The sequence below is a fragment of the Diplotaxodon limnothrissa genome, linkage group LG1 (assembly GCF_057381915.1).
Source record: "Diplotaxodon limnothrissa isolate DT_005_m linkage group LG1, D_limnothrissa_male_GT1.1, whole genome shotgun sequence".
Taxonomy (NCBI): Eukaryota; Metazoa; Chordata; class Actinopteri; order Cichliformes; family Cichlidae; genus Diplotaxodon; species Diplotaxodon limnothrissa.
Genome location: NC_140596.1, coordinates 2,827,663 through 2,964,667, shown reverse-complemented (window position 1 = coordinate 2,964,667; position 137,005 = coordinate 2,827,663). Strand labels below are relative to the sequence as shown.

The window sequence follows — 137,005 nt, the reverse complement described above, 5'->3', positions numbered from 1 at the left end:
AGTAGGAAGTAATTAAATAATAAAAATATGATATTCATAAAAATATGATATTCATAAAAATATGATATTCATAAAAATATAATTGATTATTTAGAAAGTTTCTTATATATCAAAATAGCATTCTTTTATTTCTTTAAGCAATTAAATTTTTATTTTTATTTTTTTTTATGCTCAAAAAACGCCATCTGGTGGCGGGTCAGTGTGTGTGTGTGTGCGCGCGCGCGCGCCCGAGGCTGTGTGTCTGGGCGCGCGGGGTGCGCCCGTGTCTCCGGACCGTGCTCTCTCGGGCTCCGTGCTCATGTGTTTAAAAATGTATTAAACCATATTAAAATTGTTTAGTTAAACTTGTGCTTTTGTAACGTTCAGTATGGCCACAAACACATGCTGCATGCCTTGGGGGAAAACTTTATTTAGATTTATATGCATTTGTAGATTTAGAATAAAACTCATACTCAGAAAAAATTCGCGATCCCCTAACCCTCCTTAGATACATAAGCAGGGAAAACTCCTTAAAAAACCCTCCGCTATTTCTCCAAAACCCTACAATAACTTGTTAGGGTACCCCCTCTATTCCCAAAACCTTATATTCGATAACAGGGAAAATCCTGAAAAAATCCTTAGTCTTTTTTCTGAAATTCAGCGCCCCGCGGCTCCCTTCATGCTCAGCCAAACAAAGCCAAAACTCCTTTTAAAAATTTCTCCGCGATTTCTCCAAAACCCCTAGAATAACTTGTTAGCTACCCCTCTATTCCCCAAAAAAAAGCGCTATAATCCAAAAACATTGGGAAAGCTCCTTACTCTTTTTTCTTCAAAAACTTGCCTCTTGCTAGCTACCTCTAAAATTCTACGCAGAGTCTAAGTTCTACCTCGCTCTTAATCGCACCGACCCGCAACAGCTTCCAGAGCACAATTTTTTCCTGCTTGTTCGCTCCCCGCTCTGGTCCCGAATGCGCTGCTTACCTCGTTTGAAAATTCCCCCCTTAGACCAACTCCGCCTCACTGCGCCCCGCTGCCAATCACATAACCCTTGCACCGCTCCCTTCGCACCCCGGTTAGCCAATCCGCTCCAGCTCTGATTTTACGATCTCCCGCTGATGTTAAGACTATCTTCGAACCCCAGAAGAGATCTGACTTCAGACGTATCAACAACTGGCGCCGCTCAGACTGCTTGCGAGTTCGCATAGGGAGCGGCCGATTTCAACAGCAACTTGCGTCTCTTTCCTTATCCGCATATCATTCGGTAAGTGTTAATCTTCCTCTCTAACTACATTTTTGCATTTTCCTTTTTACCATTCTGTCAATCCTTTCATTTAAAAAAATAAATAAATATCACAATGGTTTGTAACAGGTACAATACACCATCCATCCATCCATTCGCCTCCACTTATCCTTTTCTCAGGCTCGCGCGGTGCGCTGGAGCCTATCCCACGTACAATACACTTTAAAATATATATAAGCTCCACTTTTAACTCCCGTAAAAGTTTATACATTACATGTCTACATCACCTATCATGGCCTCATCGGGTATCTCATATCATCTTGTTATTGTTATGTTATGCTCCTTTGATATTTTGCTAGTTTGCGTGTTTTAAAACTCTTTTTGTTTTTCTTTATATTTTTAGACCCAGATGTGTTAACCTGATCCCTGCGAAACACCAGCTCTGCGTGGATTTTGACCGCGAGTGACCGGATGTTGTTTCCGGCCTGAGGTTGCCTGAAATGCCGTGAGGCTCGTTTGAAAGATTGCGCCCGAGACCAACTCCGCCTCCAAGGCATGCCTACCTTTAGCTGCCACCAGTGAGATATCAGAGCCGGGCTCCACATATCCAATCAGGAGCATGAGCAAGACAGCTTTTGCAGACTCTCCAGAAATATACAAGTCCTTACCAACTGCTCTGCAACCCAGTGTTTCTGGTCCCCTCACTAACATCGCTTTTTGAGATATTTTTTATGAACCACCAAAAAAGCAATTTTACCCCACAGACTGGGTCTGAGGGCAGCAGCGGGGACAAATGATTGTAATGAAGCGACGGACATTTCATGGCTGGTCTTGCATAATCGTGAGTTATTATGTCATATGGTGATAAGTACATAGTTTTGCAAGAGGCATACAAGCACTGTGGAAAAAGTAATCATAAAACTGTTTTTGTGAACACCCTACGTTATGCTTTAAAAAATGTGATACATGTAATGTGATCATCAAAGAACATGATTTTTTAAAAAAAAACAACTTTTATTCTTATGCTTTTAAAGTATGTCAGATTATCTTAAAACACTTATTTGTATGTTATAATGTTTTTCTTACACCATGTGTAATTTTTATAGACACCTTATTCATTGTATCAATGTGTAATTATGTATCTTTGATAAATAAATAAAATATTTAATCTTGTATTTGTGTACTTTCTGGTGATTCAATAAAAAATTAGTCACATATCGCTCTGATAAACACAGATGGCTGAAAGAAATGTTTGATGGAACAAAGGAAACAAGTGTCTTGCTGCTAAACTTTTAAGTCACCATGGTTTAAATGAGAAAGTCTGTATGTAAAACATGAAAAACTCCAAACCCGGTTTAACTACAAAGGTGTACTCATTTCTTTGTAATGGTACTTTACTGTTCCAATGAAACAAAAAGAAAATCTCATTTTTAAAGTACATTTTTCGGCCATCCTGACCTATTTTCAGGGGCAAGAATGTTGATGTTAGACTGTGTTTTAAATCAGGTTGTGATCTTAAACTAACTATCACAGCACTGATTTCAGTTGTAATGTCAATTAGAATCCCAATTTGGCTTTTCTCCAGTCAGTGTTATGGTGAAATTTAACTTGTTCTTTTGTGTAATTGCACATGGCCCAGCAAAGGACCCCTTAGTAAACTGTACAGCATAAGTTTTCAATTCACTTTTGTCAGAAAACTTCACAGTATGAGAAGTTACAGCACAGTTTCTCCAAACGTGTGGTTCTTTTTCAGCCAGCGTGCTTTTAGAGCATCTACATTAGCTCATGTAGTAAAAGTACAATCAGTAAGTGTACTTTAACATTTGAGATTCCGAGTCACTCTTGCTTAGATCATGTGAACTATATCATGAACCTTTTTTTGTATAATGCATCAAACGTGTTCAAATCAGTTTATTTTCAATTTATTTTAACTAGAGACAAGCAACTCCTTTTTAGCTTCTGTTATGTATTTACCTCTCACACCTTAATCTAGATGTTAGTGTTCTCAGAGTTAACATGTCTCATGTTGCCATGTTGTATTTCTAATACCCAGCCTCAGTGTTCGCCCTGTTGACCCTCAAATCCAAACACCAATGATCTAGATATTCACAACATTCATAAGGAGATTCTTAAGGTCTTAAGTTTTGTTGTTTTTATGTTTTTATGTTTTACAAAAAAAAAACTTCACATTTTTTATATTTTTAAACGAAAGTGACATGCAAGGATATTTTTCTTTAGTGATGTTGCTTCAGCAATCTCAAATACTAATTATTCTGGGAATTTTTATGGTCAAACTATGTGATTTTCCAAATGTGTGTGTGTGTGGAGTAAAATGACCTTGTTCTTATGATGTTGTCACCGTGAATCATTTAGGATTAACAACACAAATTGTATCGATAGCAGAAACAGTCTTATAACTTATAATTCTCACACGTTACCGCTAGTTTTACAAACGCAGTCTTCTTCAGCTCTGTTTATGTAGCTTTTATGAAACTGATTTTCCATAGTACAAGTAGAATTTAATTTTTCTTTGCTCTCCAGTATAAATGCAATAATTTGCAGGCTTTTTACTGAAACTCTCACAATGCAACACTCAATGCTCAGAGCTTCATATATCAACAGCTCTGAAAATATCTTCTTTTTTAAAGTAATGTAGGACAGGATCTCTCACTCTCTGTGTCTCAAAAAAAACCCAACTAAACTGGCAATCACCACTAAACAAATGAAAGTAGTTTATGGCTTTTTTATCAGCTGCATTTCTTTCATTTATGTATTGATCCCATTGTTTATTGGTAATGCTTTTAGGTCACTGTTTTAGCATGTCTGCCTCACACTCCATTTAAACAGTTTAACAGATAGTGGGAGGAAGGTGGCATTGGAGTTTGTTGGGTGCTCCTTCTGAGACCGATCTGTTGCAGTCTGTTTGGCCACAGCTGTGGGTGCCTTCTTTGCTGATCGCTTTATTCTCTCTTCTAGCATACTCCTTAATCTTATCCAATTTCAGTTTATCCAACAACAGATGCAGCCTGTGATCCACTCATTTTAAGCATTCAACATAAGCAGCATGCCAAAATCCAAAACAAAGGCAACAGCAATTCCTTCAAACTCAGGTGAACGCCTGCAGAGCCACAGCACACACACACACCAAACCGAATAGCAAACGTAGCGGTGGGCGTGTCACAAAAACATCTTCTATGGTCAGAATCCAAACTGCGTTCAAACAAACAATACGCAGCACAAAAACACAGTTTACATACCACCGTCGTCTTCTCCTTATCTGTCAGACTAGCCGATTTTATGGGTGTCACTGTGCGCCAAAGCCGAGGACGCTCAGAATGATTCGGATTAAACTGTGTCAGTCGGAGCTTTTATGGAGTCTTACAGTAAACGGATTATTGCATTTAAAAGAACTGAGAGACTTCAATTTAATTTTGTTTATGCAGCGCCAAATCACAACATCAGTCACCTCAATGCGCTTTATACTTTAAGATCTACATACAGAGAAAAACCAACAATCATATGACCTCCTATGAGCACTTTGGCGACAGTGGGAAGGAAAAACTCCAGAACCAGGCTCAGGGCTTCTACTTTCCTTCAAAATAAAAGCTTCACATGAGTCTCGATAGCAAAAATCTGACCAGTGTTGGTGTTGCAGGGTCACACTCAGGCTGTGAGGAGTTTGGCCTTCAGTCCTGATGGGAAGTGGTTAGCTTCAGCGAGCGACGACTGCACCGTCAAGGTACGACCTGATCTGACGTCTCACCTTTAATGTAAAAAATATATTTTAAGGATTGTTTTTCCCGGTACTTACATGTTGTGGTAACTCTGACTCTGTAACAGTAGATGCTGAGAAACCTTCAGAGTAACTATAACCTGCAGGAGTTACACGATGCTGTGAATGTAAACTGTGAAGCAGAACATCAGCAGCAGGAAACTGTGCAGAAAGGCTGGAAGACGTTAAAATGTTCCAGCTGGTCCTGGTTCATGTTTGGTAGTCACGTGTTCCCATAAAATAAAACGAGCGATTGAATCGCAACATTTTTAGATTCTTCTACATTTTAAAATGGTTTTAAAAGGTCCGTCTGTTGAATCACTTCAGTGTTTTAGGATTTTTAAGATCCATCTTTTCTATTAAAATAGTTTTCAGGACACTTCTTGACCCAGGTTCAGTTACATTTATTTAAATAAAGTAATAAGCTGGTGATGTGTAACGACTCGTTAGGCTAACATTTCATCGATGTTTAGAATTAAGTTTCATTTCAATTGCAGCGGTCGGATGTTCGGGTGTTTGAGAGCATCTTGGGAATTTAAAAGTGTGAACATGATGTGTTTATTCTGTAAATGCTGTGAAAGCATCAAACCGGCAGCATCCTGTAATAAAATCGCTCATTCTGATTGGCTGAAGGAGGTGAGCTCTGCTCTCTTCCTGTTCGATGACCTCAGCCCTGTCCTCTTGTCTCCATCAGCTGTGGGACCTGGCTCAGGGGAAAACCATCACGGAATTCAAATCTCACACCGCCGCCGTCAACATCGTCCAGTTCCACCCCAACGAGTACCTGCTGGCCTCCGGAAGCTCCGACAGGTACGTCGCCGCAGGCCGAGCGCCCGAGACGCAGCAGCTCGGAGCTGAAGGAGCGACTCATGAGTGGAATCAGTGTTTGTGACACTTTGTGGCTCGTTTAGTTTTTCTGTTTCATGAAGCTCAGAGGCTGCGCGAGGTTGTCCTCTCTCTGTGCCGCCAAGATTTTATTTTGGTGCTGAGTTTGATTGTTTGTGGCATTTTTTAAAATGTAACATTTCTTTTAGTCTGAAATTCTTTTACTTTTTTTCACATACATGTCCTGTGTCTTCTACATGTCCTCTGCATGTGCCACTAAATCATACATTTATAACTAAAAGTAAACAGGAAATATAATATAAATATAATAAAATGGAAATAATAACTCATCCTTTCTCCAACACAACCAGCAAGTGCACTCAGTATTTAATCATTTCTTTATTTTTGCATATGAAGTATAAATAAGTATTCCAACATGAATCACTTAAATTGATTATTATGTTTAATTTGAGGACATCGACCTGGTGTTAGAGACAGTTTATAAGTTACACCAGCAAGCAAAGCTGTAGTTTGTGGCCTGATTTTCCGATTGTCATGTGATCGTGATGGAGCCGTTAAAGCTTTGAATGTGTCACTTCAAAGAAATGAGACATTTTGTAGGTTTTGGCCTGTTTTAGTGACAGAACAGGGAGCAGGGTCATTTTTATCTCAAACAGTTTATTGATGGAATAAATCTTACTCTCATTTATGAGAATAAGAAGTGACTCAAACACATACTTTCTTCAATTAATTATAAAAATGTCTTTAGCTTAGCTTGTAGTTAGAGCTGGGTTAGGCGACCCTAACCATCCCTCAGGTTCCTGGGGACTTCCCATGATGCACTGAGAGGTGCACTTTGCCCTCCACTCCCTCTTTTGTTCGTGTTTCGTTCCTCTTTTCTCTTTCTCCTCATTTACTGACTTGTCACTGCTGACCGTGGATCTGTTGGAGGTCTCTTCCTGTTCCTCAGCCGTGTTGTAGCGTCTTCACCTGACACTATAAAACACCTACAGGTGTCTCTAATGAGCTGCAGCTGTATGAACTCTGCATGTGCTTGCAGGACCATCAAGCTGTGGGATCTGGAGAAGTTTACGATGATCGGCTCGTTGGAGGGCGACACGACTCCGGTCAGGTGAGTTTTTCCCCGTTGCAGCAGGGTGTAACTGGAATGTGACCTCTGACCCCTGTCCCTGTGGTTTCAGGTGTATATGTTTTAGCCCAGATGGCTCCTGCCTGTACAGCGGCGCCACGGACTCGCTGCGGGTCTTCGGCTGGGAACCGGACCGCTGCTTTGACGCGGTGCCGGTGAGCTGGGGAAAGGTGTCTGACCTCGCCATCTGCAACCAGCAGCTGGTGTGTAGCTCCGCCCACCGCTCAGTAACAGTACTGTGCAGAAGTTTTAGGTAATCTTAATCTTCCACCTTCTCCACATGTCAGATCGGCGTGTCTCATCAGCTGTCGAGTGTGTCGTCCTACGTGGTCGATCTGAAGAGGGTAAAGAAGAGCGGTGGCGCCGTGATCCAGGGGATCATCCAGGACGACCAGCCGCTCACAGAGCCGAAGAAGGACCCCAAAGGAGCGGCACTGCGAAAGAACTACGAGAGACCCACGACCACCTGCAGATCGCAGAGGTACGGCACACTGAGAGACAGGAGAAAATACTCCAGATACTGCAAGTACTGACTCCTGGATTTAAAGTTTTATACATGAGCCACTGGTTTCATTCATCAAACACTCAGATCACATGTCATATATATATATATATATATATATATATATATATATATATATATAATAAATATATATATATATAATAAATAAATATATATATATATATATATATATATATATATATATATATATATATATATATATATATATATAATAATATATATATATAATAATATATATATATAATAATATATATATATTATTATATATATATAATAAATGTATTTTTGTATTTTGTTCTTTATTTAGGCCATGCTTCCTGGGTTGATCTGTTACGTTGTTCCTTATGTGTTTTCCCTTCGTGACTCTTACCCCCTGTGTGCCCCTCTGTGTATTTATGAGCCCTCGTCTCTCTTTGTGCTTTATTCTATGTTTTCCCCAGCCCGTTATGTCTGCGTTCTCCCCGTGCTCTCTCTCCTCCTGTCTGAACCTCTGTGCCTGTACCCGTCAGCGTTATGTTCACCCCGCCCTGTCTCGTTATGGTTATCTGTGTCACCTGTGTTCCCCGTGTGTTCCCACTTTCCTCGTTAACCCTCTGTGTATTTCTGTCTGCGTCTTCCTCTGTTCGGCGTCGCGTTCTCCCTCATGTTGTGTGTGTTCCTCCCTGTGTTTCTTGGCGAGCTTTGTATTTAGTTTTCCCAGTTTAGTTTTGTATTTCCTACGTTCTGCCGTGCCAGCATTAAAGCTGTGTTCTTTAAGTTTATCCCCGTGTCTGTGAGTCTGCATCTTGGGTCCTTCTCCTGCCTGCCACACAACGAACCATGACAGGACGAGGCGGACGAGAAGCTGTCGTCTGCTGAGATCCACAACGCCGAGGACTACAAGGCCATCTTCCAGCCAAAGAGCGCCATCTGTAGGTGGACCCGGAGCATCGCAGCTCAGATGTTGAATAACGAATACAGTTATACGTACATACAACGAGATCTGTGAAATATTGCTATTGAAAAGGACGCTGAGTTCATCTTTAATCAACACTGCACCAACAAAATCTGTGTTTAGTTTCCCCGAAAGCTTCTATTTCCTCACCTGTTGATCCACCTGCAGCATCGCCATCAGTTCTGCTCTGGCTGATTTTGAGAAGCAGGCCATATTTGAAAAGTGAGAGGAGTAAACATTACTCGCTGTAAGAGCCAAACAGGATGGGAGGATCTGATTGGTTCTTTGTGCCTTTTTAAAATATTCATCCTAATGAGGACAAAGACACTCTCGTCATTTCTTCTTTTGTTTTCATGTCGTCACATTTATTTTGCAGTCTGAGCTCCTCGTTCTCCTCTCTTCCAGCTCGCACTCCTCCTAAGATGTCGGAGCCTTTTCCCGCTCCTCCAGAGGACGGTGAGTCCAGCACAGCTTCACGTTTCTGTGAGACATCAGGAGACGACGCGCCTCCGACGTTTCAGTTTATAGATGAAACACGAACAATAAATCACGTGTTCGACAGTGAAAAACACACGACACAAAAACACACGACAGAGGTGTTTCAGCTCCTGTTTTGTGGTTACTGGGTCGTTTCCTGATGATTTCTTCTTCTGCTCAGAGTCCATTTTGGCGATCAGCCGGCAGCTGAAGGACATAAAGTCTCATTTTCCTGATAAACAGCAGGTCAGTGAACGCAGCAGCCGTGTGTCTGTGTGGAAACATGGACGCCTTAGGACAGCGGACTATAAATGCAACGAACCTATCAGAGCTCAAATACCTGCTGTTTACAACAAAGTAGTCCTCCAGCCGCTCGGTTTTCTCTTTCTTTAGTTAAAGATTTTTCTTTGTCTTCAGAAAATCAGTTTAATTCAAAACCATCTAAAACCTTTAACAGCTGTGTGACTTTGGTCTGAGTGCGGTTATATGAGAGGTTTTATGAGTCTAAATTAACAACTAAAATGATGTGTGAGAAATTATTTTGTAATAAATGAAGGCCATCATTCTTCTTGTGGCTTCATCAACAGTGCTCCCTCTGATCTCTGCCACAACAGAAACCTTAGGACACGCAAGGACAATAATTTTACTGACAGTAGTACCATCAGTCACACCTAAAAGAAAGCAAGCACAGCTACACAGTAATTAGGCTCTATAATATTGATGCTAATTGACTGAGAAAGAGTTAGGTGTCAAAAGAGAGTGATATTATACCCCTTTCGTCAAACGCAGTGATTTATGACCCCCTTAATTGATTTATGACCCCTAATTAAATTATCCCCTAATTAAATTATTCATGAGCTCCGGAAGTAGGAAGTAATTAAATAATAAAAATATGATATTCATAAAAATATGATATTCATAAAAATATGATATTCATAAAAATATAATTGATTATTTAGAAAGTTTCTTATATATCAAAATAGCATTCTTTTATTTCTTTAAGCAATTAAATTTTTATTTTTATTTTTTTTTATGCTCAAAAAACGCCATCTGGTGGCGGGTCAGTGTGTGTGTGTGTGCGCGCGCGCGCGCCCGAGGCTGTGTGTCTGGGCGCGCGGGGTGCGCCCGTGTCTCCGGACCGTGCTCTCTCGGGCTCCGTGCTCATGTGTTTAAAAATGTATTAAACCATATTAAAATTGTTTAGTTAAACTTGTGCTTTTGTAACGTTCAGTATGGCCACAAACACATGCTGCATGCCTTGGGGGAAAACTTTATTTAGATTTATATGCATTTGTAGATTTAGAATAAAACTCATACTCAGAAAAAATTCGCGATCCCCTAACCCTCCTTAGATACATAAGCAGGGAAAACTCCTTAAAAAACCCTCCGCTATTTCTCCAAAACCCTACAATAACTTGTTAGGGTACCCCCTCTATTCCCAAAACCTTATATTCGATAACAGGGAAAATCCTGAAAAAATCCTTAGTCTTTTTTCTGAAATTCAGCGCCCCGCGGCTCCCTTCATGCTCAGCCAAACAAAGCCAAAACTCCTTTTAAAAATTTCTCCGCGATTTCTCCAAAACCCCTAGAATAACTTGTTAGCTACCCCTCTATTCCCCAAAAAAAAGCGCTATAATCCAAAAACATTGGGAAAGCTCCTTACTCTTTTTTCTTCAAAAACTTGCCTCTTGCTAGCTACCTCTAAAATTCTACGCAGAGTCTAAGTTCTACCTCGCTCTTAATCGCACCGACCCGCAACAGCTTCCAGAGCACAATTTTTTCCTGCTTGTTCGCTCCCCGCTCTGGTCCCGAATGCGCTGCTTACCTCGTTTGAAAATTCCCCCCTTAGACCAACTCCGCCTCACTGCGCCCCGCTGCCAATCACATAACCCTTGCACCGCTCCCTTCGCACCCCGGTTAGCCAATCCGCTCCAGCTCTGATTTTACGATCTCCCGCTGATGTTAAGACTATCTTCGAACCCCAGAAGAGATCTGACTTCAGACGTATCAACAACTGGCGCCGCTCAGACTGCTTGCGAGTTCGCATAGGGAGCGGCCGATTTCAACAGCAACTTGCGTCTCTTTCCTTATCCGCATATCATTCGGTAAGTGTTAATCTTCCTCTCTAACTACATTTTTGCATTTTCCTTTTTACCATTCTGTCAATCCTTTCATTTAAAAAAATAAATAAATATCACAATGGTTTGTAACAGGTACAATACACCATCCATCCATCCATTCGCCTCCACTTATCCTTTTCTCAGGCTCGCGCGGTGCGCTGGAGCCTATCCCACGTACAATACACTTTAAAATATATATAAGCTCCACTTTTAACTCCCGTAAAAGTTTATACATTACATGTCTACATCACCTATCATGGCCTCATCGGGTATCTCATATCATCTTGTTATTGTTATGTTATGCTCCTTTGATATTTTGCTAGTTTGCGTGTTTTAAAACTCTTTTTGTTTTTCTTTATATTTTTAGACCCAGATGTGTTAACCTGATCCCTGCGAAACACCAGCTCTGCGTGGATTTTGACCGCGAGTGACCGGATGTTGTTTCCGGCCTGAGGTTGCCTGAAATGCCGTGAGGCTCGTTTGAAAGATTGCGCCCGAGACCAACTCCGCCTCCAAGGCATGCCTACCTTTAGCTGCCACCAGTGAGATATCAGAGCCGGGCTCCACATATCCAATCAGGAGCATGAGCAAGACAGCTTTTGCAGACTCTCCAGAAATATACAAGTCCTTACCAACTGCTCTGCAACCCAGTGTTTCTGGTCCCCTCACTAACATCGCTTTTTGAGATATTTTTTATGAACCACCAAAAAAGCAATTTTACCCCACAGACTGGGTCTGAGGGCAGCAGCGGGGACAAATGATTGTAATGAAGCGACGGACATTTCATGGCTGGTCTTGCATAATCGTGAGTTATTATGTCATATGGTGATAAGTACATAGTTTTGCAAGAGGCATACAAGCACTGTGGAAAAAGTAATCATAAAACTGTTTTTGTGAACACCCTACGTTATGCTTTAAAAAATGTGATACATGTAATGTGATCATCAAAGAACATGATTTTTTAAAAAAAAACAACTTTTATTCTTATGCTTTTAAAGTATGTCAGATTATCTTAAAACACTTATTTGTATGTTATAATGTTTTTCTTACACCATGTGTAATTTTTATAGACACCTTATTCATTGTATCAATGTGTAATTATGTATCTTTGATAAATAAATAAAATATTTAATCTTGTATTTGTGTACTTTCTGGTGATTCAATAAAAAATTAGTCACATATCGCTCTGATAAACACAGATGGCTGAAAGAAATGTTTGATGGAACAAAGGAAACAAGTGTCTTGCTGCTAAACTTTTAAGTCACCATGGTTTAAATGAGAAAGTCTGTATGTAAAACATGAAAAACTCCAAACCCGGTTTAACTACAAAGGTGTACTCATTTCTTTGTAATGGTACTTTACTGTTCCAATGAAACAAAAAGAAAATCTCATTTTTAAAGTACATTTTTCGGCCATCCTGACCTATTTTCAGGGGCAAGAATGTTGATGTTAGACTGTGTTTTAAATCAGGTTGTGATCTTAAACTAACTATCACAGCACTGATTTCAGTTGTAATGTCAATTAGAATCCCAATTTGGCTTTTCTCCAGTCAGTGTTATGGTGAAATTTAACTTGTTCTTTTGTGTAATTGCACATGGCCCAGCAAAGGACCCCTTAGTAAACTGTACAGCATAAGTTTTCAATTCACTTTTGTCAGAAAACTTCACAGTATGAGAAGTTACAGCACAGTTTCTCCAAACGTGTGGTTCTTTTTCAGCCAGCGTGCTTTTAGAGCATCTACATTAGCTCATGTAGTAAAAGTACAATCAGTAAGTGTACTTTAACATTTGAGATTCCGAGTCACTCTTGCTTAGATCATGTGAACTATATCATGAACCTTTTTTTGTATAATGCATCAAACGTGTTCAAATCAGTTTATTTTCAATTTATTTTAACTAGAGACAAGCAACTCCTTTTTAGCTTCTGTTATGTATTTACCTCTCACACCTTAATCTAGATGTTAGTGTTCTCAGAGTTAACATGTCTCATGTTGCCATGTTGTATTTCTAATACCCAGCCTCAGTGTTCGCCCTGTTGACCCTCAAATCCAAACACCAATGATCTAGATATTCACAACATTCATAAGGAGATTCTTAAGGTCTTAAGTTTTGTTGTTTTTATGTTTTTATGTTTTACAAAAAAAAAACTTCACATTTTTTATATTTTTAAACGAAAGTGACATGCAAGGATATTTTTCTTTAGTGATGTTGCTTCAGCAATCTCAAATACTAATTATTCTGGGAATTTTTATGGTCAAACTATGTGATTTTCCAAATGTGTGTGTGTGTGGAGTAAAATGACCTTGTTCTTATGATGTTGTCACCGTGAATCATTTAGGATTAACAACACAAATTGTATCGATAGCAGAAACAGTCTTATAACTTATAATTCTCACACGTTACCGCTAGTTTTACAAACGCAGTCTTCTTCAGCTCTGTTTATGTAGCTTTTATGAAACTGATTTTCCATAGTACAAGTAGAATTTAATTTTTCTTTGCTCTCCAGTATAAATGCAATAATTTGCAGGCTTTTTACTGAAACTCTCACAATGCAACACTCAATGCTCAGAGCTTCATATATCAACAGCTCTGAAAATATCTTCTTTTTTAAAGTAATGTAGGACAGGATCTCTCACTCTCTGTGTCTCAAAAAAAACCCAACTAAACTGGCAATCACCACTAAACAAATGAAAGTAGTTTATGGCTTTTTTATCAGCTGCATTTCTTTCATTTATGTATTGATCCCATTGTTTATTGGTAATGCTTTTAGGTCACTGTTTTAGCATGTCTGCCTCACACTCCATTTAAACAGTTTAACAGATAGTGGGAGGAAGGTGGCATTGGAGTTTGTTGGGTGCTCCTTCTGAGACCGATCTGTTGCAGTCTGTTTGGCCACAGCTGTGGGTGCCTTCTTTGCTGATCGCTTTATTCTCTCTTCTAGCATACTCCTTAATCTTATCCAATTTCAGTTTATCCAACAACAGATGCAGCCTGTGATCCACTCATTTTAAGCATTCAACATAAGCAGCATGCCAAAATCCAAAACAAAGGCAACAGCAATTCCTTCAAACTCAGGTGAACGCCTGCAGAGCCACAGCACACACACACACCAAACCGAATAGCAAACGTAGCGGTGGGCGTGTCACAAAAACATCTTCTATGGTCAGAATCCAAACTGCGTTCAAACAAACAATACGCAGCACAAAAACACAGTTTACATACCACCGTCGTCTTCTCCTTATCTGTCAGACTAGCCGATTTTATGGGTGTCACTGTGCGCCAAAGCCGAGGACGCTCAGAATGATTCGGATTAAACTGTGTCAGTCGGAGCTTTTATGGAGTCTTACAGTAAACGGATTATTGCATTTAAAAGAACTGAGAGACTTCAATTTAATTTTGTTTATGCAGCGCCAAATCACAACATCAGTCACCTCAATGCGCTTTATACTTTAAGATCTACATACAGAGAAAAACCAACAATCATATGACCTCCTATGAGCACTTTGGCGACAGTGGGAAGGAAAAACTCCAGAACCAGGCTCAGGGCTTCTACTTTCCTTCAAAATAAAAGCTTCACATGAGTCTCGATAGCAAAAATCTGACCAGTGTTGGTGTTGCAGGGTCACACTCAGGCTGTGAGGAGTTTGGCCTTCAGTCCTGATGGGAAGTGGTTAGCTTCAGCGAGCGACGACTGCACCGTCAAGGTACGACCTGATCTGACGTCTCACCTTTAATGTAAAAAATATATTTTAAGGATTGTTTTTCCCGGTACTTACATGTTGTGGTAACTCTGACTCTGTAACAGTAGATGCTGAGAAACCTTCAGAGTAACTATAACCTGCAGGAGTTACACGATGCTGTGAATGTAAACTGTGAAGCAGAACATCAGCAGCAGGAAACTGTGCAGAAAGGCTGGAAGACGTTAAAATGTTCCAGCTGGTCCTGGTTCATGTTTGGTAGTCACGTGTTCCCATAAAATAAAACGAGCGATTGAATCGCAACATTTTTAGATTCTTCTACATTTTAAAATGGTTTTAAAAGGTCCGTCTGTTGAATCACTTCAGTGTTTTAGGATTTTTAAGATCCATCTTTTCTATTAAAATAGTTTTCAGGACACTTCTTGACCCAGGTTCAGTTACATTTATTTAAATAAAGTAATAAGCTGGTGATGTGTAACGACTCGTTAGGCTAACATTTCATCGATGTTTAGAATTAAGTTTCATTTCAATTGCAGCGGTCGGATGTTCGGGTGTTTGAGAGCATCTTGGGAATTTAAAAGTGTGAACATGATGTGTTTATTCTGTAAATGCTGTGAAAGCATCAAACCGGCAGCATCCTGTAATAAAATCGCTCATTCTGATTGGCTGAAGGAGGTGAGCTCTGCTCTCTTCCTGTTCGATGACCTCAGCCCTGTCCTCTTGTCTCCATCAGCTGTGGGACCTGGCTCAGGGGAAAACCATCACGGAATTCAAATCTCACACCGCCGCCGTCAACATCGTCCAGTTCCACCCCAACGAGTACCTGCTGGCCTCCGGAAGCTCCGACAGGTACGTCGCCGCAGGCCGAGCGCCCGAGACGCAGCAGCTCGGAGCTGAAGGAGCGACTCATGAGTGGAATCAGTGTTTGTGACACTTTGTGGCTCGTTTAGTTTTTCTGTTTCATGAAGCTCAGAGGCTGCGCGAGGTTGTCCTCTCTCTGTGCCGCCAAGATTTTATTTTGGTGCTGAGTTTGATTGTTTGTGGCATTTTTTAAAATGTAACATTTCTTTTAGTCTGAAATTCTTTTACTTTTTTTCACATACATGTCCTGTGTCTTCTACATGTCCTCTGCATGTGCCACTAAATCATACATTTATAACTAAAAGTAAACAGGAAATATAATATAAATATAATAAAATGGAAATAATAACTCATCCTTTCTCCAACACAACCAGCAAGTGCACTCAGTATTTAATCATTTCTTTATTTTTGCATATGAAGTATAAATAAGTATTCCAACATGAATCACTTAAATTGATTATTATGTTTAATTTGAGGACATCGACCTGGTGTTAGAGACAGTTTATAAGTTACACCAGCAAGCAAAGCTGTAGTTTGTGGCCTGATTTTCCGATTGTCATGTGATCGTGATGGAGCCGTTAAAGCTTTGAATGTGTCACTTCAAAGAAATGAGACATTTTGTAGGTTTTGGCCTGTTTTAGTGACAGAACAGGGAGCAGGGTCATTTTTATCTCAAACAGTTTATTGATGGAATAAATCTTACTCTCATTTATGAGAATAAGAAGTGACTCAAACACATACTTTCTTCAATTAATTATAAAAATGTCTTTAGCTTAGCTTGTAGTTAGAGCTGGGTTAGGCGACCCTAACCATCCCTCAGGTTCCTGGGGACTTCCCATGATGCACTGAGAGGTGCACTTTGCCCTCCACTCCCTCTTTTGTTCGTGTTTCGTTCCTCTTTTCTCTTTCTCCTCATTTACTGACTTGTCACTGCTGACCGTGGATCTGTTGGAGGTCTCTTCCTGTTCCTCAGCCGTGTTGTAGCGTCTTCACCTGACACTATAAAACACCTACAGGTGTCTCTAATGAGCTGCAGCTGTATGAACTCTGCATGTGCTTGCAGGACCATCAAGCTGTGGGATCTGGAGAAGTTTACGATGATCGGCTCGTTGGAGGGCGACACGACTCCGGTCAGGTGAGTTTTTCCCCGTTGCAGCAGGGTGTAACTGGAATGTGACCTCTGACCCCTGTCCCTGTGGTTTCAGGTGTATATGTTTTAGCCCAGATGGCTCCTGCCTGTACAGCGGCGCCACGGACTCGCTGCGGGTCTTCGGCTGGGAACCGGACCGCTGCTTTGACGCGGTGCCGGTGAGCTGGGGAAAGGTGTCTGACCTCGCCATCTGCAACCAGCAGCTGGTGTGTAGCTCCGCCCACCGCTCAGTAACAGTACTGTGCAGAAGTTTTAGGTAATCTTAATCTTCCACCTTCTCCACATGTCAGATCGGCGTGTCTCATCAGCTGTCGAGTGTGTCGTCCTACGTGGTCGATCTGAAGAGGGTAAAGAAGAGCGGTGGCGCCGTGATCCAGGGGATCATCCAGGACGACCAGCCGCTCACAGAGCCGAAGAAGGACCCCAAAGGAGCGGCACTGCGAAAGAACTACGAGAGACCCACGACCACCTGCAGATCGCAGAGGTACGGCACACTGAGAGACAGGAGAAAATACTCCAGATACTGCAAGTACTGACTCCTGGATTTAAAGTTTTATACATGAGCCACTGGTTTCATTCATCAAACACTCAGATCACATGTCATATATATATATATATATATATATATATATATATATATATATATATATATATATATATAATAAATATATATATATATAATAAATATATATATATATAATAAATAAATATATATATATATATATATATATATATATATATATATATAATAATATATATATATAATAATATATATATATTATTATATATATATAATAAATATATATATATATAATAAATATATATATATATATATATATATATATATATATATAAAATCTTATTTGACTTCAGTGGAAAAGTTTCGCTTCCAGATTCTTTAATAAAAGTAAATAAAGTAAAAAATTTGCAGTTTTTCTTCTAAAAACAAACAAACAAATGTTTGTGATGTCATCAGGTTGAAGCACCGTTCAGAGTCTGACAGGCGGAGCCCCGAAGGGGAGAGGCGGAGCCCTAGCGAGGACGTGTCATGGTCCTGGGCCATGTGGGCCCAGTATTCTTAGTTTTCATGTATTTTTGTATTTTGTTCTTTATTTAGGCCATGCTTCCTGGGTTGATCTGTTACGTTGTTCCTTATGTGTTTTCCCTTCGTGACTCTTACCCCCTGTGTGCCCCTCTGTGTATTTATGAGCCCTCGTCTCTCTTTGTGCTTTATTCTATGTTTTCCCCAGCCCGTTATGTCTGCGTTCTCCCCGTGCTCTCTCTCCTCCTGTCTGAACCTCTGTGCCTGTACCCGTCAGCGTTATGTTCACCCCGCCCTGTCTCGTTATGGTTATCTGTGTCACCTGTGTTCCCCGTGTGTTCCCACTTTCCTCGTTAACCCTCTGTGTATTTCTGTCTGCGTCTTCCTCTGTTCGGCGTCGCGTTCTCCCTCATGTTGTGTGTGTTCCTCCCTGTGTTTCTTGGCGAGCTTTGTATTTAGTTTTCCCAGTTTAGTTTTGTATTTCCTACGTTCTGCCGTGCCAGCATTAAAGCTGTGTTCTTTAAGTTTATCCCCGTGTCTGTGAGTCTGCATCTTGGGTCCTTCTCCTGCCTGCCACACAACGAACCATGACAGGACGAGGCGGACGAGAAGCTGTCGTCTGCTGAGATCCACAACGCCGAGGACTACAAGGCCATCTTCCAGCCAAAGAGCGCCATCTGTAGGTGGACCCGGAGCATCGCAGCTCAGATGTTGAATAACGAATACAGTTATACGTACATACAACGAGATCTGTGAAATATTGCTATTGAAAAGGACGCTGAGTTCATCTTTAATCAACACTGCACCAACAAAATCTGTGTTTAGTTTCCCCGAAAGCTTCTATTTCCTCACCTGTTGATCCACCTGCAGCATCGCCATCAGTTCTGCTCTGGCTGATTTTGAGAAGCAGGCCATATTTGAAAAGTGAGAGGAGTAAACATTACTCGCTGTAAGAGCCAAACAGGATGGGAGGATCTGATTGGTTCTTTGTGCCTTTTTAAAATATTCATCCTAATGAGGACAAAGACACTCTCGTCATTTCTTCTTTTGTTTTCATGTCGTCACATTTATTTTGCAGTCTGAGCTCCTCGTTCTCCTCTCTTCCAGCTCGCACTCCTCCTAAGATGTCGGAGCCTTTTCCCGCTCCTCCAGAGGACGGTGAGTCCAGCACAGCTTCACGTTTCTGTGAGACATCAGGAGACGACGCGCCTCCGACGTTTCAGTTTATAGATGAAACACGAACAATAAATCACGTGTTCGACAGTGAAAAACACACGACACAAAAACACACGACAGAGGTGTTTCAGCTCCTGTTTTGTGGTTACTGGGTCGTTTCCTGATGATTTCTTCTTCTGCTCAGAGTCCATTTTGGCGATCAGCCGGCAGCTGAAGGACATAAAGTCTCATTTTCCTGATAAACAGCAGGTCAGTGAACGCAGCAGCCGTGTGTCTGTGTGGAAACATGGACGCCTTAGGACAGCGGACTATAAATGCAACGAACCTATCAGAGCTCAAATACCTGCTGTTTACAACAAAGTAGTCCTCCAGCCGCTCGGTTTTCTCTTTCTTTAGTTAAAGATTTTTCTTTGTCTTCAGAAAATCAGTTTAATTCAAAACCATCTAAAACCTTTAACAGCTGTGTGACTTTGGTCTGAGTGCGGTTATATGAGAGGTTTTATGAGTCTAAATTAACAACTAAAATGATGTGTGAGAAATTATTTTGTAATAAATGAAGGCCATCATTCTTCTTGTGGCTTCATCAACAGTGCTCCCTCTGATCTCTGCCACAACAGAAACCTTAGGACACGCAAGGACAATAATTTTACTGACAGTAGTACCATCAGTCACACCTAAAAGAAAGCAAGCACAGCTACACAGTAATTAGGCTCTATAATATTGATGCTAATTGACTGAGAAAGAGTTAGGTGTCAAAAGAGAGTGATATTATACCCCTTTCGTCAAACGCAGTGATTTATGACCCCCTTAATTGATTTATGACCCCTAATTAAATTATCCCCTAATTAAATTATTCATGAGCTCCGGAAGTAGGAAGTAATTAAATAATAAAAATATGATATTCATAAAAATATGATATTCATAAAAATATAATTGATTATTTAGAAAGTTTCTTATATATCAAAATAGCATTCTTTTATTTCTTTAAGCAATTAAATTTTTATTTTTATTTTTTTTTATGCTCAAAAAACGCCATCTGGTGGCGGGTCAGTGTGTGTGTGTGTGCGCGCGCGCGCGCCCGAGGCTGTGTGTCTGGGCGCGCGGGGTGCGCCCGTGTCTCCGGACCGTGCTCTCTCGGGCTCCGTGCTCATGTGTTTAAAAATGTATTAAACCATATTAAAATTGTTTAGTTAAACTTGTGCTTTTGTAACGTTCAGTATGGCCACAAACACATGCTGCATGCCTTGGGGGAAAACTTTATTTAGATTTATATGCATTTGTAGATTTAGAATAAAACTCATACTCAGAAAAAATTCGCGATCCCCTAACCCTCCTTAGATACATAAGCAGGGAAAACTCCTTAAAAAACCCTCCGCTATTTCTCCAAAACCCTACAATAACTTGTTAGGGTACCCCCTCTATTCCCAAAACCTTATATTCGATAACAGGGAAAATCCTGAAAAAATCCTTAGTCTTTTTTCTGAAATTCAGCGCCCCGCGGCTCCCTTCATGCTCAGCCAAACAAAGCCAAAACTCCTTTTAAAAATTTCTCCGCGATTTCTCCAAAACCCCTAGAATAACTTGTTAGCTACCCCTCTATTCCCCAAAAAAAAGCGCTATAATCCAAAAACATTGGGAAAGCTCCTTACTCTTTTTTCTTCAAAAACTTGCCTCTTGCTAGCTACCTCTAAAATTCTACGCAGAGTCTAAGTTCTACCTCGCTCTTAATCGCACCGACCCGCAACAGCTTCCAGAGCACAATTTTTTCCTGCTTGTTCGCTCCCCGCTCTGGTCCCGAATGCGCTGCTTACCTCGTTTGAAAATTCCCCCCTTAGACCAACTCCGCCTCACTGCGCCCCGCTGCCAATCACATAACCCTTGCACCGCTCCCTTCGCACCCCGGTTAGCCAATCCGCTCCAGCTCTGATTTTACGATCTCCCGCTGATGTTAAGACTATCTTCGAACCCCAGAAGAGATCTGACTTCAGACGTATCAACAACTGGCGCCGCTCAGACTGCTTGCGAGTTCGCATAGGGAGCGGCCGATTTCAACAGCAACTTGCGTCTCTTTCCTTATCCGCATATCATTCGGTAAGTGTTAATCTTCCTCTCTAACTACATTTTTGCATTTTCCTTTTTACCATTCTGTCAATCCTTTCATTTAAAAAAATAAATAAATATCACAATGGTTTGTAACAGGTACAATACACCATCCATCCATCCATTCGCCTCCACTTATCCTTTTCTCAGGCTCGCGCGGTGCGCTGGAGCCTATCCCACGTACAATACACTTTAAAATATATATAAGCTCCACTTTTAACTCCCGTAAAAGTTTATACATTACATGTCTACATCACCTATCATGGCCTCATCGGGTATCTCATATCATCTTGTTATTGTTATGTTATGCTCCTTTGATATTTTGCTAGTTTGCGTGTTTTAAAACTCTTTTTGTTTTTCTTTATATTTTTAGACCCAGATGTGTTAACCTGATCCCTGCGAAACACCAGCTCTGCGTGGATTTTGACCGCGAGTGACCGGATGTTGTTTCCGGCCTGAGGTTGCCTGAAATGCCGTGAGGCTCGTTTGAAAGATTGCGCCCGAGACCAACTCCGCCTCCAAGGCATGCCTACCTTTAGCTGCCACCAGTGAGATATCAGAGCCGGGCTCCACATATCCAATCAGGAGCATGAGCAAGACAGCTTTTGCAGACTCTCCAGAAATATACAAGTCCTTACCAACTGCTCTGCAACCCAGTGTTTCTGGTCCCCTCACTAACATCGCTTTTTGAGATATTTTTTATGAACCACCAAAAAAGCAATTTTACCCCACAGACTGGGTCTGAGGGCAGCAGCGGGGACAAATGATTGTAATGAAGCGACGGACATTTCATGGCTGGTCTTGCATAATCGTGAGTTATTATGTCATATGGTGATAAGTACATAGTTTTGCAAGAGGCATACAAGCACTGTGGAAAAAGTAATCATAAAACTGTTTTTGTGAACACCCTACGTTATGCTTTAAAAAATGTGATACATGTAATGTGATCATCAAAGAACATGATTTTTTAAAAAAAAACAACTTTTATTCTTATGCTTTTAAAGTATGTCAGATTATCTTAAAACACTTATTTGTATGTTATAATGTTTTTCTTACACCATGTGTAATTTTTATAGACACCTTATTCATTGTATCAATGTGTAATTATGTATCTTTGATAAATAAATAAAATATTTAATCTTGTATTTGTGTACTTTCTGGTGATTCAATAAAAAATTAGTCACATATCGCTCTGATAAACACAGATGGCTGAAAGAAATGTTTGATGGAACAAAGGAAACAAGTGTCTTGCTGCTAAACTTTTAAGTCACCATGGTTTAAATGAGAAAGTCTGTATGTAAAACATGAAAAACTCCAAACCCGGTTTAACTACAAAGGTGTACTCATTTCTTTGTAATGGTACTTTACTGTTCCAATGAAACAAAAAGAAAATCTCATTTTTAAAGTACATTTTTCGGCCATCCTGACCTATTTTCAGGGGCAAGAATGTTGATGTTAGACTGTGTTTTAAATCAGGTTGTGATCTTAAACTAACTATCACAGCACTGATTTCAGTTGTAATGTCAATTAGAATCCCAATTTGGCTTTTCTCCAGTCAGTGTTATGGTGAAATTTAACTTGTTCTTTTGTGTAATTGCACATGGCCCAGCAAAGGACCCCTTAGTAAACTGTACAGCATAAGTTTTCAATTCACTTTTGTCAGAAAACTTCACAGTATGAGAAGTTACAGCACAGTTTCTCCAAACGTGTGGTTCTTTTTCAGCCAGCGTGCTTTTAGAGCATCTACATTAGCTCATGTAGTAAAAGTACAATCAGTAAGTGTACTTTAACATTTGAGATTCCGAGTCACTCTTGCTTAGATCATGTGAACTATATCATGAACCTTTTTTTGTATAATGCATCAAACGTGTTCAAATCAGTTTATTTTCAATTTATTTTAACTAGAGACAAGCAACTCCTTTTTAGCTTCTGTTATGTATTTACCTCTCACACCTTAATCTAGATGTTAGTGTTCTCAGAGTTAACATGTCTCATGTTGCCATGTTGTATTTCTAATACCCAGCCTCAGTGTTCGCCCTGTTGACCCTCAAATCCAAACACCAATGATCTAGATATTCACAACATTCATAAGGAGATTCTTAAGGTCTTAAGTTTTGTTGTTTTTATGTTTTTATGTTTTACAAAAAAAAAACTTCACATTTTTTATATTTTTAAACGAAAGTGACATGCAAGGATATTTTTCTTTAGTGATGTTGCTTCAGCAATCTCAAATACTAATTATTCTGGGAATTTTTATGGTCAAACTATGTGATTTTCCAAATGTGTGTGTGTGTGGAGTAAAATGACCTTGTTCTTATGATGTTGTCACCGTGAATCATTTAGGATTAACAACACAAATTGTATCGATAGCAGAAACAGTCTTATAACTTATAATTCTCACACGTTACCGCTAGTTTTACAAACGCAGTCTTCTTCAGCTCTGTTTATGTAGCTTTTATGAAACTGATTTTCCATAGTACAAGTAGAATTTAATTTTTCTTTGCTCTCCAGTATAAATGCAATAATTTGCAGGCTTTTTACTGAAACTCTCACAATGCAACACTCAATGCTCAGAGCTTCATATATCAACAGCTCTGAAAATATCTTCTTTTTTAAAGTAATGTAGGACAGGATCTCTCACTCTCTGTGTCTCAAAAAAAACCCAACTAAACTGGCAATCACCACTAAACAAATGAAAGTAGTTTATGGCTTTTTTATCAGCTGCATTTCTTTCATTTATGTATTGATCCCATTGTTTATTGGTAATGCTTTTAGGTCACCGTTTTAGCATGTCTGCCTCACACTCCATTTAAACAGTTTAACAGATAGTGGGAGGAAGGTGGCATTGGAGTTTGTTGGGTGCTCCTTCTGAGACCGATCTGTTGCAGTCTGTTTGGCCACAGCTGTGGGTGCCTTCTTTGCTGATCGCTTTATTCTCTCTTCTAGCATACTCCTTAATCTTATCCAATTTCAGTTTATCCAACAACAGATGCAGCCTGTGATCCACTCATTTTAAGCATTCAACATAAGCAGCATGCCAAAATCCAAAACAAAGGCAACAGCAATTCCTTCAAACTCAGGTGAACGCCTGCAGAGCCACAGCACACACACACACCAAACCGAATAGCAAACGTAGCGGTGGGCGTGTCACAAAAACATCTTCTATGGTCAGAATCCAAACTGCGTTCAAACAAACAATACGCAGCACAAAAACACAGTTTACATACCACCGTCGTCTTCTCCTTATCTGTCAGACTAGCCGATTTTATGGGTGTAGTGTAGTGATGGGATTTCCGGCTCTTTTTAGAGATCCGGCTCTTTCGGTTCGGCTCACTAAAAAGAGCCGGCTCTTTCGGCTCCGAACCGGCTCTTCAGGTTGTTTTGTTGCTTTAATTAATTTATTATTAACAATAATATAAAATTATGCACAAAAGGAATTACTAACATAAAAACAAGTGGTTTTATTTATATATGTTTATATATAAATATATGCGGTGGCCCCTAGAGACAAAACACGTACAAACTCCAAAACACATTTCTAGCATGAACTGAACTTCCAAAGCAGAGCTACTAGATCACTTAAATTACACAATTGAAAGCATGTGTGTATTGTTTGTGTATTTATACACAGGCACTCATATATATATTCAAATAATTTAAAAAAAAGTTCATTTACCTGTTATTACCACACACCAAATCCGGTCGTTGGTACTTGCTGGCTTGTGTAGCCACAAGATAACAAAGGCTCAACACTGCGCCCAGCATCCTGGAGCACTTCTGTTGTCTTTTGTACGTGTTTTGAGTTTTTATATGCTTCTGAGTTTTTATATGCTTCTGAGTTTTTACGTGCTTCGGAGTTTGTACGTGTTTTTACGTGTTTTGGAGTTTGTACGTGTTTTTACGTGTTTTGGAGTTTGTACATGCTTCAGAGTTCGTACGTGATTTGAAGTTTGTATGTGCTTTGTCTCTAGGGGCCACCGTAAATATACTTTTATTTATTCACTCCACATAAAATGTAATAAATAAATCATATAATACAAAAATCAACTATTCACATTTCAAGTTTTAACTATTTAAATTTCAGCTTTTTCCTTTCACAAATTTAAAGTGAAAAGAACACAAAACACTGCAAACCACAACACAATTAAATATAAATTATAATAATATGAAAACTAAAAGAACATGCATATTCTCTGTCATATGGACCTGCATGAATAAACTTTCTCAATCCTTTATCTCTTTCTTAAGGTCTTAAGTTTTGTTGTTTTTATGTTTTTATGTTTTACAAAAAAAAAACTTCACATTTTTTATATTTTTAAACGAAAGTGACATGCAAGGATATTTTTCTTTAGTGATGTTGCTTCAGCAATCTCAAATACTAATTATTCTGGGAATTTTTATGGTCAAACTATGTGATTTTCCAAATGTGTGTGTGTGTGGAGTAAAATGACCTTGTTCTTATGATGTTGTCACCGTGAATCATTTAGGATTAACAACACAAATTGTATCGATAGCAGAAACAGTCTTATAACTTATAATTCTCACACGTTACCGCTAGTTTTACAAACGCAGTCTTCTTCAGCTCTGTTTATGTAGCTTTTATGAAACTGATTTTCCATAGTACAAGTAGAATTTAATTTTTCTTTGCTCTCCAGTATAAATGCAATAATTTGCAGGCTTTTTACTGAAACTCTCACAATGCAACACTCAATGCTCAGAGCTTCATATATCAACAGCTCTGAAAATATCTTCTTTTTTAAAGTAATGTAGGACAGGATCTCTCACTCTCTGTGTCTCAAAAAAAACCCAACTAAACTGGCAATCACCACTAAACAAATGAAAGTAGTTTATGGCTTTTTTATCAGCTGCATTTCTTTCATTTATGTATTGATCCCATTGTTTATTGGTAATGCTTTTAGGTCACTGTTTTAGCATGTCTGCCTCACACTCCATTTAAACAGTTTAACAGATAGTGGGAGGAAGGTGGCATTGGAGTTTGTTGGGTGCTCCTTCTGAGACCGATCTGTTGCAGTCTGTTTGGCCACAGCTGTGGGTGCCTTCTTTGCTGATCGCTTTATTCTCTCTTCTAGCATACTCCTTAATCTTATCCAATTTCAGTTTATCCAACAACAGATGCAGCCTGTGATCCACTCATTTTAAGCATTCAACATAAGCAGCATGCCAAAATCCAAAACAAAGGCAACAGCAATTCCTTCAAACTCAGGTGAACGCCTGCAGAGCCACAGCACACACACACACCAAACCGAATAGCAAACGTAGCGGTGGGCGTGTCACAAAAACATCTTCTATGGTCAGAATCCAAACTGCGTTCAAACAAACAATACGCAGCACAAAAACACAGTTTACATACCACCGTCGTCTTCTCCTTATCTGTCAGACTAGCCGATTTTATGGGTGTCACTGTGCGCCAAAGCCGAGGACGCTCAGAATGATTCGGATTAAACTGTGTCAGTCGGAGCTTTTATGGAGTCTTACAGTAAACGGATTATTGCATTTAAAAGAACTGAGAGACTTCAATTTAATTTTGTTTATGCAGCGCCAAATCACAACATCAGTCACCTCAATGCGCTTTATACTTTAAGATCTACATACAGAGAAAAACCAACAATCATATGACCTCCTATGAGCACTTTGGCGACAGTGGGAAGGAAAAACTCCAGAACCAGGCTCAGGGCTTCTACTTTCCTTCAAAATAAAAGCTTCACATGAGTCTCGATAGCAAAAATCTGACCAGTGTTGGTGTTGCAGGGTCACACTCAGGCTGTGAGGAGTTTGGCCTTCAGTCCTGATGGGAAGTGGTTAGCTTCAGCGAGCGACGACTGCACCGTCAAGGTACGACCTGATCTGACGTCTCACCTTTAATGTAAAAAATATATTTTAAGGATTGTTTTTCCCGGTACTTACATGTTGTGGTAACTCTGACTCTGTAACAGTAGATGCTGAGAAACCTTCAGAGTAACTATAACCTGCAGGAGTTACACGATGCTGTGAATGTAAACTGTGAAGCAGAACATCAGCAGCAGGAAACTGTGCAGAAAGGCTGGAAGACGTTAAAATGTTCCAGCTGGTCCTGGTTCATGTTTGGTAGTCACGTGTTCCCATAAAATAAAACGAGCGATTGAATCGCAACATTTTTAGATTCTTCTACATTTTAAAATGGTTTTAAAAGGTCCGTCTGTTGAATCACTTCAGTGTTTTAGGATTTTTAAGATCCATCTTTTCTATTAAAATAGTTTTCAGGACACTTCTTGACCCAGGTTCAGTTACATTTATTTAAATAAAGTAATAAGCTGGTGATGTGTAACGACTCGTTAGGCTAACATTTCATCGATGTTTAGAATTAAGTTTCATTTCATTTGCAGCGGTCGGATGTTCGGGTGTTTGAGAGCATCTTGGGAATTTAAAAGTGTGAACATGATGTGTTTATTCTGTAAATGCTGTGAAAGCATCAAACCGGCAGCATCCTGTAATAAAATCGCTCATTCTGATTGGCTGAAGGAGGTGAGCTCTGCTCTCTTCCTGTTCGATGACCTCAGCCCTGTCCTCTTGTCTCCATCAGCTGTGGGACCTGGCTCAGGGGAAAACCATCACGGAATTCAAATCTCACACCGCCGCCGTCAACATCGTCCAGTTCCACCCCAACGAGTACCTGCTGGCCTCCGGAAGCTCCGACAGGTACGTCGCCGCAGGCCGAGCGCCCGAGACGCAGCAGCTCGGAGCTGAAGGAGCGACTCATGAGTGGAATCAGTGTTTGTGACACTTTGTGGCTCGTTTAGTTTTTCTGTTTCATGAAGCTCAGAGGCTGCGCGAGGTTGTCCTCTCTCTGTGCCGCCAAGATTTTATTTTGGTGCTGAGTTTGATTGTTTGTGGCATTTTTTTAAATGTAACATTTCTTTTAGTCTGAAATTCTTTTACTTTTTTTCACATACATGTCCTGTGTCTTCTACATGTCCTCTGCATGTGCCACTAAATCATACATTTATAACTAAAAGTAAACAGGAAATATAATATAAATATAATAAAATGGAAATAATAACTCATCCTTTCTCCAACACAACCAGCAAGTGCACTCAGTATTTAATCATTTCTTTATTTTTGCATATGAAGTATAAATAAGTATTCCAACATGAATCACTTAAATTGATTATTATGTTTAATTTGAGGACATCGACCTGGTGTTAGAGACAGTTTATAAGTTACACCAGCAAGCAAAGCTGTAGTTTGTGGCCTGATTTTCCGATTGTCATGTGATCGTGATGGAGCCGTTAAAGCTTTGAATGTGTCACTTCAAAGAAATGAGACATTTTGTAGGTTTTGGCCTGTTTTAGTGACAGAACAGGGAGCAGGGTCATTTTTATCTCAAACAGTTTATTGATGGAATAAATCTTACTCTCATTTATGAGAATAAGAAGTGACTCAAACACATACTTTCTTCAATTAATTATAAAAATGTCTTTAGCTTAGCTTGTAGTTAGAGCTGGGTTAGGCGACCCTAACCATCCCTCAGGTTCCTGGGGACTTCCCATGATGCACTGAGAGGTGCACTTTGCCCTCCACTCCCTCTTTTGTTCGTGTTTCGTTCCTCTTTTCTCTTTCTCCTCATTTACTGACTTGTCACTGCTGACCGTGGATCTGTTGGAGGTCTCTTCCTGTTCCTCAGCCGTGTTGTAGCGTCTTCACCTGACACTATAAAACACCTACAGGTGTCTCTAATGAGCTGCAGCTGTATGAACTCTGCATGTGCTTGCAGGACCATCAAGCTGTGGGATCTGGAGAAGTTTACGATGATCGGCTCGTTGGAGGGCGACACGACTCCGGTCAGGTGAGTTTTTCCCCGTTGCAGCAGGGTGTAACTGGAATGTGACCTCTGACCCCTGTCCCTGTGGTTTCAGGTGTATATGTTTTAGCCCAGATGGCTCCTGCCTGTACAGCGGCGCCACGGACTCGCTGCGGGTCTTCGGCTGGGAACCGGACCGCTGCTTTGACGCGGTGCCGGTGAGCTGGGGAAAGGTGTCTGACCTCGCCATCTGCAACCAGCAGCTGGTGTGTAGCTCCGCCCACCGCTCAGTAACAGTACTGTGCAGAAGTTTTAGGTAATCTTAATCTTCCACCTTCTCCACATGTCAGATCGGCGTGTCTCATCAGCTGTCGAGTGTGTCGTCCTACGTGGTCGATCTGAAGAGGGTAAAGAAGAGCGGTGGCGCCGTGATCCAGGGGATCATCCAGGACGACCAGCCGCTCACAGAGCCGAAGAAGGACCCCAAAGGAGCGGCACTGCGAAAGAACTACGAGAGACCCACGACCACCTGCAGATCGCAGAGGTACGGCACACTGAGAGACAGGAGAAAATACTCCAGATACTGCAAGTACTGACTCCTGGATTTAAAGTTTTATACATGAGCCACTGGTTTCATTCATCAAACACTCAGATCACATGTCATATATATATATATATATATATATATATATATATAATAAATATATATATATATATAATAAATATATATATATATATAATAAATATATATATATATAATAAATATATATATATATAATAAATAAATATATATATATATATATATATATATATATATATATATATATATATATATATATTATTATATATATATAATAAATATGCTAGCAGGCAAGGCATACATGGAACGCCATAACCAAGTGGCCGGCATAGTGTACAGGAACATCTGTGCCGAGTATAACCTGGAAGTCCCGAGGTCAAAATGGGAGATGCCCCCAAGGGTGGTGGAGAATGACCGAGCTAAGATCCTGTGGGACTTCCAGATACAGACGGACAAAATGGTGGTGGCTAACCAACCGGACATAGTGGTGGTAGACAAACAGAAGAAGACGGCCGTAGTGATCGATGTAGCGGTTCCGAATGACAGCAACATCAGGAAGAAGGAACACGAGAAGCTGGAGAAATACCAAGGGCTCAGAGAAGAGCTCGAGAGGATGTGGAGGGTGAAGGTAACGGTGGTCCCCGTGGTAATCGGAGCACTAGGTGCGGTGACTCCCAAGCTAGGCGAGTGGCTCCAGCAGATCCCGGGAACAACATCAGAGATCTCTGTCCAGAAGAGCGCAGTCCTGGGAACAGCTAAGATACTGCGCAGGACCCTCAAGCTCCCAGGCCTCTGGTAGAGGACCCGAGCTTGAAGGATAAACCGCCCGCAGGGGCGTGCTGGGTGTTTTTTTTATATATATATATAAAATCTTATTTGACTTCAGTGGAAAAGTTTCGCTTCCAGATTCTTTAATAAAAGTAAATAAAGTAAAAAATTTGCAGTTTTTCTTCTAAAAACAAACAAACAAATGTTTGTGATGTCATCAGGTTGAAGCACCGTTCAGAGTCTGACAGGCGGAGCCCCGAAGGGGAGAGGCGGAGCCCTAGCGAGGACGTGTCATGGTCCTGGGCCATGTGGGCCCAGTATTCTTAGTTTTCATGTATTTTTGTATTTTGTTCTTTATTTAGGCCATGCTTCCTGGGTTGATCTGTTACGTTGTTCCTTATGTGTTTTCCCTTCGTGACTCTTACCCCCTGTGTGCCCCTCTGTGTATTTATGAGCCCTCGTCTCTCTTTGTGCTTTATTCTATGTTTTCCCCAGCCCGTTATGTCTGCGTTCTCCCCGTGCTCTCTCTCCTCCTGTCTGAACCTCTGTGCCTGTACCCGTCAGCGTTATGTTCACCCCGCCCTGTCTCGTTATGGTTATCTGTGTCACCTGTGTTCCCCGTGTGTTCCCACTTTCCTCGTTAACCCTCTGTGTATTTCTGTCTGCGTCTTCCTCTGTTCGGCGTCGCGTTCTCCCTCATGTTGTGTGTGTTCCTCCCTGTGTTTCTTGGCGAGCTTTGTATTTAGTTTTCCCAGTTTAGTTTTGTATTTCCTACGTTCTGCCGTGCCAGCATTAAAGCTGTGTTCTTTAAGTTTATCCCCGTGTCTGTGAGTCTGCATCTTGGGTCCTTCTCCTGCCTGCCACACAACGAACCATGACAGGACGAGGCGGACGAGAAGCTGTCGTCTGCTGAGATCCACAACGCCGAGGACTACAAGGCCATCTTCCAGCCAAAGAGCGCCATCTGTAGGTGGACCCGGAGCATCGCAGCTCAGATGTTGAATAACGAATACAGTTATACGTACATACAACGAGATCTGTGAAATATTGCTATTGAAAAGGACGCTGAGTTCATCTTTAATCAACACTGCACCAACAAAATCTGTGTTTAGTTTCCCCGAAAGCTTCTATTTCCTCACCTGTTGATCCACCTGCAGCATCGCCATCAGTTCTGCTCTGGCTGATTTTGAGAAGCAGGCCATATTTGAAAAGTGAGAGGAGTAAACATTACTCGCTGTAAGAGCCAAACAGGATGGGAGGATCTGATTGGTTCTTTGTGCCTTTTTAAAATATTCATCCTAATGAGGACAAAGACACTCTCGTCATTTCTTCTTTTGTTTTCATGTCGTCACATTTATTTTGCAGTCTGAGCTCCTCGTTCTCCTCTCTTCCAGCTCGCACTCCTCCTAAGATGTCGGAGCCTTTTCCCGCTCCTCCAGAGGACGGTGAGTCCAGCACAGCTTCACGTTTCTGTGAGACATCAGGAGACGACGCGCCTCCGACGTTTCAGTTTATAGATGAAACACGAACAATAAATCACGTGTTCGACAGTGAAAAACACACGACACAAAAACACACGACAGAGGTGTTTCAGCTCCTGTTTTGTGGTTACTGGGTCGTTTCCTGATGATTTCTTCTTCTGCTCAGAGTCCATTTTGGCGATCAGCCGGCAGCTGAAGGACATAAAGTCTCATTTTCCTGATAAACAGCAGGTCAGTGAACGCAGCAGCCGTGTGTCTGTGTGGAAACATGGACGCCTTAGGACAGCGGACTATAAATGCAACGAACCTATCAGAGCTCAAATACCTGCTGTTTACAACAAAGTAGTCCTCCAGCCGCTCGGTTTTCTCTTTCTTTAGTTAAAGATTTTTCTTTGTCTTCAGAAAATCAGTTTAATTCAAAACCATCTAAAACCTTTAACAGCTGTGTGACTTTGGTCTGAGTGCGGTTATATGAGAGGTTTTATGAGTCTAAATTAACAACTAAAATGATGTGTGAGAAATTATTTTGTAATAAATGAAGGCCATCATTCTTCTTGTGGCTTCATCAACAGTGCTCCCTCTGATCTCTGCCACAACAGAAACCTTAGGACACGCAAGGACAATAATTTTACTGACAGTAGTACCATCAGTCACACCTAAAAGAAAGCAAGCACAGCTACACAGTAATTAGGCTCTATAATATTGATGCTAATTGACTGAGAAAGAGTTAGGTGTCAAAAGAGAGTGATATTATACCCCTTTCGTCAAACGCAGTGATTTATGACCCCCTTAATTGATTTATGACCCCTAATTAAATTATCCCCTAATTAAATTATTCATGAGCTCCGGAAGTAGGAAGTAATTAAATAATAAAAATATGATATTCATAAAAATATGATATTCATAAAAATATAATTGATTATTTAGAAAGTTTCTTATATATCAAAATAGCATTCTTTTATTTCTTTAAGCAATTAAATTTTTATTTTTATTTTTTTTTATGCTCAAAAAACGCCATCTGGTGGCGGGTCAGTGTGTGTGTGTGTGCGCGCGCGCGCGCCCGAGGCTGTGTGTCTGGGCGCGCGGGGTGCGCCCGTGTCTCCGGACCGTGCTCTCTCGGGCTCCGTGCTCATGTGTTTAAAAATGTATTAAACCATATTAAAATTGTTTAGTTAAACTTGTGCTTTTGTAACGTTCAGTATGGCCACAAACACATGCTGCATGCCTTGGGGGAAAACTTTATTTAGATTTATATGCATTTGTAGATTTAGAATAAAACTCATACTCAGAAAAAATTCGCGATCCCCTAACCCTCCTTAGATACATAAGCAGGGAAAACTCCTTAAAAAACCCTCCGCTATTTCTCCAAAACCCTACAATAACTTGTTAGGGTACCCCCTCTATTCCCAAAACCTTATATTCGATAACAGGGAAAATCCTGAAAAAATCCTTAGTCTTTTTTCTGAAATTCAGCGCCCCGCGGCTCCCTTCATGCTCAGCCAAACAAAGCCAAAACTCCTTTTAAAAATTTCTCCGCGATTTCTCCAAAACCCCTAGAATAACTTGTTAGCTACCCCTCTATTCCCCAAAAAAAAGCGCTATAATCCAAAAACATTGGGAAAGCTCCTTACTCTTTTTTCTTCAAAAACTTGCCTCTTGCTAGCTACCTCTAAAATTCTACGCAGAGTCTAAGTTCTACCTCGCTCTTAATCGCACCGACCCGCAACAGCTTCCAGAGCACAATTTTTTCCTGCTTGTTCGCTCCCCGCTCTGGTCCCGAATGCGCTGCTTACCTCGTTTGAAAATTCCCCCCTTAGACCAACTCCGCCTCACTGCGCCCCGCTGCCAATCACATAACCCTTGCACCGCTCCCTTCGCACCCCGGTTAGCCAATCCGCTCCAGCTCTGATTTTACGATCTCCCGCTGATGTTAAGACTATCTTCGAACCCCAGAAGAGATCTGACTTCAGACGTATCAACAACTGGCGCCGCTCAGACTGCTTGCGAGTTCGCATAGGGAGCGGCCGATTTCAACAGCAACTTGCGTCTCTTTCCTTATCCGCATATCATTCGGTAAGTGTTAATCTTCCTCTCTAACTACATTTTTGCATTTTCCTTTTTACCATTCTGTCAATCCTTTCATTTAAAAAAATAAATAAATATCACAATGGTTTGTAACAGGTACAATACACCATCCATCCATCCATTCGCCTCCACTTATCCTTTTCTCAGGCTCGCGCGGTGCGCTGGAGCCTATCCCACGTACAATACACTTTAAAATATATATAAGCTCCACTTTTAACTCCCGTAAAAGTTTATACATTACATGTCTACATCACCTATCATGGCCTCATCGGGTATCTCATATCATCTTGTTATTGTTATGTTATGCTCCTTTGATATTTTGCTAGTTTGCGTGTTTTAAAACTCTTTTTGTTTTTCTTTATATTTTTAGACCCAGATGTGTTAACCTGATCCCTGCGAAACACCAGCTCTGCGTGGATTTTGACCGCGAGTGACCGGATGTTGTTTCCGGCCTGAGGTTGCCTGAAATGCCGTGAGGCTCGTTTGAAAGATTGCGCCCGAGACCAACTCCGCCTCCAAGGCATGCCTACCTTTAGCTGCCACCAGTGAGATATCAGAGCCGGGCTCCACATATCCAATCAGGAGCATGAGCAAGACAGCTTTTGCAGACTCTCCAGAAATATACAAGTCCTTACCAACTGCTCTGCAACCCAGTGTTTCTGGTCCCCTCACTAACATCGCTTTTTGAGATATTTTTTATGAACCACCAAAAAAGCAATTTTACCCCACAGACTGGGTCTGAGGGCAGCAGCGGGGACAAATGATTGTAATGAAGCGACGGACATTTCATGGCTGGTCTTGCATAATCGTGAGTTATTATGTCATATGGTGATAAGTACATAGTTTTGCAAGAGGCATACAAGCACTGTGGAAAAAGTAATCATAAAACTGTTTTTGTGAACACCCTACGTTATGCTTTAAAAAATGTGATACATGTAATGTGATCATCAAAGAACATGATTTTTTAAAAAAAAACAACTTTTATTCTTATGCTTTTAAAGTATGTCAGATTATCTTAAAACACTTATTTGTATGTTATAATGTTTTTCTTACACCATGTGTAATTTTTATAGACACCTTATTCATTGTATCAATGTGTAATTATGTATCTTTGATAAATAAATAAAATATTTAATCTTGTATTTGTGTACTTTCTGGTGATTCAATAAAAAATTAGTCACATATCGCTCTGATAAACACAGATGGCTGAAAGAAATGTTTGATGGAACAAAGGAAACAAGTGTCTTGCTGCTAAACTTTTAAGTCACCATGGTTTAAATGAGAAAGTCTGTATGTAAAACATGAAAAACTCCAAACCCGGTTTAACTACAAAGGTGTACTCATTTCTTTGTAATGGTACTTTACTGTTCCAATGAAACAAAAAGAAAATCTCATTTTTAAAGTACATTTTTCGGCCATCCTGACCTATTTTCAGGGGCAAGAATGTTGATGTTAGACTGTGTTTTAAATCAGGTTGTGATCTTAAACTAACTATCACAGCACTGATTTCAGTTGTAATGTCAATTAGAATCCCAATTTGGCTTTTCTCCAGTCAGTGTTATGGTGAAATTTAACTTGTTCTTTTGTGTAATTGCACATGGCCCAGCAAAGGACCCCTTAGTAAACTGTACAGCATAAGTTTTCAATTCACTTTTGTCAGAAAACTTCACAGTATGAGAAGTTACAGCACAGTTTCTCCAAACGTGTGGTTCTTTTTCAGCCAGCGTGCTTTTAGAGCATCTACATTAGCTCATGTAGTAAAAGTACAATCAGTAAGTGTACTTTAACATTTGAGATTCCGAGTCACTCTTGCTTAGATCATGTGAACTATATCATGAACCTTTTTTTGTATAATGCATCAAACGTGTTCAAATCAGTTTATTTTCAATTTATTTTAACTAGAGACAAGCAACTCCTTTTTAGCTTCTGTTATGTATTTACCTCTCACACCTTAATCTAGATGTTAGTGTTCTCAGAGTTAACATGTCTCATGTTGCCATGTTGTATTTCTAATACCCAGCCTCAGTGTTCGCCCTGTTGACCCTCAAATCCAAACACCAATGATCTAGATATTCACAACATTCATAAGGAGATTCTTAAGGTCTTAAGTTTTGTTGTTTTTATGTTTTTATGTTTTACAAAAAAAAAACTTCACATTTTTTATATTTTTAAACGAAAGTGACATGCAAGGATATTTTTCTTTAGTGATGTTGCTTCAGCAATCTCAAATACTAATTATTCTGGGAATTTTTATGGTCAAACTATGTGATTTTCCAAATGTGTGTGTGTGTGGAGTAAAATGACCTTGTTCTTATGATGTTGTCACCGTGAATCATTTAGGATTAACAACACAAATTGTATCGATAGCAGAAACAGTCTTATAACTTATAATTCTCACACGTTACCGCTAGTTTTACAAACGCAGTCTTCTTCAGCTCTGTTTATGTAGCTTTTATGAAACTGATTTTCCATAGTACAAGTAGAATTTAATTTTTCTTTGCTCTCCAGTATAAATGCAATAATTTGCAGGCTTTTTACTGAAACTCTCACAATGCAACACTCAATGCTCAGAGCTTCATATATCAACAGCTCTGAAAATATCTTCTTTTTTAAAGTAATGTAGGACAGGATCTCTCACTCTCTGTGTCTCAAAAAAAACCCAACTAAACTGGCAATCACCACTAAACAAATGAAAGTAGTTTATGGCTTTTTTATCAGCTGCATTTCTTTCATTTATGTATTGATCCCATTGTTTATTGGTAATGCTTTTAGGTCACTGTTTTAGCATGTCTGCCTCACACTCCATTTAAACAGTTTAACAGATAGTGGGAGGAAGGTGGCATTGGAGTTTGTTGGGTGCTCCTTCTGAGACCGATCTGTTGCAGTCTGTTTGGCCACAGCTGTGGGTGCCTTCTTTGCTGATCGCTTTATTCTCTCTTCTAGCATACTCCTTAATCTTATCCAATTTCAGTTTATCCAACAACAGATGCAGCCTGTGATCCACTCATTTTAAGCATTCAACATAAGCAGCATGCCAAAATCCAAAACAAAGGCAACAGCAATTCCTTCAAACTCAGGTGAACGCCTGCAGAGCCACAGCACACACACGCACCAAACCGAATAGCAAACGTAGCGGTGGGCGTGTCACAAAAACATCTTCTATGGTCAGAATCCAAACTGCGTTCAAACAAACAATACGCAGCACAAAAACACAGTTTACATACCACCGTCGTCTTCTCCTTATCTGTCAGACTAGCCGATTTTATGGGTGTCACTGTGCGCCAAAGCCGAGGACGCTCAGAATGATTCGGATTAAACTGTGTCAGTCGGAGCTTTTATGGAGTCTTACAGTAAACGGATTATTGCATTTAAAAGAACTGAGAGACTTCAATTTAATTTTGTTTATGCAGCGCCAAATCACAACATCAGTCACCTCAATGCGCTTTATACTTTAAGATCTACATACAGAGAAAAACCAACAATCATATGACCTCCTATGAGCACTTTGGCGACAGTGGGAAGGAAAAACTCCAGAACCAGGCTCAGGGCTTCTACTTTCCTTCAAAATAAAAGCTTCACATGAGTCTCGATAGCAAAAATCTGACCAGTGTTGGTGTTGCAGGGTCACACTCAGGCTGTGAGGAGTTTGGCCTTCAGTCCTGATGGGAAGTGGTTAGCTTCAGCGAGCGACGACTGCACCGTCAAGGTACGACCTGATCTGACGTCTCACCTTTAATGTAAAAAATATATTTTAAGGATTGTTTTTCCCGGTACTTACATGTTGTGGTAACTCTGACTCTGTAACAGTAGATGCTGAGAAACCTTCAGAGTAACTATAACCTGCAGGAGTTACACGATGCTGTGAATGTAAACTGTGAAGCAGAACATCAGCAGCAGGAAACTGTGCAGAAAGGCTGGAAGACGTTAAAATGTTCCAGCTGGTCCTGGTTCATGTTTGGTAGTCACGTGTTCCCATAAAATAAAACGAGCGATTGAATCGCAACATTTTTAGATTCTTCTACATTTTAAAATGGTTTTAAAAGGTCCGTCTGTTGAATCACTTCAGTGTTTTAGGATTTTTAAGATCCATCTTTTCTATTAAAATAGTTTTCAGGACACTTCTTGACCCAGGTTCAGTTACATTTATTTAAATAAAGTAATAAGCTGGTGATGTGTAACGACTCGTTAGGCTAACATTTCATCGATGTTTAGAATTAAGTTTCATTTCATTTGCAGCGGTCGGATGTTCGGGTGTTTGAGAGCATCTTGGGAATTTAAAAGTGTGAACATGATGTGTTTATTCTGTAAATGCTGTGAAAGCATCAAACCGGCAGCATCCTGTAATAAAATCGCTCATTCTGATTGGCTGAAGGAGGTGAGCTCTGCTCTCTTCCTGTTCGATGACCTCAGCCCTGTCCTCTTGTCTCCATCAGCTGTGGGACCTGGCTCAGGGGAAAACCATCACGGAATTCAAATCTCACACCGCCGCCGTCAACATCGTCCAGTTCCACCCCAACGAGTACCTGCTGGCCTCCGGAAGCTCCGACAGGTACGTCGCCGCAGGCCGAGCGCCCGAGACGCAGCAGCTCGGAGCTGAAGGAGCGACTCATGAGTGGAATCAGTGTTTGTGACACTTTGTGGCTCGTTTAGTTTTTCTGTTTCATGAAGCTCAGAGGCTGCGCGAGGTTGTCCTCTCTCTGTGCCGCCAAGATTTTATTTTGGTGCTGAGTTTGATTGTTTGTGGCATTTTTTTAAATGTAACATTTCTTTTAGTCTGAAATTCTTTTACTTTTTTTCACATACATGTCCTGTGTCTTCTACATGTCCTCTGCATGTGCCACTAAATCATACATTTATAACTAAAAGTAAACAGGAAATATAATATAAATATAATAAAATGGAAATAATAACTCATCCTTTCTCCAACACAACCAGCAAGTGCACTCAGTATTTAATCATTTCTTTATTTTTGCATATGAAGTATAAATAAGTATTCCAACATGAATCACTTAAATTGATTATTATGTTTAATTTGAGGACATCGACCTGGTGTTAGAGACAGTTTATAAGTTACACCAGCAAGCAAAGCTGTAGTTTGTGGCCTGATTTTCCGATTGTCATGTGATCGTGATGGAGCCGTTAAAGCTTTGAATGTGTCACTTCAAAGAAATGAGACATTTTGTAGGTTTTGGCCTGTTTTAGTGACAGAACAGGGAGCAGGGTCATTTTTATCTCAAACAGTTTATTGATGGAATAAATCTTACTCTCATTTATGAGAATAAGAAGTGACTCAAACACATACTTTCTTCAATTAATTATAAAAATGTCTTTAGCTTAGCTTGTAGTTAGAGCTGGGTTAGGCGACCCTAACCATCCCTCAGGTTCCTGGGGACTTCCCATGATGCACTGAGAGGTGCACTTTGCCCTCCACTCCCTCTTTTGTTCGTGTTTCGTTCCTCTTTTCTCTTTCTCCTCATTTACTGACTTGTCACTGCTGACCGTGGATCTGTTGGAGGTCTCTTCCTGTTCCTCAGCCGTGTTGTAGCGTCTTCACCTGACACTATAAAACACCTACAGGTGTCTCTAATGAGCTGCAGCTGTATGAACTCTGCATGTGCTTGCAGGACCATCAAGCTGTGGGATCTGGAGAAGTTTACGATGATCGGCTCGTTGGAGGGCGACACGACTCCGGTCAGGTGAGTTTTTCCCCGTTGCAGCAGGGTGTAACTGGAATGTGACCTCTGACCCCTGTCCCTGTGGTTTCAGGTGTATATGTTTTAGCCCAGATGGCTCCTGCCTGTACAGCGGCGCCACGGACTCGCTGCGGGTCTTCGGCTGGGAACCGGACCGCTGCTTTGACGCGGTGCCGGTGAGCTGGGGAAAGGTGTCTGACCTCGCCATCTGCAACCAGCAGCTGGTGTGTAGCTCCGCCCACCGCTCAGTAACAGTACTGTGCAGAAGTTTTAGGTAATCTTAATCTTCCACCTTCTCCACATGTCAGATCGGCGTGTCTCATCAGCTGTCGAGTGTGTCGTCCTACGTGGTCGATCTGAAGAGGGTAAAGAAGAGCGGTGGCGCCGTGATCCAGGGGATCATCCAGGACGACCAGCCGCTCACAGAGCCGAAGAAGGACCCCAAAGGAGCGGCACTGCGAAAGAACTACGAGAGACCCACGACCACCTGCAGATCGCAGAGGTACGGCACACTGAGAGACAGGAGAAAATACTCCAGATACTGCAAGTACTGACTCCTGGATTTAAAGTTTTATACATGAGCCACTGGTTTCATTCATCAAACACTCAGATCACATGTCATATATATATATATATATATATATATATATATATATATATATATAATAAATATATATATATATATATATATATATATATATATATATATATTATAATATATATATATAATAATATATATATATATATATAAAATCTTATTTGACTTCAGTGGAAAAGTTTCGCTTCCAGATTCTTTAATAAAAGTAAATAAAGTAAAAAATTTGCAGTTTTTCTTCTAAAAACAAACAAACAAATGTTTGTGATGTCATCAGGTTGAAGCACCGTTCAGAGTCTGACAGGCGGAGCCCCGAAGGGGAGAGGCGGAGCCCTAGCGAGGACGAGGCGGACGAGAAGCTGTCGTCTGCTGAGATCCACAACGCCGAGGACTACAAGGCCATCTTCCAGCCAAAGAGCGCCATCTGTAGGTGGACCCGGAGCATCGCAGCTCAGATGTTGAATAACGAATACAGTTATACGTACATACAACGAGATCTGTGAAATATTGCTATTGAAAAGGACGCTGAGTTCATCTTTAATCAACACTGCACCAACAAAATCTGTGTTTAGTTTCCCCGAAAGCTTCTATTTCCTCACCTGTTGATCCACCTGCAGCATCGCCATCAGTTCTGCTCTGGCTGATTTTGAGAAGCAGGCCATATTTGAAAAGTGAGAGGAGTAAACATTACTCGCTGTAAGAGCCAAACAGGATGGGAGGATCTGATTGGTTCTTTGTGCCTTTTTAAAATATTCATCCTAATGAGGACAAAGACACTCTCGTCATTTCTTCTTTTGTTTTCATGTCGTCACATTTATTTTGCAGTCTGAGCTCCTCGTTCTCCTCTCTTCCAGCTCGCACTCCTCCTAAGATGTCGGAGCCTTTTCCCGCTCCTCCAGAGGACGGTGAGTCCAGCACAGCTTCACGTTTCTGTGAGACATCAGGAGACGACGCGCCTCCGACGTTTCAGTTTATAGATGAAACACGAACAATAAATCACGTGTTCGACAGTGAAAAACACACGACACAAAAACACACGACAGAGGTGTTTCAGCTCCTGTTTTGTGGTTACTGGGTCGTTTCCTGATGATTTCTTCTTCTGCTCAGAGTCCATTTTGGCGATCAGCCGGCAGCTGAAGGACATAAAGTCTCATTTTCCTGATAAACAGCAGGTCAGTGAACGCAGCAGCCGTGTGTCTGTGTGGAAACATGGACGCCTTAGGACAGCGGACTATAAATGCAACGAACCTATCAGAGCTTGGGTTGGGTGAGAGCTGAAACATCCTGAAGCACCTCAAAATTAAACTCTGTGACGGCCCTGGCAAATCTACACATCCTAAACAAATCTCTGCACCTGCAAGCCGCTTTGCAGCCCACCTTCTCCTATTCCGCCAGCCTGAGGAACTGAGCAGGTGTCAACAGGTGACATCAAGTCGGAGCCAATTACTGCAGGTAGAAATGATCATTCACCTTTTGTCTAAAGCCTTCCTGACTGATGCGATCCTTAAATGTGATTTAAGCTGTGTGGGAACATTGGAGGCATAGACAGGAAATGAGGTTTAATCACAAACTCAGCTCAGTTTGTCCAGTTATTTGAGTCTGAAAGTGGTGCTAGGGGAAAAAAGTGGTTAATTCAGTCATTTTATTAACGCCCTTTAGATTAACTCAACTCACCTCTTGGTCATGTCATTTTCAAATCTACAGTGATGGTGTGTCAAACACTCCTTTTTACTGCTCTTTTAAATATTTGTGTCCACACGATGCCGACGTAGGCTTCCAGCACTTGGCCAGTAAAGCTAGTTTCTCTTCTAGTAAGGACATATTCAGTTTCCACAAGTCTTTTTTTTCTAGCTTTTTGTAGAGCTTCTCATATAATCCTCTGTCTAAAACCAGAGATCGTCTACATTACACAGCATATAGAAAAAACACAGTAGCTCCATTTTAATTGTTGTAATTTCAACAGTTATTTAGCTGATTTTAGTTTTGTAGTCCCTTCAGTTTGTGTTTTAAGGGTATCAATCTGTTTTAAAGTGCTTTTATAACTTGTTAAAAGTGTTTTATATTAAATAAATTCGAGTTAAGTAAGTAAAAATTATATGAATCTTCATGATGTTCAAACAGTTGAAACTGAGGCTTGAGCTTCTCTAACATCTTTTTGTTGTTTCTGGGTTTTTGTTTCTCTGCATGCTGTCAATTAGAGGCCGAAGAGCTAATGAAGCTGGTCGGCTTTGATCTGATCGCCACACAGAGACGTTTACGGGATCGAAGCGTCTGAAATCCTCCTGAAAAGGATCGTGTTTTTACATTTTCCCTCATAAACATCTGTCTGACTGCAGCTTTCAATATTTGCCATGTCGTTGTCGTTAGAATGCAAACACCCTGTTGACACTTTACTCACGCAGGAAGCTGCATGAATATTTAATCGCCTGTAATATAAAGACTGCGAGCACTCGTGTGTCGCCTGTTTCCAGCCTGCGGAAAACAGAAAAACAACAGGGAGCATTAAAGCTAACCTCTGGGCCCTCAGTCAGTTCATTACAAGCAGACGAAGCGAGAGACAACAGAGCAAATAAACAGAACAACAGCGAGTCTTCCAACATGGCAGGTTCAAAGGTGATTTAAGGAAACAGCACTTTGTAACGCGCTGTTCACACAGTCGCCCTCGACTCTGTAAAGGCAGTGTGGTTATTATAATACAGAGGAAATGCTCAAATCTGCTGAATGTTTCATATGTTCTTCACTTTATTAAAGCCAGTCCTGTAGTGATGTGCAGCTGGCTGGTTTTTCAAGTGTTCAGGCTTTTTAATGCTTTTGTGATCAAAGTGTCCAAAGAGGTCACGCAGCACAGCCTCGGGTCTTTATTGCTAACTATAATCATTACTAAGACAGCAGCTTCACTTTAATTATGATATTTATCTTATGTAAAACCAACAAAAAAGTGAAGCCAACGATGAAGTGCCAAACTCTGCAGTTCCTCTAACGTCCACCGGAGGCTCCAGCACTGAGTCAGTCCCCATAGATAGGGATGGGTATCGTTGAAGTTTTATCCAATACCAGTACCAAACCGGTACTTTTGAAACGGTGCCGGTGCTTAAAGAATCAAGAACACAAACTTTGTCCAAAAACCTCTCATGTTTAGCTGTTTTTTTGTAAAAAGATAACAATGTTAGCCTTTTCTGCAGCTATGGGGGATTTATGGCATCACTCTTGGCTGGAAGCAGTGCTTAAACAATGGAAAAAACACAAACTTTGTCCAAAAACCTCATGTTTAACTGTTTCCCAATTTTTCTTTGGTCATTTTAGCCTTTTTGGCCAGCGTGCAGGGAGTATCTGCCATCAAACAAGAGGACAGCCGCATGTAGCTATGATGATGTTTGCTAGTTCACCTTACATGCATTAATGTAATAACGTGGTTAGCCTACTCAACGTAAATTACACACGAACAACATTAAGCTACTCACGCAGAGAAGAACGGCTGCTGCTGCATCATCATCCTCATCATTTCTGCTACACTGGCAGGGCTAGGGGCCAGGACTCTATTTTTCGGGTTTTTGGGGGATGTTGCAAACTCCGGGTCCGATAACAGGCACCACACCCGCAGTAGATGTGCTCGGTGTGAGGTCTCGCAGCAAGCTATCAAATACGGCGCATTTCTCGGCTTTTAAAAAAAACGCTATGCGTTGCCAGGTGTTTCATCAGATTTGAGGTGTTACCTCCTTTGACAGTATCACAGTATCAGCTTAAAGCACTTGTTGCAGGCTGCTGAGTTTGCATCTTTTGCTGTGAAATACAGCCAGACTTTGACCGCTTCGCCTTGGGCATTTTTAATCTGTAGCTCTGCTCTAAAAGAACGGACGTACCTGGGCCTGCCTACTACGCTCGCAAAGGTAAGTGTAGTGTGCAAGTGTATGACATCTCAGTAAAAAAAAAGGACCAAAATGAAGCCTGAACTTCGGCCTCTGTGATCGTTTTAATTATCCAGTTGTTCAGTGATGACGCGACGAATCCTACTTCCGGGTCTAAAGTAGTCTGCGTTTAATATGGCTTTTGTGTTGTTAACATGTTTAATGTTATGTATTTTCTTCTATTTGATCTCAAAAAGCTCCTAAAACAGTCAGCGACCACTGTTGACCTCCCTCGGCTTTTATTACCGCTAATCATTTATTTAAGCTCAGTTTTTAAAACCTTACGATGTAACTACAGCCCAGCCCATGCAGCAGTATATGAATGACTAACCTCGTATTGTGGATGGATTATCTCAGTTGTTCTCCTGGCTGAAGTTTGGTCCTTTTACAGCATCCTGCCATGCGATTACATTTGTTCCTGACCACCGAGAACACTCACATTAACTTTTATCGAGTGGAAAAAAAGTTAGCTTGTTTATATTATGCTAACATAGCTGTGTCGCTAGCGGTCACGTAGCACATCATTATATACCAGCTAGCCCAACTTCAGTAACCCTACAAACGTCACTGCTGTTTAGTTTTCTGTCTTCATTTATGCTGGAAGTGATAGCAGAGCTGTACATTTTAATTTGTTTCCAAAACCCCGCAGTCAGGACATGCTATATTGTATTTAGATAGAAGCTAGCGAGCTAACTCCCTGCTAACTTCTAACTCCGTTAAATGTCATAAATTCCGTTTTCATGGATGCCTGGATGTTAAACTCAATTGTTACACCTGGTAGAGCAGAACGCTGATCATTTTATTAAAGATGAAAGACTTTAGACAGTTTTTCAACTCTCAGTAATCCCATAGTGATCGTTTGATATATGGACCTGCAGCGGAGTTTAGACCCAGACACGGCTAGTGACGTCAGACTGAACAACCGGATAGCACGAAAAAATACTAGCATTTCTCAGAAACGTAGGTTAGATTACAGCTAATGCTAACCTGATGACTGGACAGACGTCAGGCTGTTAAACATAAAAACCTTTGTGTGTTGTTGCTGTTTGGGGATTTCCTCTATCTTTCAACTCGAGACTCGAGGTGGAGAGATTGAACCAAATATCGATAATATCGATACTGGCATGAACAGATGTAGCCCACTGAGTGGGTTAAATACGTTTTGTTTTTTTTTTTTAAATGAAACATTGCCATGGAAAGTGTCTGAACCTTTTTGTGTTGACTGTTACATCTGTTTTGTTTATAGCACATTTGACCCAGAGTGCTTCAGAGGCGGGCACAATTACGTTCCAGCTCTCCTAAAAAACTAAATATATAAAAAGCTGAAAGGCGTATTTTATTATATTAACTATAGGGCTGTGTATCATCACTGATTTCTTGAATCAATTCAATTCAAATGGATTTGAATCTGGGAAATTTTGCCTCAGACAGTCAGAAATATTATAATTCTGATCACTAGTATTAGTATTTATTTATTTATTGTCATTGTCAAGAACAATGAAATTGCGTTTGGGGCTTCCATACACCCCAAAAAAAAAAAAAAGAAGAAGAAAATAATAAATAAATACCCCTTAAAACCCAAGTGTACACTAATCAGTACATATACATATTTTACATATATAAAAAGAAAGCTGACATTTGTGAGACTTTATCAGAGCTGTGAGCATCACAGCAGATGCCTTTGTGTCAAAGTAACTGAAGACAAAACAGAAAAACATGAAGGAAATTTTCCTGGTCTGGCTTTTTCTAACAGATAACCTTAAAAATATTCTGCAGACGAACAGAAACGGAAGAAAACCATGAATCAACATCTGAACATTACCTGATGCTGCTGAAGTGAAGCAGAGCAAAGTTAAAGACGTTTCTATTAGAGATACAGTTAAACATTTTGCATAATTTAAAAAGTTGAGCCTAGATAGCTAGCTAGCCTGGATAGATTTGAAAACGCGTCCACACTAGTGTTTTCAATCGTTTTCACAGAGTTGTGCGTCCACATTGAAACAGCTGAAAACGCTTACGGTTCCAGTCCTGCGCATGTGTAAAATGCAAGAAGATTCGACCTGCCTCATTTCTGTCTGCCGCTTATTTACTTTCCGGCTCTTTGAAACGTCGCAGCAAAATGTTGAGGAAAAGCAGCGAGTTTTTTAAATGGACTAACAATGAGGTGGAGTTGTTGCTCCGAGTAACACAAAAGTACAAAGTTGCCAAAGCGAGTGAGAATTACAGAATTTGAAAAAAATAGTGATGGGATTTCCAGCTCTTTTTAGAGATCCGGCTCTTTCGGTTCGGCTCACTAAAAAGAGCCGGCTCTTTCGGCTCCGAACCGGCTCTTCAGGTTGTTTTGTTGCTTTAGTTAATTTATTATTAACAATAATATAAAATTATGCACAAAAGGAATTACTAACGTAAAAAAAAGTGGTTTTATTTATATATAAATATATGCGGTGGCCCCTAGAGACAAAACACGTACAAACTCCAAAACACATTTCTAGCATGAACTGAACTTCCAAAGCAGAGCTACTAGATCACTTAAATTACACAATTGAAAGCATGTGTGTATTTGTGTATTTATACACAGGCACTCATATATATTCAAATAATTAAAAAAAAAAAAAGTTCATTTACCTGTTACTACCACACACCAAATCCGGTCGTTGGTACTTGCTGGCTTGTGTAGCCAGTAGGTAACAAAAGCTCAACACTGCGCCCAGCATCCTGGAGCACTTCTGTTGATTTTGTACGTGTTTTGAGTTTTTATGTGCTCCTGAGTTTTTACGTGCTTCAGAGTTTGTACGTGTTTGTACATGTTTTGGAGTTTGTACGTGTTTTTACGTGTTTTGGAGTTTGCACGTGCTTCAGGGTTTGTACGTGCTTCAGAGTTCATACATGTTTTGGAGTTTTGTACGTGTTTGTACATGTTTTGGAGTTTGTACGTGTTTTTACGTGTTTTGGAGTTTGCACGTGCTTCAGGGTTTGTACGTGCTTCAGAGTTCGTACGTGTTTTGAGTTTTGTACGTGTTTGTACGTGTTTTGGAGTTTGTACGTGTTTTTACGTGTTTTTGAGTTTGTACGTGCTTCAGGGTTTGTACGTGCTTCAGAGTTCATACGTGTTTTGGAGTTTTTACGTGCTTTGTCTCTAGGGGCCACCGTAAATATACTTTTATTTATTCACTCCACATAAAATGTAATAAATAAATCATAATACAAAAATCAACTATTCACATTTCAACTTTTAACTATTTAAATTTTCAGCTTTTTCCTTTTACAAATTTAAAGTGAAACAACACAAAACACCGCAAACCACAACACAATTAAATATAACTTATAATATGAAAACAAAAAGAACATGCATATTCTCTGTCATGCATGAACTTTCTGAATCCTTTATCATCTGCAACTGAGTATAGTTGTGGATGATTACTATCCGGTTGTTCAGTGATGACGCGACGAATCCTACTTCCGGGTCTAAAGTAGTCTGCGTTTAATATGGCTTTTGTGTTGTTAACATGTTTAATGTTATGTATTTTCTTCTATTTAATCTCAAAAAGCTCCTAAAACAGTCAGTGATCACTGTTGACCTCCCTCGGCTTTTATTACCACTAATCATTTATTTAAGCTCAGTTTTTAAAACCTTAGGATGTAACTACAGCCCAGCCCATGCAGCAGTATATGAATGACTAACCTCGTATTGTGGATGGATTATCTCAGTTGTTCTCCTGGCTGAAGTTTGGTCCTTTTACAGCATCCTGCCATGCGATTACATTTGTTCCTGACCACCGAGAACACTCACGTTAACTTTTATCGAGTGGGAAAAAAAGTTAGCTTGTTTATATTATGCTAACATAGCTGTGTCGCAATCACGTAGCACATCATTATATACCAGCTAGCCAAACTTCAGTAACCCTACAAACGTCACTGCTATTTAGTTTTCTGTCTTCATTTATGCTGGAAGTGATAACAGAGCTGTACGTTTTAATTTGTTTCCAAAACCCCGCATTCAGGACATGCTATATTGTATTTAGATAGAAGCTAGCGAGCTAACTTCCTGCTAACTTCTAACTCCGTTAAATGTCATAAATTCAGTTTTCATGGAGAGGAGGTGGAGGTAAGTGACGGAAGTGAGAGGTAAGTGACGGAAGTGATGTTGTAGGTGACGTCAGACGCCGGAGATTTTGGCGGAGAAAAAGCAAATGGTAGCATAGAGTTTAACAAAGGTTTTCCAAGCTTCAGTATTTCCAAATATACTAATCAATTGTCATATAACTAACAACATCTGTTTTATCATCTCTAACACCCTGGAGGACAACGGGGAGAGTTTAGACGCTCTCCAAGATTACATCGACCGCTGTTTTCAAGATTTAGTAATGCATAAGGCCCAGAGTGCATCTTCCCCGGCCAAAATCGAGACGCCGTCATCGAAGAGAAGTCGCCAGGCAGACTCCCCCGGTACAACATCGCCTGCCGGCAAAGACATCGCAGAAATCCTGGAGTCCATCGACAAGCGATTGTCCAGTTTCGATGCGAGGCTGTCCCTGGTGGAGATCTTACACCGGGAATTTAAATCTCTGAGAGAATCCCTGCCGCTGAAAATGCCACGCTACGGGAGTCGGTTAAATCTCTCACCGATAACGTGACCCAGCTAAACATTGAAAATAAAAAAATAAAAGAGTCCGTTATCGATTTACAAGCCCGTAGCATGAGAGATAATCTTGTGTTTTCTGGTATTCCAGAAACTGCCGGAGAGGACGCAGAGGCAACGGTGAAAAGCTTCATTAAAATCCACCTGAAGCTGCCGGAGGACACCGTAAAGAACATCGACTTCGATAGAGTACATCGCTTGGGGGGCGCGCGGTCGCGGACCGGGAGACCACGGCCTATTGTGGCCAAATTCAGCCAATTCAAACAAAAGGAACAGGTGAAGAGTCGCGGCAGAGAGCTGAAAGGAACGGACTTCAGCGTGAACGACCAGTTCCCCAAAGAGATCCTGGAACGACGCAAGGTCCTGTTCCCAGTTCGACGTAGCTTTATCCAGAAAGGCTCCCGTGCTGTCATCGCTGTGGACCGGCTCTACGTGGACGGACAGCTGTACCGCGACCCCGGCACCACACCGTGGTTATACTGACTGCACTCCAGATAAGAACCCGCTACACTCTTTTCTTATTCATTCACACTTTCTCCTTTAAAATGTGTTTAACCTAGTAATATCAGTAGGATGTCATAGCAGATATAACACCGTCACCCTCCGTCATTGCTTTAATTGGAATGTTTCCGTTTCATTTCCTTTTTTTTGTTGTCGCTCACAGTTCATGTGGTTTCTTTCTTTCTCTTGTCTTTCACTGCTGTGGTCACCTACTTCCCCACTCACCTACAAACAACACCCTCTATTTCTCCATATTTTCACAACACGATCACGCAAACACATCAGCTCAACGGCAGCACATTCACAACAGCCTCACAGCACGCACAGACTTGCAGGACACATAAGCAAGCCACGCTTGTTCATATTAGTGAATATTCACACACATAGTCAGACTTATGGAGTCTCTCACCACACTTCTTTTTCTCTTTCTATTTACAAACAAGGGATGTTTCCATATTCTCTCCACCTGTCTAAACGAAACACCCAGCATACATCATTAAACATACACGCACAATTAAGGGCATGCTGAGGTTTGTCACATGGAATGTAAATGGAGCTGGCACCAGAGGAAAGAGGTTAAAAATATTTAACCAGCTTAAAAAACTACAGGCAGATGTTATTTTATTACAAGAAACTCACAAACCTGTCACAGGTTTAAATGAACTTAAAACACCTGAGTTTCCTAACGTGTTTGCAGCCGGTTATAATTCTAGACAACGGGGAGTAGCAATTTTAATACATAAAAATGTTAATTTTACAGTACTCGATACAGTTATAGATCCAGAGGGTAGATTTCTAATTATTAAACTATCAATATTGAACAAAAAACTATGTATTGTTAGTATATATGGTCCAAATGTTGATGAACCCTCATTCTTCCACGGTTTTTTTAGTGCACTCTCTGAACACCTTGATTGCACACTCATTCTTGGCGGTGACCTCAACCTTGGACTAAATGAAGAAATGGATAGGCTCAACACAACAGGAACTCAGCGTAATTGGCAGTCCACAAATATAATCAAACAGTATATGAACGACTTTGGTCTTTGCGATGCATGGCGCTCTCTTCACCCCACCAGTAAGGAATATACTTTTTTCTCGCATGTTCATCACTCTTACTCTCGTCTGGATTATTTTTTGGTCAGCAGCTCACTGCTGTGTGACATTTCAGACACTGAGATTCATCCTATAGCTGTCAGCGATCATGCTCCTGTATCTTTAATACTAATGCACAAGAATAATACTACGCCAAGTAAAAACTGGAGATTTAATATATCACTACTTAAAGATGAAGACTTTATTAAATACTTTAAAAAGGAATGGACTTCATATTTAGACTTTAATGACACTCCCGGAATATCTGCTTCTGTTCTATGGGAAGCAGGGAAAGCTGTGATGAGAGGTAAAATAATTTCTTTCTCATCACACAAAAAGAAAGAAGAAAACAAAAATATTCAGGAATTAGAAAAAAACATCAAATCACTAGAAGAAGCCTACGCGTCCCACCAAGATCAGGAAACATTGAACAAAATATGCAAAACAAAACTAGAATTAAATGAAACTATTAATAAAAAAACACAATTCCTTATACAAAGACTTCGCTTGCAGAATTTTGAACACAGTAACAAATCAGGTCGATTTCTAGCTAACCAGCTAAAAATAAATAAAGAAAAAACAACTATATGTGCTGCTAAAGATTTATCGGGGAACACAATATATGATCCTGGAAGAATAAACAACATTTTTAGGGATTTCTATGAAACTTTATACTCACCACAAATAAACCCATCTAAAAATGAAATTGATCTGTTTCTTGACAACGTAACTCTTCCAAAATTACTAGACAGTCAAGCAATGGAATTGGATTCGCCACTGACGCCAAGTGAACTCCAGGAAGCCCTGATAAGTATGCCCAATAATAAGGCTCCAGGTCCAGACGGCTTCCCTGCAGAATTCTACAAAGAATTCTGGACAATTTTGGCACCAGTATTCCACAGCATGTTGCAGGAAATCGAGGAAAAGGGCAGACTACCACCAAATATGAATTCTGCCAACATTAGTCTCCTGCTAAAACCAGGCAAAGACCCTTTATTTCCCTCAAGCTATCGTCCAATTTCTCTTTTAAATGTAGACCTTAAAATAATCTGCAAAGCTCTCTCAAAGAGATTAGAGAAAATGACCCCCCTCTTAATTCATCCTGACCAAACTGGTTTCATAAAAGGTCGGCACTCCTCAACAAACACTCGTAGATTACTTAATTTAATAGACTACTCATACGATAAAAACATCGAAGCCATAATATTATCTCTAGATGCAGAAAAAGCATTTGACAGAGTTAATTGGAAATTTTTATTCGCAACTTTACACAAATTTGGTTTTGGAAACTCTTTCATAAACTGGATAAGAATATTATACAATTCCCCAACGGCTCGTATCAGAACAAATGACCAGACATCCTCCAGCTTCTGTCTCCTGAGGGGCACCAGACAGGGATGCCCACTCTCCCCCTCACTTTTTGCAATTTTTATCGAACCTCTAGCAGCAGCATTTAGACAGGCTACAACAATTAAGGGCATAAAATGTAAGAACATAGAACATAAAATCAGTCTCTATGCGGATGATGTGTTGCTTTTTCTGCAAAACACACAAACCAACCTCTCTGAGGTAATTACTTTAATAAACTGGTTTTCAAGAGTTTCAGATTATTCAATTAACTGGCCAAAATCTACAGTTCTCCCCATTAACTGCTCCTTCCATAATTCTTCCTCTGCCCCACTGCAATCCGGAAATATTAAATATTTAGGTATTAATATCTCTCCTAAGCTTTCAGACTTAACTAAACTAAACCACATCCCACTTCTAAAGAAAGTAGAAGGCGATCTGACTAGATGGAAATCTTTACCCATATCACTCATGGGAAGGGTCGCCACTATAAAAATGATGATCTTGCCAAAAATAAATTACTTATTTTTGATGATCCCTAACAAACCATCACAAGATTGGTTCAGATCTCTGGATTCATATATTTCCAAATTCCTTTGGAAAGATAAACCCCCGCGTATTAGCTTAAAAACGCTACAAAGAACCAAGGATAGAGGAGGATTAGATCTGCCTAATTTTCACCAATACTTCTTAGCCAACAGGCTTCAGTTCATCTCAGAATGGTTAAAACATACCTTCTTAGTTGAGCCCTGGCTAGATGTTGAACAGGCACTATGCAAGGATCTAGAGATTTCAGACCTACCATTTATTAGCTCAAACATCAAAAGACATGAATGCTTTAAAAGTATCAACATCAGCTTTTCTCTAACAGCATGGTGGGAGTTTCTAAAAATAACGGAGTCTTCATTAATCCCATGCAAACGTACACCTATCTGGAATAACCCTGACATATTACAAAACAATAATATGATTAATTTCCCAGAATGGAGTTGTAAAGGAATTAAATACTTAGAACATATATTAGAGGGAACAGAATTTATTCCATTTGACAGACTAGTTGAACAATATGGGATCAACAAGACAAGGTTTTTAGAATATCAACAAATTAAATCCATAGTAAAAAAGAAATTTAACCTCAGTCAAGTTGAATTACAAACACCACTAAGTGCGGCACATTTTCTTACTCTTAAATCCCCCAAATTATTATCTAAAATATACAGAACACTTTCTAAATTAGATGAATCAATATCCCTTCCTACTGCAAAGTGGGAAGCAGATTTATCAGTCAACCTAGACCAAAACTTCTGGTCTCAGATTTGCTTAAAAACTTTTAAATTAATTAAAAATCCCAGTCTGCAATTAATACAATACAAAATACTTCATAGAGTGCACTATACAGGTCATCGGATGTTCAAGATGGGCTTTACATCTTCCAACAACTGCTCACACTGTCAAGGCAATACACCAGACAATTACATCCACGCTCTTTGGTTCTGTCCACCAGTGCAAAAGTTTTGGCGCGAGATATGTGAAGACTTATCAAAATGTCTGAAATGTAACATTCCAACCTCCCCCTTAGTGTGTTTGTTGGGCAGCTTAGATAATGTCACTTCAGAAAAGAATATAGCCCATATGATCTTCACTGCCCTATGCATAGCCAAGAAAACAGTCCTCATGAACTGGAAAAATAAAAATAATCTTAATTCTAACCAATATAGAAATTATCTATTAGATTACATTAGTCTTGACACAGCCTCTGCCACCACATCAGATCAATTGCTCTGGGCCCCTTTTATCAGCTCCATCACCTAGTGGGGGTGGGGGGTCATAGTTTGGTCCCGCCTTCACTGTTGTGATTGGTGAGGGGGTAGGGACAGGCTTAGGGCGTCGGGGGGTTCCCCGGAGGCATCTTCCTTGGGGGGCTCAACCCGGGGTAGCGGTCACGTCCGGTTGAGGGCTCTGTTGGCTCTCAGGTGACTGTTTCCTCGCGGCTGCGTGCAGCGGGGCTAGGGGAGGGTCTGTGCTGACGGACGTGGGTTACTGACCTGGCAACCTGGCTGCCCCTGGGTGGGTCCGGGATGGGCGTGAGGTTCTGGGGGTGCTCCGTCTCTGGGCGGGGGCCCGGGCCGGGCCTCGGGTCCTGGTTGGTGTGTTGCCGGGGTTGTGGGCGGGTGGGTGCATGGGGGCCCGGCCCTGGAGCAGGGTGCCGCCGGTGCATCGAGCCGCCTGGGGGGCTCTTCAACTGGTGGGGGGGATGGTCACATCTGGCAGGAGCTTTCTTCTCTCAGGAACTCTCTGCAGGAGGGGGAGATACAGGAGAGGTGGAGGAAGATCTCAGCCTGGGCGTTTACCGTCTTATGTAGTCTGGAAGATGTGTGGTTGGTGGGGTGGGTGCAGTTTTCTCTGTGGTGGGGTTGGGTGGACTGTCCAGGGCTCTGTGGAGCCGGGGGGCGCTACTGCACTGGGCCCCGGTCTGATGGGCCTGGGCCCCCCTTCCCTGGCGGGTCGCGGAGGGTGGGAGTGCCTACTGGGGTCAGCGGGGGAGCTGGCCCCAGGGAGGGGTTACCTGCCCCTCCCTTCCTTCCCTCCCCATCTCCAGCTGCCTCCCTCTTCCCGCTCCTCCACAACCACCCACACATGCAGGGCCTTGGAGTGGGGGTATGTCACCAGGGTGCAGAGGAGGCTACCCCCCCCCCCCCCCCCCCCGTCCCCTTCTGGCTGCCTCTGCCTCAATTTTATCCCACAACTTAGACATTCACATTATTCACACTCTCATTACACATACATATAGGATCTTGGGGGTGGGCACAATCACGGAGTCCAAATCACCATCAGGGTGTATACCTCACCCCTGACGTCGTTGCCCACCTCTCAATTTTAAATACACTTAGTCATTGAGGGTTAGCAGGAGGGACTATGCGCTTACCTGCTGCTCCTTGGCAGGTAGCTCCATGCCCTCCTGGGTTTTAATTGCACCTTAGAACACATATGCATCAACACTACAATGAGCGGGTGGAGGGAGGTTTGGAGTCTTCTCCCACCCCCATTCTCTGCGGCCTGCTGGAGCGGGAGGGCTAGTAGGAGGAGTTGGCCGTCCGACTGCGGTCTGGGGTGTGGGGCCTCCCTGCTGCTGCGGAGTCGGGGTGGTCTGCCTCTCCCCACCGCAGGGAAAAGGGTAACACCACCTGGGTCTGGGTGCAATTCCCCCCTCCAGGGGCAAGGGTACCTAGACCCGGTTTGTAGAGTACGCTTGGGGAGTGTGATTGTGTGTACAGCGTCTCTTTATGTCTGTCTCCACGTTGGTTGAGTGTGGAGTGAGTGCATATGAGAGCATGAGGGTGGGAATGGATGTTTGTGTCTGTGTGTGCCTGTATGTCTGTGTCTATATGTCAGGTTGGGTATCAGACGCCACCTCTCTGGGGACACCTCAGGCCCTCCAAGGTTTGGAGGCCTATCTCCACCCACCACCACTTCCCCTGCCGGTGGCGGACTCCCTCAGGTGTCGGTGTGTTGGTGGTTCTTTGTGTCTGGGGGTGGGCGTCCGGGTACACACCGGCTCACTCCTTGGCGGCCGCTTGTCGGGGCCTGGGGCCTGGGGCTCGCTCGGGCCCCTTTGGAGGTGGGGTGCCCCCGGCCTCTCGGCCCAGGGCTCGGTCACTCAGGCGCAGCTGGGGGCCGGCGGAGCTCACGGGCGCGTCACTGCAACCCCCCCTGGCTTCTGCTCCGCGGCTGCTGAGTGAGCCCTCATCTGGGACTCTCCTCAGCTCTTACTGGAACAGTGGCGCGGCTGCCCCTCTGTTGGTCTTCCATGGTCTCTTGTGTTCTGGGGGCCTCTGGATGTCTGGAGTTTTGATCTCCTCCATACCCGCTTCACACCCTGGAGGACGGGGCTGTGGCCCCCCCACACTCCCTAGCAGATCATTACATGGAGAAACCTTTGGAATGCAAGCATGCTGACCCACACAGGTATGCACACATGGGTATTCACAGACGCGGACTAAAGCTTTCTTGGCTGCTGCCTCAAAGCACACTGTGCGCTGTCTATCTTGCGTGCTGCACAATATCGTTTATTACTTAGTAAATACTGATATCTATGACTAGCTAGTTTATTGTGATGGTGCTTTGTTTTCTCTATTATTATGTTGCTCTTTGTTGTTTGCTGTCTCCTCTGTTTGTTTGTTTGTTTGTTTGTTTGTTTTTTCTCTCCATACAGGTGACCCAGGAGTTTTTTTTTTTTTGTCTCTCTTCCCCCCCCTTCTCACCGTCTCTTCTCCCCTTGGGTTTTCTTTCTTTCTCTCCCCCTCTCTCTCTCATTCATTCCCCCTGTCCTATTTATTAAAAAAAAAAAAAAAAAAAAATGACAAAGGATGAACTGAAGCTCTGCCATCATGTAATGTCGCATACTGCTGTTTCTGATGTCATTTAAAAAAAAAAAAAAAAAAAAAAAAAAAGTAAGAGCCAAACAGGATGGGAGGATCTGATTGGTTCTTTGTGCCTTTTTAAAATATTCATCCTAATGAGGACAAAGACACTCTCGTCATTTCTTCTTTTGTTTTCATGTCGTCACATTTATTTTGCAGTCTGAGCTCCTCGTTCTCCTCTCTTCCAGCTCGCACTCCTCCTAAGATGTCGGAGCCTTTTCCCGCTCCTCCAGAGGACGGTGAGTCCAGCACAGCTTCACGTTTCTGTGAGACATCAGGAGACGACGCGCCTCCGACGTTTCAGTTTATAGATGAAACACGAACAATAAATCACGTGTTCGACAGTGAAAAACACACGACACAAAAACACACGACAGAGGTGTTTCAGCTCCTGTTTTGTGGTTACTGGGTCGTTTCCTGATGATTTCTTCTTCTGCTCAGAGTCCATTTTGGCGATCAGCCGGCAGCTGAAGGACATCAAGTCTCATTTTCCTGATAAACAGCAGGTCCGTGAACGCAGCAGCCGTGTGTCTGTGTGGAAACATGGACGCCTTAGGACAGCGGACTATAAATGCAACGAACCTATCAGAGCTTGGGTTGGGTGAGAGCTGAAACATCCTGAAGCACCTCAAAATTAAACTCTGTGACGGCCCTGGCAAATCTACACATCCTAAACAAATCTCTGCACCTGCAAGCCGCTTTGCAGCCCACCTTCTCCTATTCCGCCAGCCTGAGGAACTGAGCAGGTGTCAACAGGTGACATCAAGTCGGAGCCAATTACTGCAGGTAGAAATGATCATTCACCTTTTGTCTAAAGCCTTCCTGACTGATGCGATCCTTAAATGTGATTTAAGCTGTGTGGGAACATTGGAGGCATAGACAGGAAATGAGGTTTAATCACAAACTCAGCTCAGTTTGTCCAGTTATTTGAGTCTGAAAGTGGTGCTAGGGGAAAAAAGTGGTTAATTCAGTCATTTTATTAACGCCCTTTAGATTAACTCAACTCACCTCTTGGTCATGTCATTTTCAAATCTACAGTGATGGTGTGTCAAACACTCCTTTTTACTGCTCTTTTAAATATTTGTGTCCACACGATGCCGACGTGTGCGTTTGTTCTGGAGCGTTTATTAAAAAGTAATTACAAAACAAAAACAGCAAGCAGAGTTTGATCATCAGGTCAACACACAGCAGCTCATCGCGTTTCTAAGCATTCCTGTTTACTACAGCTACAGCTAACAGTCCACTTCGCACCAAGTCAACAGCTACACGTGTTCTGTCTCAGGTTAAAGGTCACCAGTGGCTTCCTGGAGGTTTTTGTTTTCTCCAAACAGGTGAAGAGACGACAGCAGAAGCACACAGAGAAGAAATGAGTTTAGATACGATTCGAGTCTTTTTGTTCTTCAAGCTGAAGGAAGTTTGAAATAAAAGGAACGTCCACCGGAGCAGAAGACTGAGACGCGACGTACAGATTTCCTCGTATTGCTCACGTCCTATTGGACAGCTTGGGATCAGTGGAGTACCCTGATTGGATAAAGGAGGAAAGCCTCCAGAAACTACAGATGGGAACACAACACACATGAAAAAAAACCTTAAAATTTATCTAAACTTTATGAAGAAAAAAAGTACACTTTAAGGTTTCAGCCTGAAAATCCTCCATCGAACACGGTGCAGAGAAAAAAAGATTAAAAACAGATGGAGACAAAAAAAATTAAATTTGGATCTGTTACAGGAAAAATGTTTCTATGTTTCTTTACCTTCTTTTAAATGTGCAAGCATGCCCTTTTGTCTATGGTTAGATTAGTTTAGAATTATCTTTTTAGACTTTCTCAGCAAAGACATACTGTTTTGGGACATATTGTTTTAGATTGTTTTATCTCTCACAGCCTTCTCCCAGCTCTCTGCTGACGAGACTAGCGCCACATATGGAGTTGTTTATTTTATTTGTTTTGTATTTTCTTATCCTGTTCTCACTGTCTTTCCTATAAAAATTACCAAGCCACTGTGCATGGGGTGAGTTGTTCTTAGCAGCTCACCCATGTACACTTTTGATAAAGAAAGTAACTTTGTCTCATTGTGTCTTTATTTCTCCTGGGTCTTTTACAGAGTTTTCCCCCAACATTTCTTGGTCCTTCGAGCCGGAGCGCCTCCATCGTGTCCCATCTCCGTGACCAGTCCACGTTGCTCGTCTGTCGACAGCCCACACACTAGGTGTGTGGTCAAAGACCAAGGGCGTTAAATTCGAGTCTTGGCCAACGTTCTTAGAAAGCGACCCACGGTGGTGGGGCCCGATCGAGGTGGACCAGACCCGGCGACACTGACCAGGTAGATACAGACACACTGACACAATCTTGCGTAAAATCGTATTTTAAATTCAGGGAATTTAAAATAGCGAAAGCAGCTCGTCGCGACTGGAAGCTCCCCACTTCTGTGGGTTTAAAGTAGCTCGTCGGCTGGTAGCTTGGAGCTCGTCGACTGGAAGCTCCCCACTCTTGTGGGTTAGGTTTGGAGCTCTGAGTAGCTCCCCCAGCTGGGTCAAGGGAATAAGTAGCTCGTCTACAGAAAGACTGGCAGCTCCCCTTATTATAAGGGTTCCGATCGCGCGAATAAGTGTGAATGTGAATGTATGTGTGTATTGTTGTAACTAACGGAGCAAGCTGACTTTTCACGGTCCAATAAGAGACTGAGCCGCTCCTACTGTGTTTTTCTTTCACTGCTGTTCGCTGAAGTGCTGGTGGTTTGGGAGAACGGTCGAGTTTCGCCTCGTAAAGTTCACACCGCTTTTGGAAATAGTCCGAAAGTAGAAGGGCGTGTGAGCAACCACTCTCATTCCTCATATCAGCGAAGGTGGATAGCAGCTGTATTGCCAGTGTATAAATAAAAATAAATAACTAAATAAATACATAAGTAAGATACACTAAATAATAAAAATTGAAAAATGGGGAATAAAACCTCTAAACCTCTTGCCAATAATGGGCAGTATACACAAAAGTTCATTAATGACGAACAATGGATAGAAAATAAATATCCAGGTGCAGGAAAAATCAGCGCAAGGAGATGGCGTAATCCTAAAAAGACGTCATGTCCTGGGTGGGAGGGTACGTGCAGCCCCGCAGCTTTAACACAGCTCAAAGATAGCTTATTAAAGGAAATAAGTGCAACCACAAATCTTAGAAAGAAAGGAAAACGCACAAGTGAATTAACTTTCCTAGATGCATGGAAAAAAGAGCAACAGAGACGTGCTGAGAATAGAGAAAAGAGACAGAATAAAAAACAAAAGCAAAGCTGTGAGGTGCCTGAAGCAACGGCTGCAGCCCCTCCCCCCCTATGTTACTGCCTCTGCATCAACTCCCAAGCAAACAGACAAAGATGCAGCTGTGAATAACCCTTACGGTTCAGTGCAGGCAGATTTAGCTAAAATGTCATTAACACATGCACCTGAAGCAGATATAGGGGAAGATCATGTAGGCAGGGAAACATGGCCTGACCCCCCAAGCCCCCCAGGAGTATTTCCATTAATAAGTTCACCTAACCCCAGATATGGTCAGCCGATTGGACCTATGGGGCATCAAGACGCACACCCCACAATTCTTGTGTTTAGACCATGGTCACATGAGGATCGCAAAAATGTTCTTAAAGATGTCCCGCCCCTGCATGACGGTTTTGACACATGGAAGAGAGCAGTTGAAGCAATTAGGACTCAGTGGTATTTAAACGGTCATGAAATGTACCAGGTACTTCAAGATCTTTTAGGTTTGAAGTTTGGCTCAGTGAAAGGCTCTTTCACTGGGGGGGCAATTAATAATCCTTTAGATTCTTTAGTGGTCGGCAACGGACCACAACCCCTGCGTGCAGGTGACCCTGAATTAGAAGGCCAACTACATAATTTCTATGAACGTGTGAAACTACAGCTGGCCCCCAAGCCAAACTACAATAAAATAGGAGAGGTAAAACAGAAAGAAAATGAAACTGCATCAGATTTTTTAGACCGCCTGCGCCCAGTTTTTAGGCAGCATTCAGGTTTAGATTATGCCGATGGCGATGCAACGCCATTCCAGCAGCAATTAAAAAATGCGTTTCTAAATGGCCTGCTCCCACCAATCAGAGCACATGTAGAGAAACATTGGGTCAGAATGAACACTGGCAACCTGCCGGATGCCCTGTTACATGCTGAGCACGCCACAAAAGTGCACAAACAGAAAAATAAGGCTGACGTCTTCACCATAGATTCAGAGACAGGTTTCCTTGCATTTTCGGGAGGCTATCAGAGACAGAAAGGGAAGCAAGGTAATCGACAGCAAGGCCGCAGACACAGAAACAGAGACAGCAGATATGAAAGAGACAATGCCTGTTTCAACTGTGGAAAACGAGGTCACTTTGAACGAGAGTGCAGAAGTAAGCCACAGACACATAATAGTAGGAGGAACAATGACAGGCAAAACAGTGGCGAATCTATGGTAAACAATGACATGTGACTAGAAAACACACAAGACATGAACATTGATGAGGGAGGGGAAGTTTTTAACATAGAACAATTGCTATTAGGGTCAGAATACAAACCAATGCTGCTAATTCATGTGAACGGGCAACCAATCCAAATGTTGTGTGACACCGGAGCATGTAAAACGGTTCTAAGGCAGCCGCCTAAAAACTTACAGTACTCAAAAGACACATTAGTTGTGAAGTCAGCCACAGGCCACACCACTGTACAACAACTAACTGCCCCGTTAGAACTAATGCATACCGAAAGTGGCCGCAGGTGCTTCATTAAATGCATATATGACCCGTCATGCCCAGTAAACCTACTAGGAAGAGATGCTCTGACAGAACTCAAGATAGGCGTGGTACCGGAAGAGAATGGCATGATTGCTGAATGCATGCTAAATGACAACACTCCAGAGCCAGATAGCATTAACACGGCACACAGCAGCAACGTGTGTCTCTCTCAAGGCTACGGTGTCCCACATTATTACTGGACTCTTGAGTTGCCCGAGCTCACAAAGCTACACAATGTGGCCCGCAAATATACACCCCCCACATCCTATTTCCAGAAACCCACTGACTATCACAACACGTTGAGATTTAAACAAACTCCAGGCCCAGACCCACTTTACGATCAGCAAGTGTGGAAGCTAGGACAACAGAGTTTGACTTTACAACACCTGTATGTCACAAAGTCGGGAAATGCAGTGTGCTCAGTAATCCAATCAGCAGCCGTGAAGGCTTTGAACCGCATGCCTAAGCCACACGTGTCTGTAGCGCATGACTATCATTCAGACTGGAAGGATTTAGGAAATGTGTTAGCCAGGGTTGAAGCAGACACTTATGAAAAAACGGAAGACACTCATGAAGGCTGGCTTCAAGGCCGCCGGACGGGTTGTTTCCGACACACACTGGGTTGGCTGGTCGCAGTCAGGCCCGCTGTACACCTAGCCGATGCCGCTGAAACACATGCACAATTAACTGAATGACATCAGGCAGCACTAGCTCAGCTGCCTAAAACTCTCTGGTCTACAGGCCCTGCTGATGTAGGCCTTATAAAAAATGCAGATGAAGTAAGAGTAAAACCTCTCTCAAAACACAGACCACTGATATCTCAATACCCACTCACTACTGAGGCTAGACATGGCATTCGCCCAGTGATAGCAGACATGGAAAAGGCAGGAATTTTAATAAAAACAAAGACAGCCACCTGTAACACTCCTATCTTTCCTGTTAAAAAAGCTATCACGGGTGCATACCGTCTAGTACATGACCTGAGAGCTATAAACGAAGTGACTGAACAAATCCCACCTGTGGTTGCTAATCCACACACTGTTTTAAATCAGGTCACACCGAACGAACAGTGGTTCTCAGTAATCGACCTTTCAAACGCTTTTTTCTCAGTTCCACTACATCCAGACTCACAGCCATTGTTTGGCTTCACCTTTGAGGGTCAGAGGTACACATACACTCGTTTGCCCCAGGGTTTCCAGAATAGCCCAACCCTCTATGCAGAAGCACTGAAGAAGTCAATGTCTAGCTGTAAGCTCCCACAGCTAGGTCAATACTTGCTGTATGTAGATGACATTTTAATAACCGGTCATACACAGCAGGCGTGCAAAGACAACACACTTGCTGTGCTACAGCATTTGGCTGAACAGGGCCACAAAGTCTCAAAACACAAACTGCAGCTGTGGAGTGATAACGTTACATATCTCGGACACACACTCACAGGCCAGGGCAAAACACTGCTGGGAACCAGAAAGCTGGCAGTGCAAAACACACCCAAACCTAAAACAAAACAACAGATGATGAGTTTTTTAGGTTTGTGTAATTTCTGTAGAGCTTGGATTCCAGAGTATGCACTAACAGTTCAGCCACTCCAAGACATGATTTATGGCAAAAACCTCGCTTTGCGCGACACAATAACGTGGACGGTAGAGGCAGACACAGCATTTACTAACCTAAAGGTGGCTTTACAAACAAATGTAGTCCTGGCCCTGCCTGATTATGACAAGCCTTTCGTGCTGCATGTTGATGGGGGGGCCGGCTACATGAAGGCAGTTCTGACACAGGCTTTTGGTGACAAACAGCGCCCTTTAGCATTCTACTCGTGTAAGTTAGACGCTGTAGTTTCGGGCCTGCCGACTTGCGTCCAAAGCTGTGCAGCGGCCACAGAAGCAGTAAAGAAGTCAGCAGACATTGTCTTAGGGCACAAATTAGTTGTGAAGGTCCCGCATGCTGTCACATCTATACTGCTGCAAGCCAATCTCTCTTACCTGACTCATGCCAGACAGCTATCGTATGTAGGCATTTTACTACCACAGTCTCACATCACACTGGAAAAATGTGGCACACTGAATCCAGGGACTCTAGTGAGCACACCAGCTGATGGGGATGTGCACAACTGCCATGCAGAATTAGACAAAGACACCAAACCCCGCCCTGACATCCATGCTGAGCCACAAGCTGGTTTTCGTGATGTCTTTGTGGACGGATCGGCCTCTAAAGACAACACAGGCCGTAATTGTGTAGGTTACGCAGTAACCACAGACAGTAGAATAATAGAAGCAAAACCACTTTCTTCTTCATATTCTGCACAGAGCGCTGAGCTGATAGCTGTTATTCGTGCATGTGAAATACACAAAGATAAACAAATAAACGTTTATACAGACAGCCAGTATGTTTTCTCTGCTGTGCATCATTTTGCAAAGCTCTGGCAAAACAGAGGAATGATTACATCAACCGGTAAACCAGTCCAGCATGCAAGCCTCTTACAACGACTGCTGACTGTAATAAATTTACCACAACAACTCGCATTGTGTAAATGTGCAGCACACAAAACTGATAGCTCTTTTATTACTACAGGCAACAATTTTGCTGACAGTGCCGCAAAACAGGCGGCACAAAAGACAAACATGACACTAATGGCAGTAAACACGCATCAGATTCCACTGGATGTGTTGCAAAGTGAACAAAAAGCAGCAAGCACAGCAGAGCAGGCAAAATGGCTAAAACACGGTGCAGTTCTGACAAACGATTTAATGATGTGTTATGGCAAGCCAGTGTTGCCAAAATCGCTCCACAAGATGGCAGCATTAGTGACTCATGGCTGTACGCATTTGTCATCGGGGGGAATGACCTGTATTGTCAACTCTCATTTCTACACTGTAAATTTTGAAACTTCAGCAAAACAATTTGTCAGAACGTGCATGACGTGTCAAAAATATAATGCTCAAGGTAACCTGCGACCAAGAAGAGGCCGTTTTCCAACTCCGCCTCATCCTTTTCACACAATTCATATGGATTTTATTGAACTAAGCGAATGTCAAGGGTCAAAATACGCCCTAGTGGTTATAGACGTGTTCTTAAAGTGGCCGGAAATCTATCCAGTGAAAAAGGCAGATGCAATTTCAGTAGCAAAGTGCCTGTGCAATCACTTCATACCCACATATGGCATTCCAGCTTTGATACGATCAGACAACGGCACTCATTTTGTAAATGATGTCATCACTAAGGTCTCTGAAGCACTCGGTTTCAGCATAAAACACCATTGTGCTTATCACCCTCAGAGCGCAGGCCTTGTAGAGAGAACTAACGGCACTATAAAACAAAGGCTCAGGAAATGCATGGCAGAAACAGGAAGGCCGTGGCCTGAATGTTTGGGTTTAGTGAAGATGTGGATGCGCTTAACACAAGGCTCCCATAAACTAACTCCATTTGAAATCATTCATGGCAGGCCGTTTCCACTGCCTATTACCAGTCAACCAATAGACAAAGCAATCAGAGAAAACACATTAGCAGAATGGATGTCTAAGCTGTTAGAAAACAAAGAGATCATTGTACATAATCAACAACCTGATGATGTTTCTCCAGTGTCTTGCAGACTAAAGCCCGGTGACTGGGTTCTGATCAAGGTGCTCCAAAGGAAAAACTGGAGCACACCCAGGTGGGAGGGGCCATACCAAGTCCTCCTCACTACACCGACCGCTTGCAAAATTGCGGAACGACCATCCTGGGTCCATCAGAGTCACTGCAGGCGAGTCAGTGAAGCCATCTAAACACAGCTGACGGCAGGCTTGCCTACTTGTTGTGATCTCGCCCGGTGGAGGGGTCAGCTTTCCTGGCCGGGGGGTCTACTCGCGACAGGAGGGCGTGTTCCGTCGTCATGAGGTGGTGGCTCTTATCAACTGCAGCGGCCCTGACCATGGCCGGGCTCCTCACCTTTGCTTCCGTGAGGGACAACAAGTCACGCTATATGGAGAAAAGGCAGACACTGTATGACAAAGGAAAGTACACCAAGTTTCCCCATGGATACGCCACTAACTTCTGGTGGCAGTTTATGAACACTACAGCTCATTTGAATAACAAAACTGACTGCTATGCATGTACCCATATGCCCCTATCCTCACAGACGTCTGGCCTGTGGCCGTACAGCATACCTGAAGATCGCAGTTGGTGTCTGTTGGGCCTGGCAACACATCCAGGCTACGGTACTCTTTGGTCCAAAGCCAACTACAGCATCCCAGCAAAAGCAACCTGGAGGTCATCATCACTCACAAATGTGAACTGTTCCGGACAGACCTACCTACTGACCTGGCCCCAAGTCTCAGACACGCTGCCTGATGTAATTCTACTGAACAAACTGAACGCATCACAACTGCCAGTATGTGTGATGAACAATGGATCGCGGGCAGTGGGGGAGCTGCCTACTCACCTATGTAAGTCCATATACACTTTCTGCCCACCAAGGAACGAGAGGAAGTGTATGACCTGTTCAATCAACGCCACCTGTGCCAGTAACACGACGCTGATGGGCCTAAACTGTCGCTCCGACTACAGCTACCGAATGCCACTACAAACAAAGACTCAGTACCAGACAGGATGTGCACGGACGGCACCCAGCAGCAGAGGAACCAGAGTTTTGGCTGACTGGTACTTCCTATGTGGCAACAAGGCTTATCTGTCACTCCCTGAAGGTTGGGGAGGTCTGTGCGCCCTGGTGGAATTATCAGATCACGTTTTCTTCATGCAAAGTGTTGCACATCACCCAAGCAGCCGGCAGAGACGTGAAGTGGACATCGCCTCCCCCAATTCTTTCAGCATTACCGTGGACACTGGAGTGCCGGGAGAGTTTCGCATCTGGGGAGGAGGAGTGAAATTCTTACAGAGCTTGATCCCCGGCATTGGAGTTGCCGAGGTGCGAGATCATGTGGAAATCAACCGATATGCTCTGCTACGACACATCAACTTGACTAAGACCCTGGGAACCGCCTTAGCAGGAGAACAGCAGGCCATCAGAACGATGGTGCTGCAGAACAGACTGACACTAGACCTGCTAACAGCATCACAAGGAGGAGTTTGCAAGCTGATCGGGGAAACATGTTGCACTTTTATCCCTGATGGATACGAAACTGGAGGAGACATTTATGAAGCTTTGCAGAATTTGACCGCTCTGCAAAAATATGTCACTGAACACACACCTGGAGCAGCTACAGCACAAAGCTGGCTGGACTGGCTGTTCAGCGGTTCATGGCTGGCTGCTGTAGCAAAGCCATTTTTCCTTCTAGGTCTCATCATGATAGCACTGCTCATATTAGTGTTGTGTGTGTTGCCATGCCTAAGAGTAATGATTTCACAGATGATAACAACTACAATGACTGCTTATGTTGCCGTGCCTGAAGAAGAACAACATCCCGTTGCAATTCTGTTAGAGGAGAACTTGTACTAGCTGCTAATAAATGACGTGGTGATTAAAAATGACTTGTCAAGTGATCATGCACTGATTAAAACATTAGTAGGTTATGCAAGTTTTCATACTTTTATTTTTTGAAGTCTTGACTTTTAAACATAAAGTTTTTCATTTTGAATATAAAGTTTTCATGCTTTTATTTTATTTTTTGAAGTCTTCAGTTTTAAACATAAAGTTTCCATTTTAAATATGAAGTTTTCATTAGTTTACACATAAAGTTTTCAATTTAAGGTTTGCATCATTTTAAGTATAAGGTTTTCATGCTTGTACTTTTAGAAGTTTTAAGTTTTCATTTCATAATATAAGGTTTTCATCCTTGTATTTTTTGAAGTTTCCATTTTATAATATAAGGTTTTCATCCTTGTATTTTTTGAAGTTTTCATTTTACATATTAGGTTTTCATCATTTTTAAAATATAAAGTTTTCATTTTACTTTTCATTCTTTTATTTTTTGTAAGTTTTCGTTTTAAAATATAAGGTTTTTATCCTTTATTTTTTTGTAGTTTTAGTTTTATTATTTTTTCCACTTGTTATTTCATTTACTATGATTTTCATTTCCTATGTTTTTCTTTTTATTATTTTCTTTTGTTTTATTCTTTAGACCAAATGACTGCCATTTCTGCTATGCTGACATTTTGAAAAATTAAAAATTGTTTAAGATACTTAATAAATAATCTTCACAGACAATTGTTGTATACATTTAAAATAAGTTAAACAGGAGGGAATGTTACAGGAAAAATGTTTCTATGTTTCTTTACCTTCTTTTAAATGTGCAAGCATGCCCTTTTGTCTATGGTTAGATTAGTTTAGAATTATCTTTTTAGACTTTCTCAGCAAAGACATACTGTTTTGGGACATATTGTTTTAGATTGTTTTATCTCTCACAGCCTTCTCCCAGCTCTCTGCTGACGAGACTAGCGCCACATATGGAGTTGTTTATTTTATTTGTTTTGTATTTTCTTATCCTGTTCTCACTGTCTTTCCTATAAAAATTACCAAGCCACTGTGCATGGTGTGAGTTGTCCTTAGCAGCTCACCCGTGTACACGTTTGATAAAGAAAGTAACTTTGTCTCATTGTGTCTTTATTTCTCCTGGGTCTTTTACAGAGTTTTCCCCCAACAGGATCACAAAAAAAACAAAAGCGGAAAAATTCATGTGCCCGTATTCTCCAAAAGAAAAAAATTAAAGCATGTCAAACATAAATATACAAACACATTATGCATCTATGCACATCATCAGCCACGTTCGGGTTAGAAAATGATCTAAAAGTTTAAAGTGCAACAAAGAAACAATGAGAAATACTGATTGGAGAGCAGATACTGATTTCAGGGTTAATAAGGATTTTTTTGAGTCCCGACGGAGGAGCGCGAGTCCTGTCAGCTCATATCAGACGTCACAGCAGTCCAGACGTTTGGCCATCGTCTCATAACAGTCTGTCCAGATTTAAGACCGTCCTGTCCTGTAAAGTTTCCATCGGTCTTTGATCGCTTTTGCCGCTCCTGTCGTTGGCTAAGAAGGAAATAAATCCAGGAAGAGCAGCAGAGGCCTCAGGGTGCTGGCTGACACCCTGCAGCGACGGCGCGGCGTCCGTCAGGCCGTCAGCTTCAGTCGTCCTGCAGAGAAACGAGAGCGTCAGCCAGCAGTCATGTGACCCTTTAACTCACCATGTCCACACTACTGACAATAAATGTGAAAACATGTTGTTTCTCTTCATTTCGCTCTTTCTAGAGCTGATCACAAAGTTCTTACACTGTGAAGCGACTTCGTCAGCAGTTTACAAAGCATCCCGACAGCTCCTGCAGACTCTCCTCTAACGCCTCTGCACGGACCACAAATAAAACAGACACCTGTGCTGCCCTTACTAACCTCTGCTCAGAAGAAAACAAACTGGCTTCAAATATTTCTCTTGTGTACCGCTGACATTTTTTTAAACCACCTCCCAGTTTTTACCAGGAATTTAGTCTGGAAACTTTTTAGATGAGAATTATTACTGGTGCTCAGAGCAGAGTCTCCATCTACACCACAGAAATCTTCAAGTCAAAGAATCATTCAGGTGTGTTTTTAAAGATAAGTTGTGTGTCCTGAGCAAAGATCACGTCTGCGTTTGAACACCGACAGACGTGATCTTTGCTCAGCACACTGGCTTCCTCCAACTTCTACATGAAACGTACAATTAAAGTTAAAGAGTTAAATCTGGCCAATTTCATGCTTTTTACAGTCATGGTTCAAGAACCTCATGATAACACTTCCTGTTCTAACCAAAAACACAGAAACATGGAGGATTTTACTCCACAGTCATCGGGTCGCTGCTAATACAGGAAACAGCAGCACCTTTGCTAACGTTACCTGAAGATCGACTCTGAGGCCAAGTCTTCATGTCACATTTGTTCAATTAGCTTCTGGTAATCAATACGATCTCTCACCGAGCATTTCTGTCAAACGTGGTCCCAGAAAAACCAGCAGGAGTCAGTCGATCTACCGAGGCTGAAACCTCAGACTGAGCCTGACTGCAGTGTGAACGAGCAACAACCAGAAGTGTTCCTATCAAACTGACACAAACAGTGTTTTCAGATTTATCAGTGCAGACATGGAAGGAAGGAAGGAAGCAATCCCACAATCCTCTGCTCATCAGCGAGGACGCTCAGCCAGGCCACAGAGCAGCGAGGGGGAGGGACGGGATTTATCCGGACACCAGCGCACTCAAACACCCACCAACAGTCGGACGTCACGAGACCGTAACAGAGAGAGGCGGCTCGTTTGGTTTTAGCTGCTGCAGATTCAGAAATATGAGTAAATAAAAAAAGCTGCAGGTGTTTTTATCAGTTTCATCTGAGAGCAGCACAGAGAGGAGGAGGATTAGAGACGGGATCACACTGCTGGCCTCGCTCCATTAAGGACTAAATGCTTTATAAAAATAAAATAAAAAACCTTCCAGCTGCTTCCGAAGCCTCTGAGTGCTTTTACGTCTCCATAATGGCTTTTTGTAACCAGACCTGACTGAAACTGGAGATCGTCACGTGGGGTTTATCGTCCGTCCTTCTGGACACTAAAGACAACTTTATTTTAAAAATTAAACACCTGATAAGACCTGAAAGGAGCAACCGAGGCCATAAACTCACCAGGAAAGTATTTACCTGGGATACAAATCATATTTTCAAAGCACTTCTTTTTCAAACTGAGGAGTCGCCCCCTGCAGGTCATCAGAAAGGATGCAGGTTTAAGCTGCTTTTGCACTCAGTGCCTTCATCGTTTACCTTCTTTATTATTCCCAGATGTTAATGTAAGAATCATTTCTCATCTTTAATTTATCCAACTCGTCCTGCACCTCTCTGTCCTGGGATGAGATGAAACCTCAAACGTGTAAATTTCTGGTGACTTGAATTCCAAAAGAAGCTGATGAGTGATAATACAAGACTCCAGCAGCCGAACAGGCGACACACACACACACACACACACACATTCTGTGGTTAGAGGTGAGGAGCATTAGATGGATGGTGGAGGAGACAGGGGGAGGGGGCACCATGCCATGCTGAGAGCTTCCATGCCAAGCTGTCCACCAATCAGAATACACCCCCACCTACCTGCCCACCGTCCCCCACCAATGGGCTGGCTCTGTCTACCTGTCTGTCTGCAAACCAACCAATCAGACCACAGAATGAGGACACAGAAGAAGAAGGAGGAGGACAGACTGACAGCGGGCGTTCCTGGAAAATTCCTCCTCCACTCTTACAGCTCAGACCTGCGATGTTCAGGAGTTATCATCATTATTATTATTTACGCTTTGTTTACGCTAAGCTTTGTTCTGATGTTGTTTCGGAGCTCGTCTTCATTTCCTCAGACTTTTTCTATTCTTTTGTATTTTTGATGCGACAAACATTAAAAGCACGATAAGTGACGGTCTGAGACTTCATGCCGTGGCGAGAGGACGAGGAGCACCTGGACCTCACAGTCTCACCGACTCTCGCTGTAACGACTTCCTCAGAGGGTTTTAAATCCCTCTGCTGACACAGACGTCTGTGTTTGCACAGATAGTTTCAATGCTCAGAACCTTTCCTCTGTGAACGTGTCTTAAAGCGATCGTAGAAAACAGGCGAGAAGCTTCAGAAACCGAGCCGAGCTGCCTTTGTTACAAACACATACACAATCTCTCTGCCACTGATGAAACCAGCTCCATTATTCTGACTGTTCTAAGACCAAAGAAGCAGAGTTTAAAGTAACATCCACAGAATAAAATCATGGAGGACGGACTCTGTGAGCTGCATGTGTGAATGTCTGTCCCCTCCCACAGCCAGTGGCGTGGTTCCACCTCTGAGCACAGAGGTTTTGTGGTGCTGTGTCTTTACTGGGTTTTTTCCTGTGAAAACATGTGGAACTGGTTTGGAACATCGTGCAGTGGTTGTTAGTCCTCCACACTGAAGGGAGCCAGCTAGGGTGCTTTGGGGGTCCGACCAGAAAACCTGCAGCGCTGCAGGTTAACTGTTTCACCCAGGACAGAACCAGGACACACTGGAGAGGTTAAAGCTCGCAGCTGGGTGGAAATTCCCGAGAAAATGTCTGAAGAGAGGAACATCTGTTTTCCCCAGCCACTAAGGATGGATGGACAGACAGATGGATGGAGGCATGGGTGGATGGATGGACGGAGGCATGGGTGGATGAATGGAGTTGGGTGCCGTGTTGTTGGAAAAGAGATTGTGTCTCCAGGTTGTGCACGTAAACACAGCGTGTGTGTTATCGCTGCTGCTCTGTCAGGGTCCAGCGGAGGGTTTAAAATCGAGCGGCGGACAGAAACAAGCGGACACACGGACGACTTCGGACGGAGACCAGTTCAGCAGCTTTCTGTTCTGGAGGGATCCGCTCCTGACCTTCAGCGATGAGCTGCTGGGTTTACTGGTGAGTTGAAAGGGAAGAATGTTTTCATGCTGGGAGTCTCGTAGAGCAGCTTTGCATGATTCACAGTTCAGAATAATCCTTTGTGTTCCTCTGAGCCTCGGTTCAGCCCCTCAGTGAGCGCTTGTGGCTGAGTGTGACCGGCTGCAGTTTGCAGGAGACCTCGTTCATATTTAAAGGAGCCTCCATGAGACTTTGAGGGCTGCAGGCGTCTTTGTGTTTGCATGGTTTCACACGCCAGTCAGACTCTAGTGCATCAGTGCATTACCCTTTTATTTCTGTTGTTGTGTTGCAGCCTCTGAACTTCATGTGCATGCCCACCACCTCCACCTCCTGCAGCACATTTCAAGAGAAAAAGTAGTTCAAGTGTGATCTGAGGTCTTATTCTTGTAATGTGTAAATAGTGAATCGTGTGGAAAACGTTCCTGACGTTGATGGCGTGGGATAAACAGGGTTTCCTCCTCAACATCTCCCCGTAGGAAAGGATGCATGTGAGAGGAAGCAAGGAGACAAAGGAGGAATTTTACATCTCTCACTGAGTCATAACTTCTGTCACCTGTCAGACTGCAGTGATGATGATGATGATGATGATGATGTTTGTTTACAGAAAGAGGGCAACGAATCACCACAGACAGAGGAGAGGGCGGAGCAAAGGGCGTCGGCGGGCCAATCGGACGACGAGGACAAAGAGAACGAGCCTGATGACGAAGATGACGAGGAGGACGATGACGATGGAGGAGGATGGATCACTCCCGGTAACATCAAAGAGGTGAAAATGGACTCCGCTGATTGGACGGCTCCAGCTGACATCAAAGTCGGCTGTCTCACCACCGACTTCGCCATGCAGGTAACGGATGCAGACGGTGCATTCGCTGTTTTTCACCTTCTGTCTAAAGGTTTGTGTGAATGGTTTCAGTAAACCGCTGCGTGAATAAATATTCTCCTGCTTTACGCCGGACTTCAAAAAGCTTTCGCTGTCTGTGTCCCAGAACGTTCTCATTCAGATCGGACTTCACGTTCTCTCTGTGAACGGGATGCTGATCAAGCAGGCGAGGAACTACATCCTGAGATGTCACGCCTGCTTCAAGTGAGTCCGAACAAAGTTAACAAAACCTCTTCAGGCTGAAAGGGAGGCAGCTCGAATCCGTTCCAGCGAAAAATACAAAACACGACATTTAAAACATTTAAATTTATATCAAGAGTAGAATAAAGGTGCTGAACAAGTGAAAATGTCAGGACTGCTTTATTAAAAGAATAAAGATAAATTAATACATAAATAAAATGGACAAAGTCAATGAAAGGAATAAAATAAATAAATAAATGTATTAAATTGCTGCTTGAGTAGGTTAAAATAAAAATAATAAAACACAGTAAAAATGATGCTTACATAGAAAAATATAATAAAGGTGCTCCAGAGATACAGATGTAAATAAGGTCAAAATAAAACATCATGTAAAAATCTGAATATAATCCATTAAAGTGGCTCTACACCAGGGGTGGGAGGGCCGGCGTCCTGCAGGTTTTAGATCTCACCCTGGGTCAACACACCTGAATCACATGATTAGTTCATTACCTGGTTTCTGGAGAACTTCAGGACATGTTGAGGAGGTCATTTAGACATTTAAATCAGCTGTGTTGGATCTAAAACCTGCAGGACTCCGGCCCTCGAGGCCTGGAGTTCGCCCACGCCTGCTTTAAGAAAAAGCACAGATGTTAAAGTGGATCAGAACGATGGAGCGTGGAGTGCAGGGTTGGAACAAACCTAACATGAGAGGACAGATGTTCCTCAGACGGACAGATGTTAGTGACCTGTCCTGTTCTTAGAGGCTGTAAGGAGAATAAAGCGAGGGGTTGCCCGTCCAGGAGCATTGACCTGTTAAATGTTTCGATTCCAGGACGACGAGCGACATGAACAAAGCTTTCTGTCCTCACTGCGGGAACAGAACCCTGAAGAAGCTGGCGGTGACGGTGAACGAGGATGGCAGCATGCAGATGCATTTCTCCAAAAACCCCAAAGTGTTGAACCCCAGAGGGCTCCGGGTGAGACGCGGCGTTTTATCACTTCTAAAATGACTCTGCGTTCGCATCTGCAGCGTAAATCGTTTTTTCAGACCGCTTCAGTTCTGCCTGAGTCGGGTCTAAACGTCCTAAACATGACCGCTGCCGTCTTGTGTTTCAGCACACGCTGCCTCTGCCTCAGGGGGGGAAACACTCCACCAACCCCCAGCTGGTGGAGGACCAGCGCTTCCCCCAGCAGAGGCTCTCCCGGAAGGCTCGCCAGAAGACCGATGTCTTCAACCCGGACTACGTGGCCGGAGCGTCGCCGTTCTGTGAGAACGACATCTACAGCCGAGCCGCCAACCTGCAGATCAGAGACGGCCAGTGTGGCGGCGGCAGGAGGCGGGCCAACCCCAACGCCACCCGCAGGAAGTTCATCAAGAAGAAGTAAAGATGGCGAGCATGCATCGTGTTTAAATTAAAGGACCGGACCGTCATTTCCCAAATCATCCATCGGCTCACGTGCGACAGATTAACTCACCAGGTCTTCTGGTGCGTTCATGGACAGTCAGACATCCAAGACATGAGGATTAACTACAGCTCTAAACACGGTGTTCAAAGCAGAAGAGACGCGCGTGACAGCCAGAGGAAGTCGATGACACTCGGCGACACACGGGCGAATTAACTGCTGGCAGCACGAGTGACTCTAACAATACCAGCTCCAGATTATTACAGATTACATAGCATCCCTTATGGAACGAGCCAGAATAATAAATACATTAAAAGTGTGTGAAATTTCACATCGGTGTCTGTTTCTGCTCATTACCTCCACCACAGAGGCAGGAGCGCGCTCGGTCTGCAGGGCGGCGACGTGATACAGAGATTCTGCTACATATCAGGATTTCTGTGAGTGAAGAAGGAAGAAATAAAGCTCTGCTCCTAAACACTCGCTGCTGGAGACGTTTCTCCTCCAGTCGATTAGATGAAGGATGGCAGAGGTGGATGAACATCTGTAAGAGCAAACGGCAGTACTGAACGGACCAATAACGGTCACTCTGGGTTACACGGCTACAGCGTGCAGGTGCACATCAGGTTCAGGGTTTAAACAACGACTAAGGTGTAAATCCTCCTTCCTTCAAATTTTGCCAGACGTAATATTCTTATTAAAATATTTGTTTTAGAGAGCAGTGAAACCTTTCACAGCGAGTCAGCTTGAACTACGTTATAGTTTCCAGCTCAGTGTTTATGGCTGATCTTCAGTATTTTACATCTTTATGATAAAAACATCATCATGAGAAACATTTCTAACTGTCCTGTAACGTCGGGGTCCTGCACTGAAAAACGCAAACCGACTTCTCTGCAGTTTTCACTTTGTAAAGCCGGACCAAACGTGACCCTTCAGTGGGCTGCCTCTGGGGCCGAGGGCCACATGTTCGACATAAATAAACTTTATTATTGATTACAATTTCATGCTTTGGCGTGTGGTTAAACGGTAACACCACTGTGTGCCGCATAGTGCTGGACCTTTTATGCCTTTATCTTCTCGTTGCACCTTGTGAGTCACTGAAGTTGTGCCAGAAATGCTGTGTTTCTATGGTAACACAGCATTACATCATTGAATTGTCCCGTCGCCGTCTGACAGTAAAATTACACAAAAACCAACGATTCAAACACGACGCAGAGGGAGAACATGATCACTGGAAGGTTTATATTTTTAAACAGGAAAATAAGACCTAACAGGCAGGTGTAGTAAGGCTGTTAGTTGGTGGAAGTAGCGTCCACGAGGTGCTCACCTGTAGATCTGTGAAGGTGGAGATCCTTGAGTTTATCTTCAGATATTCCAGACAGGTGGAGATCAGCTCAGACTGACCGTGACTGTGCAGAAACTGCAGTACGCTCCTTTAAACATGAGACTGACTCGTCAATATAATTGATCTTTATTGATTTCCAATGAATCTTTGAATCAAAGTGAAAGATTTAAGTGTCCAGACAGTTTTTAACAAACCCACCATGTAAATCAGACACAGCTGACGGACTACAACTCCCAGCTGACGGACTACAACTCCCAGCTGCCTCAGCAGAAAAAGCTCAAAGATGAGGCCGACGCTGGATGAAAATGCAGAGTCAGTTTCTGCCCTTCAGGACTTTCCTATAATAAACCAAACTTTTGGTTTTCTCACATTTCTGACACGTTACCAGGAAAACACAAACATTCAGTTTTTCCTTCTTAAAGGACGAGAACGAGCTGAAGATCTCCGGGAGCAGAGTTAAAATCAGGTGGACTCCATCATCGATGGAAAAAGAAGCAAACTAAACTATTTGCTTATTTTCCTTCTACGTTAGTGAGTAAACCTTTAAATAAGAGAAGAAATGTCACCATTAAAGCCTTTTTCTCACATATATAAAAATATTTTAATGCTTCAGTTTTGACAGATGTCCGTCACAGGATACAGTTTAGAGCCAGCGTTTCCTCGCCTTCACTCCTCGTCCTGCTTCGGCTCTTTAAACTCTGTCTTTGTCAGTTCAGCTCCGGGTTTGGAGTCTCTGACATCGGATGGGGTCGGCGCCGGTTCTTTGGGCTCCATGTCAAACGTCAGGCTGCTCAATTCTGCCGTAATGTCGACCTCTGGCACCGGCGGCTCCTTCTGAGGAAGCAGGAAGTCCAGAGGCTCGAGGACTGTGGCGAGGTCGATGGAGCCCAGATGGCCGTACTTGTGCAGCTGGGTGGGAGGAACACCTGCGGAGAGACAACAGATTTGATTCAGACCAAACTCTGCTGCTCAGCACTTCTTAAGCTATTTTAGCCATTACAAAGAATAACTTTGAGAAGAGAGTCCAGGGCAAAAAAAGAAAAAGAGGTTAAAGATTTTTTTCTCTTTTAAACTAATTTTGTGAAGTTTTCTTCTCATTGACTGATTGGACCAAAAGTTTAACTTTACTACACAAAAAAAGCTTGTGTGGTGATTTTGTGGTTTTATTAGTGCCCCCTACAGGCTGAAGCGGTCATTACTCCAAATTCAGACCATGGTTTCACAAATGTCCCAGTGGCTACGCCCATCTTTTATGTACAGTCTACCATGTACGTTCATGCGGTTTCCAGCCCGAGACCGAAGGTGACCAACAAGAACAACAACGCAAGGACAACAGTTTAAACTGAGACCGCATTATTGGAATAACGGCTTCACTTCCAGGCCCGTCGTTAAACGTCTTCAGCATCACCGCGTCCGTTTTAAACGAAGAAACAAACTCAGACGTTGCTGCGAGTCCTCACCCAGGATGAGAGCGAGCTGAGCCGGTGGAAACAGGACCTGCAGGCAGCGGTTCAGGAAGGGCAGCAGGTCTTCAGCGTACGCACAGCAGAACTGAATAAACAGCTCCTTCTCCCGGCTGCTGAAGGCCGTCTCCTCCGCCCGGTGAAACACCAGAATCTGACGGGTCACCTGACAAAAAACGACACCGTCAGCAGCTGTTAATCCAGCATCAGTCTGACTTTAACCCAGATTACACCAAAGATCCAGCTGCTCACCATCTTCAGGGCTTCCTCCAGGCATTTGGTGACATTCTCCACCACTCCGATGGGGCAGCAGAGGCGGAGGTCGTTGAAGGCGGTCAGGATGTTGTTGAGAAAGCAGGCGAGCGGCTGGAAGTCCAGCAGGGACATTGGGGGCTGCAGGGTGCCGGGCTGCGGGGCGGGGGCTACGACGGGGATGGTCCCTGCCAGCACTGAGGGCAGGGCGATGAGGGTGTACAGGTTCATGTCCTCCTGGAACTTTTCCACCGCCTCCTTCACGGCTCCGCGGAACGTGTCCACCGCCACCCGCTGGAACATGGGCGCCAGCTGCCCGCGGAAGTCCGCCCCCACCCTGCTGAAGGACAAACCGAAGTACATGCACTGACCCAGCAGGGAGTCCAGGCGGCTGCCCACACCCCGCTGCAGGTCCCTCTCTAAGGTCTCCAGGAACTCTGCCACCTTGTGCACCACCCAGCCGTGGAAGATGGCGCCCTCGTTCACAGCCATGAGCCCACCGGCGGGGGGCACTAGCGGGTCCTCGTCAGAGAAGATGGCTCTGTACTGGGTGATGATGTCAAACATGTGCACCCTGCAGGCCTCGATGGTCTTGGTGATGTGAAAGTAAGCATCGTTTTCAGGGATGGCGGCGAGGATGGAGTGCAGCCAAGTGCTGCGAGCCTGCAGGAACTTCACCCGCAGCTCCGCCTCCGTGAACACGTCCATACGCCGCAGGTAACCGATGACGCGGAGGCACACGGGAAGCTGGGAGTTGCTGCGGAGCTGCTGCAACAGCTGGTTGAGCATCAGCTGAGCCGACTGACGCACTTCACGCACGATACCCTAAAGATGGAGAAGGTCAAAGGTTAGAGGAGCCGAAACATTAGATGTTCTCCACAGTGACCTTTTCTGTTTTATATCTCAGCAAAGAGAAAGTTTCTCAACTGTTTTTCTCCAGTTTTTGTCAATTTAGAGTTTAAACTAGCGATTTCCAGCCTGTACCTGAACCTGAGCCCCATCAACAACCTCCCGCAGTCACATTTTAGCTTTTTCACCTTCTCTGAAAGCCTGCTTTATTCCAGCTGGCCAACACCTGGAAGCCTGCTGAGGGGCAACACCCAGAGCTTGTTAGCTGTGCACGTAACAAAAGAAAACTGAGTATTCAGAGCGGTCTGGAGCCTGAGCTCTTTAATTCTCTTCACACGTGTAATTGTTTATTTGAACATTTTTTCTCCAACATCACACGACAGAAAATCAAAGAAAAGTAACGTTTATTTAGCCCTAACAGTTCATTTTCCTAAATAACATTTAGAGTTTAATTCAGGCAGTAAAAAAACCCCAAACACACCCGCTTTTTGGTCAGCCTGGTCTGGACTCACCTGGATGACGGGCAGCGACGAGTGTTTCTTCTCCAGCCTCTTCACGTATGCCGCCAGCTCCAGAGCCTCTTCGTAGTAGCCGTTGCGGACGCAGGTGTCCATGAGCTGAGGAATCTCCAGAATCTCCAGGATCTCCGTGTGGCGGTTCAGAGTGAGGCTGTTCATCCGGCGGCTTGCTCCGATCTCCTCCGCCTCTTTCATGAAGTGCCTGAAAACAAAATGAGCCCCCAAAGCTCAGAGAGACAGCACAACAGCAAAAACACAACTATGTGTAACACTTTATAGCTCTAAGAACCTTTTATTATCTTTCATTAATGTTCCCAGTCTGTAGTTTTGTTCTGGTTGTGGCTAAAGTCTGGCTGCCTGTTTTTTATTCTGAAAGGAGGCTGACGAGCCAGCTCAAGGGAAATTAATCTGCTGCTGTTTTATTCCCAGTCAATTCACCTTCTGTGGCATATTCCTAAGAAAATAACTAAGTTATTCACTTTGTGATCCTACAGTGAGCTACAATAATAATAATCTGCATCTCTCTCCTTGATCAGTTCATCCTGTGTGCTTTTTAAAAAATATCTAAAGTTTTTATTAACCTAACAGTAAATGATGACACTTTTATAGACCCCAGTTTCCTCCTGCTGACATCCCCTCCACAGGGAGCCACCGACCTGCAATTCTCTCCGAAGCGGGGCAGCTTGTCCAGCAGCCGGGACACGCTGCTCTCCACCCGCCCGAAGTCCCGGTAGATGTGCTCGGTGCAGTCGGCGGTGCGGATGAAGGTCTGGTAGTTGGAGAAGGCCAGCTCCCGGGTCTGCTGCAGGATCTGAGCCCGCTCCTCCGCCAGCCTCTCCGGCTCCCGACCCAGCTTCTCCACCCCGAAGGAGCTGAGCTCCGACAGGTAGGCCGCGAAGTCCGGGTTGTCCCTCCAGCTGTCCGGGAAGCTGTCCTTAAAGATGGACGCCAGGATGCTCTCATCCTCCACGTCCACCGCCGCCATGTTTACCGCTGCAGGTTCACGGAGTCCCGGTTCACAAACTGACAGATTTCCTGGTTGTAAACAACCGGAACATCCAGTGCTGACGAACACGTCCCGGTTCTTCTTCTTCTCCTTCTGACGCGTGTCAAAAAAGCTTAAAGGTGAAATACTGCCACCTGCCGGTGTTGTGCCAAAAAGTCATTTCCGAAGTTTCTTTGTTTTTGTTTTGTTTTGACTGTATACTATAATAATAGGTATATATGAAATACATAGAATATATTTGTGACTCTGATTTATTGAGTTATTATATCTATTTTGTCCTTTTTGGTCACTTAAATCATGTTTCTATAACTGTGACGTTACATTTGTTGGCCACGTCTCTCTGGAAAAAGACATTTCTGTTGCTAAAAACTGATAACTCAGCTATTATCAAGGCAGCTTCTGCCTTGAGATAGGATTTCTTTTTTTTTTGTGGAAAGTGAATGAATTATTCATGAGAGAGATGTCTAACACTTTTTTCACAGATTACAGGCCAACAATTAATTTATGACTGTTTAAATGTTTTTGCAAATATCACCAACACCAATATGAATAATTACTAGGATACTGATTTACCTGTATAATAATATGATAATAATATTCTAAGTACATTACAGTACAGTAAGTATATATGATACTGTAATAGAAAAATTACACACACTCGTTAACCTCTCAGTGAACCTCTGCACCAAAGCCTAGTGAGGCTAAAAATAGCCTAAATTAATTTAAACGAATTACGTTATTACAACTAATGCATAGACTGGCCATGGGCATACCGGGCATTTGGTGATTTTTCGTTTTTATGGGCCGATGGTTTTTTGTTTGTTTGTAACAGTATAAACAATGAAAGGTGGTGGATTGGCCAGATGCTGGCAGATGTGTAAGAAGTTGTTTGGTGGTGGCTATGGCGGAGCTCCCACTGAGGCCAGCAGGTGGATGAGGGAAAGGGGAGGCAGGAGGAGGAGGAGAGCCCCGAGGCGGCCGCCGGTCCGAGTGTCAGGTGAACTGAACTTCAGGTAAGAAGTTATGACCTGCAGTCTATCTGGGTCAGATATGAACCAAGTTTAGGTGGAGTTTATTTTCGTTATGCTGACTTTTTACAGTCAGTTACAATAACTTGTACTGACAGAGTTCCTATACAGCTGGGTGGGTGCTATGATGTTACTGATAGTGAACTTTACTTTATTCATAAGGTTAGTTAGTAGAGTTGCCAACCGTCCTGTAAAAACGGAATCATCAGAGAAAATATTACGCGTTTCGTGTTGAGCTGAGAAGAGACGCAGTTTGTCCCGGACTTCAGCTATAATGAAAAAGACACAAAGCTGGATTTATTCTGCGTCTTTACGCTGTTAGCTGCCTCTTCTTCGCTCATTCAATCATGAAACTGATCAATGATCAACTGATCGGCTTTTCTCTCTCGTTTGTTGATCGCCCACTTTGCGCCAGAAACAGGAAACCAGCAGATGTCGCGCTAAACAACAGCAGCACGTTTAAGCTTGATCAGCTGTTGTTAGAATGTATTTAATATTAATTTCTAGTATCAGCTGATGTTTGCTGGAGCCACAGCTGTAAAGCTGCTGGTCATGATGTCGGTTTGGTTATGTGAGAGGGAAACATGAAGATGAAACCAGGAGATGTCCTTACTGGATCATCAGAGCTGAACAGGTGATGGAGAAACAGGTTTACCTTTTAGATGACATGAATGAGTTGAAGTTATCAACTGTTTCTGAGAGACAAATAACACCAGGATCCTTTTTTATGTAGCTGACAGCTGGTAACTGTGCAGGGGCGGGTCTAGCAAAGTTTTGCCAGGGGGGCAGGTAGGGCATTAACAGGGAAAGGGGGGCACAAAGAAATACTTTTCTTTCTTATTCTCATTTAAAATGTCTCGCTTTTAATAAATAATTATCTGAATCTTACAACCAAAGTTTTCATCTGATGTACAATGTATAGAAATCCTACATATACCAACAAGACTGTACATCACTGTCACAACAGCGTTTGTTTTCATTCAAAGGCTTTATGGCTTTTCCTGTAATACCTGGTGGGCCGGTCACTAGTCAAAATGCCCGGACCGATTTTTTGTCCCAATCCAGCCCTGAACTAATGAATTAATTTCCTAATTAATTTTGTTTTATTTTAGTTTTGTAAATACACAATGTCATTTTAGATAGCTTTCATTTTCTTACAAAGCTGCTTTTCTTTCAGTGCAGCTTAAATCATTAGAGGCAAATTTAGAGGGGGCGGGTAACCAGGTTTATGAGAAACTAAAAACCAAATTTAGAAAAGGGACAGATATGTGAGGGGGAAAATACTTAATCACAAGAAAATAAAAGATGCATTTAGGAGAAATTATAAGGAAAAAAATCTAAATTTACCAGAAAAGATTTGAGAAAAAGGGAAAAGTTTGGCAAACGTAACAAAAATAAAAACAAAGAGAAACATGTCAAATCTGGAGAAATGGAAATTTAAGATAAATACCGCTAAGTTAACGGCGCTACTGAAAAGTTCAACCTAGTGATCGTTTTCTACAGTCATGACTTCGAAGCGTATTTGTTAATAAAGTTGTTTGGGGGAAAAGGGTAATGACGTCACCGGAAGTGAGGTGTGTGATTCAGTTGCTAAGCTGCAGCCGAGCAGTAAACGGACCGTCGACAAGTTGCTGTCGCCGCCTCACCGGATCAACTTTAAGCCGTCCGTCGGTGACCGACAGACCGAGGTAAGCTGCCCAACGCCAGACTGCGTCTGCTCGGTCCAAGTTCCGCCGGGGAGCCGCTGCTCCTGACGCCGATGCCCGGCCTCAGTGTTCGGCTAACGTTAGCCCGGAGCTCGGTACGGCGGGTGGTTAGGTCAGCACCGGTGTTCCAGATCAACTGGCGTTTAGATCAACTGGCGTTTAGATCAACTGGCGTTTAGATCGCGAAAACAGCAAACAAGTAACACCACGCCGATGTTGTTCACAGGACACAAAGAGTAAACGATCGTTTACTCTTTGTGTCCTGTGAACAACATACTTGTTTGCTGTTTTCGCGATCTAAACGCCAGTTGATCTAAACGCCAGTTGATCGCGTCGCGCATGAGGATATCACCAGGTAAACTCGCCACATTTTTAAACATTTTGTTGTTCAACAGCATCAAGACTGACGGAGTGTGTTTGAGACAACCTCACAAGTGTCACAGGTGACACATTTGGCGTTTTTTTGCTGGTTTGTCGGTAGGAGCTCCTGAAACGCAAGACTGCCACACATCTGTTCGACCAACGCCAGTTGATCTAAACGCCAGTTGATCTAAACGCCAGTTGATCTAAACGCCAGTTGATCTAAACGCCAGTTGATCTGGAACACCCGCCACAGAGTCAGAGTTAACGGGTTAAAGTGGGGAGCAGACGGACCTCCTCTGCTGTGTTAGTCTGAACATGAGCTCGTCTGTGGTTTAATGAGCTTAATGAAGAACCTTAATGAGATTACCTGAAGTTAGCTGAAGCTCCAGGAGAGCAGAGCAAACACTCCTGACCACAACAGCACTGCTCAGTTAGTTTACCGGTGTTTTCATACACGTTATGATCTGAGAAAAATGCGCCAGTTTCCATAAACAGAAATGTTCGCTTCAGTCTGCAGACAGTAACACATGAAGGTTCTTGCAGATTTTAAGTATTATTTTTGTGTTAGAAAAATAGATATTATCTAACAGTTTGGATGTAGATGAAGGTGCTGATGAGGATGAGAAATATCTTATTTATCCCATATTTGGGAGACTTTTGTTATAGCAGGAAATGAATATCAGACACCAACCGACATCACCTGATAACACCAAACAAGATTTATTCTGTTTGTTCATTTGTGAAATCTTGTGTTTGCAGGTGAAGAATTATGTTATTTAAGAAAAAAATTCAAGGAGTTTGAATTGTGCGGTTGCTTTGAGGTTGTTGATGATGTATCTGCACCGTGTCTTTATGGATCACGAGATGAACTGTGGTACTGCATGAGGAAGTCGGGAGTAGCAGAGAAGGATGTGAGGGTGGTGCAGGACATGTATGAGGACGGAGAGAGACAGTGGTGAGGTGTGTGGTAGGAATGACAGATGGGTTCAAGATGGGGGTGGGATTACATCAGGGATCTCCTCTGAGCCCCTTCTTGTTTGCTGTGGTGATGGGGACAGGCTGATAGACGAGGCCAGGCAGGAGTCTCTGTGGATCGTGATGTTTGCAGATGACACCGTGAGCTGCAGTGGGAGCAGGTCGAGGTATGCTCTGAACACAAGAGGAATGAAAGTCAGTAGGAGGAAAATAGCTGAACCGAAGAGGATAACGTGCCACTCGTCTCACTCTCATTCACACAATGAGAGAGACGAGTGGAAAGGTTAACATGCAAGCACCGGAGGTAGTGCCAAATGAATAATTGTTTCTGAGACGTGAGATGTGGGAATTTATGGATTTAAAATTTATCGCTCAAGCAGCCTCAGAAAGGCAGAAGTGTGACAGTTTTTTATAAAGCTAGGTCTTTAACTGCTGTTGACTTTGACCCTGGCACGTTCTCCTCTTTGGCTCAGCTATTATAATGAAATCATTCTGGTAGGTGATTTTAATTGGGATCGGTTTTCTCCTGTGTCTGATTATTTTAAGGCACACTGTTTTTAATCTAACACAAATGACTAAAGCCCCACACACCTTATTCCCCAGATAAATCATCTTTGATTAATGTGCCACATCATTTCTCCACAGCAGTTTTTACCAGCGACTTGACTGATCGCTGCATGGTTGGTGCTGCGAGGAACAGTTTCATGCTCTGAGCATCATCACAAACAGAAATTTAAAGCTTTTACATGAGCAAGCCTTTTGTCACGACTTCATGAATTTACATTGGGTCAGTTTTACATTGATGGACGGTGTTAACTTAGCTTGTAAATATTACTCTGAGAGTTTTATCTGCCTTGTGGACAAACATGCTGCTTTTAGCCAGGTCAGAGTGAAAGGGCGGGACAGGAAGCAGCCCTGAGCAGCTTCAAGAAAGTCCGACACTGATGCCAATGGCTAAGGTTTGGCAGCTGCGTAATAGCTTCGCTGCTTCTATTAGGAAATCCAAATGTGATCACTTTCTGATCTTAACCACTGACAGTCTCAAAGTCCCTGGGACGCTTTGGCAGACTATAAATTCTCTCTCTGACAGCTTTGAAGAGCATTAACATTAAAAAGTCACCGGTCCAGACAGTCTGTCTCCGTTTTTCTTGCGTCTGCTTGCAAGCATCATAGATGAGCCAGCGTCTTATATTTTTAATCTTTCCATACAACTGAACACTTCAGCAGAGATCCCAGTGTGCCTTTGTACTGCCCTCCTGAAAGGTGATGATTCTTGGATGGTAATAATATGAACCAATCTGCAAACTCTGTATTTTAGCTGAGATTCTTTAATGGCTGAGGAATAATCAACCTTAGAGCTATCAGAATGAAAATGATATTTTATCTCTCCAGTACTGTAACTTAAAGGTTTAAAATTTAAAGTTCTCAATGATATCTACGAGGCCCTGGAAGCAAAGAAATACTGCACCCCTCTTTTTATTGATCGAAAGCCTCCGGCACTGTTGATCGTGGGGTTTTATGTCAGAGGTTATTGGAAAAGGGCCGTTCAGACCAAGCTAAGCACCTTTCTCACCATAAGCAGTGTGTGCAGTTTAATGGTCTCTCTTCCAGTTTTTTAAATGTGACTGATGGAGTGCCACAGGTTTCTGTCTTGGGACCTGCGTTATTTACTATTTATGTCAGTGCTGTGGGACAAAATCTAAGTGCAACTGCCTATTTTTACGCAGATGATTAATTGTGGTAATAATCTGGTACCCTGGTATCGACATGGTTTTCGAACATTTGCAGTTAGCTTTTGATCGTACACAGTCACAGCTGTTTCTGCTAAGGCTGTCTTTGAAATGCATCTATAAAAAAAACCACGGTTGTGTTCTTCTCAGAGGGTTCGGTTAACCCTAATCCTAACTTCCCTCTCTTGTATCTTCTCAAGGTACATGTATTAACAATGAAGCTGTGGAGTCTTACAAACATCGAGTTCCTGTTGAAGCTAGGCTGAAGCTGGAGTTTTGTTTTTCTTAGAAATGGATCGTTGGACTTTGTTTATCACGGCATTAAGATTTATCACCGGCTCAAAACCTTTAGCACACCACTGTACGTTATATTCACTGGTTGATTAGTCCTCATTAGCCTCATGCAGGATGGTTCATTGATAGCATTTTGTCTCTAAATTCATTTCTGGTTTACTCGTCTCCTATTTGTCAGATTACCTGTAATCTGACAAATAGTTTAGTCACAATCTGCGGTCTCAGGACTTCTTTGCACTCACTGTTCAGACCTCAGAGAGAAGGTATTCTCCTTTTCTGTCCCGTCCTCATGGATTACATGACAGAAGGATTTCAGGCTCTCAGCTGATTTTGCTCGTAGACTTTAAAAGACGCATAAATGGTTTTGTGAAATCATCACTGGGAATCTTGTTTTTAGTTTGACTGTGTAGACACTTGGTAAAATATTCAATATTTTATTGGTGTTATTTTATTATGCCTGTTTGAAACAGGTCTCTCTTGTAAATGAGGCATTGAGTCTCAGGACTATTTGTATAAATAAAGGTAAAATGAACAAGCACTTGGTGACAGTGGTGAGGAAAAACTTATTGTCACAGGAAGTAACCTCGAGAAGAACCACGCTCGGGGAGGGGCCGGTATGGGAGTGAGGGGAGGAAAAGAAAACACTCAGTGCATCATGGGAATCCTTCAGCAGCCTGAGACTATAGCAGGAGAAATCTGCTCTCTCTTTCTAGTCCCTGTCAGGACTCTTGCTGCAGCATTTTGGATTAGCTGAAGGCTTTTCAGGGAGTTTTTAGGACATCCTGATAATAATGAATTACAGTCGTCCAGCCTGGAAGTAATAAATGCATGAACTAGTTTTTCAGCGTCACTCTGAGACAGGATATTTCTAATTTTAGAGATGTTGCACAAATGGAAGAAAGCAGTCTTACATATTTGTTTAATATGTGCGTTGAAGGACATGTCCTGGTCAAAAATGACTCCAAGGTTCCTCACAGCGTTACTGGAGGCCAAGGTAATGCCATCCAGAGTAAGAATCTGGTTAGATACTATATTTGTAGGAAATTAACGGTCATCAAGGTTTTTATATCTTTAAGACATTCCTGCAGTTTAACTAACTTATATCATCTGGCTTCTGGCTTGTATACAGTGTTTTCCAATAATAGATGAGTTTAAATACTTGGGGTCAACCATCCAAAACAAGGGACAGCACACAAGAGACATGAAGAAGTGTGCAGGCTTGGTGGAGTTTCAGGGGTGATTTGTGACAGAAGGACGGCAGCCAGCATGAAAGGGAGGGTTTACAGGGTGGTAGTGACACCTGTGTGGTTTGGAGGCCGAGCTGAAGACGATGGTATCTTCACTGGGAGTAGAAATGAGAGCTCAGCGTCAGAGAGGCGAGACTGAGACGGTTTTATATGTCTTATCTCTTCTATCACTTATTTATCACTGTGTTGTGTTCCTGCAGGTGTTTGACGCTCAGTGCAAACACTAAATCAGAATCAGAATCAGAATACTTTATTGATCCCTGGGGGAAATTATTTTTTGTTACAGTGCTCCATTTTAAACCAGGAGCTGATGTCCGTCTCATGAATTAACCTCAGCCGGGGTCGTCAAACACAGCAGCCAGTCTCCCAGTATGACCAGTATGGCTGCCTCCAGCACAACCAAGATCGCATGGCGCCTTCGTGAGTATTAAAGTTACTCAAACGATCATCACACCCTTCCTGTCCAGCAGCCCAGCCCGACCTGAATTTGTTCCTCCTTTGTTGCCGTACAGAGGAGTTCGAGGCTCAATCCAGCTCCATTTCCTGTCTGGCTCTGGGGAAAAGCTCGGGCCGCCTGCTGGCCACAGGAGGAGAGGACTGCAGGGTCAACATCTGGGCCGTCAGCAAGGCCAACTGCATCATGGTGAGTCCCCCGCAATGCAAAATGCGATGGGTTTCTAATTTTTAAGGTTTCCGTCGAGGTTTTTTAGGCCTGAAACATGAGCAGATTCAAAGGAACCCATCCTTTACCTACTGCTCTTCTGCAGTCTGCAGGTCATGATGCCCACACCTGCCTCTCTCCTGTCACCACCTCACGCTTTTATCTTTATTATTGATTCATTTCTGATTGTTAAATGATGAAAACAGAGTTCGCTCCATGGGAATTAAACAGACTCATGTTTCCCCTCCACTGCTCGCCATCTTCCTCCAACTAAACTAACCTGCCTGACCTCTTACGTTGTGTGTAGTGCACCACATCATGGCAGAGCGCAGACTGTATACAGGGAGTGCAGAATTATTAGGCAAATGAGTATTTTGTCCACATCATCCTCTTCATGCATGTTGTCTTACTCCAAGCTGTATAGGCTCGAAAGCCTACTACCAATTAAGCATATTAGGTGATGTGCATCTCTGTAATGAGAAGGGGTGTGGTCTAATGACATCAACACCCTATATCAGGTGTGCATAATTATTAGGCAACGTCCTTTCCTTTGGCAAAATGGGTCAAAAGAAGGACTTGACAGGCTCAGAAAAGTCAAAAATAGTGAGATATCTTGCAGAGGGATGCAGCAGTCTCAAAACTGCAAAGCTTCTGAAGCGTGATCATCGAACAATCAAGCGTTTCATTCAAAATAGTCAACAGGGTCGCAAGAAGCGTGTGGAAAAACCAAGGCGCCAAATAACTGCCCATGAACTGAGAAAAGTCAAGCGTGCAGCTGCCAAGATGCCACTTGCCACCAGTTTGGCCATATTTCAGAGCTGCAACATCACTGGAGTGCCCAAAAGCACAAGGTGTGCAATACTCAGAGACATGTCCAAGGTAAGAAAGGCTGAAAGACGACCACCACTGAACAAGACACACAAGCTGAAACGTCAAGACTGGGCCAAGAAATATCTCAAGACTGGTTTTTCTAAGGTTTTATGGACTGATGAAATGAGAGTGAGTCTTGATGGGCCAGATGGATGGGCCCGTGGCTGGATTGGTAAAGGGCAGAGAGCTCCAGTCCGACTCAGACGCCAGCAAGGTGGAGGTGGAGTACTGGTTTGGGCTGGTATCATCAAAGATGAGCTTGTGGGGCCTTTTCGGGTTGAGGATGGAGTCAAGCTCAACTCCCAGTCCTACTGCCAGTTTCTGGAAGACACCTTCTTCAAGCAGTGGTACAGGAAGAAGTCTGCATCCTTCAAGAAAAACATGATTTTCATGCAGGACAATGCTCCATCACACGCGTCCAAGTACTCCACAGCGTGGCTGGCAAGAAAGGGTATAAAAGAAGAAAAACTAATGACATGGCCTCCTTGTTCACCTGATCTGAACCCCATTGAGAACCTGTGGTCCATCATCAAATGTGAGATTTACAAGGAGGGAAAACAGTACACCTCTCTGAACAGTGTCTGGGAGGCTGTGGTTGCTGCTGCACGCAATGTTGATGGTGAACGGATCAAAACACTGACAGAATCCATGGATGGCAGGCTTTTGAGTGTCCTTGCAAAGAAAGGTGGCTATATTGGTGGCTGATTTGTTTTTGTTTTGTTTTTGAATGTCAGAAATGTATATTTGTGAATGTGGAGATGTTATATTGGTTTCACTGGTAAAAATAAATCATTGAAATTCTGCACTCCCTGTATAAAGGATGGGTGTAGATTTGAATTCTGAAAAGTGAAGCTTAAACCTGCGATTTTCATGGATGTCCAGCAGGGGGCGACTCCTCTGACTGTGAATAGAAGTCTGTGAGAAAACGAGCCGCCTCCTCACCTGATCTCTGAGCTCAGTAAACAGTTTCCTGACGGCTTTATGGTCTCAGTCGCTGTTTTCAGGTCTTATTGAATAAAAGATGAAGCTCATTTTGGAAATGATGGTTTCCATTAGTGTTCAGGGGACGATAAAGCAGGAGATGAAGGTGGGCTTATTTTGTGATTGACAGGTGACGTGGTGTCCCTCAGCAGCTTCACTAACACTAACATTTTGATATACAGTCTGTGTTTTGAGTTTTTGAGAAAGGAGCGAGGTGCAGTTTTAGGTGATGATGTCTGTTCTGACTGTTTCCTCTCAGAGTCTGACTGGTCACAAGAACCCAGTGGAGTCTATCCATTTCAACGTGTCGGAGGAGCAGGTCGCCGCCGGGTCGCAGTCAGGTTCAATACGAGTCTGGGACCTGGAGGCTGCCAAGAGTAAGACTCTGTCTGTTCTGTGGCTACGAGGCTTTTTAGTCAAAGCTTCACCGCCTCTAAACTGTCTGTGTGCGTAATTTATCTGCACAGGTGCTTTAGATCAGCGGTGGACAGCGTAAGGTTCACACTGACAAAGAGAAGTGAAGTGAGCGAACCAGTCGATTAGAAATATGACACACAAAGAGCTGAAACATGTTAAAATCAACTTGCTTTTTTTTATTAGTGTGGTGAGTTTTTTCTAAATTTCTGAGTGCAAAGTTTGAGCTATGAGCTCTTCCACCTCTGCTGCCTCGAGGACACAGGACATCCGTCATACCACATGATGTCAGCCTCTGTAATATAGTACATCAGTCTGATTGAGTATATGTTATTATTAGTAGTATTTTTCCATCTACTCTTATTTTGAAAATTGATACAGCTTCCTCAGTGTTCAGTCTCAGGCTGTAACGGAGGACGTTGTACCCCGCAGTCAGAATAATCGTCCGTCCCATCATGCGGAGGCGTTTTAATGCACCTAAGCTGGGTCTTAGTTAGAAAGAGATGCAAAGAGGTGACCCTGCTGCTTCCTGTGCTCAGTTTTAAGGACTCTGATGGGACACAAAGCCAACATCACCAGCCTGGGCTTCCATCCCTTTGGAGACTTCCTGGCCTCCAGCTCCATGGACACAAACATTAAGGTAGGCGTGCTTTCCTGTGTGAGAACATCCTTGAAGTCTTAATCCGCTCTAATGAAATGTCTCTTCTTTTCTGCTGTCAGCTGTGGGACTTGCGGAGGAAAGGATACGTGTTCAGATATAAGGTAAGTTTGTGCTCAGGATGACAGGCCGGCTCCTAATATCCTGCTCGAATCCAGGTGCACGTTTCTAACAGGTGGACAGTGGCTGCAGGTGGATTTGGTAAACACACCTGTGGTGACCTAACAAAGTGTGATGTGGACATTTGCTTCAGTGGAATCTGATCTTTTATGCAAATGAGTTGACCTCATCTGACCTGGAAACAGCACCGTGTGAAAAGCTAAATCCTGATTGTTTTCAGGTTTCTGACAGATTTTTGATGTTTTTCAGATGTTTAAGCCCCGCTCTACATTCTGATGCTTGTTTTCCACAGTTGTACCATCACATACAAAACAAACACACACAGACACGTGGTCACTGTGCGCCAAAGCCGAGGACGCTCAGAATGATTCGGATTAAACTGTGTCAGTCGGAGCTTTTATGGAGTCTTACAGTAAACGGATTATTGCATTTAAAAGAACTGAGAGACTTCAATTTAATTTTGTTTATGCAGCGCCAAATCACAACATCAGTCACCTCAATGCGCTTTATACTTTAAGATCTACATACAGAGAAAAACCAACAATCATATGACCTCCTATGAGCACTTTGGCGACAGTGGGAAGGAAAAACTCCAGAACCAGGCTCAGAGCTTCTACTTTCCTTCAAAATAAAAGCTTCACATGAGTCTCGATAGCAAAAATCTGACCAGTGTTGGTGTTGCAGGGTCACACTCAGGCTGTGAGGAGTTTGGCCTTCAGTCCTGATGGGAAGTGGTTAGCTTCAGCGAGCGACGACTGCACCGTCAAGGTACGACCTGATCTGACGTCTCACCTTTAATGTAAAAAATATATTTTAAGGATTGTTTTTCCCGGTACTTACATGTTGTGGTAACTCTGACTCTGTAACAGTAGATGCTGAGAAACCTTCAGAGTAACTATAACCTGCAGGAGTTACACGATGCTGTGAATGTAAACTGTGAAGCAGAACATCAGCAGCAGGAAACTGTGCAGAAAGGCTGGAAGACGTTAAAATGTTCCAGCTGGTCCTGGTTCATGTTTGGTAGTCACGTGTTCCCATAAAATAAAACGAGCGATTGAATCGCAACATTTTTAGATTCTTCTACATTTTAAAATGGTTTTAAAAGGTCCGTCTGTTGAATCACTTCAGTGTTTTAGGATTTTTAAGATCCATCTTTTCTATTAAAATAGTTTTCAGGACACTTCTTGACCCAGGTTCAGTTACATTTATTTAAATAAAGTAATAAGCTGGTGATGTGTAACGACTCGTTAGGCTAACATTTCATCGATGTTTAGAATTAAGTTTCATTTCAATTGCAGCGGTCGGATGTTCGGGTGTTTGAGAGCATCTTGGGAATTTAAAAGTGTGAACATGATGTGTTTATTCTGTAAATGCTGTGAAAGCATCAAACCGGCAGCATCCTGTAATAAAATCGCTCATTCTGATTGGCTGAAGGAGGTGAGCTCTGCTCTCTTCCTGTTCGATGACCTCAGCCCTGTCCTCTTGTCTCCATCAGCTGTGGGACCTGGCTCAGGGGAAAACCATCACGGAATTCAAATCTCACACCGCCGCCGTCAACATCGTCCAGTTCCACCCCAACGAGTACCTGCTGGCCTCCGGAAGCTCCGACAGGTACGTCGCCGCAGGCCGAGCGCCCGAGACGCAGCAGCTCGGAGCTGAAGGAGCGACTCATGAGTGGAATCAGTGTTTGTGACACTTTGTGGCTCGTTTAGTTTTTCTGTTTCATGAAGCTCAGAGGCTGCGCGAGGTTGTCCTCTCTCTGTGCCGCCAAGATTTTATTTTGGTGCTGAGTTTGATTGTTTGTGGCATTTTTTAAAATGTAACATTTCTTTTAGTCTGAAATTCTTTTACTTTTTTTCACATACATGTCCTGTGTCTTCTACATGTCCTCTGCATGTGCCACTAAATCATACATTTATAACTAAAAGTAAACAGGAAATATAATATAAATATAATAAAATGGAAATAATAACTCATCCTTTCTCCAACACAACCAGCAAGTGCACTCAGTATTTAATCATTTCTTTATTTTTGCATATGAAGTATAAATAAGTATTCCAACATGAATCACTTAAATTGATTATTATGTTTAATTTGAGGACATCGACCTGGTGTTAGAGACAGTTTATAAGTTACACCAGCAAGCAAAGCTGTAGTTTGTGGCCTGATTTTCCGATTGTCATGTGATCGTGATGGAGCCGTTAAAGCTTTGAATGTGTCACTTCAAAGAAATGAGACATTTTGTAGGTTTTGGCCTGTTTTAGTGACAGAACAGGGAGCAGGGTCATTTTTATCTCAAACAGTTTATTGATGGAATAAATCTTACTCTCATTTATGAGAATAAGAAGTGACTCAAACACATACTTTCTTCAATTAATTATAAAAATGTCTTTAGCTTAGCTTGTAGTTAGAGCTGGGTTAGGCGACCCTAACCATCCCTCAGGTTCCTGGGGACTTCCCATGATGCACTGAGAGGTGCACTTTGCCCTCCACTCCCTCTTTTGTTCGTGTTTCGTTCCTCTTTTCTCTTTCTCCTCATTTACTGACTTGTCACTGCTGACCGTGGATCTGTTGGAGGTCTCTTCCTGTTCCTCAGCCGTGTTGTAGCGTCTTCACCTGACACTATAAAACACCTACAGGTGTCTCTAATGAGCTGCAGCTGTATGAACTCTGCATGTGCTTGCAGGACCATCAAGCTGTGGGATCTGGAGAAGTTTACGATGATCGGCTCGTTGGAGGGCGACACGACTCCGGTCAGGTGAGTTTTTCCCCGTTGCAGCAGGGTGTAACTGGAATGTGACCTCTGACCCCTGTCCCTGTGGTTTCAGGTGTATATGTTTTAGCCCAGATGGCTCCTGCCTGTACAGCGGCGCCACGGACTCGCTGCGGGTCTTCGGCTGGGAACCGGACCGCTGCTTTGACGCGGTGCCGGTGAGCTGGGGAAAGGTGTCTGACCTCGCCATCTGCAACCAGCAGCTGGTGTGTAGCTCCGCCCACCGCTCAGTAACAGTACTGTGCAGAAGTTTTAGGTAATCTTAATCTTCCACCTTCTCCACATGTCAGATCGGCGTGTCTCATCACCTGTCGAGTGTGTCGTCCTACGTGGTCGATCTGAAGAGGGTAAAGAAGAGCGGTGGCGCCGTGATCCAGGGGATCATCCAGGACGACCAGCCGCTCACAGAGCCGAAGAAGGACCCCAAAGGAGCGGCACTGCGAAAGAACTACGAGAGACCCACGACCACCTGCAGATCGCAGAGGTACGGCACACTGAGAGACAGGAGAAAATACTCCAGATACTGCAAGTACTGACTCCTGGATTTAAAGTTTTATACTTGAGCCACTGGTTTCATTCATCAAACACTCAGATCACATGTCATATATATATTATATATATATATATATATATATATATATATATATATATATATATATATATATATATATATATATATATATATATATATATATATATATATATATATATATATATATATATATATATATAAATAAAAAATCTTATTTGACTTCAGTGGAAAAGTTTCGCTTCCAGATTCTTTAATAAAAGTAAATAAAGTAAAAAATTTGCAGTTTTTCTTCTAAAAACAAACAAACAAATGTTTGTGATGTCATCAGGTTGAAGCACCGTTCAGAGTCTGACAGGCGGAGCCCCGAAGGGGAGAGGCGGAGCCCTAGCGAGGACGAGGCGGACGAGAAGCTGTCGTCTGCTGAGATCCACAACGCCGAGGACTACAAGGCCATCTTCCAGCCAAAGAGCGCCATCTGTAGGTGGACCCGGAGCATCGCAGCTCAGATGTTGAATAACGAATACAGTTATACGTACATACAACGAGATCTGTGAAATATTGCTATTGAAAAGGACGCTGAGTTCATCTTTAATCAACACTGCACCAACAAAATCTGTGTTTAGTTTCCCCGAAAGCTTCTATTTCCTCACCTGTTGATCCACCTGCAGCATCGCCATCAGTTCTGCTCTGGCTGATTTTGAGAAGCAGGCCATATTTGAAAAGTGAGAGGAGTAAACATTACTCGCTGTAAGAGCCAAACAGGATGGGAGGATCTGATTGGTTCTTTGTGCCTTTTTAAAATATTCATCCTAATGAGGACAAAGACACTCTCGTCATTTCTTCTTTTGTTTTCATGTCGTCACATTTATTTTGCAGTCTGAGCTCCTCGTTCTCCTCTCTTCCAGCTCGCACTCCTCCTAAGATGTCGGAGCCTTTTCCCGCTCCTCCAGAGGACGGTGAGTCCAGCACAGCTTCACGTTTCTGTGAGACATCAGGAGACGACGCGCCTCCGACGTTTCAGTTTATAGATGAAACACGAACAATAAATCACGTGTTCGACAGTGAAAAACACACGACACAAAAACACACGACAGAGGTGTTTCAGCTCCTGTTTTGTGGTTACTGGGTCGTTTCCTGATGATTTCTTCTTCTGCTCAGAGTCCATTTTGGCGATCAGCCGGCAGCTGAAGGACATCAAGTCTAATTTTCCTGATAAACAGCAGGTCAGTGAACGCAGCAGCCGTGTGTCTGTGTGGAAACATGGACGCCTTAGGACAGCGGACTATAAATGCAACGAACCTATCAGAGCTCAAATACCTGCTGTTTACAACAAAGTAGTCCTCCAGCCGCTCGGTTTTCTCTTTCTTTAGTTAAAGATTTTTCTTTGTCTTCAGAAAATCAGTTTAATTCAAAACCATCTAAAACCTTTAACAGCTGTGTGACTTTGGTCTGAGTGCGGTTATATGAGAGGTTTTATGAGTCTAAATTAACAACTAAAATGATGTGTGAGAAATTATTTTGTAATAATTTCTTGTTTCTGTCATTATTAACAGTTTTTCCAAAAATCAAATGCCCATAAAAACAGCTGAGATCAGAGAATAAAGGCTGTGACTGCTCGTGTCTGTTGTTTTAAAGGGTCCTCCGCTGGCTGCCTCCACTCCCGTGGTGAGGGTGGAGCCTACGGTCATTTCCGCTGTGAAGCGTCCGTCCCCTCCAGCTGCGGGCACAGTGTCCTCCAGCCACCCCGCTCCCACCCAGCCCCCCGTCACCGCGGCCAAATCCAAACCGCAGCTCAAAATCATCTCGAGCGCCCGGAACGAGCCCATCGGGCTGAACGTGGCCGACTTCCTGCCCGTGAGTGCACGCGTCAGTGTTTTTAGATTCTCGCGACAGCTTTGATGATGAGAATAAAGCTGAACGTGTGTGGTCGGTCAGTCTTCACCCAACCACAGATCTGGAGCCCTGAGTGACGAGGAGGCCCTGACCCAGATGAAGAAGGGTCACGAGACCATGTGTGTGATGCTGAGCAGCCGACTGAAGAACCTGCAGACGGTCCGAGGGGTGTGGACCCGAGACGGCATCAAGGTGAGGCTGACACACCGGTACCAGCAGCTCGCACGTGTGTGAGAAGGTCATGACCGTTTGGCGGTCTTCTGCCCGGATACAGCCGGGCAGCTCATTCATGCAGCTCCTTCTTTTATTGTTTTGTTTTCAGTTCGTTTGTGTCAATCAAAATATTTTCAAACTGCTCTTTGTTTGTGTGCAGATCGCTCTTGACACCGCCGTCTCCATGAATGATCCGTCCATAGTCGTGGACATCCTGAACATCATCAACCCCCAGCCGTGAGTCTCACACACACACACTCGTTTTCATATCTTAGTGAGGACATCTCATTGACATCATGCTTTAGAGAGCCGCTTACCCAAACCATGAAAAATGAACGCCTACTCGTAACCCTGAGGATTTGAGCCTCAATAATGCATTCAAGCTCGTGGGGACAGGCACTTTGTCCTCACAGGTGACTGTTGGTCCCCACAAGTATAGTAACATTTCAAGTTTCGGTCCTACAAAGCTGTCTAAACAGGTACACACTCACACACACAAACCCGTTTCTACATCTTTGTGAGAACCCTAAGTCACACCTTGGCTTGGCTGCTCCTCAGGGAGGAGAGTTTCACACATCTATCCAGTCAAGTTAAATGACTAATTACTGTAGAGCAGGGGTGTCAAACTCAGATACACAGTGGGCCAAAATTCAAAACTGGAACAAAGTCGCGGGCTAACGTTAATATTTATTGAAAAAAAAAAATCTTCCTCCAGATATAAGAATGAATCTTTTCTTATGGACTCAAACAAGTTTTGCTGAAAAACTGAATATGGAACAAGCAAAGCTTAATACTAAACAATATATATATTAGCTGTATAATACCAGTAGGCCAGCTCTGATAGTAATTTGGTATGGCTTCGCGGGCCAAATGTAATTAGTCTGTGGGCCAAATTTGGCCCACGGGCCAGAGTTTGACACCTATGCTGTAGAGCCTAAAGTTGTGCGCCGCTTGTTTAATTAAAGACACAAAGAAATCTGCTTATTCTGCAACAATAGGCCATTTTGTCCCCACAATTATAGTAGCATGCCAATTTCCTGTCCTGACAAAGATGTCACACACACGCGTGGAGACACACACACACACACACACACACACACACACACAATTCTGATTTTATACAAGTACAAACCTTTATTTACACTGGAGTTCAAAAACAAAACCTTTCTTTGTTAGTTTAACCCAAAAAATCTAAAAACAGTGACAGAAGCTGACGATTGATGACAGACGAATCGTTCTACGCAGCTTTATTATTATTATTATTTTCAGTCTGTTCTGTTTCCAATCACTGAAAAGTTTTTATTGTTTATTTGATTGCATCTGTCTTCTAAGTTTCATTTTGAAGAGTTTGACCTGCAGTTGTTTGCGGGTTGCTGACCTTTATGAACGTATAAAACCAGATGTTGCGCTGCTGTTCCAGATCTCTGTGGAAGCTGGACGTGTGCATGGTCGTCCTTCCTCAGCTCGACAAACTGCTGCAGAGCAAGTACGAGAGGTGAGCGGCTCAGAGGTAAAGTTTCTGTTGTCCAGAGATGGCGCGCGAGCGTTCAGCGGCAGAGGGTACGTTTTAAAACAACGTCAGCATCTTTGTGGGCGTTTTCATCAAGTGTGACGGATGACTTTGTGGGTTTCACCATTACAATGAGAGAAATGAGTTCTGATGATGCTTCAGACGAACTGCCGGGAGGCAGCTCGGGTTGCATCAGAGATGATTTCGTCTTCTCAAAGTGAATTTAAAACTCTAATTCGGATTTTACGTAAAAAGAAAGATCACTTCCTGTTTGGTAACCTGAGGTCACCCGGAGTACTTTGATTGTCAGGAGGTGGAGCAGATCTCCGCTTCCTCCCGTCCTGAACCTGAACCTGCCCCGATGCCGTCAGTGTGTCGGTATGTCGTGTAATTCCATCATCCAATCAGCTTCCTTCTCTGTGCGTTTCCTCAGCTACATACAGACCGGCTGCACGTCTCTGAAACTCGTCATGAAGCACTTCTGGACGCTGATCTCGGACACTCTAAAGGCCACGCCGTCCGTCGGGGTCGACATCACACGAGAGGAGCGGTGAGTCTCACATCTGTCCAACAGCTGCTTGACTGATTTAGCAGCACCGTCAATCAATCTGCTGATTACTCAGATTACTCTGAGGAGGAAATGCCCCAAACCTCGGCTGACTCCACCTCTCGTTCTGTGTGGGACGTTTTTAAAGATGTCTGACACGTGTTCGAACCCAGAGACTTGATTCCTGCTGTAATCGCTCCTCAGCCGGCTGCTTTTCCCTTCCAGGTCTCCTCTTTGCACTCTGCATCTGCAGGAGCCACAGCTGTATTTTAGTGACTGTAGTAGGTTTGTTTGTCCAGCAGGTGTCACCTTTGTGCTGTTGGCGAGGGCCTGCGTCCTCGCCAGCAGCAACACAGGCTGCTGAGGTTAACGGACGTTATTCCTGAGATGAGCTTCAGAGAGAGCAGCATGTTAGTGCGGTGGGGCAGCACTCATTCTGCGCCTCACTGCATTTGTTGTGAATGAAGGATGCTTCAGTGTCTCCTCCTCCAAGGGAGGTAAAAAAGGAAACATTAAACCACCTTTGGTGTAGTACTCAGACGACAGGAACCTTCATAATAAAATGAATTGAACTGTAACCAGCGACAGTCAGTTTCTCTTATAAAGGTTTGTGCAGAGATGATGTAAATCAGACGAGACACTGGAGCAAAGATGTCCCATAATTCATAGCAACACATCATCAGTGGCGGTTTGTTCAATCACTGAAGGAAAACCATTTTAATCGGACAGACTCGCCAACGTCTTTGTCCTCTGCGTTTGAGCCTCTGATGTTTTTGTGCTTCCAGACACCAGAAGTGCCGAGTGTGCTGCGAGCAGCTGAAGAACCTGAGCAACATCGTGAAGAACAAGGCGACGCAGGTCGGTCGTCACGGCAGCACGTTCAAAGAGCTGCAGCTGCTCATGTCGCCGCTCGACGACTCGCCCTGAGGGCGGCGCCGTGGATCAGCTGACTCCCAAGACCCCGCACTTTGTGTGTCCTTCTTTTGTCACGACTCTCTCCTGAGGCCTCCGTCACAGAAGAAGAAATGTTTTAATGTTGAAGACGTTAAGTGACACTCAGAGGAAGTTGAGAAATTAAACCGCCGCTGCTAAACGAGCGGGTCGGTACTCGAATCGGGGAGGAGTCTCGGTCTCGTATGGAGGCGCTGACGGGAATGTGCCTTCAGAGGTTTGGATGTTTAAAAAGTGCTCACAGGTTTGCACCACACGAGCGATTCATGAAAGGCTCGGACTTTTCACTTTTCTACTGTTCACTTTCTCCACTGTGTTTATGTACAGCTCTGTTTATTTAAATAAAGACAAAATGAAGTTAGTTACTGTACTCTTCAGAGTGACTCATGAATGCACCAGAAGCTGTCTCTCAGATTTCCTGCAGACCTCAAATGCAACATGCATTTCTACATCAGTTTAGAGCCAAGCGTGTGAAAGTCATGTCGGGTGATCTGCTCACAGATTTAAGTCTGTAAAGAATTAGACATTTGCACAGGAAGCTTGTGGAAAGACATGATCGAGCATTATTTCTACAACATAAGACCACTTTGACTCATATTTGAAGATCTTTTCTTGAGTGTACGGTCAGGTCATGAGTGTTTGGGCAGTTTTTATTCTTTTGCTTCTGTAAACGACTACAATTTATTTAAAATAGTAAAATATGTGACTGAAATACAGATAACAGCTTGGCACAGGTTTGAAAACTGCACACAGCCGAGTGTGACGTGTGGGCGGAGTCACCGGTGTTTATTACTGGGACAAACAGATTTCCAGCATCATTGACTGGACAACCAAAAACGTTCTGTGAAAGCAACCCAAGACCCAGAATATTCAACAGTCGAGTCGATCAGCTGACCCCAAATCAGCTGATCATGCTTTTCACTTCCTGAACACAAACTGAGGGTTGGTGATAGACCCAGTGCCAGCTAAAGCAAAGGAGGGAAGGTTAGCATGGTTGAGTTCAGTTCTCTCTGGCTCTCTTCCAATGAGAGGACTGCTGTGATTTGATGCTTTATAAATAAAATTGAATTGAATTATTAAAACAAGTCTGTAGGTTCCCGATCATTCAGGGTTTTCCCGTCTCACATCTAAAAAACTTTTTCAAATCTAGACGCTGAACGATGGCGTCTCTATAGATAGAGCAGCTGACACTAGAGATTAAACGCCTGGGTCTCTCCGTGTCCACCTGAAATTATTTCCAAGTGCCAGCTATCAGCTACCAGATTCCTCAACCAGACTCGCACCTTAACCACGTGTCTACAATGAGTCATATGAAAACTCCCAGGACCAGCTCCAAGGGGACAACCCCAGTAGGGGTCAAATACGTGGGACTCCCCGTTAGCGGTTAGGAGTAAAGTCTTTTGGGTGAGAGCTGAAACATCCTGAAGCACCTCAAAGTTAATTAATCCAGTCGAGCCAAACTCTGTGACAGCCCTGGCAAATCTACACATCCTAAACAAATCTCTGCACCTGCAAGCCGCTTTGCAGCCCACCTTCTCCTATTCCGCCAGCCTGAGGAACTGAGCAGGTGTCAACAGGTGACATCAAGTCGGAGCCAATTACTGCAGGTAGAAATGATCATTCACCTTTTGTCTAAAGCCTTCCTGACTGATGCGATCCTTAAATGTGATTTAAGCTGTGTGGGAACTTTGGAAGCATAGACAGGAAATGAGGTTTAATCACAAACTCAGCTCAGTTTGTCCAGTTATTTGAGTCTGAAAGTGGTGCTAGGGGAAAAAAGTGGTTAATTCAGTCATTTTATTAACGCTCTTTAGATTAACTCAACTCACCTCTTGGTCATGTCATTTTCAAATCTACAGTGATGGTGTGTCAAACACTCCTTTTTACTGCTCTTTTAAATATTTGTGTCCACACGATGCCGACGTGTGCGTTTGTTCTGGAGCGTTTATTAAAAAGTAATTACAAAACAAAAACAGCAAGCAGAGTTTGATCATCAGGTCAACACACAGCAGCTCATCGCGTTTCTAAGCATTCCTGTTTACTACAGCTACAGCTAACAGTCCACTTCGCACCAAGTCAACAGCTACACGTGTTCTGTCTCAGGTCAAAGGTCACCAGTGGCTTCCTGGAGGTTTTTGTTTTCTCCAAACAGGTGAAGAGACGACAGCAGAAGCACACAGAGAAGAAATGAGTTTAGATACGATTCGAGTCTTTTTGTTCTTCAAGCTGAAGGAAGTTTGAAATAAAAGGAACGTCCACCGGAGCAGAAGACTGAGACGCGACGTACAGATTTCCTCGTATTGCTCACGTCCTATTGGACAGCTTGGGATCAGTGGAGTACCCTGATTGGATAAAGGAGGAAAGCCTCCAGAAACTACAGATGGGAACACAACACACATGAAAAAAAACCTTAAAATTTATCTAAACTTTATGAAGAAAAAAGTACACTTTAAGGTTTCAGCCTGAAAATCCTCCATCGAACACGGTGCAGAGAAAAAAAGATTAAAAACAGATGGAGACAAAAAAAATTAAATTTGGATCACAAAAAAAACAAAAGCGGAAAAATTCATGTGCCCGTATTCTCCAAAAGAAAAAAATTAAAGCATGTCAAACATAAATATACAAACACATTATGCATCTATGCACATCATCAGCCACGTTCGGGTTAGAAAATGATCTAAAAGTTTAAAGTGCAACAAAGAAACAATGAGAAATACTGATTGGAGAGCAGATACTGATTTCAGGGTTAATAAGGATTTTTTTGAGTCCCGACGGAGGAGCGCGAGTCCTGTCAGCTCATATCAGACGTCACAGCAGTCCAGACGTTTGGCCATCGTCTCATAACAGTCTGTCCAGATTTAAGACCGTCCTGTCCTGTAAAGTTTCCATCGGTCTTTGATCGCTTTTGCTGCTCCTGTCGTTGGCTAAGAAGGAAATAAATCCAGGAAGAGCAGCAGAGGCCTCAGGGTGCTGGCTGACACCCTGCAGCGACGGCGCGGCGTCCGTCAGGCCGTCAGCTTCAGTCGTCCTGCAGAGAAACGAGAGCGTCAGCCAGCAGTCATGTGACCCTTTAACTCACCATGTCCACACTACTGACAATAAATGTGAAAACATGTTGTTTCTCTTCATTTCGCTCTTTCTAGAGCTGATCACAAAGTTCTTACACTGTGAAGCGACTTCGTCAGCAGTTTACAAAGCATCCCGACAGCTCCTGCAGACTCTCCTCTAACGCCTCTGCACGGACCACAAATAAAACAGACACCTGTGCTGCCCTTACTAACCTCTGCTCAGAAGAAAACAAACTGGCTTTAAATATTTCTCTTGTGTACCGCTGACATTTTTTTAAACCACCTCCCAGTTTTTACCAGGAATTTAGTCTGGAAACTTTTTAGATGAGAATTATTACTGGTGCTCAGAGCAGAGTCTCCATCTACACCACAGAAATCTTCAAGTCAAAGAATCATTCAGGTGTGTTTTTAAAGATAAGTTGTGTGTCCTGAGCAAAGATCACGTCTGCGTTTGAACACCGACAGACGTGATCTTTGCTCAGCACACTGGCTTCCTCCAACTTCTACATGAAACGTACAATTAAAGTTAAAGAGTTAAATCTGGCCAATTTCATGCTTTTTACAGTCATGGTTCAAGAACCTCATGATAACACTTCCTGTTCTAACCAAAAACACAGAAACATGGAGGATTTTACTCCACAGTCATCGGGTCGCTGCTAATACAGGAAACAGCAGCACCTTTGCTAACGTTACCTGAAGATCGACTCTGAGGCCAAGTCTTCATGTCACATTTGTTCAATTAGCTTCTGGTAATCAATACGATCTCTCACCGAGCATTTCTGTCAAACGTGGTCCCAGAAAAACCAGCAGGAGTCAGTCGATCTACCGAGGCTGAAACCTCAGACTGAGCCTGACTGCAGTGTGAACGAGCAACAACCAGAAGTGTTCCTATCAAACTGACACAAACAGTGTTTTCAGATTTATCAGTGCAGACATGGAAGGAAGGAAGCAATCCCACAATCCTCTGCTCATCAGCGAGGACGCTCAGCCAGGCCACAGAGCAGCGAGGGGGAGGGACGGGATTTATCCGGACACCAGCGCACTCAAACACCCACCAACAGTCGGACGTCACGAGACCGTAACAGAGAGAGGCGGCTCGTTTGGTTTTAGCTGCTGCAGATTCAGAAATATGAGTAAATAAAAAAAGCTGCAGGTGTTTTTATCAGTTTCATCTGAGAGCAGCACAGAGAGGAGGAGGATTAGAGACGGGATCACACTGCTGGCCTCGCTCCATTAAGGACTAAATGCTTTATAAAAATAAAATAAAAAACCTTCCAGCTGCTTCCGAAGCCTCTGAGTGCTTTTACGTCTCCATAATGGCTTTTTGTAACCAGACCTGACTGAAACTGGAGATCGTCACGTGGGGTTTATCGTCCGTCCTTCTGGACACTAAAGACAACTTTATTTTAAAAATTAAACACCTGATAAGACCTGAAAGGAGCAACCGAGGCCATAAACTCACCAGGAAAGTATTTACCTGGGATACAAATCATATTTTCAAAGCACTTCTTTTTCAAACTGAGGAGTCGCCCCCTGCAGGTCATCAGAAAGGATGCAGGTTTAAGCTGCTTTTGCACTCAGTGCCTTCATCGTTTACCTTCTTTATTATTCCCAGATGTTAATGTAAGAATCATTTCTCATCTTTAATTTATCCAACTCGTCCTGCACCTCTCTGTCCTGGGATGAGATGAAACCTCAAACGTGTAAATTTCTGGTGACTTGAATTCCAAAAGAAGCTGATGAGTGATAATACAAGACTCCAGCAGCCGAACAGGCGACACACACACACACACACACACACATTCTGTGGTTAGAGGTGAGGAGCATTAGATGGATGGTGGAGGAGACAGGGGGAGGGGGCACCATGCCATGCTGAGAGCTTCCATGCCAAGCTGTCCACCAATCAGAATACACCCCCACCTACCTGCCCACCGTCCCCCACCAATGGGCTGGCTCTGTCTACCTGTCTGTCTGCAAACCAACCAATCAGACCACAGAATGAGGACACAGAAGAAGAAGGAGGAGGACAGACTGACAGCGGGCGTTCCTGGAAAATTCCTCCTCCACTCTTACAGCTCAGACCTGCGATGTTCAGGAGTTATCATCATTATTATTATTTACGCTGCCGCTGTTCCCCTGCTCAGGCACCAGCGCCCTACATTTCCCACAATGCACTGCAGAAAAATGGCATGAAGGTTGCTCAGTGTTAAAAAAAAAAAAAAAAAAAAAAAAAAAAAAAAAATGTTTTGTTGTAACTCTTGGCACTGTGTGATGTCATAAAGAAGATATCCTCATATGGTCATCTCAGACAGATGGTTTTTCAAACCATCAGTAAAAAAAATAAAAAATAAAAAAATAGAGCCAATCAGTAGAAAGTCAAAAGCTCAAAAGGGGAGGGGCTAAACAGCCTTCTTCAGGCAGAAGGGGATGAGCTGCACCAAGGCTCAGTGTAAGACAAATAAGGATTATTTTAAACTCTGAATCATGCAAAGCCGCTCTGGGGCACTTCAGGAAGAAGCAGGGTTCAGTTCAGACGGGAAGCAGCCGTCCTCACAGAGCCGAGCTGCTGCTAAAACTACAACACTGAGCTTACAGCTGAAATAATTTATTAGCAACAATCCCAATTAATCATGTGACCTCTGAGCGCAGTGTACCTGTGGAGAGCTGCGACTGGGACCTCCTGCGGGAGCTGCTGGGAGTTCTGGAGGCGGAGGAGAGGGTGGAGCCGGCGCTGCTGGCCCGAGAGATGGGGAGAGGGACCGGGGTCACCGGGGGGGAGTCCAGCTAGAGAGAGGTCAAAGGTAACTTTTGTTAATTGTCTCATAAAACCAATTATTTCTACCCTACATCACACCGTTAACCCCGCCCTTATTCAACAGCTGATCGTGAATAAACCAAAGAAGAAGAAATACGTCTTTACCTCAATGCTGTCGTGGGTGGGCGAGGATGACGTGGACGAGTTCTCGTGTTTCCTGGAGGACGAGGAGCTCAGCTCGACGCTGCGAACCCTCTGAGCGAACTTTAGCGAGCAGACCGACTCGCTCATGTTGCTGGGCAACGGAGAGACCTGATGATGATAAACAGGAAGTCGTCACCTTCATCAAAGCCCTGTGGGGTTGTTCAGGTTGCTGCTTTTATTGGCCAGCTCCTGGACTCACCTGCACCATCATCAGGGTTTTGCTGTCTCCACTCAGCGAGTCCTGCAGCAGGTACGTGAGGCGCGAGTTTCTGAACGGGACGTGGGAGTGTTTGCTCCGCAGCGCGTTGATGACATCGCCAAGCGCCGACAGGGATTTGTTGATGCACTGAGCTTCTCTGAGCCGACTGCCCTCCGCCCCCGACTTACCGATCCGCTCCGAGCCCGCCAGGTCCACGAGGTTCAGCTTCCCTAAACCGGAGCACAGCAGAGTGAGTACCACATGGAAAGTCATTGAATCGAACCAGGATGTTTCTTCAGAGGGCAAACTGATGAAATCTGGACCCCTTATTGAAAGTTTTGGGGAATACAGCTATGTTGTAAAGATAATCTTTGAAATAAGACATTTTTGGGACAGGAAGAGTAAAGTTTATGTGGAAATGATTTTTTTATAAAAGACAAAATATTTGGTAAGTCAGGCTTTTCTTTTTAGAAAGAGGAGGCAGCTGATCTGATCCACACTCTGGTACCTTTTAAGGGCTGTTTATGGTTTGGTGTCCTGGTAATACTGTGCATTAACACAAGTCCTCACACAGACACCCTAACAAACGCGCGCGTGTGTGTGTGTGTGTGTGTGTGTGTGTGTGTGTGTGTGTGTGTGTGTGTGTGTACCTAGCGTGCGGTTGCCAGTGGCTGTGTTGAATCCAGACACCGTGATGATGAGCAGAGCGTGTGACCGCGAGCTGTGCTCGTTCAGGTTGGTGCAGGCTGTCGCTCTGTTGACGTGACCCAACTCAAACACCTGCAGACAGGTAAACAGAGTAACCATGAGCCGCTGGGAGCTAAACACATCATTCCTGTGCAAGATGAATTTTAGATCCACATGTTTGCAAACAGTAAAAAAAAAAAAATCCACAAAAGTTGATTGTTGTTTTTGTTTGTTTGTTTTTTTACATTTAAAACACAAGCCGTCATCCATCATCACAGGAAGACAAATGATCATCAGGCATGTTACACTAAAGGACAAGCAGGAAGTCCTCACCTTGTTGATGTCCTCAGGACTCTGCACCGTGATCTCGGTCAGTCTGGGGACGTAGAGTTGGCCGCTGCCGTCGGGATTCATCTTTATGTCGAGCTTGTCAGACGGATTCTCCCCGAGCAGGTCCCTGAAGGCAACAGAGGCGTTTGAGTGCCTGCAGGTTTCGACTCAGGGCTTGAGTGCAACAACGAAGGCTGATTAAAACAGAACTCAGGGGCCCTCAGGGGTCTGAAGAGATCCGTAATTTGCAGCATGAAACAAATCTTTAACCTTTCACCAACTGCAGCTCGTGAAGCCTTTCTCCCATTTCTGCGTTTTTCTGTTTCGTGTTGTTCAGTCTGATAATCTGAGTTTAATCTGACCTTCAGAGCTCTGAATGTTTCTGCCAAGAAAACCTTTCGCCAGATGTTGAGCTCTGACTCTTTGCACAGATGTTTTGTTACACAACAGCTGGACAGATGGAGTGGTCCAGCTTTACATAACTGCTCTGCAGCTGCTCCCATACGAGGAGGCGGGAGTAAAACCTGTGATAACAGACCTCCACACTTCAAACCCTGAAACACATCCTCATGTTTCCTCATCGCTGTAAACACAAACACTGTAGTTTACATGTAAATGAAGCCATCATCAGTCTACAGGGTCAGAGGCCCTCAGACGGGACAGCTCTCTCCTCACCGCAGCGTCTCGTTGTAGATTTCCACCATGCTGACGGTGATCTTATAGTCCCAGTCTGGAGCTTTTTCCGATACCTCGGAGAACAGCAGCCGCAGAGCACGCTGGTTAATGCCGGGGTTATCAGTGACACCCTGAAGGTCCACAGGCAGAGGAGGCGGAGTTTACAGGTGTATTCAGCGACATCTCGATTAAATTTTACTTACATTTGAATTTGTGTCTTGTTATTGGAGCAAAAACTGAGCTTTTCTGAGCGGATAAATGTCCTACCTCCATGGTGTAGGTTTTCCCGGAGCCGGTCTGCCCGTAGGCGAAGATGCAGACGTTATAGCCGTCAATACAGGAAGTGATCAGAGCCTGAACCTCCTGAAACACCTGATGAGCCAATCAGAGAGAACCAGCAGATGAGACGCACACCTTTATTCACAATGACCACAAAAATCATGACCGATGGGGTATCTGCTCACAAGACGAGCCTCTGACCTGGAGGTCGTTTCGGGCTTCATTATTTTGAAGTTCAACAATCTAAACGTTCCGAGGACGCTCACCTCTTCCTGCGTGGCGTGAGGGGGGAAGACTTTATCCAGCTCAAAGGTCATGACCTTGCCCTTGTTAGAGAGGTAGAGGATGGCGTCGTCGTCCGAGTCGAAGCTCAGCATGGTTTTGGCATCGGCGGAGTCCTGCTCCTCCTGACTGACCGGCCGGACACGACAGAACACACGGATGTTACCTTGGAGACCAAACACAGCAGCACGGTGAATTTAGAACATTTTGTTCTGACCAAACAGACGAGATCATTTCCTGCATCTGCACAGGTGAGATTATCGGTCTCTACCAGAGCAGCTTTGCATGAATCATGGCTCAAAATAATCCTTTATCCTCCGCGGAGTTCATTCTCCATCTGAAACAAGCCGATTTAGAGCTCCGCCCTCTTTATGCCAACTTTATTCTGATTGGCTGCCCCTCTGTACCTGTGTTTGATGTTTTGAGTAGCCTGATGCTTAAGTTTTTGGTATGAGCTCGTCAGTAAGACATGACAGGAAACAAGGAAAAGCAGGTTCTCACCTCCTTCAAAATAAAATGCAGCAATATGCTCCATGTTGCAGACTAATATGTGATTCTTTAAAGCTCTTTAATAGAAGATTTTTGTTTTACTAAAGTATTAAAATCTGTGATCAGGTGTGTGAGCGAGCAGGTGAGAGCGGGAGCTATGAAACGTTCGGACAGAAAACACGAAGCTTGTTTCAGACCTTTGAGTCGAACCAGCTCGTTGTGGCATTTCTTCCTCAGGTTCATCTCTCGCTTGTATTTACGCAGCAGCTCCTGGTTGGTGCTGCTCACCTCACTGATCACCTGGCAGATCTGAGACACACACACACACACACACACACACACACACACACACACACACACACACACAATATTTATAAAATGACTGCAAAATCATTTGTATGAATTAACACTTATAGTTTTTTTTTTTTCCCATTTAAAGGGCGTCTTGACTCGACCCATCTCTGAGCGTAACCATGAGGGCGGGGCTCTGACTCACCTCCTGCTTGGCCTCCGTGATTGCTTTGTCCAGCATGAAGGGGAAGTCCTGTACCTGCCTCTTCAGACAGTTGTAGTCCGAGGTGAGAGTCCTGAGGGCCGGCTGCAGGCTCAGCAGGTTCATACGCACACCTGTAAACAACAACAACAACAAATGAAGCTAACGAGGAAGCATCAAGACCTGCAGTTCCTCCAACATCCAGCAGAGGCAGCAGTGAGTCGGTCCCTATAGACTCCCAAGTTAAAACTTTGCAGCAGAAATAAACGTGTTTACAGCCGGATACACAAACTGTTCGGTCTCTGCAGATGATTTCCTCCTTTATAATGCCTGGTAAGTCGCCTGCATTAAAATTTGCATTATTAGGGGTGTGGCCTGTGTAGCTTTCTGCTGACTTCACCTCAACTAACCAGAGTCCCTGAACTGGACCATGTTTGTGCTGTTGGAGCATTTTTAATGTCTTCAGGTGACCAATATGGCTGCAGTGAGGTTACTGTGCTAACAGACTCTCCAAGATGTCCGAGTGATTTTATTTGGATGTTACCAAGAACACAGGATACCTGCGTCTCTGTGATGGATACACACAACATGGGAATGGTCACAGAGTCCATATACACAGTCTGCGGTTCAGACCAACAGGAAACTGCGTCTGACCTGCGAGGTTCTCGTGGACAGCCTTCATCTCGCTCTCGGCTCGGATGAACGCCTCCTCGATGACACGGTTCTTCTCCTCCTCCAGGTTCTGCATCTCCGCCTCCAGCTGACCCTGAGCTCGCTCCATCTCTCCTTCATAGACCAGGATCTGGAGGGCGGATGCACACAGGTGGAGGCCAGTGTCAGAATACACACCCGAGCACATCATCGAGTTTCTGCCTTTGCGTTCATCTGTACGACGAGCCTCACGGAAAACTTTTAAATATCCCCGATTCAAGTTTGACTTGTTTCCATAACGTTAAACATTATGTGAAATGTTGATACTGCTGCAGATAATATCAACATAAATTACAAAAAGGCCAAATTACATTTAGTTATTTCAAAATATAAATACATTAATTACAGATCTACAGTTTCACTAATAAGAAATGAATGTTTTTGCTAGTGAAAAATAAACTGTAGGCATCTTTAATTAGGATTGGACTAAAATGACTTACAGATGTTACTTGGAAACTCAAATTTTAAATATAATTTCACATTTACAGCTAAAATTATTGGATTCACAAGAACTCAGAATTTAATTTTACATTTCAAACATGGAATTTCTTAGAGGATAACTTCCATTAGCAGACTGTTTTCATGTTTAATTAAAGTTATATTCAGAATAACATTACATCAGCTGTACCAGACACAGCTGATCACAAAGCTAACAAGACCACGGAAACATCTCAGACTTTAGTGACGCTTCAAATGCAGCGAGGAGAAAAAAACCTTCAGGATCACCAGCAAACATCAGCTAACATCGGTTAGCTAAGCAGCAGTTAGTAAATTTTTTTTTTAACACACTGTCAAAGCGAACAGCTAACACAAAAGCTAGTGTCACAGGAGAACACACAGGTGTATCACACAGGTGGAACAGGAACATACGGGAAGGCTTCTTCACACTGATGACTAATGGTTCATCCAGCAGCTGCTCGCCAGGTTGGCTGATACCTGGAGCTGGGCTAACGCTTTCTTTATGCTAAACTAGAACAACCAAAATAAAAGCTTTGTTTTTTAATGTGAACACAGCCTGCAATAACCAGGGAGCACTGGGACAGTTACTGGGATGGTTTAAAAATCACACACTGGGTGATCACACAGGGTCTGAGGCTCTGAAGCGTCCCAGTTAAACCAGTTCAAACCACAGATTTGAGAAACTCTCATAAGCTGCCACACACACACACACACACACACACACACACACACACTTTGTCTTCATATTTAAATTTTTATCCAATTAAACAAGATCTTTATTTCTGCCATCACATCGTTGCACAGCCATTTTGCCCTCATGTAATCATGTTTTAATAAAACTTGTGTATCGTGTCTTTGCATCGTAACAAACGATGGCGTCAGTGGCTGACGTGTCTGGTTTATCTGGCAGCTTCAGTGCCGGCGCTCTCGGTCAGGGGCGGTCGCTCGCTGTGACCTCTGTTCTCTGAACATTAATGATGTCACGGGGTAGGCGGGGAAAAGGACTGGGTGGCCAACCTTCGATAACCTGCGAACCACCTCGCTGTTGCGCCGGCCGCCGGCCTTGGACAGGAGGCCGCACAGACGGCCTCGATCTGCAAGGAGCTGCAACCGGATGCATGCGGAGAGGAAAAGGTGAAGCGTAGGGGTTAACCTGGAAACTGGCTGATCTGAGGTCTGCTCATAGGAGAACCTCATCACCTGCCTCACCACACCACAGGTGAAGAAAACGTCTGGTTCACATCAAAATGATTTATTCTGACCCAACATCATCTATGCGTAGTTAGAAAAGCACTGAACAAAAACGACTTCTGCTCGTAGCTCCTCTCCAGCTCGTCTCCTCTTTCACGTTCATAGAGCTGCCGGTGACATTAAAGAGGAAGACGAGGAAAAGGCAAAGCTGGCTTCTGCAGGTTGGGTCATGCAGCACTTCTGGAGCCTCTACGGTAACCGGACGAGCTGACGTGCGGCTGCAGGTGAACTTACCTGCGTCCTGAGCTGAGCGCAGGTCCTCTGCGACTCGTGCAGCTGCGTCTCGAGCTCTCGCAGCAGCTGCCTCTGCGCGGAAAGCTGCTCCTGCAGGGCGTTGTTCTTCACCTGCAACTCGGCCACAGCTTTCTGAGAGTCCGCCGACTCCACCTCCACCGTCTGCGTCACATACTGAGGAACACCAAACAATTAGAGCCGATTAGATTTAGTTTCCACCCAAGACGATGCTGCATTCTCATGGTAGAGTTACTCAGCTACTTCAGATCTAATGGAACTCCTGAAAAACTGAAGGCATGAATCTAATCTCCTTCAACCTGACCAGCATCCTCACTTTGACTCTGGGGGGCGTCGCTGCCTGTCTGGCGAGCTCCTCCTCGCACTCCTGCAGCCGGAGGGTGAGTTTCTGCTCAGCCTCCCCCTGCCTCCGCCTCGACTCCTCCAGCTGCCTGCGGCTGTCGTCCAGCTGCCGGGTGGAGTCGTCCAGCTGCCGTTGGAGGGCCTCCGTCCTGGAGCTTTTCTCCAGCAGCTCTCTCTCCAGCTCAGCTAGCCGCCGCTCCCTCTGCCGGGCCTGGGTCTCCCAGCGGGACACCTCCCTCTGCAGGGCCTCCGCATCCTGCAGCACACAGAGAGGAGTTTAAACTCGTCAGCACACCTGGAGCAGGCTGCTGAGCGAGCCCGCGCACATGCACGTTACCTGGCTGTGGGGGCAGTGGCTGCAGGTCTCTGCGGCAGCATCGAGCTTCTGAAGCTTTGAGCTCCTGCATGACTTCAGCTCCTGCTTCAGACGCTCATTCTCCACCACCAGCAGCTCCAGCTGCTTCTCCAGGTCTGTCGCCCCCTAAAGGACACAAAGACACACAAACACCTTAATGTCTGTCAGAGTGTACCAACATTTAACACAGCTGCACATTAGGGTCCTCACAAAGGCCAGCCCAGCCTCCTGGCAAAATTTGAAATGATGTAAAAATGTGAAAAATAAAGTCGTGTGTTTGTGGCCACTGTTTTTGGGCAAAATGAAACTGGTGCTGTGTAGTAGGACGTTTGTTTGATGTTTGCATGTCTGCAGCACTGCAGAGTCCTCAGGAGGGACACATTAACCTGGCAATCAATAAAAGTGATTTGAAACAAGTGAAAAACATTTTTCCTGTACGTGAAACCCGACCTTCTTCTAAAGCTGACCACTTATTGAGTTGTTTTATTAGGAAAGTGTTTCTCTCATTAAGCTCCACTTCCATTTACTGAGACGTATGAAGTAAACATTCTCCTGAATGTTGGAGAGTTTTAAAATAAATAAATAAATAAATCAGGAGGGGAAATTTCCCATTAATCGATAACATCATGACCACATGACCGAGTGCTGTCTCACTTTTCCTGGCTGGACAATGAGGACATTTGTTCTGCAAAGCAGGAACATTTTTTCCAAAGTCAGGATGTTGTTGCATAAAGTCAAACACTTTTGTTGCAAAACTGGGACATTTTACTGAAAATGAGTCGTTTTTGTCAAACAGGAGCAACAGGGAAACTGCATCCAGCCCTCGTTTTGGAACAGCCTTCAGACGAGCTTCAGGTTTTGAGTCAGGTTAAAGTTTAAGATGTGGGTCCTACGACTATAGCATGCAAGTGTCCCCACACAGAACAAAGACGCATGCGTTTTTGAGGAACATGGTCCAACATGGTCCAGCAGGGTCTCACCAGTTCAGAGCGAAGTCTCTCCACCTCCTGGGTCTGATCCAACAGCTTCTCCTCCAGCTCCTCCACCTGCAGATGCCAAAGAACATCATTAAAAAGGTAAAAAACAAACTTTTAACCCTGTTTTTATATCTTGCACGTCTCAGTTAAACATGTCCATTTCAAAACGCGCCGGCTCAGCTGCAGATCGCATTCGGATCAGCTTTCTGCTGAATGTCACCACACTGATTCGATAGTTGGGATCTTTGCGTTTGCACCGTGACGTGTCGCTGAGCATGAAGCTGCAGATCGGACCGGCAGCTTCATTTTGTTGATGTAACAAATCTGTCAACGTTTCTGACTCGCTTTACGTTTGACGCCAACGTGCAGATGTCAGCCCGACAGCAAAGAAAACACAAAGAAATATTCAGTTACACACCTTCGAGTGTTCAGAGTCTGAACACACAGAAACACACAGCTTTGGATTTACTGTCCTGAGAATAATCTCATCGCTGATCAGAATAAACTATTAGAACTTAAAGATCCTTCGCCTGAATATTCATGTTCATGTGTTCAGTATTGCAGCAGATTCACTAACAGCTGTCTGTAACACCACCAAATCCTGCAAACAGGAGCTTCTAAACAAATATCAGAGCTGCAGACCGTCGTGTTACTCACGACTACAAGCTAGCTGATATCGTATGTTTGTGTCCCCCTAAAGCATTGTGGGAAGTGTCAGGCCTGCCTTGTTTGATCGGCGGGTTTCCTGCAGACGTACCTGTGTGCGCAGCCGAGTAACGAGCTGCTCTTCCTCTGGACAGCTGAGACGATCCGCAGGGTCACTGGGCTGCACCACCCTCACACCTACAAACACACAGACGCGTTTACGTCACTGCAGAGGACTGCAGGGCCTGCCATCTTGGAATAAAATGAAAGATCAGTCGCATCGAATGGAATCGTCTTTCTACAAACACTGACCGTTGGGCGTCTCTGACGTCTGCTCCTCCTGTAGCGTCTTAACGCCTCCACCCGTCTTCTCTTTGACACTTTGCTGCAGCTGCTGGACCAGCAGGTGGCGGGCTACTTCTTCAGAGTGAAGTCGAGCCTGAAACTCGCAAACTTTGTCCTGTAGGGTCTGAAAACACACGAGAAGCACAAATCAATCAGCGGCAACAATTATCCAGGCTGTGCAACTGATTCTAGAAGCTCACAACAACGTCTACATGGTCACTACGACCTCTGCCTGTCAGAGACAAAAAGGGAAACGCTACAGAAAAATACAAAAGAAGAAGAATCTACAGCGAGCAACAAGGACAGTGAAGGTTTTTACGTTGGCAGGAGTCCACCAGCACGACCAGGTGACCCTCTGCAGATGAAGACGGCATGAAAAACAAAAACGGAGGGAATGATGGACGGACAATAAACGAGGGAAACCAGAAATCTGACAGGTGGAAGACAAAGAATAAAAGTGAACATCTTTTATAGTCTGGGCCTCCAGCCCTCATTCGTCAGTCTGTTGCAAACGTTTGCGTGTCGCCAACGTCACCTGACGGAGCAACAACACTCAGAGAGCGTCAGCAGTCGTGTCACAGATGTGACGAGCAGGACGGCAGGAAGCGTCCCCGAGGCGTAAACAGACAGAGGCTCGGTCAGCTGAACATTGTCACTTTCTGCTGATGTCAGCTGCGAGTCAGCGCCGTCGCTGCAGACATGCCGCCGTGCAGCATGAAGTGAGCGCGCTCAGTCGAGCCTCAGTTCATGCTTTTACGGTCGTTTTAAGTCTCCTGATTAGTCGATTGTCTGTGCTGGTCGTTTACCTGGATAATCAGCTGCTGGCTGGTCGCGCTCGTTTCACTGAGCTCGGCGGTCAGAGAGGGGCGCTGCGAGAAGGCGGTGCTTGGCAGAGAAAGGAAGGAGCCGTCGTCTTCACCATCACTCATCAGGAAGTCCACTGAGCTCGCTGCGGAGACACGGGAGACACAGCTTAGTTATACGACGTCACGTGTTACTCAGCATCATTTCCATTTAGTAATGTTTTTAAAGTTAAAATTAAAAGTGCATTTTCCAAAAGAAGAAGACACGGATCCTCCGACTGAACGTGGAAAAATCTAACAATGGCTCGATTGTTAAAGTTCACGTGTTAAAACCTCATTGTGAAATTAAACTATGGGCCCACCTTGATAAGCTCAGAAGAAAGCACCTTCTGAGTGGGTGTAAGGTAATCTATAAGCAGATTGTAAGTGATCAGTGATTATTGAGGTCACAGCGAGAAACAAGCTGAGCTCCTCTCTCTCAGCTCCCGTTCTCCTCCTGAGTAAACCTGCAGCTCCATGGAAACCAGTCCAACCAGATAACTACTGATAACAGCCACTGACACATTAACCTGCTCACAGAGGGGTGTGTGTGTGTGTGTGTGTGTACACGTCGCCACAAGTTTCTTTAAGTGTGTGAGGCCTCAAATCTTATCAACCTGAGAACAATCCGCTCTCTGTGCGCGCACACACACACACACGTTTTCATATCTTAGTGAGGACATCTAATGGGGAGAATGCTTTCCTAACCCTCAAAAACAAATGCCTAACACTAACGCTAACCCTCAGCCGTAACCTAACCATAACCTAGTGTAACCCTGAAAGTAAAACCACATTTTGAGCCTCAAAAATGCCTTAAAACTTGTGAGGACAGGACTGTTGGTCCCCACAAATATGTTTAAACAGGTACACAAACATACACACAAACCCGTTTTTCCATCTTTGTGAGAACCCTTAGTCACACCTTGACTTGGCCGCTCCTCAGGGATGAGAATTTCACACATCTAGACGGTTGAGTTAAACAACTAAGTTATGTGCCGCTTATTTAATGAAAGACACAGAAGATTTCTGCTTATTCTGCAACACCTCGTACAATACGCCCGTGGTGTGTTAACCAAACGTCGTTTGTGAGGAAGTAAAACCGAGCTCACTGCAAAGCAAAGCTATGTTCAAACCGCCTCCATCTGACAATATAATGGCACTCATCACTCACATGACTCCAGCTGGCAGACATGAAAACAAGTGTGCTGTGAAACATTATGCACTCCACACTGTATATAAATGCCACTTGTTTTGCACATATTCAACTCTGTATATTTTATTATTATTATTATTTCTTTTTTTACTATTTAATTTGTAAAAATGTGTGTACACACACACACACACACACACACACACACACACACACACACACAGGAAAATATTTAGTATACACATCCAGAAATGCATACACTATTATATATTGTACATATATTTATTAGTTTCAGGTTGGCCATTCTTGTATTTTGCTCGTTTGTGTTGTTGTGTTTGCACATCTCTGTTGCTTGTGGGGCTCGCACACAAGAATTTCACTCGCATGTGCTGTGCCAGTGTGCCTGCACATGTGATGTGACAATAAAAGTGATTTGATTTGATTTGAAACTGTGTATTCCTTTATTGCAATATTGGGCACTGCCGGTCAGTGTGACGCCCAATATTACAATAGAAAACAACAGAAACTAAAGTCTCGAGCTATTCGTCTCTTTTCCCTGATTTTGTTTGAATTGTTTTTCTTATTTGTGCTTTTGCTCCAGGTGAACAAAGGGCCCATAAAACCGTTTAAATCTTATCTTCTGTAAGTCAGCTGTTCGCCGACCTTCAGACATTGTTTTTGTGTTTTCTTGTCCAAGTTTAACATTCAGAGCTGCATCGTGGACTCAAACTGAGCAGAAAACCTGCTTTAAACCAAATAATGACGGATTAGAAAACAAGATTACACAGAAGTACTGCGCGTTTGCTTTTCCTGCATCACAGTAAATGTTTACACATGGAAGAAAAAAAAAATGCTGAAACCTCAGCTCACAGGTCCAACACGCTGCTGACGTGTTAGAAAATTACATGTCTGACAGTCCGCATTCCTCCGGCCTCCAGTTACACTTTCATATTTCATCACTTGGTTGCGATTTTGAGTATGACCCAGTTTGACAGGGAAATACTGCAGCGTCACTGCCTTCACCTCAATATCCCTCAGCCTCTATAAAGCGTTTCAGCAAAGAAGATCCCACTGACCAGTTTTGTTCTGGCTAAATAATCAAAAGAGTTTTAATGGAGACCTTGAAGAGGACATTGCACAGTAACCAAATCCACGTCAGTATCCACCCTGAATTTCACAGACGGCGGCTCGTCACCACTTTGTTTAAAGCCTTTGTTGTTTGGCAACAGACAACCTGCATTTCCACCACAGGAGGAACCCACAGTCCAAATGAAACTCCGGGGAGAGAGTTTCATCACCAGGAGATTCCTTTCCTTGGGACTTTCAGAGAGAGAAAAAACTGCAGGTTTATCTTTCAATAGATGACAAAAGGTGAAGTTACTGACTCATTAAAGTAAAAATGCCTCCCTCCCCAAAAAAGTATGATGTGCTTTACATGATACCTCCCCTGTCTTCATAGCCAGCCTTAAAAAAAACAACAACAGAAATCCATCCATCCATTTTTACGCTTTCAGGGGTGGAGATGCCCAGACCTGCCTCCCCTCAGCCACCACCACCTCCTCCAGCTTTCCAGCAGGGACACTGAAGCGTTCCCAGACCAGCCAAGATATAGATCTGCCCTGAGGTCTCCTGCCAGTTAAACACCTCATCTAGGAGGCACTCGTGAAGCATCCCATTCAGAACAACCAACTGAACTGCAGGAGTAACATCTCTAAGGGAGAACCCAGACACCAAAGTAATTTATGAAGATTCTCAAAGTTTTAAAAGTGAAAGCACTGCACAAACCATGAAACAGAAAACTCTAATTTAAAAGAAGTGGCTTCTAAAGTCTCAATGAGCTCAGATGTGCACGTCTTAAATATGTGACGTATGCTGTGTGCAGAATATTTCTTCATTTGAGATTCCCCGAACAAAGGACTGAAAATCGCCCCGATATCAGAGCAAATGATCAACTCATTACACTCAAGTCAGCAAATCACAAAGAGGAGGCGACAGACGAATGAAGCGCCTGGATGTGTCGACTCAGCAGGGATACAAATCAAAATGGTGCATAACAATTCAGAAGAGTGCAGGAAATGTACACACACACACACACACACACACACACACATTTATTTTAAGCAGTTCAATAATGACTCAAAAGTCATTCACCAAACTTTCTTGCAGCAGTGCCAAGGACGTGATGAAACTTGCGAGCAGGTAGAATGAAAAGTTTTAAGCTGATATTAATTTTAATCCAGAGGACATTTAAGTTTTTATGCAGCAGGAATGTGAAGCAGCTTACCTCAGCTTTTTCCACCTGCTCACCCGGTTTCACTCACAATAAACTGAAACTTGAAGTTTCAGACACAAGTTTTACCAACATTATGAAAATAACTGCAGGTTTGCCCTTTCCTGTAATCGCCTAAACCCTCGTTCAAACAAACCTGGAGCCCTGAGCCTCTTTAAACACAAGGCTGTGGCTGAGGGGGCAGAATGAAAGTCTGACGAGTGAACAGGAGAGACAATAGCTGCAGTGTTTGTTAACCTGATCCAGCTCTCCGGGGACTCGCGCTGAGAAACGAGCAGCTGAGAAAAACACAGCGAGCAGCAGTCAATAAAGCAAACGTGACGGTTTCAGCTCACCTGTCCCCCCCACTGACAGTCCCAGGATCCCTCTGACCGCCGAGCTTCAATCATACACACAGGTATGACTCACCTCTCCTCCACACACACAGAAAATATGCAGCCACGCTGCTGTTTCTTTCCCGAGGTAGGCGGCTGACTCACCATCCAATGAGAGGTCTTTCTTCCAGAGATCCTGCAGGCAGGGGGCGTGGCCGAGGTCCCAGGTCTTTCGTGTGCCGAACATGACCGCCGGGTTGACCAGAGCGCTGGACCGCTGGAAGCACAGAGGGACAAACAGAAAGGTTAAAAACAAGAAGATGTGAAGATAAAAAGAGCAGCTTCTGCTGCTGAAGTTTATTCTTGATGGATGGATTACACTACAGCGCCCTCTGGTGGCTGGTTGAGATAAGCCCCACCCCCTTTTGTTTGACCCAACAGGTTATGAGCCAAACACTTTCACATAACGTTTCTCACACATCGTTTCCACATGTTAAGCGCTTTAGTTGCCACTTCACCATCAGAGCCTCTCCATCAAACGCTCCATCGTTCCTGCTTTAGTAGATACGAACGTTTATGTGAAACAACTTTGCAAATATTATTTAATATTACACACGTTAAAACCAGACGTCTTGATGCAGGAGCAACCATGCAGGCAAGGAATATCTCAAAACTGTGAAACTGAATCTGAAGAAGTCGCTTGGATGAGTGACGAAACGTTTCTGAAACGCTACGTCCAGATGAACAGAATCAACTTTTTGGGATTAAAACCAGACGTTTCAAGAAACGGCAGCAGGTAGGCGGACTTTAATCGTCTGTTTATGTGTGAGAGCCAAACAGACGGCAGTTGCCGGTTGGCTGTAGTACCTGGTTGTAACAACAGGTGGAGACTCTCATTGTGTCACCAATCACCACCCACCTGAGTCTTCACCAGCGTGGCGTGACTCGTGGCGTATTTGGGTTCACAAGTGGCACCAACCACTGAAAAGTTGTGGAAAACTCCAAAGTAACCAAACTAACCCAATACTGAAGGTCTGACTAAACCTGCCGCCATCGCACAGCCACCTCCATTTATGCTTGCTGTTACAGCTGCAGTATTCTCCTGAACAGTAGGTGTCGCCACTCAGACAAAATCTATATCAGTGCTGATATAGGATGAGGATTCATCAGAAACAGGAAGTACAGAAATTGCAGGGAGTTTTCCACAAAGTCTCATCTTTTCAAACTGTTGAAACACTGATCTGTGAATCTCCGAACTTCTTTAATGATCACTGAATTGCAGTAAAATCCGACAGCCGTGCACTCGTGTCGTCGATCCAGCTGCAGCGACAAGAATCGAGAATCTGCACGACGAGCAGAAAAGGTGGCTAACAACAGCAGCTGTGACGTCAGTTTACTTCATCTTTGCCGGATAGCAGCCGATCCGGACGTCAGTACAGGATGAACACCAGAAAAGACTAATGAGCACGTGTAGTGGGTCATGACCACTAAAGCAGAAACACACCTGGCAACTTCCACAGAGCCGAGCAGGAAACGTCTTTGAGTGAATCCTTCCTGGAAATATCAGCGATGCCGACACACGACGAACACACACCTGGCTGACTCGTTTAGGTAACATCCTGAGGCTTAAGCTAAGTTGCTTACATTAGCATTCTCAGTTCAGACCTCGACATCACAGCCCGTCGGTGTCCCGTCCCGTCTCACCTGCAGCACTCCACCAATCAGCCGACAGCCTCCCTCTCTAACAGCCTCCGGTCCACAGCGAGCTCTTCTCTCTGAAGGCTGGACGTAGCGCTGTCGGTCCAGCCAGCTCTTGTTGATCAGCATTCCCACCCAGCCCAGCATGCTGCCACTCCGCACAGCTGGTCCCAGTCACCCATTCACTCTGCACCAGCGACCGGCCGCAGTCTCAGGTGGGACATGTGAGACAGGTGGTCAGAGCTTCCTGCTGCACGGCGGTCAGTTAACCCACCTACAGCCTCACCGCCACATCACCTGCAGGATTACCAGCAGCTGATCCCAGAACAGCTGATCGGGAGTCTCTCTGGTCAGGATGAGCCAAGCGTGAGCGTAATCTGTTAATCCTGAGAGCAGATGGCCTCGTTAACCCTCGAGTGACCGCGACTCACACGTCGTTAGCACCAATCACACCTCAGCTCGTTTACGTTAAACTTCCAGGAGAAATTTTACACCACAGGTTTGCCTCCACCTCACAAACCGGTTCTGTGATTATTACCTGATTGAGAATCCTGCAGTTAAACATAAAGTTCTACATGAACGTTATAGCCGAGCTTTTTCATTCTTTTTCACCACAAATGCATCGAAGGGAAAAGTTTAAAGAAAACAAACTAATGTGGATCCAGCTGGATTCAGTATCGAGTGGACGACATTGTCTGCTTACAAGGAATGAAGAGATGACGAACATTATCAGGAGAAACTTCATCCACTCAATGGACTCAAGTCCACTTAAACTACAAACTACCTGCCGTCTCCAGCACAGACTCTACAGGACCCCTTGCTGTAGTCCACAGGTCCTCTGACCCTGCTCAGTAATCCGTTCATAGCCCAAGGTCACTGTGATGGATTAATTCTACCATGGGGAAGGTTAGATGCACCTGGTATCACTAACAGATCTTTATTACAATTATGTACAATATTAAAAAATAATATTTTGGCAGCGGCTAGCACACCTTCTTGGAAAGCAAAAGGCCGCTGGATCGATTCCAGCCAGACACAAATCCCATCTCTGGAAGGTCATCAGAGTAAAACTGCTAAAAATATATTTAAGTTACAGATACGTGGGCTCGCAGTGCAGATTATCCGCTTTAATTTGAGGGCATTACACAAAAGAAAGCTGGGCAGGATCCCAAAAACCTGCACAGGTGGGCTTCATTGCTTTTGTTATTTCTTCATCATTTGAGCAGGTAAACCGTATGAAGGGGATTTGGACTGTGGCATTTAGATTTGGTAATGGTTCTCTGAACCCACAACATGCAACCAAAGGAGACGTGAACGTTAGCAGGACCACAGCTGATCGTCACAGAGAGGCTCAGCAGCACGAAGAGGCCTGAAAGTCCAGAGAAAACAGAGGCTGATGATCACAGGATCCTTTCGAAGGTAAATCGAGCCAAGTGAAGACGGAGGAGAGAGAGGCGATCACGAACCAGAAATCAACGCCAAGAATAGAAAAGACACAAAACAAAAAGAACATGGAAACCATCTGGGCAGGAGCATATGTTCGGACACATGAAGTTAAACTGCAGGACAAAGGCCAGCAGGAGACGCTCGGAGCGGAAACGCGGTCGATAAACGAGCACTTAGGCCGAGAGCGTTTTACTCATCCCGGCGTGCGGCTGACCAATCCAGAGCCGGCCACAGCTCCGTTTCCTGACAGCAGCCAGGCCGACGCTTTCCCGCTCACAGAGAGCAGCAGAGCACGTACAGACAGATGTTCCAGCTGCCTGGTGTGTGGAGCTGATATTTCAAACCTACAAGTTAGGAAGGAATTACACGGCTGGAGCTGCTGACTCATGCAATGTATGGTGAAAGTGCAGATTAGCGCGTGTGCGCGCACGCACACACACACACACACACACACACACACACACACACAGTATATCAAAGCTTTATTAATGCTGACAGCTGCTGACACATTTTTCCCTGCACACAGCAGAGCTCACGTTCACCTCTCACACTGCCAGTTATCACAATGAGCGCACGAGCGCACACACACACACTATTAACCTTACTTTAACCACAATGTGCTAATATAACCTTAGGCTAATGCCACTTTATGGTTATGTTAACCAAGGCACCTTCTTAAAATGTGAACGTTCCCTCATCGGCTGATACCTCACGTTCACTTTTGGCTCTAAAAAAACAAATTCACAGTGAACCGAATTAGACGGGAAATAAAAATCCTTAATCTAAGATTCAGACGTGATTTTAAAAAAGTTTGTAATTAAACTGGACAAAAGCAGAAAGAAAATCTTCACGTTTCTCAGCTTTTACACTGATCCTGTCATAACGGAGACAAAAAATGATAAACCTGTAATTTAACCCTCAGATTTCACCGTGCAGATACAGTTTCTGTCAACTGTAACCTCTGAATTACTTTCTATCCTCTTATGCTGCAAACGTTTACATCCTTAGAAAGAAATAAGCATGAAGGAGAAGGATGGCATCCTCGGCTTCTCTTCAGTGTCACAGTGAGCATCCTGCTCCGTTTACCTCCTGGAGAGACTTTAAGAGCCGCCTCCTCCAAACTGGGTCAAATCTTTACGTTTCTCTCCCTGTACTCAGACTCAGATCTCATTATCATTCATCATCATCATCATCGCTACCCCACAAACACACATTCTACACAGGAAGTACATCTTTCATTTTTTCAAACCTGAAGCTGAAGCAGCTAAAAGGGAACCCGACATTTAACAACACCATGTTAACCTGTGTTCACTGTGGTTAGCTGTGTGGGGAATTTTACGCTGCTGATGGGGACGTCTGTTCAGCTTGTTCTCTGTTGGCTGCACACACTCATCTTTAGAGCCAGTCTGCCCCACAGAGCAAAACTGCAGGGTCAAAGTTCAGACTATAACCTCTCAAATAATCTTACCATTTCCTACAACTGAAAACAACAACAACATCTTTGATGCCCTGAAATAATTTTTCATGTCTCACAAAGAGGATGGCATGATAAAGACATCTGTATCCAACCTGCTTTGTTTTGGCATCTAAACGCAGCCCTTTGAGTCCCTGTTCATCTGCATCTGTGAGCTCTCAGAAAAGAGCAGAACAAACAAAATAAGAGCGTTTATCTGTTCCAGGCAGCAAGCTGAACAACAGCAGGAAACATCTGGATGTTCTCTGCAAGCAGAGGCAGACTCCCTGCACAACCTTAGCTGCTGTTTCAGCTCACAGGTGTCTAAACGGGATTAAATAAAGCTTCAGACAACAGGCAGATAAATGAGTGACATCATCATCAGGACGCTCGCACCTGCTCCGTCCCACAGACGCTTCACGTTTTTGACCCACTTATTTTTACAAACTGCTGAAGTCATTATGAAGAGGCTAAAAATACCTGGCAGTGGCTCCGCCTACACATGCTGCAAGGACACAATGCGTGAAAGCAGACGTGCGCTTCAATTAGGACAATCTACGGGTCCCTTGGTAAACTCTCCATGGACAGGAAGAGGTTTGTGGCGAGATAAAACGGCGTGAAAGCGAGGAGGAGGAGAGGAACCAGATGAATGAGGATGAAGCTTTGTGCCACCGACGGCTCGTATTCAGGTCATGAAACACGAGCGTCTGCTCTGCATCAGGTTACAGCCAGACCTCCATGTCTGCTCAACATGTCCGCCTCCTCCTGCAGCGCCTCCATCCCTCCCCACCTCCCTCTCTGCACCATCCGCCCGGCTCTTACCTCCCTGCGGCCTCTCCGTCCACATCATCATCGCCGCATCGCCCAGACTGCTGCAGCTTCGCGCCGACACACAGCAGCAGGATCAGAGTCAAAGACACCCACCAACCCCCCTAACCACACACACACACACACACACACACACACACACACACACACACACACACACACACACACACACACACACACACACACACACACACACACAGAGCTTCCTCCCTCCGTTTCCTTAGCAACAGCACAGCAGCATCACACCTCCTGTAGCCCCTCCTCCTCCTCGCTCCATCCCAGCAGCGGATGAATATTTCAGCCTCCACTGAAGCGAGAGCGGCTGCTCCTCCCCCACCTCAAATATTCAGCACTGTGTGTACTCGTATTACTCAGATTGTGGGGACGTGAAGTTTACAGTTAAGATGCGAGGACTCCACAATGCACAAGGTTGGCTTTACGTGAGGGGAAGGTGAGGGTTTCAACTCAAGGACCCAATCAAAATTAAGAAAGAAAAAAAAAAAATCATGCTTTTAAGTTTCTTTTATTAAATGTATTTGATGACGTTTGTCTAACTGATATCAAATTAGGTTGTTTTTTTGTTTTTGTTTAAGTCATTCGCATCTTAAACTGTAAAATCTTTACTTTTTTTATTCCACTAACACATTACACATCCTGTTTGTGCCTTTCATAAAGTATAATCTTTGGGGAACTTTGCAGAATATGTTATACAAACTTCTGGGAAAACGAAGCTTGTCCTGTCCTGCAGGACGGGAGCTCACAGATTATACCATCAGAGGATGCTGATGAATATTTGGTTACATAACTGATGTGACCAACGCGCTCGACCCTGAATGCCGTCTCTCTATAAGGAGGCAGAGGATTTCAGACATTTATATCATGCGATCGAATGTCCTGTGACAAACAAACAAACAAACATCAGATTTAACTGGAAGCATGAAGCCTCTGATGGGTCCCAGCGGCTACTGTTGATGCAGGTTTTCATCATGTTCAGAGTGTTAGAGAGTTACAGGGAAAACATTTAAAAAGTGACCATATCTGAACAACACTGTGCCCGCCTGTCCCTGCATTCAGACTATACAAATATGCCTCCTGGGGTTAATTATTACTTACAGTAAAGCAGGGGGACTAAAATAAACGCACACAGTTCGCATGTTCACAGGCAGTTCAAGTCACATATTTGCTCCATGTTCTCTAGCGCCTCCCGAGGGTGGGACAAAGAAGCTGAAGTGAAACCTGAGATCATCCTTACAGTCCGTCCTCCAGCTCAGACTCCACATCTGTTCATCCCGAGCTCATCATTCACCTCCGTCTACACAAGTGCAATCAGTTTACACGACCAGCAGGTGGCGCCGTTTCTGACAGCCGACACATAAATGTGAACTCACAGGTTGATCACCTGTGAAATATTTCACACCAGCTGACCTGAGTGTAAAACAAGTGCACTTATAGTTTTTATAGCAGCAAACTTCACAGAAACCGCACAACACCACAAATCTGACAATGAGACCCAAACATGCGTCACATCGGTCCATCACAAAATAAACTCCGCAGTAAAAGTTTGCCCTGCTATCATTTAATGGCTTTTTCCACAATCAAGTGTTATCTGCGTTTGTATCAGAGCTCCACCAAGTCTGAGTCACTGACCGCGTAAACCCTGCTGAGCTGACCTCTCGTATCAGACAGGTGATTTTTAAGCCAATCAGAGAGCAGACTCACCTTTGCCTAACAACAGAACTCCCGTAAAGTTTAACATTTAGTGACATTTTACTGCTGCAGTCAGATATGATAACTTTTACTGTGCAGCTGTAAACATTCCTCAGTCCGTCAGCAAGTTCAGGTAAAAACTGCTGAATCACAACTTTATGATTATTGAACAATAAAGGATTGGAAAATAAAATCGCCCCGCTGTAAGTGAAAGTCACTCCACAGAAATCACACAAGTCCCGTCTGTGAATGTGTGTCAGCGCCTTCAGTTTGTGTACGTGTGCAACGAGTCGCTCATTACGAAAACTGAAGTCTTCACCAAACAGTCGGCCGGGAGTCTAACTCGTACTTTAGCAGTGTTAGTGTAAGTGTTGTATAATCCCTCTGTGGGGTTTGAGCCATGTCTGTTTTACTGTTTGCAGGATTAATCAGGAAATGCAAAGATGAGCGAGACCTGACGCTTCAAAGAAAGGACTCGTTCCATTTTGGTGCCTGCAGGGCCTCCGAGCCGGTGTTGTGTCAAACAGTCATTTCCAATGTTTGTGTGTTTTTTTATGTGTAATATCTTAACATGTGTTTGTAAATAGACTTCAGTGAACAGGTTCACAAAGGGGTTGAATATAACATTTAAAAATGACCCGTTTCTCTTTATAACTGTGTTACTTACATTGTAACTAATCCAGTCCTTCTTGTCCACTTAAAACATGTTTACATAACTATTGGTATATTTGTTGCACTGTCAGCTGTCCTCTTGGGCAGATTACTCTAAAAAAAACAAATTTTTAATAACAACAAGATATTTTTTAACTGGATAAATAAAGCATATAAATAAGTGACTGCCAAAAACTGATCCAGCTTCTACTTTGTTACAGGAATGTTGTTTGTGGCTCAAAATGACTTGATATCATTCATGAGGGATACATTTGACATATGTTTCACATATTATAGTCCAACCAGTTATTTATAGCAGTTTAAATACAAGCAGTCAGTTTTTGGTAGACGACCTTTTTTTGGCACAACACCGGCACTCACAAATGAAGTCGCGTTAGATTCAAGCATCCTGTGCATCATGTTCTCCTCAGTGGATTTCAAATGTTTAACCTCTAACTGGTTAGCAGTGGCTGACTTTTCAAAATAAGAGCAGCTTGTTCACTAATAAAATACAAATTAAAAAAAAATAATAATAATAATAAATCACCAAAGCAGATTTCACAAACACCGAAACGTCGAGGACAAAAAACACACCGAGCTCTCATAACTGCTGCTGTGATCATCACGGTTACAGTTTTAACAACATTTACTTCTTTGATTTAAAAATAGACTGATCACGTTTTCATGGAAACAAAATCATAATTTAAAAAAGATTTACTTGTTTAAACGCAGTGTTATAATCTATTGTATAACTAATTTGACCAAATTAAAGGTGTAAAAGCTTCAGGCTACAAATGGTCCAGTGCACCTGATGGTCCAGCTGAAGTGAGGCCAACGATACTGAAATGAAGTAAAAATATTTCTACATGTAAACAAATCAGTCTAAAAACAATAATCAGTCAAATAAAAATACTTTAAAGACCTTTGCAAAGATCCTGATGCTCATTTTTGTGAAGTCTCTCAGGCTGCACGTCACCCGTTTGGTAAACAAGGGTTCAGCTTTACACTCCGAGCTTTACTGATCGAGCGCGCTTCAGATCAAATCAGGGGGTCAATCCTTAATAAGTGCAGACTCACACTCACCGAAAATGTAACTAAAAGTAACTAAAAGTTTGTATTTCCTTCTAAAATTAGGAGTGAGTCCCCCGTTTCCCAAACTTGTTTTAAAGTTTTTATGTTTTAATATTTTCAAGAATTGAAACCTCACGCTGCCTGAACCCGACCTCCTCCTCACCTGGACATGCCTCCTGCCGTTAGGGAGGTTGCGTATGTCCCCTCGCCTCCTCCTCCCCTCAGCTCTGTGGTTCATTGATCCATCCACTCGATCCCGGGGCCCGGACGTCCCCCAGCACCCATCGCCGGCGCCCCCATCCTTCCGACGACCTTCCAGTCCCGCAGCCTCGGTGGACTGGCTTTGCTCCGGTTTGTTCCGGTTCTTAATCAGGTTGTGGAGCGTCAGAACCGCCAGGGTGCACAGGACATACATGACCCCCTCCCCCCACCCCTCAGACTCTAGGGTGCTTCGGGTGGGTGTTTGGTTTCATCACAGGGTTGTTCCAGCCCAGGTGGGAGCTCACAGGCGTCTCGTTTGGGTCCCGCTGAGGTTGACGATCCTCGCTCTGAATGTTTCCTCTAAAAAGGATCAGCTGTTTAAATCCTGCTGTGTTTGTTCACCTCTGTCCCGAACCCCGCCCCGCCAACATCCACAGACGATAAAAACTTCTGAACCTTGTCCCGTCCTCCTCTCTGCTGTCACGCCAACGGTTATCAAGACAGGTAACCAGAGCCTGCAGCCGCCAGCTTCAGTTTCTCAGTGAAACTCAAGACTGTGCAAACGCCTCCTGCTCTGAAGCGAGGCTGCAGAGCCGTGCACCAAAAACAAAAACCCCCAGATAAGAGAAAAGTGATTCGAAGTGCAACATGGACGCAGAGCAAGATGCAAAGTTTCAGCAGAGTTTTCCCTGCAGTGATATTCTGACCTTGAGCTCCACTGCAAGAAAAAACAAAGTTTGTTGTGCAGACCTGCAAGAAAAGCACGAATCCAGCTCCTGCGTGGAGTCCAAGAACTTCTCCTCACAGAGTTTGTGGATGAGCAGCAGGTGCAGCAAACTGCTTGCTCTGTGAATGGAACAGATTAGCACTGTGGCAGGTCGCGTCTTCACCTCCATCAGACTGAGTGGATCAGAGAAAGAGCTCGAGGGGCCTCCTCTCCCTCCTCTCTCTCTGCCGTCCCGGGACCATCTGTTGTTATTGCTGCAGGATAAAACTGCAGAGGATCGGCGGTGACGTAACAGCACGACACTAAACGATGGATTTATGTTAATATCTTCAGGATAAGCTACGTGCCGGTTTTCACGTTTAATAACAGTCGGGATTACTTCCAGTTCTTTGATCACTGATCCGTTTGCAGTCATTGCTTAAACTGATCACATCTCTAACTTTCACTTTACTGGAGCACTTTTATTCAATAAAGAGAGAGTAGAAATAAAGTAGAGAACAGTAAACATAACTGCAGCACACTGGTCATAAAGATCAGTAAAGGCTGATTTTTAGAGTGAGGAAAAGAATTTATTTTGGAAAGTGCTGTCCCAACTATAATTTTAGATGACAGAAGACTTTTATTTTGACAGCAGTGATGTTCTAGTTGGTAGAATAGTCCAGAAAAGTTTAATTTTGAAAAAAAACCCCCGATGTCCAAGTATAATTTTAGATCAGAACAGGCTTTTATTTTAGTGACAGGGACAATCTGATTGACATCACCGTCTCATTCTGAATGTGCAGATTGGAAAATCATAAAAGGCTTTTATTGTGGGAACAACGACCTGCTGATTGGGAAAGTAGATGAGGCACAAAGGCTTTTATTTTGGTAAAGTGAAGGGTTTTAGGGTCAGAGTGACCTCGTTCTTTCATGTCGTGGGGACCTCGACCACCTCTCCCAAATATGTGCCATATATGTGACAGAGCCGGGCATGCTGGGACTTTGACCCAGTGGGAGCTGACGGTCTGAATCACAGCCAGCCAATCCTGATGCTCGCCTCTGATTGGTTGCAGACCTCACTGCATATAGCAGCGATCCATCCTGCAGCTCACTGTAAACAGAGCCGGGACCTTTTCTGGAAACGTTCCTGCAAGAACAAAAGGGGGGCGTTTCCGGTCCACCGACCCCTTTCAGGGCGCTAATGAGGGGAGGGCGGGGCTGCGGTCCAAACTCAGGGTCACACGTTAAAAAAAAACCTCACGAGGAAGACCCAGGGGTCATCGAGATCTCAGAGAGTTTTAAGAGTTCCTGCAGAAGTTCAATGAGCCAAGGAGGACTTTAGTTTTAATTTCTAACTGTCCAAACGTGCTCTGCAGACACGCAGTTTATTCTACAGCTGATGGTAAACAAAGAACGAGGGCTTGACTCAAACCCTGGATTTCAGGGCTCTGTGCTAATGAGGCAGCCTGGGAAAACATGCACTCTTAAATGCCATCCTGACATTTAATTGTAAATTTAGATGAAACCCACTCAGATTTAACACATTTTTATTGGCTTCGTTACTTTCACGACTTTCTTCTTGTAACCCGTAGTTTTATTTTAAACTCACAGCGGCTCCAAAACAACATTCTGCCGTTAGTTAGAAAATCAGCAGATTTTCTTTCTTGTATGTTTGTAGTTTTTAAATCTCAGACTTACAAAACCTCTGAACAATTTTATTTACACAGCGCCAAATCACAACAACAGTCGCCTCAAGGTGCTTTATACTGTACAGTAGACTAGGGCTGTTCGATATAATGATATATATCGGATGACGATATAAAAACATCTATCGTTTCATTTTACGCTATCGTTTGTTTCGTGGTGTCGCAAAATAAACTGTTTACGGCAATATTTGTTCATGGTTTTGATGTCACTGTAGTGGCTACATTAATTTCTTAAAGTTCTCTCTTTCTCTTATATTTAATATAACCACACTACAGACGGACAAGCGCCTGTTTTTATGCGTTGTCGTTACCAACAATGATGGTAACACCATCGCGTGTCCGCTTGTTTATTTTCCACATAAACCTTTTGGTCATATCCAAAATCTCATACCCTCCGCAGTAAATCAGAACTAACCGCCGGTCCATCAGCCGACACTTGTAACACCTGTTTGAAAGCCAGTTTTTATTCTCTGGCTTTAAACCAGGCTGACTGCTTTTATGTAGATTTATTGTGATTTAATTGTGCTCAAACTGGGACTCTGTGTTAGAGATGAGCGGATTTTCCTTTAGCCGTTTTCTCTAAACTTCAGTCAGAGCCTGAGGGAGAAAACGACGTGTCACAGAAACAGGAGAAAACTACAGAAGGAGATCCCGGCCTCGCGCCTCCAGCGCTCCTCTGAAACCACTTCCTGTTCTTCAGGTGACCTGAACGCGCCATCAAACAATAACTGATCAAATCAGAGGTATAAAGTCTTCCAGAGAAAGCGGGCTGTGGCGAGTTAATGACCCCAACACGGAGGAGTGTCAGTTATCAGATCGGACTCTCCTTTATTATTTTACACACACACACACACACACACACACACACACACACACACACACACACACACACACACACGATAAGGCGATGGAAATGGAAAATGTTTACACACCAAACTGTTGCAACATGATCAGCTGATTAGATAAACGTGGATAAATAATCCGGTGTTTCATTCTCACACCCTCCCTCCACATCAAGCTCAGACGTAATGTTTATATCAAGTGAATCACAGGAATGTTTTACAGATAACAGCGAGGTCAGAGTGAAAGGATTCACACATGTAGTTACTGTGTTGGTCCTGTAGGGGGCAGTGCAGGCATGCGTTCATGTCTCAGGTGTGTCGGCGACTGTAAGAGGCTCAGACCTGCTGCAGATTACTGGAAACCTGCTGTTTTTATTTAAGGAGCTTTTTCCTTTGGAGGCTCATCTGCCCGTCACAGACTTTCTAAACTCAGCTTAAAATAATAACGTTTGTTTGTTTTTTGTGACGTTTAGTTTGATATTTTCTTGAAGACATCAGATGAAACCTCCCAGTTAGTATTTAAAGGAAGACATTTGTGTGACAACTTTGAAGCACATCTGTCCAGAAGTCTCAGAGTAATCCTAACAAACACAGCTGAACCAATCACATCAATCCTTCAGCAAAGTTTTTTAATAAATGGTTTATGGGCTTCATTCTGAAACCAGTTCAACACATCCAGGATATTTTTCCTTATCGGGCTTATCGGCCGGAGAAGTCTGACCCAGAAATATCAGTTCAGCTCTGAGAGGCGGACTTTCCACAAACAGATTCACTGACGAAGTCTCAGGATTAGAAACTATGAAGAGAATAAACACCCTGCACAGCTGCTGCAGAGAGAGGACAGAGCTGCGTGAAGAAGAAAAAGACGATATAAACAGTTTATTTAAAGAAAAGATGGAAAACCAAAAAAACCTGACTCTGAAGATAACGGCCTTCCCGCCATCACAGCTCTGTCATTAAGCAGAGGGAGGATCTGAATGCTGAGCAGTTACATATCGTCTCAAATTAACCTTAGACGTGTGCAGGACGCTCAGCTTTGCTCCTTTTTAAATCTTATTAAAGCTTTAAAGCAACAAAAGCAGGACCAAAGCGACCTTAAACACAACGTACAGGTTGGTCTGCAGCGGCGGTGATCACGACGGTAAGAGGGGTTAACCCCGAAGTTACCGGGATGAGCCTCGGTTCAGGATGGAGACCCGGAGCTGGTAACGGTTGTGTTGTTGTCACCGAGCGCGTGCGCTCTCATTTATGATTTATTCATGTGTCAGGAATCAGACACGTTTCAGGAAAACCAGAGAAACCAGCACATGAACTGCACTTCCTGTCTCCCTCCACCCTCCGTCTTCATCCCACCTTTTTGCTCTTTTCACCACTGCAGCAGCACTTAGAGGGGGGAGGGGGCGGCTGGGCTTGGTGGTTTACGCCCTCTTCTGCTCTGAGCTATTTCAGGAGGAAATTACAGAGAGATCAGCCGGGTGGAAACACACAGAGTCTGAGTAACGGAGCCGTGACATCAACCAGCTGAAAAAAGGAAAACAGGAGAGGGAAGGAAAGAGCTAACAGAGAAGGAAACAACTCAGCGAGGAGGAGGAGGAGGAGGAGTTTCTCCTCAGCTCCAAACCTCAGACTAAACTCCATGTTTCCTGCTTCAAACACTTCAACCCTCAGAGACGCAGAGCAGCAGACTTTTATGACAGTAAAGGACGTCGGGTGATTTTTGTTCTGCAGTAACTTCAGCACATTTTAGTAAAGCTTCACCTTCACACTCTGAACATTTTCAGACTGTCGTTGGTTTGTTCTTGTCACAATCTCATCTTCATCATCAGTGTGAAGGATCCATCAGTCTGAATTAACAGTGTTGGTGTCCCAGATGTTTCATTTGTTTTCTGATGAACTTGATGAAGTGCATTCTGGGTAAGCTGGAGGCTCTTATCGGCATGTGAGACAGCGGTCAGCTCGGCGCGAGGTCTCCTGATTAAACGCCAGGATCGTCCTGCAGCTGAGAATCTGTCTGTATTTGAACTGAACGCTGCTGCACACGCGCTGCACAACGACGTGCACGGATCAGGCTGATCAAACACATTTTATTTGACACCGAGTCCCCACAACATCCTTAAAACGAGGTGTGCTGCCCTGTCAGAGCGTCTAAAAGTTTTAACCGGTCACTGAACTACTGTTTCTGGATCAGAACCCGTTTTTAACAATGACTTCATCTCAGTCATGTTTTCTTCTCCAGAGGACAAAAATCAAACAGCACAAAAAGGTTAAGCTCACCACAGACCCTCCTCTCACACGGGCAGAACCACTGAAATATTTAATATGAAACAATGAATCCAACAGCCCACGTCCTCACAGAGAGACGAGACTTTGGAACGACGTTCAGACTCGCGGCACAAACGGTTCGTAACAGAATCACAGCTGAAGCGACAGCCGGCAGCTCTCGCCTCTGTGAGACTCGTCAGGCGTTTGACACTCAGCAGCGAGCTTTCTGATTTCTGAGGATGGATGAAGGTAGGCCGGGAACAGGACCAGGATACGTGGCGTCGGCTCCTTTCTCACCGGAGCCCCCGTTCCTGATTTTTATTTTGATTATCAGAGGAAGATAAAGCCGGATATGACAGGCTAGAAGTCATTCAAGACAGGCAGGAGCATGCAGACCCCCGACAGAGGGGTTTCTGATTTGGCCATCCCTTTTAGGCTAAATAAGAGAAACGGCTCTGAGACCGCTTTAACTAGGGCTGGGTTTAAAAACAACAACTCTATTTTAGCTTGAATAACGCGATATCGATAAATTAAATCCTGAATCAATTTCTAAATATAAATGAATTTTGCCAGAAACGCCAGAATCTCAGTTTAAGCTCACAGAACTATTTCAACAGCTGCCAAACAGCTAAAACAGTAAATGAGAGCAGAAAGACGTAAACACAGAGCGCGGATCGTTCACCCGACGGCACAAATTAGAATATTTCTGACTGTGTCAGAAATCGAATCGATTATAGAAATCCAGACGATGCCCAGCTCTGTCTTTGATCTACAGCGACCGTTTCTTACTGCGATGGTTCAGTTTCATCTCACCAGGCCTGAAACTTTTAGCTGGAGTATTTAATCTGAAGTGAAAAAACAAAAACGACTCAAATCTCCCACAAACCACCTGCTGCGCTTTAAAGTCCAAACACCAGCAAAACAAATCGTCACACTTAAATAAAAAAAATAACATCTGGATCAAATATCACTGTTAAACTAGTGTGTGTGTGTGTGTGTGTGTGTGTGTGTGTGTGTGTGTGTGTGTGTGTGTGTGTGTGTGTGTTTCCTGTCATTGTTTTCAGTCAATAAACCCGTGCTGGCTTCAGCAGCTCTGCAGGGCCGACATGAAGCCACTCGCTTTCTGTTTTATTGGAATCCCACTGAGCAGGAAATGAAGTCCCCAGACCCAATCACACGTACAGCAGAGATGCCCCAAGGCATCATGGGAGATCTGACTCAGCTGCTCCGCCTGCTGGACTCAGCCCGGCTACAGCCGTCTGGTTTTAATCACACGCCTTACATAACACAGTCACATCTGTATACACATCTTTGTGAGCACTGCCGCTGACATAATTCTCAGGCCTCGTGGCTGATCTGCTTAGGGGGACCCGGCATCCAAAAACAAGTCCTGCAGAGTGACTTCATTTACTGAACGAGACGTTAGCAACATTTTCAACGGTGAATAACAAACAAATACAAACTCAAAGACTGAAAGAAAGCACAAATGTCTTTCAGATTCTCAGTTTTTCAAAATAAACTGTTTAAACTTTGCAGTAGAAAAACTCAAGTCGCTGAATCTGACAGTGTGCACTTTGCAAACCAGCAGTAGGAGAGTGGCTCTGGCTCAGGATGTCAAACAGATCATTGACCAATCAGAAGGCTGGTGGATGATCCCTCCAGTCTGCATGTTGAAGCATTCACAGGCAGGACATAGCGCTGTTCGATACGACGATATGAAAACGTTTATCGTTTCATGTTATACGCGACCGTTTGTTTCGTGGTGTCAGAAAATAAACTGTTTACAGAATATTGCTTCATGGTTTTGATGGTCACTGTAGCAGCTTGGTCATTTCTTAAACTTCACTCTAAGATTTAAATAACCACATTACAGACAGACAAGCAACTGTTTTTACGCGTTGTCGTTAGCAACAATGACAGTAAGACTATCGTGTGGCTCCGGAGTCCGCTTGTTTATTTTCCATATAAACCCTTCACAATAAAGCTCAAGATCCTGTTGAGACTTTTCAAAATAAACTGAAATGACAGAAAAATACATTATTCTCAATCATCAAATTTCAGAATATGCATCAAACAAATGACCTCAAATACAAACATGACGTGACTATAAATGGCGCTTACAGTCACCACGTGGATGCACGCACAGAGAATCCCAGCATAGCCAGTGACTACGAGGCAGAACCAGGGAGCTCCAAACAGAAGGACCAGTCCAAGCAAATCGAGGACCTTATTCCTAAACGAGGGGCTGCCTCTGTAGCACGGACATGGGTTGGTTATGAAATGTCTGACACGGACCAGAAAACTGTACTCCGTAAATTACGCCGCAAACCGGCCCCCACCACAGACTCAAACACGACAAACCTCTTCAACCACCGACGCAAGAATCACGTGAAAGAGTTTGTAGAGAGTTTACGGATGAAAGCAAAAACGAGCTGTCAGGTGCTCCAAATAAACCTCAGACTCAAACGTTAAAACGGGCGTTGCCCCGACGCACGCCATGTAATAAATACAAAGAAAATGACGGCGGTTACAACTTCTGTCTAAAAACGTATTGCTTTAGGCATCAGACAAAACACTCGACTCCAGGTACACGACGCACAGCTGAAAACACTTCACACAGGTCGAGCTGCCCGAGATCCACAGAATTTACCGAAAATGTAAAATTTGTGCGATATATATCGTTATCGGGATAAGAAGTGTTATATCGGGATATGAGATTTTGGTCATAGTGCAGAGCAAGACACCCCAATGCATACAGAGTGATGGAGTCACATAAAGTTAGAAATGACAAGAAAAAAAAAAACAAACAACTACTACATTTTTGAATCTGGACTCCGTCTTGCTCAACAAAAAGTCCTCAAAATGTCTCAAATTTATTCAAGTCCCCACTAAGACACACATACAAGAGGGGGAGTGTGTGAGTGCACACACTCCCCCTCTCATGCTGGGTTCAGTCTCTCAGCGTGAAGTCAAGATGACATAATAACTATCATCATCATCGTCGTCATCACCATACTTGAAAAGACGTTACACATTAAGCACCACACCCTCCCTGCAGGCCCGCGGGCGTCTCACAGCAGCGTCACATCTGATGAGTAAATCGAGTCCACGAACAAGTCAAACGGCAGTAAACTAAATTTCCTCACACAACAGAAGAGCTCGTGCTGCCTTCACGACTCCTCTGTGATCTCTGCTGTCAGAAATCAGATTTAGAACCAAACCGAAGCAGCGACGGCAGAAACCAACAGAAAGACACCAAACAGGAGCAAACGTGAGCTTTCATTTAAGTCATCTTCCTGATAAAGCAGATGTGCTAACAGCTGCTGAGACGAGGCGTTCGCTGGTATCCGGTTTAACTGAGCATCACACTAGCTCTGACTCCAGCTGCTCAGCTTTACAGGAACCAGCTTCAGCCGCTCGGCTCATTAAAGGTTAACCGGCTGTTTGCTGAGTTCAGAGTCTGAAGTGTAAAATCACTGCTGACCTGCCAACATGTTCACTGACACATCTGCAGCTCCCGCCTTTATCCCGCTACCCCAAAAAGACGACATCTGACCAACTCCTCTGTGCCCTCAATGACGAGTTTTGACACCTCTGTGTATATCAATAAAGTTGTGCTTTGATGACCATTAGAATCGTTTCCAGATGTTTTGATGGGTAGCTGCACGGGCAGAGCTCACCGTCACCAACTTCTGATGCACGCCCAATCATTTCGTCCTGTAAGCAGCCTGAATATGAAAGACACACAAGCTGTGAGGCCGGGCGAGTTCAGGCAACAAAGTAAAACATAAAAACAGATTTAAGAAGGAAAATGACGAGCTCTTTTTTTTGGCTCTGACGGGCGCCGTAAAAGGATCCGCGCAGAGACGGTCGCTCTGAAACGTGGAAGTTAGGCTGATGCAGGAAGTCGGCGTAAACACACGTGAGCCTGCAGAGGCCGTCCTGGGAACGGTGCAGTAAACAAGGTGCAACTCCCTGTTACCTGGAAGCTACAAAACCCAACAAAGCTTTGTGGTCACTCTTGTCTGAATTGTGGCAGCACAGTGACGCAGCACACCTGGCGAAGCTTTCACAATCGACCTTTTGTAGGCCACGCTTCGGTCGTAGCCGGCTGGATAAAAGCGGTGCTGTGTGTACGCCGCAGACTAAAAACACGTCACGTCAGACGTGACGGGGAATCGAACACTAAGAACAGAAAAACACAGTTTTCTGAAGAACGTGTGCTGAAAGACGCCCGACAACAAAACGGTTTAATTTGTTCCTTTTCCTGCTTTTACGTGAAATATTTGGAGCTGTTGGTGAAATTAAAAGAGACCGGTCATAGTCGGGCTCCTGTGGTGACACTGTGTGGGGTTCCTGCTTCTCCTGCTCTCATGTTAAAGGACATTTTCTCAGTTATCACAGGAGAAACCGGAAAGCTCCAGAGAGAGAAAGAAGCTCCGAACTCTGGAAACCTGGAAGTTTAAGGGTTAAAGAAGGAGTCTGTCCACGCCAGTGAAGTGTGACGAGGCTTCTTCGGAGAGGAGACTGTATTTATAGAAGGTTTTGTGCTGCGGTGGTCAGCGTGTGCAGACACACCCTGCAGGCCAACCTCCTCCATCACT

At 43.6% G+C, this 137,005-nt stretch overlaps 10 protein-coding genes across 12 annotated transcripts; 8 read left to right on the top strand and 2 right to left on the bottom strand.

The window, feature by feature from the left end:
* Window positions 1–4,482: 4,482 nt before the first annotated feature.
* On the top strand, window positions 4,483–7,554 carry LOC146639237 (katanin p80 WD40 repeat-containing subunit B1-like). 2 transcript variants are annotated; one of them, XM_085357198.1, is made up of 5 exons: window positions 4,483–4,958; window positions 5,686–5,801; window positions 6,877–6,948; window positions 7,019–7,169; window positions 7,254–7,554. In XM_085357198.1, the coding sequence occupies exons 3-5, from the start codon at window positions 6,911–6,913 to the stop codon at window positions 7,497–7,499; spliced, it is 435 nt and encodes a 144-aa protein (XP_085213324.1). In that variant the 5' UTR covers window positions 4,483–4,958; window positions 5,686–5,801; window positions 6,877–6,910; the 3' UTR covers window positions 7,500–7,554. The 2 variants fall into 2 exon arrangements, with proteins under 2 accessions (XP_085213324.1, XP_085213263.1); XM_085357137.1 differs by lacking the exons at window positions 4,483–4,958; window positions 5,686–5,801 and having other exon boundaries at window positions 6,286–6,948.
* Window positions 7,555–11,276: 3,722 nt separating this feature from the next.
* On the top strand, window positions 11,277–19,420 carry LOC146639236 (katanin p80 WD40 repeat-containing subunit B1-like). Its single transcript, XM_085351064.1, has 10 exons — window positions 11,277–11,289; window positions 14,626–14,723; window positions 15,451–15,566; window positions 16,642–16,713; window positions 16,784–16,934; window positions 17,019–17,212; window positions 17,705–17,795; window positions 18,365–18,449; window positions 18,878–18,928; window positions 19,131–19,420. The coding sequence occupies exons 1-10, from the start codon at window positions 11,277–11,279 to the stop codon at window positions 19,340–19,342; spliced, it is 1,083 nt and encodes a 360-aa protein (XP_085207190.1). The 3' UTR covers window positions 19,343–19,420.
* Window positions 19,421–26,224: 6,804 nt separating this feature from the next.
* LOC146639235 (uncharacterized) lies at window positions 26,225–29,492 on the top strand. Its single transcript, XM_085351057.1, has 6 exons — window positions 26,225–26,270; window positions 26,802–26,899; window positions 27,627–27,742; window positions 28,818–28,889; window positions 28,960–29,110; window positions 29,195–29,492. Exons 1-6 carry the CDS (start codon window positions 26,225–26,227, stop codon window positions 29,438–29,440), a joined length of 729 nt encoding a protein of 242 aa, XP_085207183.1. The 3' UTR covers window positions 29,441–29,492.
* Window positions 29,493–30,485: 993 nt separating this feature from the next.
* LOC146639234 (katanin p80 WD40 repeat-containing subunit B1-like) lies at window positions 30,486–32,129 on the top strand. The gene is made up of 4 exons (XM_085351046.1): window positions 30,486–30,500; window positions 31,074–31,158; window positions 31,587–31,637; window positions 31,840–32,129. Exons 1-4 carry the CDS (start codon window positions 30,486–30,488, stop codon window positions 32,049–32,051), a joined length of 363 nt encoding a protein of 120 aa, XP_085207172.1. The 3' UTR covers window positions 32,052–32,129.
* A 1,888-nt stretch (window positions 32,130–34,017) lies between these two features.
* On the top strand, window positions 34,018–41,145 carry LOC146639233 (uncharacterized). Its single transcript, XM_085351037.1, has 8 exons — window positions 34,018–34,030; window positions 37,367–37,464; window positions 38,192–38,307; window positions 39,383–39,454; window positions 39,525–39,675; window positions 39,760–39,953; window positions 40,324–40,472; window positions 40,901–41,145. The coding sequence occupies exons 1-8, from the start codon at window positions 34,018–34,020 to the stop codon at window positions 41,131–41,133; spliced, it is 1,026 nt and encodes a 341-aa protein (XP_085207163.1). The 3' UTR covers window positions 41,134–41,145.
* A 14,868-nt stretch (window positions 41,146–56,013) lies between these two features.
* LOC146639232 (uncharacterized) lies at window positions 56,014–66,208 on the top strand. 2 transcript variants are annotated; one of them, XM_085357029.1, is made up of 4 exons: window positions 56,014–56,193; window positions 56,396–56,740; window positions 58,058–58,276; window positions 64,310–66,208. In XM_085357029.1, exon 4 carries the CDS (start codon window positions 64,602–64,604, stop codon window positions 66,162–66,164), a length of 1,563 nt encoding a protein of 520 aa, XP_085213155.1. In that variant the 5' UTR covers window positions 56,014–56,193; window positions 56,396–56,740; window positions 58,058–58,276; window positions 64,310–64,601; the 3' UTR covers window positions 66,165–66,208. The 2 variants fall into 2 exon arrangements, with proteins under 2 accessions (XP_085213155.1, XP_085213105.1); XM_085356979.1 differs by having other exon boundaries at window positions 56,014–56,740.
* Window positions 66,209–70,842: 4,634 nt separating this feature from the next.
* On the top strand, window positions 70,843–73,932 carry LOC146639231 (RNA-binding protein NOB1-like). The gene is made up of 5 exons (XM_085351230.1): window positions 70,843–71,076; window positions 71,681–71,920; window positions 72,063–72,160; window positions 72,969–73,113; window positions 73,253–73,932. The coding sequence occupies exons 1-5, from the start codon at window positions 70,843–70,845 to the stop codon at window positions 73,520–73,522; spliced, it is 987 nt and encodes a 328-aa protein (XP_085207356.1). The 3' UTR covers window positions 73,523–73,932.
* Window positions 73,933–75,060: 1,128 nt separating this feature from the next.
* On the bottom strand, window positions 75,061–79,050 carry LOC146639230 (conserved oligomeric Golgi complex subunit 8-like). Its single transcript, XM_085356861.1, has 5 exons — window positions 78,621–79,050; window positions 77,959–78,166; window positions 76,598–77,422; window positions 76,343–76,511; window positions 75,061–75,808 (listed from the first exon to the last, which is right to left on the bottom strand). Exons 1-5 carry the CDS (start codon window positions 78,947–78,949, stop codon window positions 75,549–75,551), a joined length of 1,791 nt encoding a protein of 596 aa, XP_085212987.1. The 5' UTR covers window positions 78,950–79,050; the 3' UTR covers window positions 75,061–75,548.
* Window positions 78,265–98,756, top strand: LOC146639229 (katanin p80 WD40 repeat-containing subunit B1-like). Its single transcript, XM_085356740.1, has 21 exons — window positions 78,265–79,089; window positions 79,803–79,983; window positions 86,600–86,733; window positions 86,826–86,956; window positions 89,085–89,202; window positions 89,779–89,879; window positions 89,960–90,001; window positions 90,702–90,785; window positions 91,513–91,628; window positions 92,704–92,775; window positions 92,846–92,996; window positions 93,081–93,274; window positions 93,651–93,799; window positions 94,228–94,278; window positions 94,481–94,545; window positions 94,958–95,176; window positions 95,258–95,407; window positions 95,589–95,665; window positions 96,849–96,923; window positions 97,372–97,488; window positions 98,271–98,756. Exons 3-21 carry the CDS (start codon window positions 86,685–86,687, stop codon window positions 98,410–98,412), a joined length of 2,103 nt encoding a protein of 700 aa, XP_085212866.1. The 5' UTR covers window positions 78,265–79,089; window positions 79,803–79,983; window positions 86,600–86,684; the 3' UTR covers window positions 98,413–98,756.
* A 2,350-nt stretch (window positions 98,757–101,106) lies between these two features.
* kifc3 (kinesin family member C3) lies at window positions 101,107–118,079 on the bottom strand. Its single transcript, XM_085351229.1, has 20 exons — window positions 117,996–118,079; window positions 114,041–114,183; window positions 113,202–113,358; window positions 113,002–113,087; window positions 112,248–112,313; window positions 111,250–111,393; window positions 110,887–111,168; window positions 110,553–110,726; window positions 108,552–108,699; window positions 107,901–108,031; window positions 107,602–107,713; window positions 106,900–107,081; window positions 106,622–106,726; window positions 106,355–106,485; window positions 105,683–105,806; window positions 105,313–105,442; window positions 104,663–104,892; window positions 104,425–104,571; window positions 104,159–104,288; window positions 101,107–101,464 (listed from the first exon to the last, which is right to left on the bottom strand). The coding sequence occupies exons 1-20, from the start codon at window positions 118,075–118,077 to the stop codon at window positions 101,442–101,444; spliced, it is 2,727 nt and encodes a 908-aa protein (XP_085207355.1). The 5' UTR covers window positions 118,078–118,079; the 3' UTR covers window positions 101,107–101,441.
* Between the last annotated feature and the right edge of the window lie 18,926 nt (window positions 118,080–137,005).

What these genes read in the sequence shown, in the direction of transcription:
- LOC146639236 (XM_085351064.1), top strand. An exon ending in CCATCTGCAACCAGCAGCTG is followed by an intron (nt 16,935 to 17,018) that starts GTGTGTAGCTCC and finishes TCCACATGTCAG; the next exon opens with ATCGGCGTGTCTCATCAGCT. An exon ending in CCAGCCAAAGAGCGCCATCT is followed by an intron (nt 18,450 to 18,877) that starts GTAGGTGGACCC and finishes CCTCTCTTCCAG; the next exon opens with CTCGCACTCCTCCTAAGATG.
- LOC146639230 (XM_085356861.1), bottom strand. Translation starts at nt 78,949, where the DNA reads ATGGCGGCGGTGGACGTGGAGGATGAGAGCATCCTGGCGTCCATCTTT. An exon ending in CGTCGCTGCCCGTCATCCAG is followed by an intron (nt 77,423 to 77,958) that starts GTGAGTCCAGAC and finishes CTCCATCTTTAG; the next exon opens with GGTATCGTGCGTGAAGTGCG. An exon ending in TGGAGGAAGCCCTGAAGATG is followed by an intron (nt 76,512 to 76,597) that starts GTGAGCAGCTGG and finishes GTTTTTTGTCAG; the next exon opens with GTGACCCGTCAGATTCTGGT.
- LOC146639237 (XM_085357137.1), top strand. Translation starts at nt 6,839, where the DNA reads ATGAGCTGCAGCTGTATGAACTCTGCATGTGCTTGCAGGACCATCAAG. An exon ending in GGCGACACGACTCCGGTCAG is followed by an intron (nt 6,949 to 7,018) that starts GTGAGTTTTTCC and finishes CTGTGGTTTCAG; the next exon opens with GTGTATATGTTTTAGCCCAG. An exon ending in CCATCTGCAACCAGCAGCTG is followed by an intron (nt 7,170 to 7,253) that starts GTGTGTAGCTCC and finishes TCCACATGTCAG; the next exon opens with ATCGGCGTGTCTCATCAGCT.
- kifc3 (XM_085351229.1), bottom strand. Translation starts at nt 118,077, where the DNA reads ATGTTCGGCACACGAAAGACCTGGGACCTCGGCCACGCCCCCTGCCTG. An exon ending in TCACGGAGGCCAAGCAGGAG is followed by an intron (nt 107,714 to 107,900) that starts GTGAGTCAGAGC and finishes TGTGTGTCTCAG; the next exon opens with ATCTGCCAGGTGATCAGTGA. An exon ending in CACTGGCAACCGCACGCTAG is followed by an intron (nt 104,893 to 105,312) that starts GTACACACACAC and finishes GCTCCGGTTTAG; the next exon opens with GGAAGCTGAACCTCGTGGAC.
- LOC146639231 (XM_085351230.1), top strand. Translation starts at nt 70,843, where the DNA reads ATGGAGTTGGGTGCCGTGTTGTTGGAAAAGAGATTGTGTCTCCAGGTT. An exon ending in AGATGTCACGCCTGCTTCAA is followed by an intron (nt 72,161 to 72,968) that starts GTGAGTCCGAAC and finishes TTTCGATTCCAG; the next exon opens with GACGACGAGCGACATGAACA. An exon ending in TGAACCCCAGAGGGCTCCGG is followed by an intron (nt 73,114 to 73,252) that starts GTGAGACGCGGC and finishes CTTGTGTTTCAG; the next exon opens with CACACGCTGCCTCTGCCTCA.
- LOC146639233 (XM_085351037.1), top strand. An exon ending in CCATCTGCAACCAGCAGCTG is followed by an intron (nt 39,676 to 39,759) that starts GTGTGTAGCTCC and finishes TCCACATGTCAG; the next exon opens with ATCGGCGTGTCTCATCAGCT. An exon ending in ACCACCTGCAGATCGCAGAG is followed by an intron (nt 39,954 to 40,323) that starts GTACGGCACACT and finishes TGATGTCATCAG; the next exon opens with GTTGAAGCACCGTTCAGAGT.
- LOC146639229 (XM_085356740.1), top strand. Translation starts at nt 86,685, where the DNA reads ATGACCAGTATGGCTGCCTCCAGCACAACCAAGATCGCATGGCGCCTT. An exon ending in GCCTCCGGAAGCTCCGACAG is followed by an intron (nt 91,629 to 92,703) that starts GTACGTCGCCGC and finishes ATGTGCTTGCAG; the next exon opens with GACCATCAAGCTGTGGGATC. An exon ending in CCATCTGCAACCAGCAGCTG is followed by an intron (nt 92,997 to 93,080) that starts GTGTGTAGCTCC and finishes TCCACATGTCAG; the next exon opens with ATCGGCGTGTCTCATCACCT.
- LOC146639232 (XM_085357029.1), top strand. Translation starts at nt 64,602, where the DNA reads ATGAGGTGGTGGCTCTTATCAACTGCAGCGGCCCTGACCATGGCCGGG.
- LOC146639235 (XM_085351057.1), top strand. Translation starts at nt 26,225, where the DNA reads ATGCCAAAATCCAAAACAAAGGCAACAGCAATTCCTTCAAACTCAG. An exon ending in AGCAATTCCTTCAAACTCAG is followed by an intron (nt 26,271 to 26,801) that starts GTGAACGCCTGC and finishes AAATCTGACCAG; the next exon opens with TGTTGGTGTTGCAGGGTCAC. An exon ending in CCATCTGCAACCAGCAGCTG is followed by an intron (nt 29,111 to 29,194) that starts GTGTGTAGCTCC and finishes TCCACATGTCAG; the next exon opens with ATCGGCGTGTCTCATCAGCT.
- LOC146639234 (XM_085351046.1), top strand. An exon ending in CCAGCCAAAGAGCGCCATCT is followed by an intron (nt 31,159 to 31,586) that starts GTAGGTGGACCC and finishes CCTCTCTTCCAG; the next exon opens with CTCGCACTCCTCCTAAGATG. An exon ending in TCCCGCTCCTCCAGAGGACG is followed by an intron (nt 31,638 to 31,839) that starts GTGAGTCCAGCA and finishes TCTTCTGCTCAG; the next exon opens with AGTCCATTTTGGCGATCAGC.